The sequence below is a fragment of the Centroberyx affinis genome, unplaced genomic scaffold, assembly GCF_046629955.1.
Source record: "Centroberyx affinis isolate AG114_WGS23_722 - 3 ecotype Tasmania unplaced genomic scaffold, CSIRO-AGI_Caff_v1 ptg000503l_1, whole genome shotgun sequence".
NCBI lineage: Eukaryota > Metazoa > Chordata > Actinopteri > Beryciformes > Berycidae > Centroberyx > Centroberyx affinis.
In genome coordinates this window covers 1,206,799-1,350,977 of record NW_027279155.1, presented here as the reverse complement: position 1 = coordinate 1,350,977, position 144,179 = coordinate 1,206,799, and the positions used below count along the sequence as shown (strand labels likewise).

The 144,179-nt window shown below is 39.2% G+C and overlaps 2 protein-coding genes across 2 annotated transcripts; one reads left to right on the top strand and one right to left on the bottom strand.

The window, feature by feature from the left end:
• The first annotated feature begins 32,973 nt into the window (after nucleotides 1-32,973).
• On the top strand, nucleotides 32,974-103,448 carry LOC139642662 (uncharacterized). The gene is made up of 7 exons (XM_071517606.1): nucleotides 32,974-33,206; nucleotides 38,444-38,565; nucleotides 42,098-42,142; nucleotides 82,982-83,187; nucleotides 88,214-88,413; nucleotides 101,842-101,985; nucleotides 103,351-103,448. Exons 1-7 carry the CDS (start codon nucleotides 33,140-33,142, stop codon nucleotides 103,446-103,448), a joined length of 882 nt encoding a protein of 293 aa, XP_071373707.1. The 5' UTR covers nucleotides 32,974-33,139.
• A 5,934-nt stretch (nucleotides 103,449-109,382) lies between these two features.
• Nucleotides 109,383-121,121, bottom strand: lmo4b (LIM domain only 4b). The gene is made up of 5 exons (XM_071517607.1): nucleotides 120,694-121,121; nucleotides 118,667-118,907; nucleotides 113,603-113,699; nucleotides 112,872-113,027; nucleotides 109,383-110,493 (listed from the first exon to the last, which is right to left on the bottom strand). The coding sequence occupies exons 2-5, from the start codon at nucleotides 118,900-118,902 to the stop codon at nucleotides 110,485-110,487; spliced, it is 498 nt and encodes a 165-aa protein (XP_071373708.1). The 5' UTR covers nucleotides 118,903-118,907; nucleotides 120,694-121,121; the 3' UTR covers nucleotides 109,383-110,484.
• Nucleotides 121,122-144,179: the final 23,058 nt, after the last annotated feature.

Here is a 144,179-nt window from a genome sequence, read left to right as displayed (position 1 = left end):
TATGAACATATTGATTTGCTGTAACACCTTTTAAACACGTTAAGTCACAATGTTTAGTTTAGACTGCTTGCACTGTTTGGGAGTGGTCAAATCGTATGTGAGCTAATTTAGGTAGTTTGCTGCAGAGCCGCTACCTTGGATTGACCATTCTGATGCACAAATGGCCTCAATTGCCTCAATCCAGTTTTGATTTGATGATATCAGTTATGAGCACATGCACCCAAATCTTTTGAAGGGCATGACCTGATGATGGGGAAAAAAAAATCTCTATGCATATTTCAGATCCCCCATAATTCAAAAGACAGGTCTTATTTTTTTCCCAGTGCTTGCAAACAAAACTCATGTTTCATTGCTAGATGCTGTCTGCACTTGCATGATTAGCTAAAAGTTTCTGAATTAAAAAAGTCTACAATTAATCAAAATGTCAACAAAGACAGTAGTGAGGTAGATTTACACAACAGGGGGTGCATAAATGACAGTAATTGATCTATATACAGTATTTATGTTTTTGTGTATTTATTTAGTTAATCTTTCATTCATTTTGTATTATATCCGTTAGCAGCCCCACACAGGTTAGTGATGATGTTGAAATATGCGGGTGCAGGACTTGCAAGTCAGATGATTTGAACAGTTGATTCGTCTAGTTAGCTACTGAATTAAAAGGTGGTATTCACCTTGTGTCACTTTGTCATCAGTCAGTGACACTAGGCTGTATATTATCATCGCAATTGGTGGCTAACTGCATGCATAGCTCTATGTTCAACCTTAAAGCTCAGTCAAAACTCTCTCTCTCTTTCTTTCTTTCTCTCTCTCTCTTTTTGTGTAGCTTTGTTTGGCTTTTTAAATGAATCAGAAAGGCGGTTGCTTGTCTCTCTAGGATTGTTAATTTATGTCATGAAATATTGTTGGCATTTTGCGATCTCTTGTATATTTGGTGTTGAAGTGAACACACTTGTGCTGTTGCTGTTATGGTTAACTTGGCTGTGATGTGTATGTAGTCTTCTTGTTCAGACATCATTGTCTGTGTAAGAACTAGTTACGTACACTTTTCAATTTAGAGAAGTGTTTGTATCACACTTATCTACAAAGTTAAAAATATTCTCCACCTCCGCTTGTATGCATCTGGGCTTCCGCATGCTTACATTCCAATATGTCAGAGCACCTTTGTTGAATAATTGTGCACCTCCAAAGAACCAACAAGAAAAAAATCTCTGCTGCCACCTCTGGTCGAAGTGCCTCCGAACTACATATGTGCACCAACATGCTTTTTAATGTTAAGTGAAGTGCTTTGATAGAAATTTTGCATCTGTAAAAATAAACATAGATACACCAGAAAACATACCAAATAGTTAAGCATGCCTCATAACGCAACAATACCTCACATACTGTATCACATTACATGGCTCATTATCACATGTGAATTTGCAGTACAAAACCAAATATCTTCAATTCACTCTTTTCAATATGATGCGTTGCAGCCCAATAGTCTTTTTTTAGATTGCCTTTTGTCCAACAGTATATATTTTAATAAACAAATATATTTTCAGTAAAAATCTTTAGACAATGGATAGGTACCTTATCTCTGCTTCTCCACATAGTGGTTGCTGAAGCTGTGCTTTAATATAGTAACATACAAATTTGTGTTGGGTTTGCTTGTTATCCTTTTCAAGGGGAGTGTGGTATTGAGTTTTCAGGAATTCAGAGGTTTTGGGCATCTCTATATTTCATGCCATGTTTCACATCAAAATCTCAAGGTTTGATTTTTCCAGCAGGCTAATTTTCTGGCAAAACTGGAGCTATGCCCGCAAGCCGTCTCATCTTAGTGCACAGCCCCTATCATGTAAGCCCCTGAATTGAAATATCCTCTGTTTGAAATATTGACTTTAATATCTCATTTGAAAAATTCATGAAACCTTTTGATGTTAAATCCATACTCAATTTTGCAAAATGCTATAAGAATATGCAGAAAGGGGATAGGAGGCATTATTATATGTTTTTTCCTGCAGAGAAATTACATTTTATGGTTGTAACACCAACCTCCCCTGTGTTCTTTTTTAGTCCATGAGGGAAAAAAAGAGGGGGCCATTAAGGCAAAATGAAAAGAGCTATTGATTGGGCTCTTATGCCTTTTCTATCTGCCTCATTTCCTAAATGCATGATAATAAGGGCTCAGCCGCTGCAACTAACAATACTCCTTAATGAATCGAACTCTAAAGAATTAGTATAAGTTTGCATAATGATTCACAGATGTTGCCATCAATGGATGATATGCATTTTGTTTGTTGTTTTGTAGATTCATGTTCCATTTACCAAAAGCATGCTCATCTCCTAATAGCATTATGATGCAATCAAGACATTATTTGATGATTTCTATTTTGAGAGATGGGTTGCTTGTTATTAGAGAAGTCTGGGGTGAGATTCTTAAAAAGCATCATATTAGAATTAAATTTGCTGGTGCTAATAATGGTCGAAAGGGGACTGGTGGGAGGTTATAACAAGTACAGGAAAAAAATTAATAAAAAACAGGCTTTTAGCAAATGGAGTTTTTGTTTTGAGAGGATGAGGGCATGGGAGCACCACAGGGAGGGAGAGTGGGAAATGAAAAGATAAGCAAATGGGAAATCCACAGTTTGCCAATAGAGACATTTGCCTTAGTGATTTATAAATTTGTAAACAGTTTACCCTAGTGGATCAAAAAAAGGGAAAAAGACCACCTTGTGCTCTAGCAGCCCATGTCACACAGACATACTACAGTGTTGTTCCATTGCTATAATTGAGATTAATGTAGATAGATGTACTTTCTCTTCCTCATTTTGAACTAACCTGAACTAAACTTTACTTGACTTCACAATTGCACACACACTCCTTAGAAGAAAAAATGTTGCTATTTCATAAGACGATAGCCCAAGATTATCTTCCATATGATAATATTGGCCCATTTAATTATAATTGTTGATTATTTTAATACATTCTCCCAGCTGTTTGGTCAGATTGTGAGACTGATTACACCTAGTGGTGCAGGACCTTTTATTCTTTAGTATGGTGAGCTTGTCCAGGTTTGTCCTGGTTTATGTTGATGATAAAGTCTTATATGCTTCTTAGGCTACAGTAGCAGCATGTCAAATTGCTGTAATTCTCCATATCAGCATAGTTTGCTAAGACACAAACACTAGGTGAGTTATTTTCCTTAGGGCACATTTGGAGTTATGTTTCCAACCAGCATTTCTAAATATGAAAGCAAAACAAGTTATCTCTCAGCCCTCATTCGTTTGATCCAACATACCTGTACATTTCTTTTTAAGTAAGATGTTAATTGTACAGTCTTTCATCCACAGAATTGTATTGCCTAATTTGCTAAGGGATGTTTCATTTTGCATTACCTAAGGCTACTCATTTGCATAATTAGCATTTGGAAATGGAGCAGTATTTTGTCAGTCCAAGTGCACAGGGGTGAGGGCTTCTTAAAATCAGAACATGTTGAGATCTTTTTGCTTGTACTCACTGCCCAAGTAAGAAGACTGTGCACTTGGATAATGAATTAATTGGAGCACAATGATGGGATTTCATGAGTGCTTACATGACCTTGCCTGTATCCAGCCCCATGGATCCCTCGTTTTTGTTTTCACTCATATTAATTTATTAACCATGTCGCACTTGAATTCAACCATTCATGGAACTGTGATGGAACATGTGACGAGGCAGTTCAATATAGGCGCTCCAACTGGACTTGTGGGTGTGATGCTGTTAGTGTATGTACCTACTTGAGTGAAGAAACTCTATGCTACTGTGAATGGCCAGGAGTCATGATAAATTTCAGGAAAACACCCCCATAAACTCACAAATCGCTAGATTCAAATGGCCATGTGGACAGCAAATTAAAGTGAAAGTAGCAATTCATGGGGCCGGATCTGTGTAAAATGTGACTATATTCTTCAATAATATTACAACAAAATCACAATAACGAAAGCACAATAGTATGCATACTACAGTATGTAAATAAATCAAATGACTGCATGAATAATTGAAGGGTAAAACTCTCAGGAAACAGGACCCAGTACAGTTAGGTCACAGATAAAAGTCCTCTAATTAAAGCTCTTCACAATTAAAACATTCTTTTGATTAGATAACTTGGGGACATTAATGAATATTAAACATTAGCCTTCCAGTGCTCTTAATTTAATCTGTGTATCTAATCACATTTTCATCCGGGCTCCGTTTCCCAGATTCAAGGTACCTTAACCCTTTTTCATGAGTTCTTTGATGCATTTAACAAAACTGGTACAAAATTCCACAAGTGTTTTCCAGACAGGCATGTAGAGAGTTTCATATGCTGTGTTTATAGGAGTGTTCAAAAGGTTTGTAGGAGTGGGCAGGAACATTCTGATAAAGTGCTCTTTACCAAATAACCTCAGTGTCTCAATTTGTGGATATTGAAATAATCCACTCACACTAGATCAGTTTTTAGAAGTAATGGATTGTGAGTAATATAGTCTAACTATATCACAATCCAGAGGTGTTTGTAAATGTAAAATAGTCTAGTCCTGTTTATTTATATTTATTTATCACAAGCATGTCTCAAAGGGTTTTACATAGCATCATATACAGTACATGTCATATACATACTACATATACTGTATATACACATCATATACATCCTATACTACATCATATACTACATCTAGGTACATCATATACTACGTCATATACATAATTACACACAAACACTCTTCAATTCTCCTGACCTGCATATCTTTGGACTGTGGGACACACAGATGGACCGGGGCAGAGATTCAAACTCACAGCCTTCTTGCTGTGAGAACATCATTGAGTATCTTAATATACAAGGCTGTATCATCCAAGGCTATTAATTTGGTTTGTTTGTCTTTTTGATCCGCGTATCACTTTTATCTTGAAATTTCGTTATGTCATTTGGAGACTGCACTTGGACTTGAACATGAGCTGTCACTGTCTAAGATGTTCAAAGTGGATTTTAACAACAAAATCAAACTTTTGAATGTCTATTTTTACATCTATATGTGTTTGTATAATGCTCCTGGAGGAACATATCAGAACCTGTCTTCGACCAACTGCTTCTTGCCGCACAGTCTGAGGTCAAGATTTCCTCCAAGGATTTACATGGGTCATGTTCAGGCTCAAGAAGCAAGTAAATGCAGATGAATGACAGCAGGACTTTGAGGCTCTTTGGGTTAGACCTCTTGAAAATCTGTGGTGATTTTAAAGGATTATACCAACATTATCAAGTCATTTGCCCTTTCTACATTGGCTACCAATGACTTTCCATCTAGACCCGACAACTTTGGTTCCACCCATTGCCTTGGCTTTGAATTGAAGCGCCAAATTACATCTAAAACTCTCTACAGTGACTTACATTTTACAACATCTTTCTATGTTATTGATCCTTGTAACAATAATATTGTTACTCATGTGTCAAATGCTTGATTACAATTGATTAGAGAAAGAATTTGGACAAAAGTGAAATGCTCCCAAAATGCAGATATGAGGTCAGTTTAGCCATTTCTGCCTAGACAATGCATTAGCGTTGCCAGCTGGTAAGCCCAGTCTCTCCCAATATAAGCCACTGGCTCAGCAAACACAAGTAGGCCAGTGTGCTGCAAAATACCTGTGACAAATGTTTTTGAAGGATGAAATACACATACAAAACACAGACCAAAGATTCTGGTCGGCATTTTTCAATGTACTTTTGAACTGTCTCAGAGACAATGGGTGCTGAAAGGTAATCACAACCTAATAGTAAAGTAAGATGAGGAAAGAACTTTATAATGCTGCTTTAAGTGACATTATGTAGGCTAAGTTATAAAGATTGTAGGATGCACTTAAAAAACTAAAGGAAAATCCTCACTGCTCTTTTTGACGTATACACTATAGTGCTAGGCTCTGGGACAGTCATAAGCACATGCTACACAGATATCAGGAGGTCACAAATGTCTCCCACCCACATTTAAATGTATACTGTAGTGTCTACTAGCCCATTAACGACAAAAAGCATCACTACTTAATGTGCTGCAAGGATGCCAGTTTACCATGCATTCCAGAGTACACTGGGCAGCAACAAGCAACAAGGATTCAGTTTCTTGAGGTTAAGACCCGCCGCCCACCAAACGCAGATGAAAATTGGCAGTGGCAGGTAATTATACCAGCTACACTGACTGGCTTTTATAGGGTTTCCAATGTAAAATCAATATGTAGATTCCCACAGCTTTTACCTAAAATGTATGGCCTAATTACATTTTTCTTCATGAATGTTCTCTCTAATTTTCATTAGTTGGTCTATCTCTGGCTGATCCCTTTACAACTGAATGTAACCAATTTACATATACTGTATGCATCACATGGTCAAAGAACAAACTTATTTTAACACTCCACTTTGTTACACTGTGTTACTGATATTCTATACTTGTTATTCTCACATACTGTGTAAACCATTGTCAAAGAAAGTCTTTCAGCATGGTCTGACGAGCAAATTTTGCCTTTATTTTTGTGCTAAAGGTGTGATAGGCCTATATGATATCAAATGGTGAATGCAATCTGTAACTGACAATCTTTAAAACCGGCAAAATCTTACAGAGGTGCAGCATTATTTGGAAGTTTGTGGATTTTGATGGGTTTGTGAAACCTACATAATCTTCTAAAACTGAAGAGGGTCCGCAGTTGTACCTTTTGATAAGGAAGACTATTGGTGGCATATTTGCCAGATGTAAGCCCTGTTCAATTGCTCTGTAAACAACTCAGCAAGATACTTCATTTTATTAGGTAAATATGGTGAAATTTAGGAATGTTAGGCTATATTAAAGAAAATGAATTGGCTTGTGAAATACAGTGTGGCCAGTAACTTTTGAAAATGGTCAGACACACTCAGTTGTGAGCAACAAAGTAAGCTCTGGTCCCAATGTCTTTTATTGTCTTTCTTTATACTACACACCCTCTGAATTATATTTTCATTTGTAGGGACTCATATTACATTACAGCATTACACCATTCATTTTTGTTTTTGGCTCACTTTTTGGATCAGTTGTCACCTTTATGGCCAGATAACAAGATTTTGGGACAAGCAAATCAACTCCCTTAGGCTAGGAGCCAGAAGCACACTGGGCAAGACATGAACTTGAAATGGCATTATGAGGGCCATCATCAGGAAACATTACAGTTAAAGAAGGCTTACTCATGTCCTTTCCTCAGAAGATAAATAGAGGCAGAGATAGTTCAACACTTCAGCAGCCCTGTAGCCTGGGTACACTAAGGCAAAGCTAATCTGTGCATAGTGTGTAATGTAAAAAAAAAAAAGTAAATAAGGGTAAAGAAGCCTGGAAGAAACAATATCAAGCATGAACAATTTGCTGGGATAGTCACGGCAAGACATTCTTAATGTAGGCCCATTAGTGATACTGTGTACCTCATAGCACCATTTTGACAGTGTTAAATGTGTTAACGGTACTAAAACCAACAACATTATTCACAACGGTGTAAGAACAGTTTAATTTCGTTTTGTAAGGTTATTGGTAAACTTGTGGATTTTTCAGCCGGTTCACAACCTCATTATTCAGAGTAATGCTCCTGTGTGGTGCAATAGTCCCGGCATGTGGCTCTCTTAGCCTTTCTAAGCCAGAGACAAATCCATGGTCACAGTGTCACCCCCAGTGAGAAACCCAGTAGGGTGTCATTCAACAGTGAAAGCAATGCCCCCACGGTTAAGGACGTGGTCAGCTATAAGTGAAATCTATCATTGTGATGGTCCAGAAACAACAGTAGATTTGAGGGAAGTGCCAGCTGCAAGGTGGTGGGCCTATAGTAGGATTTTGCCTGGTAGCAGCCTCATAGCAGGACAGTTTACCCTGCTGCTCACTTTCGCTGTCTCAGCTCAACACCATCCTCTTCCCTGGGACAGTCACCTGCAGAGGGGCAGATGGTCTCATTTCTCCCACTGGGAGTGTCTCACTCACACGCAGCAGTGCAGCAATGCTTTATTTTTCAACGCCTTCCCTAAAAATATTGATAGTGCGGGCAATGCCTTTTGCAAGTTTAAACATTCATTTTACCACCAATTCTGATACTAAAGCAATGCATCACATAAAACAAGAGGGCACTATCCAGGGCTATAATGATTAATTATCTCATGATTGGAAGTCGAGTCTGAATTGAGTCTGAATTTGAGCCACAATTTTCTTGCTTGTTTCACCTGATGACATCTTTCAGTGTCCTTCCTGGCCTCCAGTAGTATCAAAGCCCAATTACATTTAAATTATACAGTAAAGTGTAGGTGAGCTAGCTCAAGTTTTTCCAGGGAGCTGTTGCTACAGTGCTGTAATGAGTCTGTGAATGAAGTATTGAGTCTTATAGCACTAAGGTTTAGGCAAGTGGGCCTGATTGTATGGAAGGTACTGAGAGGTAAACGTCTCAGAATGCAAAAATGGCAAATACAAAATTATGAAAATGATCACAATTAGATCATTTCCAGGTAACAATATCCTGTACAGGTAGTAAATAATTACTTAATCCTCTTCACTCCCTTTAGAGCACATGGTTGCTAAGACAATGATTTTTCTTTCTTATATTGAATATGCCACACAGGTTTTCAAAGCATAGAATAGCTATAAAATAGATTGGACTGCAGATCCTTAGTCCCCTGTATTCTGACAAAATTGGACTCTAGTAAAATTCACCAGAAATAAGTATTAAGGTTGTTTAAAAAAAAAAAAAAAAAAAAAAAAAACTCAATGGGGAAGGTCAGGGTTTGAGCCCCCAGTTGTATGCAACTATTAGTAAAACCCTTGCATATTTCCATGGACAATGCAGGCCCAGCCACTGCTCAGCCCAGTCTGAGATACAATTGCATTGCAAAAATTGCCCAAAGCTCAATAACCTGCATTTTCTCTTGTTAACTTTTCTGGCATTCCCTCATCAATCCCAATTATTCTAGGTCCAGATAAGATATTAACTCTGAAAACATCTGAACTTTGCCATCTTGCTAAATGCAAGCTTATATTCAGCTTCTATACATTCACACTCTGCTGTCGCCCTTTTCTCTTTCTAATCGGTTAATAACTTACTTTGGCAAATGAATGGCAGCATGGAGTCTTTATCACAATCAACACCTCATCCTCATGTATTAAGTTAATATTTTGCAAGCATCTACAGTGGCCGATTTGCCTTGCATGTTCCACGTCTCAACACCTCATTAATATTGCATGGTCTTGTTAGTGTCTTCCACCTCTTCTCCACCCCCTTCCCCCATGCGCCTCAACGGATCCAGGAGCTCGAGGGTACATATGAAAGTCAACCTGCATCTCCTGCTTTTAACAGACTTGCGGACATGGAATAGGCTCATATCCATCCGAGGATTATCCTCTACTGTCTCCCCTTCGAAAATCATTATAGGGAAGTGTCAGAAGAAATGAGATTAGTGCCCCCTTCTTTCCTCTTTGCAGTGGAAAATACATTTTATGTGTGATTTTCAACCGAATAAGCTGGGGTACAGATGAGTAGGTTCTTGACAGTTATGAATGAGGACCTTACTACATTAAGGCGATGACAGAAGGACGAGCCACTGTGCAGGTTCCAAACTATGTTTGAATAAATCATCATCAAATGTGTTGTGGGCCCTGCCACCCAGCCTTGTGACCCCTCACTACCTTGGTAACTGCTCCACAACATTCCTGAAAAGATATTAAAACAACTTTGGTGCCAGTAAGTTTGCCGAGGTGCAGTGAACTGCTGCCCGTTATGGGAGCCTCTCCCTCATTACAGCATGAACATCAGGCTAGCAACATCTATATCCTGTGATAATGAAGATGCCACAGAGGCCAAAGGAAAGGCTACAATAGAATAGGGAGTGCTTGGGAAAGAAAGTCAATATTGGAAGTGGAGTAATGAAAAGTAATATCAGTTTTCTGTGATATTAATTTAAATTTGAATCTTCAGAAGTGGTTCAAATGCACATTGCAGATTGCTGCACATTCTCCCCACTTTAGGAAATTAGATTTTAATGAATTCTGTTTCAGGGCCTCAAATTAAAAAGCTAATCATGCATGTTAGGTTCAGTGTAAGTGCTCTAAACATTTGGGCAGTTATACAATTGGCAGGTGAAAGTCTTACAGATCTGGATTGCTATGCCTTGTAGCATATTTTTGCCTATTTATGTTTTAACCTTGTTTAAGTCTTACCACTCTTGCAAGGGAAGACAGTCTTGTCTCTGTTATCAGTGACGCTATTGTCAAGGTAGCAGCTTGTGCACTCTGTTATCATTAACAAACAATCTGCTTCAAAATTCTCCTTTTTACCAATCTAACTACACCACCAATTTTGATTACTCTAGCATGAAGCATTTAGGAATTATGTCTCCTCTCCTGTTTGTGCTTTAGAATCATCAAAATTGTGTATCACCGCCAAACAGTTACAAGTATCAAAATTCTGTGATATAGTCAGTGTATTTGCAGTTCAAATATGTTGTGTGTAAAATCTGGTGGAGAACTTTGTAGGAGAAATTCAAAAAATAGATCTTATTGCAAGGTTGGCCTGATGGTGGTGCCCTGGAGAATGAACAAATGTGATCTAACGCACGTCGCTGCCCATCCCAAACATATATGTGAAGTTGCTCTAGCATCAAGCATTTAGGAATTAGGCTATGCACTTCCTGTTTGCATGTCTTCACCAACAACTTTGTTTGTGCATCACAGTCAAACAGCTTGGATTTTCAAAACTCTGTGTCATAGCCATAGTCTAGGAAGTACAAACATGCTGTGTGCATATCATGGAGATTCTATCAACTTTACAGGAAAAATTGCAAACACATTTTTTTTTCATAAAATTCAAAATGCCGGGAAAAATGTCATGGTGTAAACTAAAACCAGTATGTGCCAAGGATTTGTCTTGAGCCAAGGAATCTGAGGGGAAAAATGGTTCAGGAGTTGCTGGCTAAAACGTAAAGTTGTTTGCTATAGCGTCACCATCTGGCCGATCTGTAGTTTATTTATTTATTTATTTTGGTGGTGGAGATATGAAACCTCAAAATCAGCCAAATTTGGTGGTGATGATGTTCTTAATCTTTAACTTGAAATGTGGTTCTATGCTTCAGGCCAAGGATGAAAACCTTAGTGCCATACATAGTTTACCCTTTCTGTGATGTCACAATCAATTGGGTTGGATTTGGTTCGGGCACAGATCACTGCTTTCAGCTTGCCTGCAAATCGCAGCCTGTGATATCGGGTTTGGGATATAGGCGAGGACATAGGTGAGTGTGGATCAAAAACAATGCCAAGAGCATGTATCACTAGTGGCTAAGGGCAGGAAAAGCCCCAAACTGCACATGGGAGCTGCCTACATGCTTAGGTTTCAATCTGGCAGGAGGAAGAACAAGGGCCTTTTGTCTGAGATGGAAAACGTGTTCAGCAGAAACGTTATTTTCATTGGAACAAGGTGTAAAATGTGAGGCTGCTCCATTAACTGCTGGTAATTGCTAATCTAGCTCTGTGCAAACAGCTTTAAAGGAACCCTTGGGTGACTGATATCTGAGTTTAGGAGACAAATCTGCTTCATTTAAATCGCATAATGTTTAAAAATGACTCTGAAATTACAATAATAATTCCTGCATGACTACAATGAATTTATTCTTCAAATTATACAATAAATCTACTTAAATACTGCACTCCATGCAACATACTACCTAAATATTTTTATGAGGATGTGTTTAAATATGGGCGGAGTATTCTGAGAACTCTTTGGAGATTAAATTCTGTTAATTGCCATCATCCATCAAGCATAACATTCCTAAATGGAATAACCATTGGACATTTCAGATAATGTTTAACCATTATGATGGATCATGATTTCAATCCTCATGTTCAATCTGCTCAATTTCTGAGAGAATTTTAATGTGATCATTCTTATGTTGTATTCTAAATTTGGTACACCACTACCTCCTGTGCCAATAAAAACAATATGTTGTGGTCCAGAACACAACACTTTTCTGTGACTGTTGAAAATATTTCAGTGGACTTTGCCAATTGCATATACATAATTTAGTGAACAGTATTTAATAAAAATGAATAATAACAAAAAATAAATGAGCAGTATGAAAGTATATTCACATTTAACATTAGCCTCTGCTGTCACAAATTACCTTTATAAATATACACTGTAAGTTATGTATTGTAGCAACCCTGTTCAATATGTGTTGTGATTATGCTTACTGTCAGTTATGGCCAGTTATGGGAGATGTTTGTTAGCGAGTTTGTATCTCTCATCTGCTGTCTGTCAATCACCAGTGTTAGGGTGCTGAGTGTTCCTGTTGTTGGTTAGAGGCAGGGGGAGGCGGGTCAAGGAAGTAGGTGATTGGTTCTTGTTGTTGTTGTTCCGTCTCTCGAGCGGTCCAAAAGAGTTGGGGTTGTCTGAGAGAGTTTTGGTACGCCGTGGTTACGGCCGACAGTGACCAAAGTTTAGTAAAATAAATGCACTGAATTGCAAGATAATCATTTCTCCTGATTCTCGTGATTATTCAACGTATCGGTCCTTGACGGGACGCTACAGTATCATAACCACTAAGTTAATACTTGATAGCTTCAGTGTCACATATTGGAAAATGAAAGTCAAAATCCACAAAAAAGAAAATCTGATTAATTCAGTGGTCCAATGGTTTTATGCTGATGTTATTAAATTTGCAGTAATAGGTCATTAGTAAAATAAATCACAAAACACCAAATTTAAAAAATAATTCATAAATCTGTGAGCTGCGTTATTTGACTCTGTTCACCCTATATTCCATTCCTTTTTATGCCTCCGCGCTGGCGACAGCCGTGGCTGGAGGCATCATGTTTTCGGGTTGTCTGTATGTACGTCCGTCCCATTCTCGTGAACACGATATCTCAGGAACGCCTTGAGGGAATTTCTTCAAATTTGGCACAAACGTCCACTTGGACTCAAGGATGAACTGATTAGATTTTGGTGATCAAAGGTGAAAGGTCAAGGTCACTGTGACCTCACGTCCGTCCCATTCTCATGAACGTGATATCTCAGGAACGCCTGGAGGGAATTTCATTACATTTGGCACAAACGTCCACTTGGACTCAAGGATGAACCGATTAGAATTTGGTGGTCAAAGGTCAAGGTCACTGTGACCTCGCAAAATAAATTTTTGGCCATAACTCAAGAATTCATATGCTAATTATGACAAAATTTCACACAAATGTCTAATAGGATAAAATTATGAAGTGATGACATTTTATATCCAAAAGTTCAAAGGTCAACTTCACGTGACATCATAATGTTTTGCTTACCACTGTAGCTGAGAAAACGATCTTGGGTCATTCTACAAAAACGGTGGAAGTGCTGTCACTTACTTTTGCAGACACCAAAATCCTTTAAGTTGACCTAATAATCACATTAATTATATATGTTCAATAAATAAAGACTGTTCTTGCAATGATAAAACAAAGTTTATTGGCGGAGGCAAACAACCGCGAGGCGGTTATTTCTAGTTTATTATTGTATGTTTAGACCAGGTTGCGTGACACCCGCATTACTCTATAAAGACTAGCTGCAGTAGTTGCCACTATCAGCAAACTTACTTAGGTACAACTCTTAAACACTTAGCACTCCTACAGCACAGCCAATGCACTCCCATGAGAGAAACAATTACTACCAACTTTTCCTCCACTGCTTTCTCCATTTTCATTGCAGTTGTTGCTGTTGTTGTTGTAAACTGTCAGATTCCTGAACCGTGAAAGCCTGCCGCTTCTTCCTTGTGATTGGTTTGCTAACAAATAAAAACAGTCAACATCATCTCAACTTTTGAAATCGCTTCTCCCTGCCTAAAAAGACACCAAGCGCAGCACTTCTTCCAAAGCGAACCCTTTCCGTCCACCTTCTGGCCCTTTGACCTAAATGTAAAAAAAAAAAGACCCTGGCAATTTGAAAAAGGTGGAATAGTGTGAACACAGACTTATTACAAATAAATAACTCATTGTAAATAACTCATGGTTCTTACCTTGCTTGAGCATCATGCCATTTTGTATCTACCATTATTCAAGTAAATTCACTTTTTGGCATGAGAACAGCAGAAATGGTGCAATAGTGCCTCTCTGTGATATGATTTAAAATGCATAGTGTTTGTGTATAAAACTGGAACCCATATTGCTTCATAGATGTTCTACTGAAATTTTCAAATATTAATACTGGTGCTCTAATGATGTTCAGTGTACATTTGATGAGACTCTGGCTGTAATACACCACCATAGTCTTTATTTTAGTCTGGTGTTTATGTGTTAAATTCCAGTGTTTAGCAATAGAATACGTAATGAGACATCTAAACTGCTGTTAGATTTAAACATGTCATATACCACAGAATTGTGAGTCTTGTACCAAACAATGTTTCTGCAAGTACTCTAATTTCTCCTTTATGATGGTAAAATATTACATACATGAGGCATGTGTAATGGAGGTCAAAGGTTATATCAAATATGGCACAATTCATTTTGACTTTCAAAAGACATACGTGTCAGTATCAATAAATGACAAGCAGGTGGAGCTGTGAGCAAAGTTAAGCTCAGAAAAACTCACAGTGGCATTACATTTTGTTTATTTCCAAAGAGAGACCCGTTTGTGCTGGTACTTAATTCCTGAGAAGGTTCCTTAGATGAGGTCAACATTGCTGTGCAGGCTACTTCAACAGTGGTGATTATCTGTGTTTATGTCCATGTAACATCAATACATTGCCTCTCTGCACTTACACCACAGCTGGCATAACTAAGGGCTAACAATCTCTTTTTAATTGATGTTACTACCACATCTCTGGTTCCTCCTGTGTATTATAATGCTACCACTGGTTGGTACTGTAAGTGACAGTGTAGAGAGGCACTACTAATCCAGAGGTGGCAATAATCAGAATAATTTGAGGCCTGTGTGTTTGCGTGGGGCAATGGCCTGTATGTACAGCTTGTCATTTTTTCAATTACTTTAGCTGTGGTTAAATGTTCATTTTCAGCAGTCTGCCTGGAGCGAAAACTACTGAGCCCCATTAGGTTTTACCCACAGCTTCACACTCATTAGTTTCCCCAGTTAGACAAGAGTGAGGGAAAAGCTGGGCATGCCTTTCTAAAGAGGTCAGGGTGGAGTCTAGTGCTCTGCGCCACGAGAGTAGAGATTGTTAAGGACTTGCCAGCCCCAATGTATCCCAGCTATTGTAAAATAGTGAGATTGCTGTGAAGACTCATGTGACCTTTTTAAGGCAAATCAGCACACAGTCGTAATTGACCTTATCTCTCTCCCTATTTCTCTCTCTCCCTCTCTCTCTCTATCTCTCTCTCTCCCTCTCTCTCTCTTTCTCTCTCTCTCTCTCTCTCTCTTTCTTTCTTTCTTTCTTTCTTTCTTTCACTCGCATCACCGCAGTATGTAGGAAAATACTGAGGGGAACATATGCAAGAGGTTTATACACATGACAGTACAGAGGTGATTTGGGATTACATGGATAGTGTATTTTAGTTATGTTTAAATCTAGATTCCAGGAAAACAATTGGAAATGCACATTCTCTCCACTGCTAATAGGTACTGGGGCTTTTATCCTTCCACTTGTATCTAGTATGATGCTTTCAGAGCAGTAGGCATCATTAACCAGCGTCCTCTGTTTCCATTGACCTGAGGGATCCTGTCTTGATTTTGTGCAGCTATGGCTCTGCCAGCTAAATGGAGGTTACAGGGAGATGGCATCCATTACTGAGGTATTCAATTCAAATGTCACCCGTTTCCACTTGGCACTGTTTTCTCTTCCCTAATGTTTGCTTGGGGCATGGGGGAGGGTGATGGGAAATGGCGAGGGACACCAGTTTTTGTGCATTTTGTCTCACCACTGGGAGGTACTTTTTTAACAGCCATAGGTAGGGATGGATGCAAGGTGACACTGTTGTAAGTCTCGGCACTTCACCTTGCACTTTGACATCCTCACATTCTCTCACATTCTCTCTGGATGGCAAGGATCCTCCTGAGCACAGGCCTCTAAAACAAGACTGATTGTTACTATTCATCATCCAGCTTCCACTCAATAGGAGCAAAAGTAGACTGCAGGGCAGCACAACCTCTGAAGTGGATGTGGACAGAATATGACTGTGCCAGTTGCAGACAGTTCAGATGAGACTGCCCATTATTAAAGGATCTACGCAGAAAATACTTTAGGTCCTCACATAGAACAACCTCTTTTTCTCTCTAAGTGTAGGTTAGTTATTTGGCCACTACAGACTTGGCTCTCATTCCTTGGTTAGCCTCCTGTCAGTGTAATTCAGTCCTATCATCCCTCAACCCAGTTGAAATTAACAGGTAATTTGTAAATGTCACTTTAGGTTAGACACCTCATTTTGTTTCTTTTCCAACAATCCAGGACGCACTGGCTAATTTTTCTCGTCTTTTGAATAAGATTTTCATTCATAAATAGAATTACGGTGCACTAAATAAATGAGAGTAAGTGATGAAGAGAAAATGAGATTGACTGTAAAGCACTTCTCCTCTATCAGAGGCAATCAATGACACACTACCAAGGATTCCTTTACTTAATATGTCTGGCCAATTTCTAAAGACCTTAATTTGAGAAGTGAGATGAGATGAGATGGTAGAAGTATAGCTTTTATTATCGACAGTACAATGTTTTCACACATGCACAAAGCACGCACACACACGCACGCACACACACACACATACAGACTTTAGAGCATGAATCATTCAAGAGGTCAGGGACAAACACACATGCACATACATGCTCGTGCATACACACACACACACACGCACACAAAAACATAAAAGTTTAGCCTAGATGTTCCAGGGCCGTAGAATTTTGGCAAATGACCCATGAAAGCAAAACCCTTGTGGCTGCCTACAATTACTACAGCTCTGCCCAAAGAGATCAATCCACTTGTTTTGTTTCATTCCTATGAAGAAACAATAATTTTCCAATTACTGTGTTGATTTCCTGTGCAATATTAATTTTCTGAAGAATGTAGTTACACTTCTCCTCATCCAGTACTGCTTTAATTTTTTTTTTATTAGATTAGACATTTTTTTTCTTCTGCCTTTATTCAGTCTTGTGTGGAACACTTAACACACTCAAATTATCAACTCATTACTGTGGCTGCTGCAAGGGTAGACAGCAGCTACTGCGGCTGGAAGAAAGAGAAAAACTAGATGCCATATGAGGATGGGCACATTTTCTTTTTACATTGTACTGCACTTCTTCACAAAAACCTTTACAGAACCATCAGTGGACAGGGGATGCAGGGTCTCAGACTTAGGTTTTCCATTAATATTTCACCTGGTGGCACCAGCAAATTTTTTTTTTGGCACCAATAAATTTCAAACACAGCATCACAGAAAGCAAAGAATATATCATTTATTAAAATTAATGTGTGTGTGTTTTATGCCCATAATGTTATTGTTATTGTTATTGACATATTCTTCCCTGGGTTTCTGCATTCAGTCCTCTTGTAAACTTAAATCATCTCAATCTATCTGTTAACATTGTGACTGTAGTTTTAGGAAAGATTTAGGAAATTTAACGTAACATTGTTACGTAGTTGTCACAGAACTGTTAAATGTCCATCACTCTAAATAGGATTCAGGCTAATTCCCCAATCTGTCAAAGCAGCAGCTAAGTGGAATTCAAGACTGATTTCACCATGTGATACCCATGCGCTTCCAGCATGAAAGCTTCTGTGTGATTGATAATCGCAAGAATTGAGAAGACATTTAGACTGGAAAAGGCCTGTTTCATTAAAAACATGGTGTTTATAATGAAGGGGAAATAGAATTAGCGCTTAGAAAGATGAAGGGAAGCAAATTGCTGTAAACATTGTAATACACAAAGTAAGACTGATCTGTAACCTCCTCCAACCACAGCAGAAAGTCATTATGTGGGTTTTGGATATAGGTTCCCCATGACCGCATATTTATTATCTATCTAAATAGAATCACTTACCTCTGATGCTGGCTCTGATAGCCAGTCACCACAAATATCAGTTCCTCCTGGTGCCTCTGCTGGCCATTTCACACAAGGCCAAATGATTTTGCGCACAACTAGGCTCGTTTACATTTTGTTGTTAACTTGATTCGTCTTTTGCTATAAGAACTATGCATTTGATGGGGAGAATTTTCCCTTTCAGAGCTATGAGGTCAGCGGTGACAAGTCAGTATACTTTTTAAGAACAGTCTGAAAAAAAATAAAAAATAAAAATGCTCCTTCCTATGCCCATGACTGGGAAGTGGCCATACATTCCCTCCTTTATCCTATATCTTTACTTACCTTATTTGTCAGTATGGTGCATAGCTGTTTTTTTTATTCTATAGTATATGATCATTGTTCACACATTAGGGATTATGGCAATAAATATTTATATGTATTACAACTAAGGACGCAGCACAATGCCTATTAATGAAGGCACCATATGCAGTTCTCTAAAGCATGTATGCACATAGGTATTGGCCCATTTGTCAAGCCAGGAGAGCTAATTATCTCATACCGTGCAATATTGTTTTCAACCCATGCATTTCATTTGGTAACATTAAAACATACGTGGTCAAGGCAGCAAAAAAATGGTTTCCATGAGTATGAATGCATTAGAAAATTTTGGGAGGGGATGTTGTATTAGGACTCCACAGGGATATCAGCATGCTACACCTCTTTTGGTTTGTCATTCATCTTCCTCAGTGAGGGAGGAGAAAGAACCAATGTGTAGTGACGCCTTCAGCCAACTTGGCAGGTTAATGAAGGTAATTTGATTTCATACATAATGGCTGCCCATGCCATGCAGGGCTTAATTGCGCTTGGTGTCTGGGCCTCATTTCATGGTACCAACCGAGCCCTTGTGTATTTCCTGAAGGTTGTGCAGAGGCAAACAAGTTCCTGATTCAAGTGAGATGGAACTGATAGCTGTGTTTCATCTGCTAATAGTTTATCTTATTTCCCAGGCAGCTGTGAGCTCTGCTGTCACAGTGTGACAGCGGCAGCTTGGTTTTAGTGAATCACTCAAGTTCATTACTACATGGCAAACAAACACTATAGTATGCCTTACAGTCCTGGAATAACTCAAAAGAACATGCTGGTGTTGTTCACTCTTTGTCTTATTGGTCACACCTCAATTTGATATTATCCATGTGGAATTTATTATTGTATGACTTATGACTAGAATTTGAAACTGTCTCTTTCATTCCTTTAGGCTGCGTTTCAGAGTTGGTTAACTTAAGTCATCTGCTCAAGTTCCTCAGTTAATGGTTGAAATGGTATTCTGGCACAACTTCACCCACTGACAAAGTGGGTGGAATGGGCAAGTAACAATAGGAAAGAGGAAATTTCAGCAACACTTGCAGTACTGTGAACAAAGACTTATTAATAAAACCTTTGCGTTTTGGCATGTAGCCTTCGTGGAGCTTGTAAAATGATTTGCCCAAAAGCTTATATATAAATATAAAACACACTTAAATCAACAAATGAAATAAGAGACAGTGGAATGGACAATGGACAATGGAATTCACTTTACAGATACAATTCATATTAAATAGGATAGCTACACCAATTGTCCAGTACACTAAGAGTATATTGTAAATATTAAGTGTTTTACAACTAGTAAAACAAAAAAATGTTATATACATGATACAGTCTCCATGTGGTATGATATACATTGGTGGTTCCAATAGAAGATCATATTATAGAACACAGTTCTATCAAAGCAAAAAATTTAATAAATCTACAGTAGGGGGCGTCCTGGTGGCTTAGTTGACTAAGTTGTGTATCACGTAACTGCAACATCCTGGATTCGCATCCGGCCTGGCACCTTTGTAGCTTATTATCCACCCTCTCTCCTTATCTTTCTTGTCTATGTTAACTGTAAACTATCAAAATAAAGGCAAAAAAGGCAAAAAAAATAAATAAAAAGAAACATAATAAAAATCTTCAGTAGTTGCCAGACATAGCCAAACAAAACTAACCATTACTTCTTTTTCACAGATATTGAACAGATTACACCAAAGAGCCCTACTGAGGACACACTAAAGTTATGTTACCATTTTAGCGCAAGAAAGATTTTTTCGTGGGCCAGAGTTGCGTGTGGTTTGATTTCCAAAATGGAGGAAAAGATCAATCAATCCTTCCTCTCAATTGGGCCGTCCTGGTGGCTCAGTGGTCTAAGGCACGTTTGAATCTGGCTCAGGACCTTTGACGTATGTCATCCCCCTCTCTCACAGTCTTTCCTGTCTACTTTGAACTAATAGGCGAAAATGCCTAAAACATAATCTTAAAAAAAAATAATAATCAATTTAATAACCAGTGGCATCAGAAAAAATCATTATATCAGTAAAAAATAAGAAAATTAGATGAACCTGAAAAGGCACGGAAGCAAAGACTTCATTGTTTTTCAATTAGCGCCACCCCGTGTGTTGGAGAGGCTACGACATTGCTCTTTTCAACACGGAGAGTGCAGCACAACAGCCTTGTTCTTTCGCTGAAATGTGAATGCACCTTAACAGTAACAGTGGATCTTTTGCTCAAGCAGGAAAAACGCCTTGATTGCTAAGCTGTAGGCCTAGACAGGAAGGTCTTTTTAAAATCAATAAAAGACTGACTCTTCTTCCCTTAATAAAAGTATTAATATTCTGTTGGTCTATTCTATTCTGGTGGTCTAGTTTATACACATAGATTTTTATTGCTTATCCCATAGTACTGCATTTCATTTTGTTCTAAATGGCTGGATTGCCTTTAACATAGTAATAATACATCATATTACTTTATGCTATTACCAGTGCTCTTGCAATGCTACAAGGCATTGAAAACCACTAATTGAGACTTATAAATATAATATTTAATCAGTTAGAAACCTCACTCAATATTGTCAAGCAATATTTAATATTTGTCACAAAAATCTATAGTAGCTGTTGCATGACATTGAAAAAACAGCATTTCTAGTCAGAATGTAATGAAATGACAAAAGAATGGTAAGTTGGATGGCATATGAAACACAAGTCATCCTAAAATTAATTTCAGATTTTTTTTCTCACCCAAAATTGGATCCTAATCAGCATTCTGGTTCAAGCTATTTTCCTAAGACCTCTTCAGTTGATCGTTATCTACAAAGCTGTTATAGATATTATAGGCCATATTCCTTTACTCTGCCATACAATCTAAATGGATCTTGTTTCAAAGCCTCAAGGAAAGTCTGTGATGAGCCTGAGTAGATTGCACTTTCTTACTTATCTACATCTACAGGGATGTCTGTACCCTGTAAACACCATAATGCATACATGGAAATAACTTGCAAGCAAATGTGGTTGCCTAGCACAGTTTATAAATAAAACATTCTAGCCATGCATACCAAACAAACTGTAAATATTTAGTAAATATAGTAAAGAAACTGGATGAATGCTGCTAAACAATCAAAATGGCCCTCAATACCTGCACTTTTCTAAGGTGAATAAATATATATTTTGCATGACAGCAGTTTAAATACTATAACCCAAAACAGTGTCAGATATGAGTTTTTTTTCCAAATGCACCTATTGTGTTAAATTGTCTAAGTGGGTCTGCCTTTTTTTCAAGGTTCCCAAGGGCTCCTTTAAGGTTGAGCAAACATTAGAAAGGGACATGCAATCATTTGAAGTGAAAGCCAAGAAGTATGCCATGAGCAGGTGAATTGTGGCAAATCTCACTCATTTGCTGGACTCATTTTAATGTTTACTCAAAACAAAAATAAAACTTTTCTTGTCTAAATTTGACCTCAAAATATGCAATATCGATTATAACTAAACAAACACATTGTTTAATACAACATAATTGATATATTTACATAGTGTAGATATTACCATCTCTGTAGACATGGTGGTTCTTAGGCACCACCTGAGATTCTGTTATTTGTAGTGGCTTCACTAGTCTCAGTAGAACAGCCCAAGCTTTTATGTTTGGGAGCTGCTGTCAATCCAGTGATGTCAAAGTACTGATGACACTGTTGTGAAGTGATCACCAGGAAATGCAGTGCAAAACACCAAAGCAATGACCACATATCACCATAGGTGTTGCCAAAATCAACAAAAAACAAGAATTTTGCGCACTATCACTTTAAATATGTAACACTTAATGTTGATTTTCATTCACTGTGCTATCACGGAGAATAAGGTAATGTGGCTCTGTCACAGTAATCTTAGTGTGGTAAATTTATGAATAAATTCAAATCACAGATTTTGCGCACCACAATGCTATTTCCGTTGAGTTGTATGAATAAGGGCCAAAATGTCCAGTTGCTTTGTATACCAATTTCTGTAATCCTGGTAGTACTTTTACAGTGTTGCTATTCTGGGCTAACGATGAGGCAACTCTCACTGGAACATACAGTATGTTGGCAGGTGTGTCCTGGAGTCAGTACTGCATGCAAATGTGTGCCAGCATACAGCAGTTTACTGCCAGAGCAGACCATTTGTATACAGTAGCTGCGTATTACCTTTGACCCTGATCGGCCAGGCACACAATCACTAAAGTTTTCAATGGCCAGTCTCATTGTCCTCTTATAACAATGTTCACTCAATGCCAGGCGTAAGATAGCGAGCCATTGGGCTCAGAATGTAAGAGTGCAGAGTGGGTAAGCACTTCTAAAAATTCCCATAATATCTAGCTAAAAGCCTGGTTCCTCCTCACCTCACTGCCTACCTTTACTAGTGGCTGCACAATAAGCAATAACAGTCAATGTGTCTGCTGCCAAGCCCAACATTAAGCCTTTGCTCCCTCTTGCACACCCACAGTCTTTAGGCCCTGTCTTTTATTTACATTTTACATTTTAGCTGTTTAGCTGACACCTTTATCCAGAGTGACTTACACTGAGTGCAACAGTAGAGTAAACTTCAATTTCTAGACCACCAACATTACAAGAAACCAATAGTGAGAGGTGCAAGGGTCTAAGCCACAGTGCCTTGACATGGATATTGATGGTGACTATATTCATATGTATTCCTATGACCCTAGAATGATTGTGTAAGAGAGAAGTGCTAGAAAAATAAATAGGATAACTATGAGCTGAGCAAATAGGTAGAAGGGATGTCTTTTTATAATTCAAGATAATCATTTCCATAGTCCCCATCAAAGTAAATTGAACAGACACAGGTGCAAATTATTAGCCTAATTCAATCAAGTAATCAAGTAAAAAAGTGAATACATATAGTCAAAAATAAATGCAATACAGACTTTGTAAATGGTTCAGGAGTGCATCTTTCATGACAGCATTAACTAACATTGCCTTACGAATATTACTCCCTATTTGCTGGAGCTAAGCCAGGTTGAAGATGGTTTAATGGCTCTGAGAGTGTTGAGTGGTTTGTTGGAATGAAAGAGACTCTTTGCTTTTAGTTGAGTATCAACAACCTGAATGTATGGCCTGATGGAAAGAGACAGAGATAGAAACTGTGCCCTTGGCCTGTATTCAGCATAACAATGGTCATCTGCTCTAAATTTTCCTTTTCTTGTTTACACAGGAATCTTTAAGTTCCTCACAGATTTCTCTTGGAGTGTTGACTCATTCCAGAGACCTGGTGGACACGCAGCTCAGACAATATCTCATGTATCATCTTGTTTGCAGAGATGGGTATGATCCCCCTCAGCTTGGCATTACCTGTGACCATGACTACCCAGCAGAGTAGGCTGCCCGCCAACCTGCCCATTGCATCATGCTGAGTAGCAAAAAGGTTCTGTGGGAAATTTGTGTACACAGTTCAGATAGATGTAATCGAGCATGAGGTTAGAGACAACCAAGATGGAGGGATAAGACAAGTGAACTGGGATCAGTGTCTGTAGACTAAGCTTATGAAATTATATAAAACAAGGTTAATATGACCAGCAAATATGATAAGTTACATACTGTACATTAGTTTGTGCCTCTATGTGTGTGTGTATAGTGGGAGATTTATATAGTTAGCATATTCCAGTCATTCTTAATCAAACTGTGTTTTTTTGTTGTTGTTTTTTTCAAAAGTCCTTTGTCTTTGTAGTAGAGCATTGTGTCTGGGCAGTAATGTCAGTCTGTCCGTTTTTCAAATGTAGAAACTTTCCTTTCATAAGGTCAGCATTCATGGTTGTTTGGCTCCATAATCTACCATAAAGGAGAAGCCAAAGTCCACTTCTGAAAATGGCTCATTAAGATTTTGATCAATCTTGTGCTTTCGGTGAGACAGAGTTAGGAAATGCCATCAGAAAATTGCATTTCCCAATGACATTAGGCGCCCAGTTGACCATCCAATTCCATGTGTTTCTATTGAGACGTTAAGATCTGATATCATTTGGGTCAGAAAACCTGCTTTTTTCTCTAAGTGAGGCAATTAAATTTCCTTGATGGTCTCTGAGAGCACTTAGCTTAAGAGAATACACTTCTAAATCAAAAAGCTTTCAATCATCTCAAATCATATTTGGAAGAAATCTGCCCCCGAGTGTAGTGTCACATGCAATGCTATTGACCATGTGACAGACTTGTGCTGAGATAGGCGATGTTGGGAAAGGTTATTGTGCATGTCTCTGTGGGCTGTGCATTGTCTGCGACATCTGGCTTGTTGGAGTCAGGATGTTACTTTATATCAGAGACAGGACAGGACAAGAGAGCCAAGCCTCGACTGAGGAAAGGCCTGCTAAGCTGAGATGGGATGTATCAAGTACATAAGATGGTCTCCTTCAAAATAATTAAATGAGAAGTGCTTATGAACCACTGAATATATGAAGTTTTCTTTCTCACTCTGGAATCAGATATGACGGTCGATACACTGATTGGAAGTTATCAATTTGAGATTGCTGTGAGACCAGAAATATGCTGTGTAAATTGTTCCTTAAAAACCTGCTGGTGCAAGGTGTAAACCCTTAATTTATAAATTAGGTGAATTATCTTCATAGATTTTAAGGCCCCAAAAGACCTGCTATGCTCTATATAGCACTGGGAATGTCCAATAAATAGATTTTGTTTCTGTGACAGTCCTAAAAGTTACATTAAAACAAGAAAACAAGCCTGCAGTACAAATATGCTATTTCATCTTCTGTAACTACCTGTTCACACATAAGTGTGGGTACTGTCCATTCTCGTTGAGTCTGGGATCCTTTACCATTCTATTCAGATATAACATTTTCTGACAGCTAATTAGGCAGGTTTTATAACCAGGTTTACCTAACTCTGTCATATAAGGATAAATTACCATTTTGCATTTCTCACTTAATCATTTTAATTACAAGAGGCAATTTGTCAGGCTATCCTCAGGGTATGAATAATTGGAAAGGTTATTAATTGAGAAGATATATATAACAATATTCAATATATATATATATGAAGGGGTTTCATTCCAAAACACTATATATCCATTTTGGAAAAGTTTTGCTACCTGAAATTCATCAGCCAATATTTGAAAACATAAATGATTCGGTCCTCAAAAAATGAAATATTTTCAGGAAGCTTTGAAGGGCCAATAGTCTCAGTAGTACTTCCTGGAATATGAATACTTCTTACAGTGCACATTATAGGCCTTCACATACTTATAAGATTCATTGCTGATGACTTGTTTGTCATATGTTTCAGATATGGACTGCTCTAGTCTTGCAACAGTGAACCCTGAACTGCAACCATTTTTTTAAATGTTGTTCACATTGCTAGTCTAACCTCATAGAGATCATCAGTGGTAGCCAGAAGGCTTGCTATTATGCAGGTTTACACATTTTAATGCTTGTGTGGATTGGGAGTGTGTTTGGGAGGGGCTGGCCCTTTGGTGACTTTGTCCTGACATTCATTCCCACACTATATCAGCAGTGAAAGAGGGATGCATCAGACGCCCCCTCCAAGCAGATCAAAGAGGGGCGTGCCATACTGCTGTGGGCTTACTTGAGAGACCACCAACTTGAAAATACCACATCCCGGTCCTCAGTGGGGGGCCAGTCTGTAATTGTGTGTTGTCAGACCTCCAAAGTCCCTTTCACAGCTTCGTACCTGACATTTTCCTCCATTGAATTTATTTTTCATTCCTTGGTATTTTGGCAGCAATGCCACTTGACCAAATTTTTCTCATGTCCCCCACCATGTGTATGCGAGTCAGTGATAAAAGTGTGAAAATTGAACTTTGTACGGATATGAGAATGTTACCCCTATCTAGAAAAGGTCACATCAAGCAACTACTTGTATGATGAACTGGCAAATGCAGCAGCCTAGCTACAAGTTACAATGTGCCGCGTAGTGATTTATTGGCTTATATGCGCCTGATTGTAAAACATTTAGCAAAAATAGAAATTAGCAGGGATTCTGAACCAAACAGCGTGAACCACAGAGTACAGCCATATCAATGAGCCATTTGCATTATCAAACTTATGATGAAGCCATATGTGCTCACCTGAAAGCAAAAAGGACATCTTTATGTGGTATTCTAAGTCACTGCTGCAGATGCTACTCACCTCTATGAGGAATTACGTCAAAATGCAATGTAATTATGTGATGAAAGGCCTTGCCCGCAACAAAGGATACTGAGCTCCAGCCACTATAATGTTTTATCAACTGTCTTTCAAAGGCACAATACACAAGGGATGATCTATACAATAACTCTGGATTTAATTAGGAGGACAAATATCCTCCTCAGTATGTATTTTTGTCAAATTAAAGAAGGAGGGTATTTTGTCTTTGAAAAGTAAACATTTATGATTGACTTGACAAATTCTGAATTAATATAAGTGAAAATTTAACATTTTAAAGAATAGGCCTACTAGAGGCTGTGATATAGGTATATCTGCATTATATCCCCATGATGGAAAATATGCTAATGTTTTCAATATATGTCGAGGTATGACATTGAATCCACACATCAAAAAAACTCAAGTTCCTTTTCATTACATTGCTAAGTTTGTAGTCAGGTGATTGAATTAAACTAGTTGGCTAAAACCCCTAGCTTCAGCTGAAAGAACTAGATTAGCGCTTGATACATTTTCCACAGTGAAACCAGCTAAAATACACCCTTGATGGACACAGCAAAATGCCAACGACAATATTTATTTTCCTGACAGTGAGTTGGTTCAATTCATCTGATTTGTGTGCCTTCTTCACCCTGGTTTAGATTTTGCCAATTCAGTCTTTAAGATGGGGACGGGGGCATTTTTCTAGGCTATGGTTGGGGTTAGGGCTAGGCTAGGCACATCAAAACAACCTGAGCAACACTTCGTAGCAAAGCTTACAGATAACCCTGAATCCATTTAGTAAGGCATCGGATTGGGCTAGGTGCAGCCAGACAAGCTATATATCCTTCAGTAGTGAAGCTGAGAAATAGCTTTAAGCCAGTAGCAAGGCTGACTGAATGGGAACATTGACAACCATGCTGTCAGGGTTTCTTAAAGTGTATGTAAGTGGTGTATCTTGCAAAAATGTGTTTAATTTGAACTGAAACGACCCAATCTGCTCTCATTATTTATATTGCCAACCTACATTATTGGTAAATCCGTGGGTGCTGTACGTTGCAGGCTGACCTGTACATCACAACCGCACAGCTTGTTACTAATTGATACAAGTCAAGGAACTGTCTCTTTGATGATAATGACTACAAAAATAAGGGTGGCGATAATGGGCTGAATCCTCTGTACTGTACACTTAATCCCAGCCAACATCACAGATCTCTTTGCAACATGTGTCCCCCCTTTTTTAGACTTCTCCTAAAGGATTTAATGAGCATTATATTATTCCCCCAAGAAAAGCAAGGCCTAAATGCAACCTTCTTGCTGTCATCAAGGGCTGAGAAAGAGTATGGGGGTAGTGGGTGACAGCCTCTACTCCCTTAGTGAGCTTTGAAATAAATCTGCCGCTCTGTTTGACTTTATGATGAGAAATAACAGAATTCTGAAAGGCAAAGCCACTTAGGAGGTAGTTAAGCGACTTGCAAAAACTATTTATAATCATAAATTGTGGCCTAAGAAGTTGCTGTTATCTTTTATAGGGGTGTGTTATGTATTACTGCCCTACAAATTCAAGTAGGGGAAACTGCTAAATTTTGTCAAAAATAAGTTGTCTTGATATTGCCTCTTCGGCATGTTATCTGTTTTGTGTATAAATATTATGACTGCCTCATCTCTAAACCCACTTTTAGAGTGACAAAAATTACTGTAACTACATAAACGGGATAAAAAGCACTCCGTGGCTTTGTAGGGCGGTATAGTGTACAGCTGAGGGGGGGGGGGGGGCGGGGGGGGGGGGGGGGGGGGGGGGGGGGGGGCGGGATTGCTGATACAGTAGACTGTCCATGTATAGACATGACCATATCAGCACACCTTTTAATTTGATTCTATTGCCAAGCATCACTTTCACTTGATGGAACAGTATACATAGGTTGCGTCTCAGTAAAATGGCCTGTTCAGTATAACACCTTTGACTTGGAATCTTTCCCTGCTAACATTACTGAGAGGAGTGAAGATTAGCATATGACATGACAGATTACATTAAATCATGTCTGCGCGGTACTTTATGACATTAGCCTCTTAGCCCAGGCATACAGATGCATGCAAATGCTCCCCCAAACCCTCTTATTTAAATCTGCTGCATGACATGGCACCTTTGATATGATTATTAGTCATCTAAGCGACTTGACTTCACCCTCATCAGATAGGAGATGTCAGTGAAGGTGAGAAATGATGGCCACTTTGAACATGGACCTTGACAGGCTGCGGTGAAACACTGAAAAGCAGACAACTGCCTGTCTTTACAATGTTATGGAACAAAAGATGTAGACATGGGCCGATTTTTCTTGCCCTGCCATACTACCATGATTTCCTTGAAAATGTTTACAGTAGTCCATTTCTTTGACGACAGCGCTCTCGCTGTTTCCGCAAACACCATAAAAGAAGAAAATTGTCGAGGACGTGGTTGTTCTTTTCATGCTGTCCAACTCATTAGTAACAGAAGTCAGTCTGTCTCAGTCATAACTGGTGCCCAGATGGCTCTCCAATCTGCACCGTGTAAAGAGTGAATCATCATAATCACACATAATCTGCTGTTTAACACATGCCTTTTGCTTCACTTTTTAAATCATACACTAAAGTAATACATAAATCAAGCAATTCCTTTTTTGGTTCCTGGAGCGACACTGAAATCTTGAATTATCATCCAGTGTGAAAGAATTCGGTAGTCTTGATATTTCAGTCTCATTCCAATTGTCAGTCACATCCGCCATTTGCATATAGTGATACCCATATTCTACCACTCTTTGGGGAGGTAGGGATTGTAGATACTTCTCTCCAATTATTCCCTGTGTCATCGGAGAAGCCCCCAACACCACTCGAGTGTCTTGTCTGTGCTCTGTGGTCTTTAATCTTAATTATAAAGCTATCATTACAGCATGAACCCTGGGCTGCCAACAGTGGAGCCCTGGGCTCATCTGCTCGGAATCAATCAAACCAAGTTCTGCACTGGAGGACTTTTTCTCTTTTTTCAATCAGGTCATTTTGATTCTCCCTTATCTCATTTTCATAATTATGCTTGTCCCTTCTCTAATGGAGTGAAAACGTTCTACCTCCTGAAGCTTTACATGGTCAATTCTTAACATTTAAACTGTGTTGCAACCTTGAATGTATGACCTTGACTTTGGAACTTTGCAAAAAGTCACAAAAAACATTTCCTTTTTTAGTAGCAAGCAGAGCTACATTGAATGATTAGAAAGATCAGAATTTGCTCCCTTGAGTGTTTTTTTTTTTTTTTTTAATCACCAATAGGAAGCATGCAAATGAATGTGCCGCTTGTTAATAAAGACTTGTTAATGGAGGGAGATGAGAACAAGAGAAATTCCATAGGTTATTGTTTATGAGATGGTGTTATATATGGGATGGGATTATGTGTGTTATGTCTGTGAAACACCCTCATTCACACTCAGATTGTCAGATTTTGCTGTAAAGTCATGGCAGTAAAACTGGGTGACAGAAAGTTAGTAGCAGCCAATGACGAATATTCCCCATCTGAAATGCAGCTGACATGTTAAAGCTGCGTCAAGTGCTGTGATCAAAGGCATTCAGTTTTTTATTGAGAGGTTGTGTGTGTGTGTGTGTGTGTGTGTGTGTGTGTGTGCGTGGGTGGGTGGGTGGGTGGTGGTGTTGTGGGGGTGAGGTGATCATGTCTTCTGCTTCTCTACCAGGAGCTTTGTTTTATCCTGAAGGCAGCTTTATGTAAGATTTTTTTTATTTACCAATTAATTAGGTGATTTCTGATATACGTTGAGCCCTAACTGTATCGTATTAAGAATCCTTTTTGTGTAGGTCATCATGCAAATGTAGTTTGCATGATGCTTGCTGTATTACCAGGAGCAATCATCCTCTAGTCTCTAGTCATAATTCATGATAAATACAATATCCACATTCAGAGCCAAAGTTGAACTTTTGGGAACTTTCTCTCTTCAGTGAAGACACTCAAATGAATTCCTACACAAAGACAACCTGTAAGTCACGCCATTCATAGTTTAAGAGATGAAAGGGGAGATTGTTTGAGTATTTCCAAGGAAATGCAGATACAGTATCACTTTCCACTGCCCATGCCACGTATTCATCGCACAAAGTGAAAAGAGCCTGACAAGTGAGCATAAGACACAGAAGATTATGTTGAGTTCACAGGTCACATTTTTTTAGTGTGCAAACCCTCCAGAATACCTTTTATTGCTGTCTGGGAGAAAGCGAAAGCCTTACTTTAATGCGATAGGTCCTCATTCATTTTAAAATATGCAAAGAAGCACATGCTAACATTAACCACTGCCTACATTATTTATCCTCCTGAAAAGTGTTTTATCAGCACTAGGCCTGCTTTACTTTTAAATATTCAAATTAGAACGGAACTGAAATATCTTAACAGTAGAGTGCAAAAAAGAGAGGGCCTTTTTACATTTGATTTTAAAATTAAGTTCACAATACTGATACCTTCGGTTAAAAATAAGAACATCTTCCAAAGTCTGTAGAGCATCATTTTCCAAGGGAATTGCCGGAGGCCTAGCTACTCACAATAATTAATAATTTTGTTTGCATCCATTATTGCGTCACCCATCTGTGTGGATCGCATTCATCCAGGAACTGCTGTGTGGCAAAAACATAGCTAACCCTTTCAGCTCCTCACAATCCAATGACGGGTTCAGCTTTTGACTGAAGGAAAGTCCATACTGATATATTGAGTGACAAAATAAAACCCCTTCAGTGTTCAGTTTTAGCATCACAGTAATAATATGTGCATTTCAAGATTGTGTGCTATTATAATGTGCAACAGGGCTTTATTTCTTATGGTTCCATTTTGGCAAAAAGGCTACGGCCATCTAGCACTGCAACAGCAAGATTAGAATGCACTTTGAATACTGTCACACAAACTTTCTATCATCTGTCCAAAACTAAACCCAGTCTACTAATTTCCCTAGACAATTATTAAAGTTCAACTGCCCAACTTTAACAATATGTGTGTTAGATCTGTGAGTGAACTTGAAAATGTACTAAAAGAAAAAAAAAGAAGGTATTATTTAGTGTGATGTAAAATAAGACTAAGAAAAGTTCTTAAAAAAAATAGAATGTTTTTCAAAGTAACACCATGATGTCATAAACTAACATCTTAATCTCTTGCAAGGCACTTTGAGTCCATTTCTAACTCTTTGGTTCCTGATTCTCTTACTGATGTGGACTTTATTTACATGGCAGGAGATTTTAGAGGGAGAGGGAAAAGCTTTTACTGTGGTTTACATTGGCCATGTATCATTGGGGTTACTAAAAACTAAAGAGCTGTTCCTTGCTTTTTAGCACTCAATCTTTTCCCTCTCTTTATTCACTAACAACCATCACAAATTTGGTCTGGTATGTGACTGCTAATTCATCCTTTCAATGTATGATATCCTGTCATCTCCTCATTTGTCCCTGAGTGTTTCTAATCTGAGATAATCCCAGTCAAATCCTTTGATTGTGTGTTTGGACCTGATCCATCTCTAAAGAAGCAATTTAATGGGCTTCATGGCACTTGGTGTAAAGTCATTTATCTAGTGGAATGGATGTGGATGCTTGTTTTAATAAGTGCTCTTTATGAATAGTAGGAGACTTGCCATTTAATTAGGCAGAGGGAAGACCCATCCCCTCAGCACATCTTTACTTTACTAGGGTAGGATTTTTTTTTTTTCTTTCTTTTTTTGGTGGAGTGCATTGTTAGAGAAGATGTGGAACTCTTCCAACTTTGCATCTGTAAAAAGAAAAAAAGAAAATAACTTTGTGTTAGTGATTTACAACATAACAACTGGTTTTAGAATGTTTTTTCTATTTTAGGTGAGACACTTTTCTATGAGTTCTAGGACAGGAAGTGGTTCTAGGAGACTCGCAAGCGTAGGCTACCAGAAGGAACAAATAACTACGTCAGGCCATAGCTGTTTTGTGGAAAGAGCCTCAGATATTTTTTTTTTTCTGTGCGAACTTTACTCACAGCCAAACTCAAGGCTAGATATATGTGGGGAAATTCCCTGATCTGGTAGAGTCATTTCCAAGCAGTAACTGTACGTAATGGTTTGTTGCAACATAGTGTTGTACTCATAGAAGCAATTTCTTACCAAGTAAAGCCCCCCTTCATTATGTGCTCCTCCTTCATTGTGAAAGTTGGCCACCCTCTCCTTCTAAACTTTTTTTTCTTCAAATATAAGCGCATTTCTTAGTTTTGTTTTTTCTTGAATAAAGTTATGTATTTGGCTGAAATTGAACAGAGTCTACAGTATATTACTATATCTATCATCAGTTGCCTACCCATAATATCTATTGTAAGCCAGTCCTCACAGACACTGCAGAGTGTTGACTCCGAGTGTTCAGCTTTTTTTCTTCATTTGTTTTCCTGTCGTGACAGGCTCGAAAGTAGAGCTGTGATTGGCTGCCTGCTTTTACAACTTCCTCAAAAACAAAAACACAGAGCGATCAGCTGACAGTGAGAGGAGTTGCAGGAAGTACAAATCTTGTAAGTCTCTGTTTTGACATGTTCATTTGTCTCTAAATGTTCATATAACTCCAGCAAGAAAATAGAGGAATGTAAAAAGGAAGTGCAGGAAACTGCTGGTATCTGGAACAACTCAGAAGTGGATTGAAGAAGTCGTCTCTGAGCCACATAAAGAAAGTGAAATTATGGGCAACGAATATGATGCACTGTCCAATAATATCTCAACAGACTCACGCAAAGTTATATTCCCAGGTATGTACTGTGTCCTACTGTGCTATTAGTTGTTACTTGCCATTTAATGAGGAAAATAGATTACACTTTAGACTTGGTTAAATGGATCTGTTCATACATAAACTCTGCAGAAGCCCCATCACTGTTGTTTTCAAAACCTGGCTTCCAGTGCCACCAAATGTTATCAAACTGAGACAAGTTCCATACTGTACAGCAGGTCCAACCTCACAGAGGATCAAACTGGGCATGAGCTTTATCTGTCTTCCTGCATAAACTTTAAATGTGTGACATCGAGATTGTGTAACTACACTGAGTGTAAAAAATATTAGGGACACTTACTCTTCTTCATGAAGCACACTGATGAGGTGAATCCAAGTAAAAGGCATTATGCCTTATTGATTTCCCTTATTAAATCTATACCAATCACAGAGGAGGAGATGTAGATAAAGAGTAGCAGATGAGTTAGAGAAGGATTTGAGACAATTGAGATGTGGGTTGTGCAAAAGGGGCTGCAACTCAATATCAGGAAGATTTCCCTAATATTTTGTATGTTCAGTGTACTGTATAATCTCATTTAATGAGATTTTACTTTGACCACATCATAGTAAAAATAAATAAATTCAAAAATATAAAGTCAGGAATACGGTGAATTAATCTCAGTCAATAACTCACAGTAATGCGCGCTTCCATCTAGAGGTGCTCTCGGCCTGTGCTTGAAACTTCTGATAGCCGTGGTGTTAGCTTACCAGTCCCCCAACCCCCACTCAACCCCACCCCCCATTGTAGCCAGATGGCTGTCACACAGGCAATTCCTCTCCCAGACCATGCTGATTTCCCATCATTCTTTTGTTAATGAGGTCGTTAGCAATGTAACGGACAATTAAATTATCTCAATCTGGCATTTTCCCCATTCGTTTACTGTATAGTTTACTGTATAGTGTTTCAAACGCGTCAACATATTGTTCGAATAACGTTGCTCAGTGTGGCTGCTACTGTTTTTCTTTTCTCTGACAGACGCAGATAGGCAATAAATCAGCAGTTCATAAGCTTTAATGGGTAAATGTTTGGCACGATTGAAACACTGCACAATCAAATGAGATTGCGGCTACCTGTGCCTGTATCCTTTTATCTGAATTTTTCATAATATTATTCATGTGCATGATACTATGCAACAGTGAATTAAAAACATCAGTGACAGACACCCACCACTAAAACACTAAAGCTATTTTCAGACAGTCAAGTAGTATAAACAGAGCCCTTGACAGAGTTCACATTGGTACATTCTCCTCTATTATAGAAGATCAGTGCCTACAACTGACAAACTTTGTTTTAGTAAATCATCACCCAGTGTGGAAAAGACAGAGGCCTGGAGCCGATATCCAGAGGAAGTTTTGTTAGCTGTAAACTGTGTGGAGAGAGTGACTTCAGCCAGTTAGTCTAGTACCCACCTTCATCTGAAATGTTGTTGAACACTGACACTGCTGACAGTTAATTATGGGAGTCACAGATCATGCAGACGTGTCAGCTTGGCTACGATTGACATGCTGCATGTTTACATCTCAATGTTGTAATGTTGTTTTCTGGTTATTTTCTCAGCAGCAGTGTATCTGCTATTTAGTCACAGAAGTGCCTCAGGGCTTGCCATAATGATCGTAAAAGCAGTACAGATTCCGAGGAATGAAATGTTAAAAAGGACTTGTGGGTATAATTGGTGAACTTGCCATCGTAGTAACTTTGGAAATATTTTTGGTCAGACTGTAGACACACGCAGACTGTCTGTTAACCATGGTGTCAAATTCTATAGGTATGTCTCCGCACGGCTCCATTATTTTCTGCAAACTCTTTTCTACAGATAGATTGAAAAGTTATTTTGACTATGACTGGAAACCAGCTAAACCAGATATAGTGTCAGACAGGCAGACAAAGAGGAAGATACACAGAGAGACAGAACAAATCTATGAATTTGGACACACAGTGGGATTTGGAAAGTGTCTCACCAGAGTGATTTCCATTAACACAGACTTTGCACATGGCCAGGTGGCTGGTGTCAGTAACAGGGAGGTAAGGCAAGCCAGAGCCAGACCCACACATTTATCTAAAAATGCCAGATTACTAACTTAACCAAGATGAGTGTTAGAAAAAGTTGCTCTAGTTTCCCCATTTCATAGCTTGTCTCAGAGATATTAATGCAAGTTGAGATATATGCCTGGTCAGTAATAAAATCTGCTTACACAGATTCTGACGGGTTACATTAAAAGCCCACCCTTTGATTAAAGGATTTTGCATCTGAAGATAGATATCCACCTGAAGCAATCCAGTTCAATGAGAGGCCCAAAAGAGACAGGAGTTTCTGAAGCAGCAGTTTATCCCCAATTCAGACAAGCACACAGATGACAGCTAGCCCTCACTGCTGTCTTCCAGTATTTTTATGGGATGAAACCAGGCAAGCTGGCTTCCAGCTACTGTCCAATATTTTGCTTCAAAGCCCCCTGTTTGGGTATAATCACTGAAGAAGATATGGGCTGCGTTTGTTGTTAAATCAAAGATGCTGGTTGCAGCACAAAGAAGCATAAAACTGTGAATGGATCTTGTAGGTAACACCAGCCTTGGGCCAAGACCAGATGTCTGCCAGCTAGCACATGATGGATCCCACTGTTCACCTTTTATGCCCATTCCTAATTGAATAGGGATGGATCATTTTACTACAAGATGTTAGGCATCATTTCAACATTGGGCTCGAAGCAGTTGTGAGGGTAGCAAGCAATCAATGTTTTACAATTTCTTTATAACTCCTACCCCTTGTTTTCTTCTTTTTCAGATCTTAGATGTCATGAGCTAATATTTAGAAATTATTCAGAATGCAAATTTCAATTAAAGAAAAGAGTGCTATCTTTGAATTATATGCTGGTTGAAAACTATCCTTTGTTGAGCAAGTTGAATGGAGGGTGTGAATATAGAATATACTTGTAATGCCATGCTGCTGGTAGCTGCCAGGTCCAGAAAGAATGTCATTAGGCTTGTTTGATGTCCAACATTTACACATCGTCACAACGACCAATCAAACATCTCCGGTGGTTGATGACATGGGGCCAATGGTGGGGCCGTCCACAAAGTGGTCCTGGTTGGTCATTTGGTGGTCATTTGGTTTGCATTTTGGGAAAACAACACTGTTTTCAGATAAACAATTTTTGCTTGCTTGCCTTTGATTTTAAGAACTTGTAATTAAAAAGATGTAATTAAGCATTTGGCCACTGTCTGGATGAAAAAGCTTAGATTGTAGGCTTCATAAAACAGATTTGTCACATTTGCACATTTGTGATTGCAGTATGGTTAGTAGCACATTCATTTATTTTATGACTATTGTCTATTCATTCAGTTAGATTAGATTTAATATTAGTATAAGTTTTATACATTGCCTCTAGTATATCAAGAAAAATTCAACATAAGGCCATAAGGCCTTTTTGATGTAGGCCTATTGGTACACTTGGCTTGATTTAATTTCATATAAGAGACAGGCTAATTTGATCTGTCTTTTAAAACAGTGTTTCAAAATAGAGAAATGCCAAAATGTTATTTCATGGCCATGGAAGCAATGAGATGTGTGGTATAGTTTATTAAAGCTGCACTAGGCACAATTTGTTGTCAGCCAAAATCATGAATTGGGGTTGCAACAGAGAAGAGCGCTGCGTAACCATCCCATTCACCCTATTAGCCCAAACTATTATTATTCTGATGTCTGGTGTGGTCACTAGTGGGAACTCTTCTTCTCACACAGGAAGTAATGAATCATAACTTAAGTGTGAAATACAAAACTTAATCCTAAACAACGGAGAGTGGGTGCTCCGTTGAGAGAAAGCTGGGCTCACAAACAATGGCTGAACCTGCTGCCAAAAGATTTTTTCATCACCTCCACCCCCATCAGTCACTAAGAAGAAGAAATTTAGTCCCGATGAGTATACAGTTTGCCATCGTCACGTCATATGATATGTGGTACTGAAGTCAAAATTCAGACAGATACATCTCACTGCCATTTGGGGCCGCCAATGTGTGTCTTCTGCAGCTTTAATTGTTCATTACAAAGCACCTATTGCCTTAAGCAATATTTTTGGAGGCAGGTAAAATTTTTCCAGTCATAGTATCTCTAGGAAATATCATTCTGCTTCTCCAGCAGCACCTCATGTAAGTGAATTTAATGATTAGACAAAAACTGATCCTGTCAGTTTGAAGTGACAAAATGACAAATTGACATGATAATCACCAGTCTGAGCAAGAGACAAGTCCAAGATTTACATGCACTTATCGTTTTGTGCATTAATCAAAAAATTGCACAGCACATGGTTAATGCATAACCTAATAAAGCAGAAATCACGCTAAATTATGAATCAGGTTCTACTAGTCAAAGACACAATTCCCAAGGAGGAAACTGTAGTAGTCCATGTCACTCTCATCCCTATGATGTTATGTTTATTTCTCTCTTTACAGGTCATCTGTCAATCTGGTACAATTCGTTTAAAGAGGGGGTAGCCTATCCTAGGATGTGGCAATTCTTAGTATTTCTGGTGATTTTGGTACTTGGAGGTGTGAAGTGAATGTAAAGCAAGATCACAGTAAAAAAATGGAATCATGTTACTATGACGTTTCCCCACAGTCACCAACTATAAAACACGCCCGCTTGTACAAGCCAGTCAGATTTTGCTCCAGTGTCTATGTAGACACTGGACTGCCTTCCAGAATGGCCAGCCAATCAGAAGCTGCTCATGAAAACAACCTATTTTCTTGTAGGTGGGAAACAAACACTGGGAAGTAAATAGCTAAAGCTATAACTAAACGATTTTTACTGAAAAAAAACTTAACAGATGTATTTTATAGACACCAGGTAATTATATAAAATTGCTGAAAAAGCAAATGATACCCCTCCTTTAAATCCCAAGATTCATTTTGTAAAGTAAAGACGTTCTGATGCTTTAGGAGAGCTGTATGTGATCAAAGTGCACAAATCCCAAATGCATCATAAAAAGGAAGATAAAACTCTGTCTCTAAAGAAAATGCTACAATGTACATATGATCACGATCATGAACAACTGTAATAAATGCTGATTTACATTAACAATGAACTTAGGTTAGGTTGATCTGGAATTGAATTTTGCATTGATGCAATGTGAAATCAGTACAATCAGACACTATGAGGCAACAACTGCTTCGCCTCAAAGAAATGTAAACATTCTGGAAGCTCATAACCTCTCTCCTTTCTTCTGCAGAGGTATCAGAGTGCTTTATTTGCAGAGATGTTGAACTTGTAGCCAGTGACCCACTGAGGAATTTCTGTGACTGCAAGAATCTACTTGCCCATCACGTGTGTCTATCCACATGGATCCAGAAGGTAAGAAGCACTATCTTGGTGATACCTTGATATTTTGAATTTCAGTCTAGTAGGCTATTTTTTTTTCATCAGCCATTTGTCATAACATGAGGGAAAAATGGCTCTGACTTGACACCACAAATAATTGATGCTTTGCTAGCATTGTTAGCATTTCTCATTGAGGCAAATAGGTGCCATTAGCCTCAGGCTAATGAGCTACCTTGCAAATAGCAATACCCATTGGTTTCAATGAGGGTTGATAACAACGCTAACACGTTTTTGTAACATAACAGTGTTTACACTACATTCATTCAGCAGTGGAGGCCTGTCGCTCCAAGATTTTTAGTGCCGCTCCTGTGAGATTTCTCAAGAGTTAGAGTTGGCTATGCGCCGTCCGTGGTGGTGAAAATACACCCATCCATTATATGGGGAGGAACTGAAGCACCTGAACACTGTGCCGTTTGGCTGTTTGATGGGAAGAAGCACATCTTTTTCTGAGAAGAGGGTCAAAGTAGAGCGACACAGAGAGTCTACAGAGAATCAACTGAAGCTGCAGGGAAAGCAACAGCAAAAAGTAGTTTGTGCCTCAATTTCAGTTTACATAAACATTCATTAAGTATCCTCTAAGGTCCTGAATAGCAATAAATGTGTGCTAAAATTAGTTTTGTCATCAACTGTCATTTTATTTCTCAGATGCAAACTTTGCCAGTGAGGCTTTCAATATTTCTATTTACCTAACCTTTCTCCAATTAAGAACAAATTCTTGTTTACAATATTTTTTTTATGTTAGCCTACATGTTTCTGTTTCAAAAGTAAAGGTCTTGGATAGCAATAAATGTGTGTGACCAAGAATTAGGTAATCATAGTTATAACTGATGAAAATTATTCAAAGGGTTTGCCTTATATCCTACTGGGACATTCACGATATGATGATAATGATAATAATAACAATATGAAGAAGAAGCAACACAAGAATACCTAGATCTAGCTTTCTGTCAGAACCCGCATCGCTATACATTATCTATGTATCAGTGCTGTCATATATAGGCATACTGAATCACTTATGTAAAGACAAAATATTTGTCTGCTGTTTAAACGTTTCCTTTAGCGACATCCACTCTTGTGAGCCTTGAGTCTCTTTGAATATTCCACAAGTGGTAGACAGCATGCTACAGGAGACCTTTCATCTGCACCACCCAGCTGTCAGAGTGAAGAGCCACTTCCATTAAGTGCGTGTCTTCCCACTATACAATTATATACAGACACACATGCATAAGCTCATATAAGCGTGCATGCGCGCACACACACAGACTCCCCTCTTTGCTGAGAGTGTTTGCTGATGTATGCTACAAGACTACTTTAGTTTTGTGTGTGTGTGTGTGTGTGAGAAAGAGAGAGCACACGACCTTTTAGAGTGCTGAGGGTAGGGAGACCCTTTCCCTTTTACGGAACAGAAATCAGCAATTGACCTGTCACTTTTGCTCTGATAGCCATCTCTAGAAAGCAGGTCATGCACATATGTCTAAAGTGCCTCTTAACCGCATTTTATGAAGCCAGAAAATGTAATCCAATAACGATTTGACTTGTGAGAGCCAGCCAGCTGGGAGTGATAGCATGCACCGTTACCACTCCTAAAAGCAGCTTGAACAAAAAAGGGCAAATTCAATGTCCTTATTTAATTTCACCCAGAACAGAATCACACAGATGTTACAAAACAGCAGGCGGGCTGAATTCAAACACACAAAACAGCACTGGGATTCATTCCCACAACTGTTGATACATACTTCAGCTGTTTGCAGTAGAGGACTATCAGAATAATGATTATCATCTGCACTGAGGCGAACCATACGCTATCTTTTTTTAGACTGCCTCATTTGTGCCCCCTCCCTATTCAGGTTCCCAAAGACAAATAGCATGGCACAAAACTAATTAGTAACCAGGAACTAGTTAAGAGATGCCCTTTGAAAAACATGTCCTGAGGCAGGATTTAAATATAGGGACAGAGTCAGTGACTGAGTGTGCCTAGGAGATCCCGGCCTCCAGGCGCAGCAGCACTTTGACCTCTGACCCTCATTATAGGGAGTGCATTCCTAGAGGGGTGAAACCCCTCACAGCACAAAGTACAAGGGCATGGGAGGACTGTATGGCTTGTACCATACCAGCCTAGGCCTGGTGTGTCTCACTAGCCTAGCCACCGACGGCTTTTTAAATCAGGGGCTTGAGAAAATACAGAGCAAGGACAGCAGTGTATACCATTACTTTCCAAAAGCCTACGTTAAGCCATTGCAATCACTCTCCCTCCACTATCCCAACAGATAAATATGTTTTTCATTTCTATACAGACTCCATCTGGTTTCACTCTATTGAAGTTAATGGAAATGATATTCTGTAAAAAAAAAAAAAAAATTGCTCTCCACAATATGTAATCCCATCCATTTGAAATAAACCTCAAAGTAGTCAGAGCAAAAAAAAAAAGAAAAAAAAGAAAATGGATGACAGTGGTAAGCCAGATGCAGAAAAGCTTTGAAAATGCTAACAACTACCTAGCTAAATATAGTATTGTTTCAATAATACACTTGAGAATAAAGCACTGACCAAAGTACGCAGAGATGAAAAACATAGGATGAAAAATAGAAATGAACTACAATGCAGCAAATGATTTAACATGTTGACATACAATAAAAATGTTCCTGTGTAATATGTATGTGTGTGTGCGTGTGTGTGCATGTGTGTGTGCACTCTGTTCTATGGCTGTGTGTGTGTTCATGTCAGTGAGTGTGCCCTTGACTTGAGTGTGCATGCGTATATCTCCCTTTAATTGCGAGTGGTTTGAATAGTGAGTTAAGCTCCCCCGCCCTCTCTCTCATGGGTTGATAATTCTCATCATTGCAAACAGACTTGCTTTACATTCATTAGCCAAACACTCACAGCAATCAGGCCACAGTGCCAGGGGCAATGGTCCTCTTTATAAAATCACATTGCCTAATAGCAGTGTTCTATAATTATATGCCATTAACATCTATCAAAATGTGCTCCTACATGCCATGCATATTAGCAGTGGATTTGGCAATTGTGTTTGTACAAATGCTTTTCTTGCCATTTGCATCTTCACTTAGTTAACACCAGCTTGGGGATTATTGCCAATATGTTATTTTTATTTCATGTGCAATGCTATCAAGTTACGTTTAGAGAAGTGTTACATTTTTTGAAGTGTTGCATTTAGTGTAGGCAATTAAACAATGTCTATTGACATATGCCTAAATACTAATTACAATACAAATTTTTAGCACTGTAAGTAAATTAGCATATGTATACTTAATGTGCCTTAGCCAGCATGCCTTTGGGTTAAAAGTGCTTTCTTAGCAACAATCATATTTTCTAAACAAACGTAATTAGTTTATTGATCAAAACACAAACAAGTGATTTGTCATTCACGCATGTCATACTAAGTTCAATACTGGAACTGCTGTCTTGATAGCTCATTGTTATACCAAATTAGTGAATAAACCTGACTGTCTTTGTGTTTATCTTTTAAAACATTGCTTCCTTACAGGGACATGGTGAGGATAGGTTGCGATGCATGGTGTGCAAAGCCAAGGTAAGTGTATTTATGAGTGTGTGTGTGTGTGTGTTTGTGTGTGTGTGTGTGTGTGTGTGTGTGTGTGTGTGTGTGTGTGTGTGTGTGTGTGTGTGTGTGGTGGGGGTTTGTATTGCAAGGATTGAGTGAAATATTTGATGATGTCTCATTCTTTTAATCCTACTTTGTGAGATGTAGGTACAGAGCATTTAAACAAATACCATTTAAGTCATTAAACACAGGCTGCAGCTCACAAAACAGATTTAAACAGAGCAGATCCATAATACTAATGAGCAATCAGGTCTTTGTTTCTCCCTCTGATTTAGCTTATTTGCCGGCAGTCTTGTTGGTTATGAGCTCTAAGCTGTCTTTTATTCCTTATTATTGTACCAGAACACTCACTGTGGAAAAGGAGAAACATTATAATATTTGGCAAAGGATACAAGCCATGTAATGACAAAATCTGTATTCATTTCATGAGCAGAAATTAATCTCGCTTTCCTGTGGTACATTCCCAATGCAAATTTTCTGTCAACACATTGTGTCTTCTGTTTGTGAGTTTATTCGTATGAAATGGTGGAGCTGATGTGTCATCGCAGATGGGGTCGCATGCTAGATAAGGTGGGCACATTACTAACCGTCTCAGATTAGGAAGTATGCTGTTGATGTGCTGTATGTATTCATGCTTGCACAGTAGGTCAAAGCATCACAAGCTGGCTACAGAGTGTTTTATTCATTGTTTGCTCTACAGAGCTGTATTGAAAATCAGATCTTTGTTTTCTGTCCTTGTCTGTATGTCTGCATGGATGGGAGGGATCCATTCTTTGTAAGAAAATACAACCTATTTGGCAATTTGGTATTTTAAGTTAATTTAAACGAATAAAATCATGCTATACCTACACATACCCACGAACAACCCCACCAAGCCTCATGCATGCGCACGTACGCACGCATGCACACACACACACACACACACACACACACACACACACACACACACACACACACACTAATGAAAGGTAAATGAAACAGTTAGTTTGTGGGTAAAGCTCAGTATTGGCACTCTTCAGTGGTTGTCCTACATTCAGTAACGTCTTTACTTGTGTTTTCCACCAAATAGAAGTCAGTACTGAATGGGATTTTTTGTATTTTTCTTACTATTACTATATACATACAATAATTCTGTCTAGCAGAGCCTTGCCTGTGTGTCTATTTATTCACAGCTAGGAGTAGGATGCTAGTAGGGATAGAGGAATACTTTGGGTGAACCAGGTGTTTATCTCATAAGATCATACGGTATCAATAACAGCTGTTTTGTATCAGCACTAATATGATCTATACCATTTGTGAGCTCTGGCCTGCCGATTTCCTCTGCAAAGTGATGTCCCTAAATGACATATCAAGACAAGTTGCTTTGTTAAATGTCAACATGGAAATTCCTCCATGAGCTGCCATGCTAGCCTGCAGACTCTCACCTGACTGTAATAATGTAACTCAATATTCTTTCAATCCAAGTCATTTTCATTTTATTCAGTTTTCCTGACAGTATTTGGCTGGAGGCAAACAATTTTTTTGAGGCTGTTGCAACCATCTCTGCTCTTCTTTTACCTATAAGGGGACATTTCCTGCACTTTTGCTGCACTTCCAATTTACTGTTCACTTGTCTTTGTCCATTGTACCACTGGCATTGTCATAAATTATTAATGTAGAGCAGTAAATGTCTGAGAGACATCCCACTGAGAGACCAAACAGCCATGAACAGGGGTTAGTGGCAGGACTAGTGAATGCTGCAAGTGGCAGCTGTGCCATTTAGAGAATGATTGTTGGGAAGCTTCTACTGTATATTGATATGAACTCTGTTCAGTTAATGCATCAGTATAATAACATTTTAATGTCTGCAGTGGCGTAGCCATTTCATATTTGTCCACAGAGAGATGTATATGTAGATCAGCAATGACTGTAATGATGCTAGTGATAATCATTTGGTCCTGCGCTGCTATCACTCTGTAATGCATTACTGCAATCACCCTTGGTTAAAATTAAGAGGCTTTAGCCATTAAGACTTTGAAAAACTCCCAGCAATGCTCATCATGCAGTCTCCAATTCAATGTGCCAGCCATTTAATTTTGTAGCATTTTTGTTGATGCTGCTTTTTTTGTTGGTTGTTTTTCTTTTTTGCATCGGGGGCTCAAATGTGGGCCATTTGTATGAGTTATGCTAATTTGTTGGGGCAATGAATGCATTAATTTCATTAGCACATGGCCTCAAAGCAATAATTACCAGAGTAGGTGTGTCACAAGCAATCATGTTAAAATTTGCCAGTTAATTATTAAGATTTTGTTCTGAGGGACCTGGATTTGACATGAGTCGCCGAGGGAAAAAAGAGAGGAGAAAGTTAATGCATTCCAGTGGCCAAGGCTAGGTGCTTGTTGTTGTAGTCAGTGGGGGTGGTTGTGGTATTGTGGGCCTACTGGCACGATTTTTGCATGTTGACAGCTCACATTCTGGACTAATTACTGCAAATAGCAGAGGGCTAGCTGGTGCTCGGTCAATCCAGGAGGGTGTAATTATAAAGAAAAGGAGGGCCAGAGCTGCCTTAATGGCCTCTGCTCCCATTGATTGGGGTCCAGTGGAGTAGGCATTGGTGGGGAGTGGTGGAGGAGGAAGAGATTCACAGCTCCCTTCCTTGGCCCTGATTAGCCCTTGTCCGACACAGAGCTGAGGTTGGGAGGACAGACTGTGTGTCTAATATACACTCTTAATAATAAAAAAAAAAGTAATACTTGGTACCTGAAGATGTTTTTCACCTGATAACTGTAGGACAAACGCTTTTCAAAAGTTAAATAACACTCTGTGTATAAGAAAACAGAAATAAATTGACAAATTGACAATTTACTATGAGTCTCAGAAAGAAAAGAAATTATAAAAAAGTTTCTTTTGGAACCTTTATCCCTTTTGAACCTTCACAGTATTCTCTTTCCAAAAAGTGTTCTCAAACACCCACAAAATGTTTTAAGCAGGACCATACCACATAGTTAAGAGATGTGTTGCTTTTGTTGCATTTTAATTTCACTGAAAGACAGGAAAGAGCAGGGCATCATTCTGTGCGAGTGGCTATGGCTTGTCGTTAAAGCCTCACTATGCATTTAGATGTGCTGTGAGTACCACTACCTCCCTGTTACTGTAGTTGTCAAGGAATAAACTTAATTTTAGCTTTTTTGACAGGACAGCAGCCCATGCAACAATAAATTAGGAAGTTGGAAGCACACTATTTTTTGGTTAGTTGTAGAAAGTGTAGCACCGTGAACTGCTACACTTTTTGGGGGAAATTCACAAAACTAGAAATATTATGGCTGCCAGTCTGTCAGTTTGATTAGTTAGCATGCTAGCTATAAATGGTGGCAAAAATAGGAATTCAGCTACCAAGAATTCAGTGACTGCCAGGAGGAATATGACAGGCCTGCTGATGTGAGTGTCTTGATACAAGAGTGGAGGGTGCATGCTCTCATTGTTACATTGTAATATCAGGGGTGAACAACGTCATTTTCAAACTGTTTCTATGTCGACTTTTAAGGCAACTTGAAAACCCATGTATTAAGGCCACTGATCATAATCCAATGTATGACTGAAATGGAACGCTCAAATCTCACTTGTGCGCTACTTAAAAATGATTATGGCACAGTTGTGTCTCAGGTGTCTGGTGTGTGTTCTCAATGAATAATGGACTCCCTGCAGCCAATAAGAATTGAGTATTCTCAGAGGCCATGAGACTATATGATAGTGCCATGAAACTAAAACATGGTAATTTCATTTGATTTTAAAATAGCAAAATAATCACATAGTGGGGATTAAATGTATGTTCACTGAGGGAATTTCCAAATACAGTTACACTACACAAAAAAAGATCCTGTGCCTGTACGTGAAGACTAATAACTTTTTCAGTTTCATCATTGTTTCATCTTGAACCCTTTCTATAATAATTACTTGAAACTATGCATGTTAAGGTGTCCACTGCCGTGCATTGTTTTTTTCTTTCTTTTTTGTTGTTGTAGTAAAAAAAACACAAATTTGCTAGCATAAACAATGTGTTTTGCTGCTACGCTATCATTGGTATCCATTAAAATGCTGCATGTTTCTTGCTGTTTCTGTCAGCTCTGCTGAGGGAAAAGTAACAAACAGATATCCGTGTTTCCCAGATAATCCACTCTTGTAGCCAAACCCTTGAAGGGGTTCTACATAAAGAGTCAGTGTCTAGCCATGCATGACTTAAAGTCCACTGCAGCTTGAAAAGCATCTTGAAACCCACAATTTGGTGGCAACTGAGTCAAAGCACCAAATGAGTCAAAGTACTGTCATTGCTGGTGTTTACAGACTATGAAGCATGTGCCAAAACCCTTGCCAAGTGTTTTGAGACCCGGTACTGGTGCACTGAGGTACTTTTGGGGCCTGATGTAATGTCTCACAATTGAACAAGTTTGCTTCAACAGAAAAGACAGGAGAGAGGTGTGTGACAGTATAGCATAAGTCAGATTCAAATCCACTTTCCTAGACAAATGTCAAACCTGGGCACATCATCATGATTGTGGTATACAGTCATAACTAAACATATTTAGATATAGATACATTGAATATACATGAAATACACATAGTCCATAAACACATCCATAGAAGATATGTTTTATTTTAGCAGATATATTTATTTGATTGTAATAGTAAATTAATCATTTCATTGTATGGAGGACAGCAAAATCAGCACTTGTGTTCATGTTTGTCTTTTAGGTCAATCCAAAAACTGAAATGCATTTTCAAAACACTCCATTGCATACAACAAAATTAAATGTATTAAACGTGGCTTTGAATGGTGTTTTAAGTTACATTTAGTGTACCATTTCTTGGTTTCAAAACAGTTGTCTTTCAAGATACTCAAAGAGATTTTAACTGAAAGTATCTGTTTTTAGAATGCAGTGGACAATTATAGTCACAATATGAAAGTCAGTCCAGACAGAGAAAACGCTCTATAACTTGAGAGCTCAGTTTATACCGTGCGTTCATCCAACTTAAAATCTTCTGACACAATTCTGCACCATTTCAGAACCTTCCCCGCCCCGTGTCTCTCAAGTGTCTCCTTAAAGGTGCTAACGTTTACACCCCCATCCCCCTCTTTGACATAAAAAATGTTAATCATCACTTGATTTTACATGGAAAGCAGCTTATCCTTTGATTTTGATGAATGCAGCAGCTGCCAGACTCTTCATTTGACTAAAAGCAGGACATTCTGCCTAGGCCTCTCATATGTCACTAAGCCTCTGTCAGGACAGTGCTATGACAGGAGATGACACATGAAAGGAATGCCTCATCATGGCTTTCCCAGGACAATGGGACTTGGCCTTGAGGTGACACAAGCATGTACGTATGTGTGTGTGTGTGTGTGTGTGTGAGTGTGTGTGTGTGTGTGGTGCAGTCATTGCTTAGCTGTGGAATTTGGACAAATTTTGGGCCGCTCCAATGCAACATTGAACACACTTTAGTTAGAAATGTGTTTGTTTGCTCTGCATATCCCTCCAAGACAGACATGCATGCATATGACCATTTATATATTTATTTATTTTAATACCTCTGATAAATGTAGCGTGATAATTAATTTCTTAAAACCCAAGCCATTTTATTAAAATAGACCCACATGTTTCTCCTCGCTACAAACGCTTGTGGTTTCCACAATTATAAATGTAGGTTTTCTATTTGGTGCAGATTCTGTGCAGAAATTTTGGCTCAGGCCTCTGTCAGTTTATGAATAGAGTCACAAGGTTACCAGACAAATAACAAAAACCATGACAGCTGGTTTGGTTGGATAAGGTCGCAAACAAGATTTAATTTTCATCAATAGCGGGGTCAGTCTATAGTCATTATTCTCAACCAAGACTTAGACTCTGGTAATTTCACTCTTTTTATTTAACCTTGATGCCCTCCCCCCTTTTCCTGCCAACCGTCCCCAAGCAGAATTCATTTGAGTTCCTGTTCGGGAGGGTCCTGAGGCTGATTCAATTAAGTTCTCCTTTAATTGGCTTTCAGGCATCCAAACTGAAACTGATGGAGAATTAATAACAGCTCCAGTTGGTCACCATACTGTTTGCAACCTTGGAAACATCCTAAAAAGATGGGGCCTGGGATAGTTCTCCCACCTCCTTTTCCATGTTTTGGTAGTTTGATGATACAGCTGTGAGTAAAATGTGCTCACATTTGCTGCGTGCTCCTCCTTCTTGGCCTGCAGTTCATCTCTTTGTCAACACCCCAGCCTTTTGGTGCAAACTTTCGAGTAGAATCAACAAAAACATACCAGAGGCCAGACGTAGAAAGCTTTGCATATATCATTACATGGTGGAAACATACACATTTATTCCCAGATTTGTTAAACATTGCATATGCTGTCAAACTGTTTCTTGTTATGATCACAAAACCCATCAAATCCAACAATTAGTGATAAATGATGATTGAAACACCCCATACAGGTCTGTTTAGTGTTTCATTTCTCATCAGCTCATTTGTTCGCGGTTAAACCACATGGAAAAAGCAAGTAACAGCAAGCCTAAAGAAGAGCAACTTTGCTGACTGAGAAGCTGATCACTGCGTGTATGGCTCACTCTTAGTCCAGGAAAAGAGAATAATTTGTGGAGACATTAGTATTTAGATTACTAATGAAAGAAGATATGTGAAAGGGTAAAAAATGATGGCCGCAGAAATCAAGGTTTGAAGTTCACATATCATCAACAGCCACAAAATCAACTTTACCTTTATGCTTTTTCCCCCAAAGTCTGCCATTGTCTTCAAACAGTACCAAAGCAGTCATTATGCTGAGACATAATGCACCATAATGACAGTAATTTCAGTATCAAATTTTCAAATGTTAGGCCTTAATTCATTGTGGTTAAGTAGCTTAGTTGTAATTCGCATTTTCTACCCTTCTTAGCAGAGTACTCAAGGAATGAGACATCTAAACCAAGAGAGGAGAGCACAGCATGCAGGCAAATTTGAAAGACTGTATTCATTTAAATACCATCTCAAATACATGAAGTTTATGTAACATTCAGGGTTTACTAGGCAACAGGCCAGGCAAATGGAAAATCATTTTGTAATCTTTTCTTTTTTCATCTCTTACTGATATCCATTTTAAACAGATATTAAACATTTTAAGATACATGGCAAGTAGAAGCACCATAAAACCATATGGATAGTGTTTCTAGCCCTAAATATTATCATCAAACTAGATCAAAACATGCTGTTCTGATCACTCTAATGTTGGCCTGTTATAAGTGCACTACTCTGAAATGAAAAGATATATCTCTACATATTGTCTAGAAAATCTGGCCAATGTGTCAGGGGATTTGATTTCAGTTTGTCAGTGGCGCTCTGTGCCTATCTGTGGTTCAAAATGTTTACCAACATAAAGGTTATATACAGAAGAATGATGGCATCAAGGCATAAACATTTATCTTGAACATTTTTAATAAAAAGTGCTTTTAATGTAAATAATTTGCATTGTAACATATTAGATAAAGTTCCAAAATCATAATAAAAAATCATTAAAAAAAAGTATTTGCTTGCATTTTCAAAAGGGTAATGGTTAATTAATTAGTCAATCAATTAGTTAGTTCATTTAAGGTTAATGCTACTAATGTTAAAACATTGAAAATCTATGTTGAAAAATTTTAAATTTTGTAAAGACATTCAATAGTTTGCACTAAGTGTTTCAGAACAATTTCTTAGTGGACACTTCAACTAACTTGAGGACTCACTGTAATAATATCAGATTTGGTTTCATTCTTGTTTGCAGTTTGGAATTGGTTTAAATAGGGCATAGGAAATGGACTCTGTTTAATCTGAGCATTGAAATGTAGACCGTGTAATCAGTTCTCGTTCACATGTGGGCCAAGATAAGACTGGTTTTATTTGTGTGTAAATCTATCCTGAGAGGCCTCATTCTTGGCCGTGGCTATGGTAAGCCATGCCTCGGAGCTATAGCAGGGTGTGTGTGTGTGTGTGTGTGTGTGTGTTAAAGGGACATAACTGGTCCTTCACTTGGGTCCCCACCCTCTGCCTCAGGATCCTTGTGTAATTGAGAGATGATCTGGGCATCGCACACAAAGCATGGTCACACTGCCTCAGGAAGTGAACACAAATAATCTTTGTAACAAGGCTGGGATGCATTTTCCTCTCTCATGGTGGAAATAAGGAAATGTAACTCAAGGGGGGGTAATCTGATTCCTTAACAAGGCGGTAGTTGAAATTCTGACTAATTTACTGTTCAATAAGAGAAAAGGTTCCACAACTCTTACCTTTTTAGCAAATTTCTAAAATGTATTATATATCCCTAAACACTCTGGAACCAGAGCCTTAACAGCATACTCTTTGTCTCAACAAAAGTTGCAGTGTAATACAATACGTGTATGTATTCTTAATCATTTGCATCCATTTCCATTACTTCAGCTCTGTAGTAGTGCAATGCATTATGAAGAAAACTTGATTGCGAGTTGTCACCTGAGCCACATTTCCTTTAATTAAAGCCTTTGCATGGACATATATGCATAGAAATGGCTTATTTTAAGAGTGGATGAAAAGGAGTTCATTTGAAAAACTACAAAGAAACCATTTATTTACACCAAAACAGCACTTCCTGTATGACAAATGATGCTTTAGTCTTATGAATAATTCTCAAATTCTACGCAATCACGTTTTAAAGGTATCGTAAATCCTGTTTAAATGGCCTCATTCATTATACCATGGGTATGGGAGGGATACTAAAAAAGTGTTATGTCTGGAATTGTCAGTGACTCCATGCTTTGCTGGAAGATGTTCCGGGTAGAGCTGATATATGGTGCAACTGACTGTATGGTGATGGAAATGTCGCAGTGGCCTCGTTAGCATTCTGTTGTAACCCCCGGGCAGGGGTGTCAGATTCTCTCAAAATTTACAGCTCAATTTGGAACCCAAAGATACAGTGCATAATGGCTGTGGGGTGTCTTATAATGAAAATACTGATCCACATTAGCAAGGTTTGCTATAAGGAAAATGTTGATTAATGAAAAACTACATAGGTGAAAGGTTACCGTTGGTCAAAAGCAGCAAAAACATGAAATTAAAATAATCACCACTAATTAAACAGTGTGTTTTAGTCCATAGCTTTGACTGCTTTAGTCATGTGGTTATGTCTTCTGCACTTCAAACTTCATGTGAGCTCTGGAAAGACTGACTAAGATTCAAGCCTTCTTTCAAAGAGCCTAAAGGTGCTATGTATTAACACCAGTGGTGGAAGAAGTACTCAGATCTTTTACTTTAGAAATACCACAGTATAAAAATTATCTGTTACAAGTAAAAGTCCTGCATTCAAAGTATTAGCATCAAAATATATGTAAAGCAACAAACGTAAAAAGTACTCATTATGCAGAATGGCCCATTTCAGAATAATACAGTATATATTATATTATTGAATTATAATTATTCATGCATTAATGTGTAAGCATCACTTTAATGTTGCAGCTGGAAAAGGTGGGGCTGATTTCCACTAGGCTACTTTATATACTGCTGGGTAGCTTACAGTAATCTATAATAATACATCACAATTTATTAGTTGATTATATTTTGTATTAATAATCTGAATCTGCAAAGTAAAGTAGTAATTTAAGTTATCAGATAAAGGTAGTGGAGTAAAAAGTACAATATTTCCCTCTGAAATGTAGTGGAGTAGAAGTATAAAGTAGCATAAAATGGTAATACTCAAGTAAAATACAAGTACCTCAAAATTGTACTTAAGTACAGTATTTGAGTAAATGTACTTAGTTACTTTCCACCTCTGATTAACACCAATAAATCAATATCACGTTAATTTTAATGCATTATAATGATTACTGTAAACACACCATACCATTGCCAAGAAGATTGTCAGCCTATAACAGCCCAGAGTTTTTTAGAGTTTAATGGTGGAAGGAGTGAAAGGCCAATGGCCTTTAGTAACTGCCAATGGATTTTTGCTATTTTTTTTTTTACATTTTCCATCCCGTTAATGTTAATTGTGACAGCTTTTACATGCATATGCCACAATTAAAGATATTTTTAAATCAGTTTTGCCATTGTTCTCGGGCTCATTCACTCCCATTCAATTCCAAACGGCATAGAAAAGTTTCAATCACTGTTTCATATTAATATGCTCATTTGGGACGAGACAGGAATGGGTGTCTTACTTCCACTTTATGCTTCTCTGATTTCCATGCTTTTTTCTTCAAAATAAAACTTTTAACCAATAGCTAATGCTCTGTGTGGTTATGTTAGGTCTCGCCTGCTGTCATCACAACCCATCCAAGCCAACAGACAAACCAGAGCAAAACGCTTCTGCATAGCCCATAAAACAAAACAGAAAATAAAGCGTAATTTTACACAACTATGGCTTAAAATTGGCGCCCTCTTCTTAACTTGAAGTACCTCTTAACATTTAGGCAGCATTTATTGAAACATTTTTACTTACTAAAACAACTAATGCGAGGGAAAAATAGCAAATATCTCACAATGTGAAAAATGCACTGGAAAACTACAGTGATGTAAAACAATAAGGGAAAGCAGGAAATGAGCAAAAACTCCAATCACGATGGAATTGTGCTTCAAGTAAACAAGCACAGGTCCTGAGCAGACCTACGGCGTGCCCTCTAGAGGCCATCTGACGAAATGCAGGCTCCGTGCAAACCGGCCCTGAGTGAGTGACTGAGTGAGTGACCTGAATTTGCCACTTTCTGCCCCTGGCTGCATGGCGCACCGTAGGAAAAAGAAAAAAAAATAGTGCCTTATAATACACATCTGAATCATTTCATTTTCCATCTCTTTATTTTCATATTCCAAGCAACTAGATCTCTGTTAATTATGATCACCTTTAATAAACTACAAGGACAACTTATTATGGCACTATTTGAAGGCCTAATTCATTGGCTCTACTGTGAACAAATCAATGTCACCCGCTGATCACCCTAGGTAGCATGTTAGTAGTTTCGCAGTGAGTGAAACACCCTTCACAGCTGTATAACTTATTCCAGTTGCATTACTTATTTCAAAGGGTTAGTTATCTTATGACCTTGTTTAATTAATTCCGCTAGAAATCAGAAATGTGGACTGTATTTAATCAATTTCTTTTTATAAAAATACTCAAGCATTTGACATTTTCTTGGTCAGTGCAAACTATCAAATCACTTTAAAAATATTTTCATTATTGTATTTTTCATTTTATTTTCACAAGTAAAGTAAAGCATTGTACAATTCAAATTCAATTAACTAAACTCTGAAGAATCATCTCTCCAAAACAAAAACTCCTCTTTAATTATTATCCATTAAGTCTTTTCAAGCTAGGTACATGTGTGTTTGTGTGTGTGTGTGTGTGTGTGTGTGTGTGTGTGTGTGTGTGTGTGTGTGTGTGTGTGTGTGTGTGTGTGTGTGTGTGTGTGTGTGTGTGTGCGTGTGTGTGTGTGTGCGTGCATGCATGCGTGGGTGTGTATGTTTTAAAATCCCACAGCCATATTGCAATGCCTCATCAAAGCTTTCAATTAGCTATGGTTTTATGTTTGGATGGTCCATTTAATTAGGTTATGTACGAGATAAAGGCCGGCCAAAAGTAATCACAAGGATTATTTATTCTTGTTAATTGAGGTTCCATCTTTATAACACAACTAAAGGTTAATGTTCTCTTGGCATATTATTTACTGTCCACACTCCATAGGCTGACTTACATAGAGTGTAGGAGGAAAAAGAGATTCCACAGCTACAGGAAAATGGAAAATGATTTGTAGAGTAATATTGACAGTATTTGAACTTTGGACATTTAATAGGCCCACTATAAGCATACTGTAATACTATACAACTTTCATTTTAATAAACTTTTTTTTTGCCCAGGTGTGGAGCTCAAGTTTCCTAGGGCTTTGGGTAGGTGTAGCCCATCACCACTCTTAATCTCTCCTTTAACTAACTACTGAGCACTAGATAATTCTCTATGCACATGTAAATCATAGAATGAGGTTTAAAGTGAATTGAAAGGTAGATTTGAAGTGACATTGTGTGATTAATTCTGCTGCTCTCCAAATGACCCTTGGTTCTGTCTTCATAGGAAAGCTGCTCTAATAGTCTTTCCAATAGTGATTTAAAATGACAAAAATGCTAACCTGTAGGTTAATAAAAATGGTAATTTAACTAGTATCTGATTTAATTGACTCTGAAGAAGTACTTAAGCGTGTTTGCACTCTGGAAAATCTACATGGCTCAGCGGCAAAGAAATTGGAATATCCAGCTGTCAAGATAATAAATTTGACTATTTCATCACTGTAATCTTCAGACAATCTTCCTTTGTACTTGTCTCTAGCGCTAGCCACTAATGTAATAAATCACCTAAATGTTTTGAATTGTTTCACATGGTTTAGAATAATTGGAATTTAGTAAAAAGACTCCAAGTGTGGTGCTCCACTCATGTTCTTAACCTTTATAGATTTAGGATTTGGTGAGCTTAACACTACCTTATACCTACAGTACATTGAACTTCTGCCAGGTTGCCATAACAATAGCACTTGGGCTTTCAATGCACGTTAGATGGGAATGTATAGAGAAATAAGAGTTGGTATCCAAAGTGGGTCACATGCCTACGCCTGTGGATCTCTATAAGAAACCGGGCTTGCAAACCAAATAATTCTTTCAGGAGCATAATTTCTTTTTTTCCATTTCTTATTTATGTAATGCCAAAAATATGCTCCCACGGCTATCCCTTTCCCGTGGCTATTTGCAAAACTTGAGAGGTAGGAGGATTTATCATTTTGACCCATCACACAAAGACAATGAGCTGCAGACAATATTGGTGTCCAACTGGGAGAAGCGAGGGTGGGCACACCCACTGATCCTCAGGCCTCGTTCTAAAGACAGAATCATGTTACAGGTGTGGGACCCATTACTCTTGTCTGTATCAACTCTCGCTGCAACATTACCTTTGTAAAAAGCTAGTGCATGTGTGTTCATTGCAGGGATTACTGTATGTCAGTGCTGAACTTTGCATTATGTGTCTGGCTTGTTTTGTCCAACCTGGGCTTCAGGTTTCCGACAGTACAGAGTATTAGATGAGCCCTGTCTGAGATGACAGTGGCGAGACAAAGCAGCTTCTCCCTGTCTCCAGTAAATACCACCACAATATCACCCTTTGCATAGAGACTTAGTAATAAAATGGTGGTGGAGAACTCTCCACTTTTTGGGAGCTGTTTGCCCCGGGGCTAAGGCTAATGGTTTACTCACTCCCCGACAGGCCCTAGGGCTCCAGGTAGTCTCACATTGTCAAGCTGCTCTCATTAACTCCTATAACTCCTGGAGAGACACAAGTCAGACAGTCACATACTGTAGTTCTAACAAGTAGAAGTGCACTAGACTGACAAACACTTTTACAGGCAAAAGTATGGAGTAAAATTATAGTACATCCCCCCTAAGATAATTTTTTTGTTGTTCTTTTTTGTTCAGTTTGAAACAACTTCTTACACAAGGCAATCATTGCTATTCAAACAGTTAATCTTAGCAGACAGCGTTTTCCTGATGTGTCCTTCTTTGCACTTGGGTCTCAGTCACCTTTTCCATCTTTTTCCCCTTTAATCTTGACTAAATATGGCAGCCTCTTAGTTTGACAATGTTTGCGCTCCTGAACTATCCCTAAGTGAAATGTGCGTCCAAGCCTATAGGACTATATAATAAATTATAGACTGCTAAACCAAAAAGTTTTCTAAAGACATGGTCTTAGATGGAGAGGATCATTTAGTTTATCTACTCATCCATTTTTGCACCGCACAACTGATTCACAATACATATTAATTAGGTTAAAAGCACAAAGGTGTGTGCCCTAGTTTCTTCTATATGTTTGGCATGGAAATTGCTTGTGCATCTGGTTAGTAAGTCAAAGTCTTCCATTTTGACAAGTGAAAAAACATTAGGACTCACATTTAGGAGATCCAGGCTCCAGTGCTTTCAAACTGGCAAGAGTAGATGCTGACATCTGCATTGTGGCAGAGGTAATGATGACAAACCAAGAGACATAATGTCAAACTATTTTTAATCATGTGTTCTATTGATTTTCAGTGGAGTTGTTCATTGTTGTGACATCAGATAAAAAGGCTGGAAATACTCAATCAATACTCATTTCTGACTGTAGGAGATGGTAATGAAAATTTCTCAATACAAACTTAAGTTTCAAAGGGCACAGAGACACAAAAATGCTCAAATTCATTTGTACTCCCATTTGTGTGTGATTAATTTTGTATTTGCTTCAAGATAATTGTTTTGTTCAGTAGATACTATATGCTGAAAAGAATTGGTGTCCTGACGATCAATAAACTCCAAACATGTTTGTTTGTTGTTGTTTTAACAAAGACAGCTGGCAGTAGCCTAATACTTAGAGAAGCATGCTTGTGAACAGAACATCCAGGGTTTGAATTCCCAAGGCCGGTAGTGAAAATCTAGGTGGGAGATGTGAATGACAAGTGAATGACAAGTGCCACCAGACTGCTTTTGAGTAAGGCACTGAACCCCCATCCCCCCCTGAAAGGCTGGAGGGTGGGAACCAGTACAAGTCTGGTTGTACTGGGAGTTCACAGGAGTGAACCCTCCTTCCCCTTGATTCTACCGTTTTTGTAAATAAGAATTATTTACAGGAGAATTAAGAAATAAGAATTATTTACAGAAGTGCTCTTAGTCAATTTTTAAAAAATTAACCACCTTTACAGCAAGTTTTTCTCCCCCTTCTTCCTTTTGCCCCTGTGCTTGTGCTTGTTGAGGTTGCAAAAAGATTAGGGAAAATAGTGCATCATAAACTGGCTCCAGGCCTCGGGGCAACAGTGTCTGCTCTAAAGCTGGATAATCTCATATCAGTGTGGCGTGTTCATTTAGCTTAAAAGATAGGACAGTTTTAGAAGCACCTCCTTAGGTTATTATGAAGCTTTTCATACTCAAGATGATAAACTCATTCTGGCACCTGTGTAATTTACTAATGACACATGATTTTAGCCTGTACTGACTGTGAGGTGGGGAGGAATTTCAATGCATTGCAGTGCCACTGCAGATATGCCTGCCTCTGACATTGAGGCAGAACCTGGTGTGGCTGTGTTTTAACAGCAGCTTCTTTAATTAGGTGTGCTTACTCTCTATTTTATTTGCAAAGATCATGGAGGAGCCTGGGGAAAGGTAGATTTAATTAAGGGACACTGATGAAAGCACACAGCTCTCACGATCTCAAAAGTGTTTCCTCTGATATTGCTGCAAAATATCCTGATGACAGGTGGTGCTGGGGAGGAGTTGACACTGCTGCGAAATAGAATGATTTGGATTCATTCTCACCATGTGTAGGTGGGAAAGTGTTCTCAACTGGTTTAGGTCTTCTGTTACATATCACTGTGCTCAGTGTTACTGCTAAATCAAATGCATACATAAAATACACAATTTAACTATTCTGTAGGAGAGTAATTTTAGGCACATAGATCGCACATTTAGAAGGCACATAAAGGAATTCTGATGGACGGTGAGATAGTGAAAATGTACTTGCAGCTTTGCAATTAGCAAGTGCAGGCCTGCCACATTGTCAAATGCCCTCACGCTCTGTCTCTGCGATAATTGTCACAGCCCCTCTCTTTTATTACAATCTGTCATAGAGTCAACCATATTCATTATGAATTCTTATCTCCTTGTGCTTTAACATTTGCCAGATGGCACATTGGTATCAAAAGCTAATAATGATGTAGTAAGGAAATTAAGACTTTATCAAAAGCTACTTAATGCCGGAAAAAAGGAAAATCAAAATACATTGATGCATCAGTTGATCCCTGATGATCCCATCTGTGAATGTGTAAAAGGTGAATCCCCCTATCTTATAGCCATGGAATATGCAAATAGGAGAGCAAAGCTGAAATAAGATTGGGCTTAGCTTAACTAATCTTTTTGGGGTACAATCTAAGTTTGATGTGGAAAGAAATCCCTTTTTATACACATAGAGATCTGACATTCAGTAAGTTTACTTTTTCTATTATCCATTGGTAGAAATAGTAGTGTCCATAAAATATGGCTTGAAAAGGAAGATGTTAGTGCATGGACAGTTATGCAATGTACAAGGAGCTTTAAACCTCCAAGACATTTTTTACACCTGCCAATTCCCAACAAAGGGATTTAAGAGAGCTGTCTTATAAACTACCTTTGCCACAGGCTGCAGGTGCTCCAGTCTAATTAATATATGTACAAACTATCTAAATCCCCTTTAGAACAGCTAGAGTAAAAACAGCAAAGGCTCTATGTTGTCCAACACTAGAAACAGCGTGATATAAAAGGTAGCAGAAGGTAGACAAGGTAAGAAGAAAGAGCATGAAAATGCAAAATCTAATTAGACTAATCACATAGTTGTCAGGAATTGGTTATTGAGATGCCTGATGTAGTTTTTCCCTTGTCTTTAAATAATGCAGTAAATTAAAAGGAATTGTGCCTGGGAGCACTCTTACAGCATTGATTTAAATGAATCAGGGTCAGGCTTGTCAGAGGAAGATTAGTCTCCGTTGTCCAATAACATGCTCACTGTTGGGAAAATTATTCCAACAGCATGTCTGCATCAGTGCACCCACTTCTATGACCCCACAGCTACTACAGGGGGGCTGTGAGGGACATGGTATTACTGGATATACGAACAGCGCACATGAGAGGGAAAGGGGAAAAGTACTCCTTAGCTTCAGGTCTTGCTCTTAGAAAAGTGTGGTCTTCTCTAGTGCAACCATCACTGATAAGAAGTACAATATGAATACTACAGTATAACAATATACTATGATTACTCTGATCTGAAATGCAAGTTAAGCCTAATGTATAGATTTTTTTCCTCTTGAAAAGCTCTAGGCTTAGAATATAGGGAGAAATTCAACAATGCACAATAAATATCTTTGGTTTGAGAAATGAGGCATCTGGGGACAAGAGCTGCGGTCCTAGATTTTCCAGGCTGCTTGTCAGTGACATCTTGAATAGTTTAGGAATGATGTGCCAAAGTTGTGGAAGATAATGTCTAGTGACATGGACTTTTTGTCACATTTTTCATCCAGTCCTATTCCATTCCATTCTGATCACACCTCCTCAACGGCAGGTAACTATTTCCTCAGGATTAATGTCCCAATTTCTACATCCTCCAACACATCACAGTTAATGACCTTGATTTAAATCACAAGAAGGTATGTAGGAACTCGCATCACTTCCAAATAAGAAAATAGATCAGCTTTTAGATGTTGTTTTTGTCTGGCCCTGTGCTGTCCACCTTTTGCCCCTGCAGCTATCACTGAGACAGGCAATTGAGGCAATCGCCTTTAATCTAGTTTGTGCTTTGATTGATTCAGTGCTGTCCTACCAAGTTGGGACACCATACTCATGCATATACTGCGTTTTTCTCTTGTCGTGCAAATCCATTTCAGTCATATTTCCTAAAATGGCAACTTGATTGCCAAAAATCTTAAAGAGGTCCAGTATAATACACTAAGATAATGATAACTGACAAACGGTATACGGTACATGGCTGTACAACAGTGAAAGGTATGCTAAGCTTAGAGGATGAGTTTTGTATTTTTATATTTAAAAAAAAGAAAACAATAGTTGCTCCCTCCGGTAGTTGATATTTTCCTTTTGAAGAAATTAGTGCATCTGTACTGCCTGATGTGGGAATTACTACCTCTACTATACTGTGTGCAAACAGGACCCTTCCTTGTCCATCGTGCCAGCTGCAAACCCCCATTGTCAAAATGAAAACGGGTTGGAGAAGTGACTTATGTAAGCATGGAGTATTGTATGGCTCTTTGAGGACAGAAAATGCATGACACCTTCCCACTGCTTATGCCAAGCAGAGTATTTGTAGCCCCACAACAGATATTATATATTGGCACATATGTGAAGAGATAGATAGATAGATAGATAGATAGATAGAATTTCACAAAAAAAACAATTAGTATACGCTTTTTAATATATTTATATATTAGCAATATATTGTACCACGTTACTTAAATCACATTGTTACTGCCCGAAACCATCTCATAACTGAAATGTAATGATGTAGGGCATATGGCACAGGCAGGCAATAACACTTTGCAGTTGAAGAAATAGGCATAGATTTTGTGTACAGCACAATTTTGTTTCATCCTCAGTCTTCAGACAGAGTGCAGATTACACCTAATAAAGCCTATGAGGATAACTGAGTGAGTGGTGATGAAAGTCATATGCTTCTCCCTATTGAGCTCTCTTAGCTGTGAACAAACAGACACATCTGTATTTGATCTCTATAAGGCCTGAGGAGTCTGAGCAATCGCCAGAGTAACCTAGGTAAACTATTGCAGATGTGATATAATTGCAGGGACTGGCTCTCAAAATAACTTCATTTAGGGTTTGCACAAGTTGCAGTGTCCTTACTGAGGGTAAAGGGCAAGTGACCTGTTTTATTTCCCTTCTTCTCAGAGCAACATTACCTGTCACAATCTGTAAAGGGATATCCTATTAGAAACCTATCAAAGAGCAGAATGCATGTTCAAAGTTATGTGTCCATGTTTTCATTGAATACACTTTTAAAAAAAAGGGTCTTTATTGTTGTTAGGTCATAGCAGACAATGTGTGCAAAAATGGATTCACACATGTTGGAGATTCAGAGAGACAAACTCACAGGGACAATAGAGCTTTGACTTTCAGATGTAAGCTACAGAGCATCCCCAGTAATTGTATAAAAATGGTTTCTCTGTAGTGAAGTGACAGAAATGGTGTAATGCTAGGCTTCATGGGTAGATATCCTGGCTAATTGGCTCTTTAAAAAGAAGGTTAAGGCATTTTAAAGGCCTCAAATTGGTCTTTTCTCCTTCAGAGCAAGTTTTGAGTGCCAAAACTAATTAGAGTGTTGCTGATTGTTATGGACCCCAAAACACACTAAGGCAAAACAGACAGCAGGAAGGATGCCAAGGGAAGCTTTATGAGTCTCAGTTGAGGTAAACTGAACTGACGCTGATTACATACTGTATGAGTTAAAGAGACAGTCAGCAATCCAGATTATGTAACTATCTGGAGCTTTTTAAACAAGGATTCACAATTTGTGAGTCATTATTGGTTGAAGTGAGTCTTTGTATGGTAACATCTTAATTATTTCATTCATGATGATGTCTCAGGTCATGGGAAGGACTGTATCCGGAGTTCTATTAATCATAAAATGTTAAAACCTCAGCATTACTCATTTTTCCTGCTGTAAAGTTAGTTTTGCTGTTGATGATGTTGTCAGTGAATTGAATCAAGGCTAATTGTTTTCATATAGAGCTTTTGGAGAAAGTGTGCTTTTACTGTAGATCTAAACCTACTAGGGTTCAGTTGTAATTTGGTGTTTGACCTTTCACACAGCATAATGAATGCCTTTACTTCCATTTACTGTGAAACTGGCAAGTTAGCTTTCTGCTACACAAATGTTTCACAAATGCTTGAGAATTTATAGTTGATATTTTTTTTTACCTGCACACTGGTAGGTTTTCAGACTCTTGAAACCCTTATAGTTGCAAGTGTTGAAACAAATGTGTCATCTTTATTTTTTTGGCAATGACAAAGATCAAACATTAATCGCCAAATACCCTTCTGAGCGCTCATTTCTCTGTTGCAGCTGTTTGGGGACTCTCACATTGTGAGGCTCCGTAACGTTGACATGGAAACATGGTGAGCAGTCGGATGTCCTAGTAGCCTCATTCTCCCTGCTAGCAGAGCATGTCCCAACTGTTGTCAATTTATCAATGTATCGTGCACTAGTGGGCACAGTTTGAGCCACCATTAGGACAGGTGCCTCCATCCATCATGGCCAAGTCACTTATTCCACCTTGTCAGGGGAAACTAAATGGGGCTTTTGAAGAAATGTAAACAACTCTCAGTGGACAATCAGAGTACCCATCTCAACACTCAAACTGAAGAACTGAGTGCAGATAGAGTTCAGTCTCCCATTAACATCTGGGGCCTCCTTTACTGATGCTAATGTTCTCTCACAGTGCAGGGTATGAAACTGTTAAAAAATCTAATGTAAGGACAGCATTTTGAATGATGTTTTCTTTTGGTTATAATTATCCCATTGGCTTGATCCCAAGCAGATCCTTTCAAAGCTTACACAGTGTGTTTGTCCTTCAAAGTACTTTGAAGCTGAAATGTCAAATTTTAAGGAAATGGGAAACACTAGTTAATTTTCTGTTGGACAACATTTTACATTTTACAGTGTATGTTCAGTAGTCTGGTTTGGACATGAAACATTAGTCAATTACGGACAAAGGAAAAAATAACCTAAAAATATGAGGTTTCTCTAAGACACCTACAGTGGGATTCATGATTTAACAGTGTGGATTAATAATAACACAATCACAAAATACTGTATGCATGTATACACTGTACAAGAGGATCTACTATCTAATTCATGTTTGAAAATTTGTTTCACTAAAGCTTGTTTAGTGGAATTTCATCGTGACAATTATAAGCTTCTATGGAGTGTTCTTACCCCTCGGCTACAATTCATTCATTTTTGTTACACTGCTACACAGTGCAGCCAGAGGTAAATTTAACTAGGTTTTAATTAAAAGAGAAAAAAGAAATTAAAAGTTGGGGGATGCACAAAGCTGTTAATCAATCCCCGCCAATCAGCCTGGATGATGGTACTGCAGCCATCAACAGCATAAAGGAGAATAGAAAATAGAAAGATGGATAACTGTTTTTTTTTCTTTATCACTGATCTAAATCAACCTTTACAGTCCTGATAAAAAAAACAGTCATGCCAGCTAAATTAGCATTGCCTTGGAAATCATTTTGCACACACACCCAGTGAGCACTACACATTGTTTCCCTAGTTCAATATTTCAAGTCAGGCCTTTGAACAAAGCAAGGTGATATAAAGTTATAGCTATATGCTAATGCTATATGCTAAGCAAGTGCAAATCACTTACTACATTAAACAAGAACATGGATGAAGCAAGATGCAAGATCAACACCATCTTAACCATATGATGCTTGTGTGTTTGTGGTGACCAGCCTTTAAAAGGAAAAAGCAATGCAGAGGTAAACTGGGACAAATCCACGAATTCACCAAATGGGCTCATCACGCTGCTTCAGTAGGTGCAAGCAACACTTCAATCTGGTTTGATTAATACATTCAGCTTGCATTAGTCTGCAGCAGGTGTGGCAAAGATTAGTATTTCAAAACTTCTAAGCACCACCTAGGATATGTAGAACTAAACAGCTTTGTATATCCAACCAATTATCAAACCAGTTGTAGTTGGTGGTCTGCTTGGCAAATCAAACTACAGAATATAATGATATCATCTGAAAGGGTTCAGACCTCTACTTAATTCCATAATTGATATAAAATCCTGATAATTATAGCCATCGTCCCTACATAAAAGAAATACTAAAAGATGAAGCAATGTCTACAGTAAATGTGTGTTGCAAGCTCCTCATTATCGATTGGTCTTCCTCTCCCACTATGACCATCTTTGTGAGATGTATATGTTTCAGTTTTTTAAGTACTTGTGTCTTGCCATAGCAAAGAAAAAGACAATATATTAATGACTGAGAGTATTCTGGAATCTTTGTCCCTAGAAATCATAGATTAGGGCCCAGTATCAGACTACAGTTACACTTGTTGTTTCAATGCAACTTTTATAATTCAATCATGCCAGGACGCATTAAGTGACAGGTCTGGACATACCGAAATTGGATTTTGCTCACATTGCTATCGATCTTCAAAACCGGACATGGAACTGGTCAGGCTTGCATTGTGATATGGAATTCTACATAGTCTGGACGCAATCCAGGCAGAGAGAGATGGAGAGGGAGAATGGGAAAAAAGTAACACAGACACAGATCTAAATAAATACAGCCAGATGAAATGCATAACAGCCATTTTCAGTCTGGGTGTTTACATACAGCAATGTGATCCCATAAAATCTGAACTTAAGAATCAGATCTCAAAAATCATGTAAATATGACAAATGTCATGTCAAAATTGTAACCAGACTTATTCACTTGGGATGGTGTGTGATGTGGCTGTGAATGTCCAACTATGAGTGGTAGCTGGTGCAATTGTAGGTGGGTTTGCTTGATATTGCTTGTTGAGTTCTTGTTGGGATTTTTTTTATGTTCTCTTTGGTTGTCTGCTATGACCTTAAAAAGTTTCCTTGTGGTGTTGTAGTCTGTTACTGGATCCATGTACATATGGTTTGGGCTACCTTTTCTCAATCCAATCTTATAAAATTTCGTTAAATTAGCACAAATTCTGAAATGCAGATTACATTATGTGACCATTCTTCCACCACAAATTTATGTTATAATAGCACAAATTGAATTATGTCACAGTAGCATAAATTGGACATGGCAATTTTCTCTTGTTCATCACATGAAAAGGTTAGCTTTAAGGTTTGGGTTAAGGTGAGGTTTAGGCAACTAAGACTTTGGTTCAGATCAGGCAACTAAAACAATTTGGGGTTTGGGTAAGGTTGTAGTCATGGTTAAATAAGAAACACTTTCACTGACAATTAAGGCTAGTAGTCAGACTACGACCCATTTCTAGTCATGTCTCCTTCACGTAATCTTTTCATGGTGGGAAAACATATTTCTTTCACTCTTTGTGCATTTTCTGTACATTTTAAGACATAGTGCTCATTTCACAAAATTTCGGGAGACCCATTTCCTAAATGTTGCTTTCAATTTTGACAGCCTTGAAGTCTTTCTACCATTTCCTTGAAGTGCAAATGGTAGCCCTATAGGCCTGTTTTTTAGAGTCATCAGGTATAGGAAGCCATGTGCCATGGATGGCAGAGAGTCTGCAGGTTTTCATTCCAAACCAAACACCACACCAGTTGATTTCACTGCACAACTTCAACCAGAGAGGAGGAACTAATCAGTGAAATCACCTGGTGTAGTCTTTGATTGGGACAAAAACCTCGGCCCTCCGTGGCACATGGTTGCTTACTCATGCCATACATGCCCTTTGGGATTCACTCATCCTCCATCTTGTGCATGTGACCCTGCCAATGTAGGGAACAGTGCTTCAGAAGCGAGCACATGTTGGGGATGTGTGCTTTTGACTGCAGTGTTGGATATCTTGTAAAAGATGCATCGTAGGCAGAGTTGTTAATTTGCTGTTTTTCCACACTGTTTTCAGTACAGCTGTTGTGCTCTGTACAGTGAAAGCAGATGGGGCCTCTAATGTATATTTTTATGACAGCTGTAGGGTCTGTACACTCACTGGCCACTTTATTAGGTACTTCCCTGTACACAAACAGCTTGCTCCTCCAGACATTGAGTCACATGGACGTGATTTAGTATATAAAGCACACAGACAAGGTTGAGAAGTTCAGTTACTGTTCGACTTAGAATGTTAGAATGGCCAAGATGTGTGATTTAAGCGACTTTGAACACGGTATGATCAAGTAACAAAAGCAGCCACAGTCCTGTGACCGAAAAACACCTCATTAATGAGAGAGCTCAGAGGAAAATGGCAAGACTTGGTCAAGGTGACAGGCAGGCCACAACTATGTAAATAACAGCTCAGTACAATGGTGGTGTGCAGAAGTGCATCTCAGAAACTCACTGAACCTTGAAGCGGATGGGCTTCAGCAGCAGAAAACCGGATACCGGATTCCACTCCTGTCAGCTAAGAACAAGAAGATGAAGCAAACGTGGGTTTCTGAGCACCAAAACTAGATGATTGATGAGTAGAAAAGTGTTGCCTGGTCTGACGACTCAGTTGCTGTTGTGACATACGCACAGTGGGATCAGAATTTGGTGTAAACTTTAATCCATCATGGATCCATCCTGCCTGATGTCAATGGTACAGGCTGCTGCTGGTGGTGTAATGGTGTATTGAATGTTTTCTTGGGACACATGCATGAATGTGCTGCCCAAAAATCTGTAGGAACTAAGTGACACTATCAAGTCAGCGTGGACCAAGATCCCTGTGGAACATTACCAGCACCTCCAAGAAGTCATTCAGTTCTAAAAGCAACACTGGGTCCTACCCGGTACTAACTAGGTATACCTAGGGTTGCAAAATTCCGGGAATTTTCAAAATTGGAAACTTTCCATGGGAATTAACGGGAATTTATGGGAATTAACAGGAATTTATGGGAATAAACGGGAATAAACCAGGAATTTACTAAATTGAAGGTATGCTCTTAATAAGGAACTTAAATATAGTTGGGGAAAACATATTTTAGCATAATCCTGACTAAAACAACCAGATATCATGCAAGTACAGTTGAATATCTATGCTATTCCTCAATCACATGCACACATAGCACACTGCTTACTGCAGGGCTGTTGAGACCACGCCCCCTACATGCACTGTGCATTCCTGTGCATTTTTGTTAATTTTTGAATGGGTTGGGTCAGGGGGATGAGTAATATTTAACTCAACATTCATGTTTTTGTTCTTCAATGAAAGAATTGATTCAATAAAATATTTAACACTTGATAAAGTTCTACTTACAAATAAATCTGTTTTAATTGTATTATTTTGGATGGATGTCTGCTTATAACAAAACAAATATTTATGCTTGGATATGATACCTTTCCATTAAATTACCCTCAATTCCCAGTTAATTCCCATAAATTCCCATTAATTCCCATAAATTCCCATAATTCCCATGGAAAGTTTCCAATTTGGAATATTTCCAAAATTCCCCAGCTTAACTTCCCATGTAAATTTACCGGAAACTTTCTGGAAATTTACCGGAAATTTTCCACCCCTTTGCAACCCTAGGTATACCTAATAAAATTGATGAAAGTTAACAGCCATTACAATGTGGTCCACCAGATTTTGGAAGCAGCAATTACTCCGACTTTGGAGTTTACCTGTAGTTGGGAGGAGTTGAACATCTCTGCATCAGGCCTTGACCATGGACTGACAGCCCCTGTGGATGACCCACAAGAGTACCATGAGTACTTGAGGGGGGAAAATATGCTAAAAAGATTTGTAGCACACATTCCTGTTTGGCTCCTTTCCAAACACTGAAGAAATCTGAAGTGGAAACATCAAATTAAATGGTGCCACATGTGTTATCATGGAAGGATTTCAGTATACTGAGAAGTATGAGGGAGCAGCCAATTTTGCCAAACATCATGGAGAGCACTTCTGTTGATTAGGTCAAAAGCTTTCATGAGGTCAATGAAAGCCATCATACACATCACACATGCTTGATGTTTCCCATTTCTGCTGATGTCTGGATGTTCTTGCAAAGCTCAAGCCAATTTTTTCTTGCACAACTTCTAGCAGCCTGTTGGAGTTTTTACTTTGTTGATGTCAGAGCAAGCAAGCATAGATCCAATTATCTGGGAGAAAAAAAAGCCATTTCTGTGTTTATTTTTCCAAACCAGTGTGTTGTTGTCATTACTATCATCATTATTATTATTTTATTATTATTTATTATTATTATTATTATTATTATTATTATTATTATTATTATTATTATTATTATTATTATTATTATATTACAATAAATACAGACTCAAACATGATCCACATTCTTGTCATTCTCTACAAGGAAAGACATGAAGGAATACAATCACGCTTTTAATCCAGACTTATTTCATTTTCTCATTTTGATAAATTGCTATGAAGTGAATTCCATTCAATGTGAAAGTAATTACTATCTATTATATTCAAACAAAATGTTGTAAACCTTTGGCCATGCTAATCACATCTTCTTTTATTCTAAATGAAGACTCTAGTTGGCTCTCTGTTTCCTTCCTTTCATATTTGATGCTTATTATCTAATTTTCTTTTGAAGGCCCTGATTATTCCCAGTCCGAAAATGAACAATAATTGCTGCCCTACTGCTTACAATGTCTGTGGAATAGAAGAATAAAAGAATAGTCTTTTTCAATAGTCAATCAACAAAGAAGCAGATTAATCATTATTTTATCATTACATTTTCTTGTTTTGTGCATGAAACATGGTTCTTAAAGAATTAAAATGTCTTTTACCCTCCCAATTATGCATGAAATTTGTATGGTTATTCTGAAGCATAATATGGACAACAAGCATAAAATAGAATTTACAAAGAGGAGAGTGCTTTGAACACATATGCCTTGAGGAGTCTTGCCTGAGAGTCTTTGATGTGAATCAGTGCATGAAAGACAGGTCCAATTGGCCTGGGGTGACACTCAAATCTGCACTCTTTAATCATGTGCTCCATGCCAGGTGTATAAAAAGTGTAGTCCTTCATGGTTTATAATTTTTTTTACCATTATCGCATGAGGCAAAATGTCTCCTAAGTTGCTGTGACAGAAGAGTGTGAAACAATTTGCTGCCTTAAAATATGGTATTATCACACAAAAGCACTACAGCTTCTCTCGTAAAGATGCTGTTGAAGACACTACGAAGGTAGGAGGATGAGAAGAAAAGCCCAAACAGTTGTTGTTCTAATACCTTCATAAACACTGGGATTGCAAGCACCTGATTAGCATCAGATGGATGCAACTGAAAGGTCAGTGATAGCCCTTTTTGAGGAAGGCAAAATACAAGAAGGGTAGTACATCTAACTAGAAGAGGACTGATTACAAATTTACCTAACCTAAATATGATTTCTTCACGACAGTCCATTCAGTACAATTCACTACAGTGAGGCACACACTAGGCTTGTAACATCTGGTATTAGCTTTATTTAAATGTAAACAGTTTAGAGTTTGTGCATCAGTGTACACAAGGTAGGGGAAAGGTTATTCTGCCATTTCTCTTACATACTTGATGCAGTCTTCCTGCGAGGACCAACCACCAGATGGAGGTGGTCTAGTAAATGCATTACATTACAAACAAATATGATTCAATTTGTCAAGAGAAAAAATAGATATTTGCAGTCATCAAATATCAGGAATCAAATTTTCAATTGTGAGTGGATGCCATTGAAAACAAGCAAAGTTTTAAAGGTATACTACGTCAGATATACTCCTGCGACTCGCAAAACAATACTTCTTTACGACATTATCCGAATCTTGGGTGATTGTTACATACAAATGCTAACTTCAAACATCTCCTTACATTCATTGTAATATTTAGCCTAACCCTAATCCTGCTGATATTGTGATGATTATACCTGATTTAACTTTATTTACAACACTCACAGCATTATCTAGTTACAACTGGATACCAAACTAAATTTTGCAAGGACTGTAGTTGCACTAGCCCCAGTATGTTCCAGAGAGGCTAACCTGTCAGATAATCTGTCAGTTTAATGTTGCCTTGCTTATCAGCAGTTGTGCACGTCTGATAGAACATGATTTAAGAACTTATATGAATTTTTAGGGTCTTCTAGTAACATTACTTACAGTACAAGTAATGTATTTTGATGGAAGAGGATGGCGAGAATATAATGCAAACCAATTCTAAACGTTGAGATTTGATTGAAATAGGGGCTGCTTGGTGTATTGGATGTATGCCGAACTGAACAGTTGATCCTAAGAATTTGTAAAACAGCTTAAGTTATGCTTTATGAGGTGTGTATGTTTGCCTATTAGCAAGGCAACTTTAAATTGACAGATTTTTTAATGGATGGCACAACGTTCTCCATATAAAAGAGAACAGGCTTGTTTATTCTTTATTTACTCTCGTACATAAATTTATCTCATATCTGTCCTAGATTTATGATGCTGGGGAAGTGTTCGGAATCACTCAGTTCCAACAAGAAGACAAAGTTAAATCTCACAAAAATTGTCATGATTTGATGGCAATTTATTTATATTGCTGGTAACGCTAAATAAATTAAAATACATACCTGTCCTTATCCGGAGCTGGTTGAGTCTGAATGGTTATAGGGGGTAGGAGGGGCTCCAGCTATAGGGGAGGAGCTTTTTACGACCCAGAAACAAATACATTTAGCTGAATACAGGGGACAAAAGCAAACCAAATAATTAGAAGTTCATCCTTCCTCCATATCTTTAGACATACTGAGAAGATTGTAGGCTAGATTAAAGTGAAAGTCTTACATAGGTTACCTTTAATCTTGACATGGTACATACAAATAATTATCTGTCCATGAACTGGTTGCTATTGTTCCCACTGTGTAGACATTCCTGTGTCACTTAATAGCGTCTTCTTATTTCTATATGGAGATAGAATTGGAAGACAAATAGGATTTAAGGAAACATATTACCTCTTGTCCCTCTCTGAATACAAAGGGCTGCCCTTAGTGCTATCACAAAGAAAACAGCTTAGCAGCAGTGCATTTGTTTTCCATTCACAGAGAGAAGCACTTTGTCTTTCCAATCGTTACCTGTCTGTGAATCAGTTGCTCCATTAAGGAAGGCCTAAAGAGGGAGGTGCTGTCTAGGGCTAAATTGCAATTAGTCGGCCTGCAAGTGAGGCTGGCACCAGTTAACTTGGGATATTGGAGTGCAAGGGCCCCGTAATCAGGCTTTGGTCATGTAGAACAATGCATAAAATTAAATTGACATTAATGAATAATTGTGTAATGAAAATGGAGGAGTAGAGTTAATTGCATGTTACAGTGAGTGTAATGCCCAGATAACCTTGTGTCTAATGCTATTCTTAGTCTGACTGCCAAGGCTCTCACTGTGGCTCCTCTCGGCGGGAAGTCATTAAAGCTAGGGAGTAGATAATGCCAGTGTGCCGAAACCCAGAGTGGCTACAATCTAGCAAAGACTTTCTTTCACAGGCTTTTTTCGAAGAGGGCTATGCTGAAGTCATTTGTACACAGTCTGAATGAAATTAAAGGTCACCAATGCTAAGCATCCATGCCTGAATGGGCTTTTAGAGTAGGGTCCACTCACCTACAGGGCCTGTCACATGGAAGAATACACGCCTCAGGCTGTCTAAGGACTAGAAAGATATTTACCACAGATGAGGAGGACTTGAGTGACAGCTGCTTAGACTAATTCATGAATATATCCCATGTCCAACCACACCTTCCATTTAGAATCATTGAGATGCTTTGTTCAGAATTTCAATTTGATTCCCCTATACTTATTGACTATTTCAAAATGTCTTATGCCACTCAGTGGCATTAGACATGTCATGATTTAGCATTGCCTATACTGTACTCATAAAACACTTAGCTCGTATTTCCATACAATGTTATTAATATTATAAACACTAATTATCGATAGAACAACATTTAGAAATTATACAAAGACAGAGCCATTTGTTTTACAGCAGAGTGACACTAGGGCTCAAGAGGCAGAGGAACCTTATAAACTCTGTTGTAGCTAGCAAACTGACTACTCATCTAGCTTGTACCGACTTGCTGTCAACTTCTCACAATTCAGACAGTGGATGCTATTATTTTGGTATATATCACTCGGAGTGAAATGTGACATCATCCGCCCCTGCGAGTCACTCACCTCAATATCCTGTCATTTATGTGAAACAAATATCTTAAAAAATAAATATCTTCAAGTGTAAAAATAATTTCCTTGAATAAGGAATAGAGTTTATACCTAGTTGATTGATTACAGTAAGTTTGGGCAGAAGAAGAAATAAGCACAGAGCCTGTACAGACCCACTGCGCATGTGTTCAATTCAATGCATTGAAGCATTATGACACGGGTATCAGTTAAGTCATTCCACTAACGTCACTGAGATACCACAGGTAATACGTTACCTACCTAAGTTTATAGGGCAACGGAAGATGTGGATGGATGTAAATTAACGGCAGAGAGTGGAGCTCACTGTGTGTGGGAGCAAGGCTCAGCTAGCGCGACACGTTTATCGCTTAAATTACCTATTCCACATTTATCATTTAAATTACCTATTCCACCAACATCACATACCACAGGTAATAACGTGACCTACCGTTTAAGGTTTGCAGGACAGCAGAAGATGTGGATGTCTGTAAATTTATGGCGAAGAGTGCGGCTCAATGTGTGAGCTCCAATATGGCATTATCAGTATGGGACTCAATGTGGCATTCAGCGAATAGGCGAGAGGCCATAACTTAGTCAAAGACACCCTCTAGAGGCCATCTCACAAAGAGACATCTCACTAAGCGTTACCTGACTGACTGACTGACTGACCTGAATTTGACTTGTGATGCCCTCAGCTGCACCGTGGGAAAAAAACGAAGTAAAGAAAATATAAGGAAGAGTTTAAATGTGTTGCTTCAGAAGCACAATAATAAATCATCAAAGCTCCATGCTGTGAATGCCACACTACATCATTGTCTTGTATTCAGAATGCAGTGTATGAGGAACCGGCAGATACAGAGTCCTCACTTAATCTGGGCCTGTGTGTTTGCATGTTGTGGAAACAGGTGACTGTCCTCTGCTGATGTACCCTTGCTTTTAATTCATGCCTTGGTAGTCAGACAGTCTTTTGATGCCCTCCCATGGTGAAGATGACCATTATGGAGAGATGAGCACCCATACTCAAACCCATGCTTCCAGAAAAAAATACTAGACACAGTCCTGTGAGAACACAAAATAATTAGTTTGGTAGATCATAACATTTTCTCAATAGCCGTGACTGCTGTTGAAACCCTAAAATCATCTTCTTGGTCATTTGGCAGATTATGAATCATGCCTGGACCTGTTTACACCTGCTCAGACGTTAAAGGACAGTTAGTTTTAGGCATTACTTTTACATTTTCAGTACCATAATTGAAAAACAATTAATGTTTATTTTTCCAAGTGCAGGTGCAGAACAGTGTTTGACAGACAATGAAGAATAAGCTGTGAAGTACCTCCAAGAGCAGAGACTGCACCATTACAAATGTAAAACAGCATTTGACTAGAGTGACAGCATTTAATTTCCTTACCCTTTTACCACCTCATCCTTTGAGGCCCAGCTCTGAGTCGAAGCGTATCACCCCCTGTGGTGCCATTGTTGCCCCACTGGTGGCTCTGTTTTTTGTTTGCTTTTTTCAGTGGACTTCATAGGACAGTCAATTATATTGATTGACTGTATTGATTGACTGAGCTCTTGGTATAAAGACTGAGACTGTGACGGCTAAACATGAGCCTTAAATATATTTTGGATCCCTAAATTGTTTGTTTACATTTGTAATATTTATTTAAAATTTGAACAACCTGTATTCTGAGTTATGATGGGAGCTGAAAGTTGAGAAGACATTATTTTTCCCTCAGCATGCCTTGCCCTTCAATAATCTATATCCATATATATATTGAGGGGAATGTCTTGGTCAACTGTCTAATGCAATATTTCATCAATTTTTTTGTTGTTATCAGGCAGCTACATCAAAGAGGCCCACAAGTGGTCTTTAGATGGACTGCCTGCTGGTTTTCACATTGTTTTTAATAGGGTCCTCACAGCAGGCAGTGATACAACCATTTGTGTTGCTCAGCCCTTCTTCTAGACCCCCTGGGGCGCCCTGGTCTCTCTTTCTGCTACTAATGCTAAAGGAAGACAAGGGTGTTTCCTTGACCCTCGAGGGATGTGTCTTGGTTTGATCTAGAGTATTGTACATGTCTACAGTAGGTCACAGCCAAGCCAAACTAACTGTATCATATTGTATTCAGCATGAGATAAACCTATTTTTTCTACATTATTTTGGATCCTGACTCCGACCTGTTCTTAAACATACTTAACAGGAGGGCCTTGCTGCTGCCAAAAATTTTTGGAAATGTAATTTTTGTTTTAAAATTTAGGTGGGGATTTCAATAGACCAAACTGTTGTTTATACTGACCACAATCAGAAAGCATGGTGAAGAGTAAGAAAGATGATAAGATGATGGATTGGAGAATGGAGAGGTCTTTCGTCAGTAATTTGTCTTATGTAGTGTTGTTAGAGGCTTCTCTCAGCCAGTTGCCTGTGGGTTCTGGGCATACACTTTGATCTGGTCTACTGCATACCTTTCATTGCCTGCAGCTCATTATCTAGATGTCTCAACTTATGCCGATATGAATAAATGGATAAACCCAAATTTATCAGGTGGTTAAATTGTTTTCTACCTATACAAAATAAATGGAAAAGTCACGGCTTAAAGTGTTCATAAGCCCTTTTGAAACCTTGTACAGTTGTTCTACACATTGACGCTCTCTAGGCTATGCTGACTTACCTGTCTGAAAGGGAGCAATGAATAATTTGATCACATTTTTCATTTCACTCAAGTGCTGAACAAACAGGAATCTGTGATTAACAGTTTTAATTAGGATTCTAACTTGACAAATTCTTACAGCCTTGCAACGTGCCTAAGATGAATAAATCACTGGCCTGGGATCATCAAGCTGCCTCCTTAGTGAATGTGCTCATAGCCAGAGATTGCTTTGTGATTCAACAAGCTGTGAGTCAGCCAGGGCTGAGTATGTTTAACTGATCCCTTTTCTCTAGCTTCTCCCTCCTTCCCCTTCTCACCACATGTCAGTTAAATCCCTGCTGAAGGAAGTTTATGTCCACTCAGTGAGTTGACCACCCTGCTCGAGTAGTGGACCCCCGTGCTCTTCAGTGTTTCCTCTTTAACTCTCATGCACCAATACTTGACATCAAAAGCGAGTGTAACTAATATCAGTTAGCCTCACATCTAAGACATCGGTACACCTAGGTTACTAGGGTACTGTAGTAATAGCGGCATAGCATTTGGGTAGTTTTATTTTTATATCAAGCTTTGATGCATATATGGTTTGTTTACACGGATAATCCTGTGAGTTAGTCCGGAGAAAAGGAGAATTGTCCTTTTCATAATTTATTGTGATTATTTTGTCAGGAATTCACTGCCTCAGTAGAGACAAGACCCCAACACATCAGTTAACTAAGTCAAACAGACTTCATAACCAGCAGCTTTTCTTTGTAAATAAACGTCTTTCTTTGTAATTTGACAATGTACTAGTTTCAAACTTAGTGGGACGTGTAGCTTGCTTATAATTTTAAGGATAGTGTGTCGGGCTAGACATTTGCTAAAGCAGTTTATTTTCCACATTTTTCACTACTCAAGCCTGCTCTTATATCAAATCCGTGTTAATAATTACAAAAAGTAGTGCATCGCAATTCTGCATGATATTCTACAAATCGAGTGAAACAGGAGGCAGAGCTCACGTAATGTTGCATGTTTTGTAGGCTTTTCTGTTTGAAAGTGGCTTAAGTGAGATTTTCTAACCTTTGCTGATGATTGTATATATTAGCTTTGAGCTTTTAAGGGACTTTTGTACACTTCATACAACACAGTAGGTAAATGGTCCGGTGATTGTTGCACTTTTTCTAATAGGGATATGGAACATCAGAGATATTTCTCTGAAATGCATTTTCCCTTGTTTTCCCTACATTTTTATATACTGGCAAGCACATCTGTTACTAGCTCTCTGTTGACAAAAATGAAGTGTAAGCTACATAACACTTTGACATAACACATTTTGAATTGCTTGGGGAGCGTAAACCAGATCTACAAAGCCATGTGGATTTCTGATTTTTTGATGCTGTATAGTTGAACATATATCTACAGGGGCTAGCAGTCAGTGATTAATTTGTTGAAGATATAGGCCTATCCAAAAAAGGATTGGTCTATAGGTTATCAACTTTACTTCCCCTCATCAGGATCTACCAGCAAGCATAATATATCCACCCCATGCCAAACAATATGCTTTATGTCCCAGTGAGAACAAGTCTGGGCTATGAGGGGATTCATTCCTGTCTCCAAATTTCACCAGTTACTCTAAGTCTACAGTATATATTCTAATGAGAAATTTAAACATCAGTAATGTGCAGCGATATTTGAAATTCAATTGTGAAATGTTAAATTTAAATCTTGATGATATGCATCATAACTATTGTAATCAGAGATCCTCTGCCTCGCCTCCATTATTAATTGTCCAAAGCGTAATGATTTATTGTGGTCCTGCAGAATGATTATTAATTTTCTGGTTGATTATACCTGTGGGCGGCAACAACAGCATTCTGAATATAAGCGTCTGCTGAATGAAAAAGTATTCTTCACATGAAAAGATGTCCTTGGAGAAACAACAACTCATTTTTACTTTAATCAAACATATGTAAAAGTGCTGCTGATTAAGCGCACTGCGGCCTGCATTCAGTGAGGGGAATTTGTAATGAATATTATCTGCTTTGCTGTTTATGAATGTGATGATTTTCTTTGTTCAGTCTTGTGATTAAAAAAAACTCTGCTGTGCATGCAGTGAAATCCTAGCAACTGTCCGCTATTCTGTTGAATCGTTTGCAGGTTGTAACATGGCAAAGGACTACCGTACTGCACCCAAACTGCACCTGCACTGCAACAACAAAAAGTGCAGCACCAGAATATCACACTGGTGTGACATTGTTGGTTTACATTCCAAAGGAGAGTGACAGGAGTCTGTGTAGGATACAAGCTGCCTTCTGCCGGGCAAGTCTGGCTCTGCCTAAGCTGCGTACAGCAGGCCAAGTTCAAACTTCACTTCAAGAATTGCTATGATCTCAACACTTAGTGGAATGCACAGGTGCAGACACTCTGTAGCAGACAATCCCTGCTAACACTTGATCAATTTGACACGTTGCAGGGCTGAAGCCAATGGCAAGTTCCTGTGGGATTGTGATAGGGCCTCATGCAACAAAAGAAACAGTCCAATGAGCCGAGGGGTTTTTTTTTTCTGCCTCCGGTCTTGTAGTATCCTGGGCTGGTAAATCCATCTACACTCCGTGTGTTCCTCTCGCTCATCCACACCATCACAAATGATGGTTGTGTAATAACACTTTTACTCTGATAAGCTTGGCATGGATGTCCAGTGGCATATTAATCTATCCATGTCCAATTAATTAATGGTGTGTCCCACACGGGTACTCTTTACTACTCAGGCTTCCATTTACATTTACTGATATCAACTGACATGTTTTACCAGGGACCAAATTCATATAGAACCAGCTTGCATTACTCCTTTGCATATTTCTATAATGTCGAATGGTCATTTGTGCAAGTGTATTGATTTATATTCAGTACTTTAAGCAGGTTCACTTTTATAGATATTCATGATCAGTCAGGAGAGAATCTGAAGTGCTCTATTTGCAGCTTGATTGATCACAAGAGATATTGCTGTCCCCAAAACAAAGGTTCCCAGGACTTTCATTAACTGAATTGAATTAGTTATCCAATTAAAGAGGTTCACTCAGTTGCAGAACACTATTTGAAATTAATTTGAAAGGAGGGACCAGATGAGGCATTTTAATGGTGTTTTATGATTAGGCCTGTTGCTTCACATCACAGCAGCCTTATCCTAAATTTGCCATGTCTTGCACCTGCAGTGAGCAGATTTGTTTGGAATAGTACAGTCAACCTTTACAGTTGATGCGTCAGTGCTGTTCATCCTGGAGACCGTCCTCTCTGGCCACTAAAAAGGAGAGGCAGATTAATTAACAGACCTTTGCAGCCAATGAAGACAGGTGGCAATAATCCTGATAAGAGACAGATCTGAAACCTCTCATACAAAACCAATTTCAACTACACTCCATTTTTCAAAAGCTCATCAGGGTGAAGAACGAGAGTGTTGAACTCGTATGGCTGTAGAATTTGTTTCTCTCTGATTGCCTTGTCAGGATATCTTATCCCATGGCAGATGACCAAAACCCCACCCTTCACAGACAAACTCTGTCTTCTTCTTTCTTTCTCTTTCTCTTTCTCTTTCTCTTTCTCTTTCTCTTTCTCTTTCTCTTTCTCTTTCTCTTTCTCTCCCTCTACCTCTCTCTCCCTCTGTCTCACTGACACACAAACTCTTTCACACAATACGTTCTCTGTCTCTCACACGCCTACACACACTCTCACATGCACATCTTCTTACGCACAATATCTTGCACTACGTCACACACACAAGCCAACAACCACAATGCTAATGCCACAAGCACTTGGAGGAAAACACCAGTGTTTTCCACTTTTTCTTCATCATATCTCTAATTATCACTAATTAACATTACATAGCTTTGTTGGTCTAAATTAGGGCAAGGTCCTTTGAATCACTTAGTTTGAAAGCTCATAAAACTCAACAAAAGTGCTGGCTCACACACTTTTCAGCTGACACACAAAATGTGTAAAATAAAAGTTTAGAGCAATCAGTTCTAGCACAAACTAAATTGTTTCTGCAGAGGGCATTGATTTAGACACTATTTATCTGGGACGTCGCTGCAAGTTGCAAGGAGAATATTTATCTGAATAGAATGGACACCGCTTGCTTTGCGATGATACTATAAGCAGCACATTATAGCACATTATAGTGTTGCTACCACCCACTGGCAATTAGTGCATAATAATATGCTGTACTTGCATATTGTGTGATTGAGCACATCTATGTTAGGGTTATGAATACATAACCTTCTTTTCTTTTCTTTTTTGCCACTCCAGCTCTCTCCTCGAGAGAGCCTCAGTGGTCGATGATAGGACCCACCATGACTGTCCAAACACTGGTCCCTCAGGGACATTAATTTCCAAGCAGTCCCATGAGTGAGTAAAAAGGAGAGAGGGAAAGAGAGAGGGAGCTTACTGAGCATGAAGATTAGGGAGTGGGAGCCACACACCTCTATCAAACAAAGTTGTTTTCTCTCCTTCCAGGGAAAGTATAATGGGGCAAATTAATTTCCCAGAGATTAATGTACAAGGTAAATATTTTAGTGCAAGTACTTATCTCCTTGAAAGTCTGGGGATGGACACCCCCACACTCCCTTCCCCTATTCTACCCTCCCATCCCCTTCTTAGTGTGTGTTGAAACAGCTTGGATGTATAAGGAGTCTAATGAGAGAAGAGATTCCAAGCAGCCTGATGGCTCTCATCAATCACCTTTCTCCTTTGGAGGTGTGATACAGGCTGGGGGAAGGGGCTGTGGAGGGCTGGGTGGGAGTGGAGGCATCAGGCTTTTAATCTCAATAAGTTAATAGACTTTCTAGTCTGGCCTTCCTAAGTAGAACTTCATTCCTGTTGTTAGCAAACAAGCAGCATGTACTCAGGAGCTTGTCTCAGGAGCTGTTTGGTATCTCCACATCACAAAGCTCATTTGGGTTGCACCTAATATGAGGAGATCTAACTATAGTTTGTCAACACATCAATAATGGTCAGTAAAATGTTACTAATTATTTTGTAGTCATTTTAACAAAACAAAATAAAAATGTGTTTAAATATGTGGTTGATGAAAATGTTAGCAGTACACTTCATTTATGGCACATGTGTAAGCATGGTTCTTAATTTAGCTGAAGGTGTGTACATCAACAGATTCTAGTCCGAAACCTCAAGGGGCACAATACTATGACAGAGACATCCTCTAACATGAAGTAGGCCTATATTGTGAATCTCACTTTGTCACGTCTTGACATGCTGAAGGCAGGTTAGCTCAGCAGCTAACTCAAAGAGGAAACAAGGAAAGGGAGTGGTTGATGTTTGGGTAAAGGTAATAGGGAAGAGAAAGATAAGTTCAATTAAGCTCAGTTATATTTTTGGTAAAACATCAGACTTGCAACCTTTGGGTCCAAAGCTTTGTCCTCCAGAGGATAGTGCCTTTGTGTCTTATATTCAAATATTGTAATGGAAGTATAAACTAGCTAATCATTAAGCTGACTGTGGAAATATACTGTGTCAATGAGGGTTACATGAGGCAGGATTGTGCTAAAGGATAAGTTCAGTGATTTTGGACCTAAATATAGTTTCTTACATACCTGTAGTACCTGGACCCGCAGAGAATATTGGCTCCTGAGTCAGCTGTCAATTGAAACAGCGAGCTTCCGTTGCTAGCCTCTTGTTGCTAGCAATGTGTCCAAATGGGATTTGTCAAAATATCTCCAAAAAAGCCATTTGTAGGCTCCCCATGGGAGTTGAGAGTAAATGAAAAAATTATCTCTGATTTCATGACACAATTCCGCCATTACGCACACTTTCACTAATCAGGAAATCATGGAACTCTGGTGCCCCACAGACTGCTTTGGGGTGAAAGTGCGTTAACGGCAGCGTGATCTAGTTTTGCGGACGGTCAGGTGAGATTGTATACAATTGCACATGGAGCCGGTTAGAGTTTGATAGAAGACTATGCATGGAGTGAAAATGGTGCGGTGCTGCTGCTTTCCAGGCTGTGAATATAAATACACTGGTTGGTAGCCATATCGTTTTCACAGACTGGCTTTTGTGGAGATATTTTGACAAACCCTTTTTGGACTCATTGGTAACAGCAAGAGCCCTAGCAACAGAGCTCACCATTTCTGGTCAAAATTTGTACCAATGCAGTGTGCGGATGTTTCTCTTTTCATCATTGGTCAAAATTTCTGACCATGTACTTTTTGAGGACAATAATGTATTTGTCCCTTTTGCCGCAGTACCAATGTGACATTTTTGGTTAAATGATTATTTCCTCACTGGACAGTGTGTATGTGTTAGTGGTTGTAGTTGGGAAAGGGGGAGGGGGTAATGTGGAAAATATGTGGAAAATGTATTTGGGTTGACTGTCCACTCATTAATAATGATTGTGTTTGGATAAATAGTGCCCTACTTTCAGAATCTGTGGCTCTAAATATTCCCAATAGGCTGCTTCCTTCCTGTATTGATTGATTGGTATAGTGCTTAAAGGTCACAGTCATAAAACATAAGGATGTAATTAACACACTGCTGTCTGTGATTTTTAACCAGTGGTTAATGTATTGCATGTTGAGTTGCTAAGTTATAACTGGCTGCTCAATATAGTGGCTGGATTCACAAGTGTTATTTTGAATTTTGAGTTTTTAAGATTAGATTATATGGTTACAGAACAAATGTTAGCATTTCTTATGAGACGGTGCCCTTCGCCAGAATGTGGCTGGTAAGTCTGCCAGGCCATAGCCACAGTCTATGATCCTCAAATAATTTCTCTTTAATCAATGTCTGCTTCAAAGCATAAATGGACCATTGTGTCTCTTTTTCCTCTGAACCGCTCTGGTCCTTTTCCATGTGTCCAACATACCATACAACTTACATTCCACACAGAGTCATGTGGAGACAAGACAAATGTAATGGCTTGTCTCCTTGTGGTTACTTTACTCAGCTTCTTAATAGATAATTAATATGGCAGAGGGGATACAATGAATGTTTTGAGCTGCTTTTAACCTGAATCAAATGGGCTTGGCCTTGATATGACTAAAAGCTGCAGGTCCAGTGATGGATGTTATACCAACAGCTTCAATTAAATGTGCCTTTTCAGGATTGTCACCAAAATGTGTGCAATTACTTTCAGTTACCTAAACCTTAAGGACTGACCACCACATCAAATTCCTTTCTAATGGCTTGAGTTATCAGTTTCCATTCCAAAATAACAAAAGAAATCCTTCACTGGATGGCAACACATTAGCTCTCAAAGGCTGTTGTTACCTTGGGAGTTGAGTCTATTCATATTTCCTCCGAGATTGAAAACATGTGTTTTGGTTTGTGAAGACATTTATCTGAATGTCTTGGCTTTCTATGGTAAAAAAGGATTGAATAAGCTCATGGACTCATTTTTCTTCTCTATTAGACTTTTTACTGGCACAAGCATAGATGAAAACTAAAGTTTTGCAATGAATACAATTAAATTTTGAATTTAATAGAGGTAATAGAATTTGATAAAAATGAATACAATTTAAAATTGAATAATTTCTAAAGTCTGAATTGAATATCAATATACAGCCATGGTTGGTTAATGGTTACTGTTAAAGATCGCTTGCACCCCAGAATATTTAAGATGTAGGCTATTCATTTAATAAACCAGACTCATTTAAAAGGAACCAATCAAATTATTGACTTGCATGGCACCATTGAGTGTGAGGGTTCACACCAAATTGATCCAGTCGGACAGGATGGAATGTTCCTTCCTCAAAAATATTATATATTTACACATAACTGAGGTCATGTTTGATAAGGGTAGAATCTGACAAATACCTTATTGTGCATTCATACAATTAGAAGTAAAATTACAGTTAGTAATCTGAAAACAACAAAGATTTTTTGTTTGGTTTTCATTTGGCTTCACCACTGTTTCACCTTGAGAAGGAAAAATCACCACAAACAATAATCGCAACGAGCGGGCACCACTTTCCCAGTGAATTAATCAGAGTGACTAAAATAAAAGGAGGCAAAAGTTCAAGATCTGAATGCAATGAATTGTATCAGTTCCTTAGAACCTACTGACATAGCTTACTTGTGGAGGAGCAAGCCTAGACAGAAAGGGCTGAGTAATGAAGATGGATGCATTCTGTTATCAGGCAGCCACTTACTGGGGCCTGATGTAACCTTAAACATTGCGGATAGCTCAGTTGCACAAAGAATCTAATTAATGAATAGCAGCCATGAAAGAGGACAAGGCAAGTGTGCATTTGCAGATGAATTCCAGACACTAATCAAACACTGTTCAAGTGGCTTGGTTTGTCTCCAGAGCAAGACAATATTTGGTGGGGATTTTAGGTTTATGTTTGTATGCAGGCTTGCTCCTATATATGAATGAATGCCTGTGTGTGTGTGGGTGTGCGTATGTGGGTTTCTGCTGTATGTACATGTATGCTGGGGTGTGAAATGTTGTATACAGTTGGTGAAATGCCATGACCAAGGTGAAAAGGGGAGTGGACACAAGACAGGTGTGAGGCTGCATTACTCTGTTTATCCCAACAATAGGGGCATTGTTTACTCTCCAATAAGGGATCAGACTACAATTACTTGGATATCCATGTAGGGAAATCTTGTCCCGTTTTACTCTTTTCTTCTATAGTACAGCGTCTATTGACTGTTTCAGATCTTATGTCACTGTTATGCATCTGACACCAGCACTTCTCTGGTTAATGTCTGAAACATATTCAAGAGTTTCTGGAAGTTAGACACAACAATGTGATCATCATGACCGTTGAAGCTTTGTTGGAGAAGTCATGCTTGTTTGTTTCTCTCGCCCAGTACCAGCTCCAGTGGAATTCTCCATGGCGGTCGGTGAGCCACCAGTGGCAGACGTGGCTTGTGCTGATCACTGCGTCAGTTTTACTGGGATTGGTGCCTTATGTTGTTCACTGCATGATGACTGCCTTCAACAACCCTCCTCCTCCCAGCACCTTTAAAGTGGCAGCTGCCTGTTTTGGTATTCTCACAGAGACCCTTCTGATCAAGTGAGTATTTTTTCCGCACAATATTTTTTAACCCATCTATTTGTACTGGTTAGACTTGAAGTGCCCTTGGTCTGAACCTCCTATCGCACGAATGCTGTATGCAGTCAGAATAATGACACTCACAACAACACTTACTTTTGATGCTGGCATTCTGTAATTGGTCTTTCCATTTTGGTTCCGTTCAACTCCTTGATGTGTTTTCGCCCATGTGTGCCAAATGCAACTAGTAATTTGAAGTAACAGTTAATATTTATGTGAGTTCTAAAACTATAAATGTGAGCATCCAAGTCATCCAAATAATCATCTCTGGAAACATATTATTACCCCTCCACCCCCTCTCTTGTTCCCTCTCACTCTTCTTTCCCATTTTGATATTGCTAATTGGAATAGTGCCTACGGTACTGTAAACCATTAGTAAATGAACAGTCTGTTTTTATTAGCATTTAACTTGTAAATAATGCATTAGATTCCTGGCATAAACATTATCAATTCTATGGTTGGGGAGTAACATATGGTATGCAAAGTGAATACAGTAGTCTGATTACAAAAAGAGGTTATTTGAGAGGTTAAGTCTTGGATTGGATTGCAGATATGTTTTAGAAAAATAGTTGATTACTTACTGAGTTACTCAGAATTATGTTTGAAAGGAAAGAAAGCATTTTGATTGTGAAATTATGGAAACTAACATTTTAAACGTCAGATAATAGTGTGTTATGTTGTCAAGGATGTTAATTGCACTATTCAAAAGTGAAAATCCATTCAAAACATTAGATGATGCTACTCAGTTTGAATAATGCAGTGGATTATATTATTGATAATAATTTTAAGAACAGAATCAGAACTAATCCGTAATGGATTACATTGTCAAAGTTACCTTACTGCCCTTAATCAGCTGTATGATGGAATAAAAACAAACTCCCCTTCTAAATTAATTCAAATTCACTGCAAAACATGATGTTAGTGGCAAAAGTGACGCAAACCCCCAGACTGCTTTCAGCGCCAACAGGAGAATTAAAACTTTGTGTACTACATCTATCTTTTCTCTCGTATTTGTTTTAACTAAAATAAGAGGGGCTGTTTGTAATCAACTCAACAAGGCTCGTAACTTTTCTCATTAACCGCTTTTGCAAGGAATGTGGCTAGTGAACTGGTAATTAATAATATGGTTGCACTGGTAATGTGCTTCTGCATCATTATGTTGTTTAAGCCCTTATCCAAGCTAGTAATGAGCTGTAATTTTATGACAGGAAATTGGTTTGTTTACAACACATTCAACAGCTTCGGAGAAACTACATTCTTGGCAATTCTTTGCTGCAGGTATTTGCTCATTGTTTGAGTTGAAAGGGGTTCAAATATGTTGTCATGCTAATGTAGTTTTAGGAAAGGTAACATATACTATTAAAATACCGAAGCTTTGGTTAATGTGCATGAATCACCAATCTTTAATGGGTACAATGGAGCCATTCTTCAGCTTAGGTATGTTATATGAAACTCTAACTAAAATTACATACATCTGTCTGTGCAACCCATGACACTGGAGTTACCCAACTATACTAAACGGTATACTGCCGCGCTCACTGGTACAAGAAGTAGGTTGGTGGGTACCGTTACTGGGCTTGGTGGGCCTCAGAGACCCGTGCCCCATGGTGCTTGTGCTGCCTGGAACGTGCCAGCCTCCTGCTGCCCCCTGTCAGGGTGCATCTCACTCAGTCTTGGCCCTTAGGGTGCAAGCTCTCATGAGGAGCTGCCCGATGTCTCTCACTGGCTTCCAGACTACATGGCATGGTAATCTGCAACAGTGCTTTGAGACAAAGATTTACAAAAAAAAAAAAAAGTAAACGTCCCTCTAAATACAGAGTGACCTTCTGCTGTTGTTATTGTGTTTGCCTCAGATTGCGCGCTTATTTGTTCATTTACGCTGACTCTTAATGAAATGGGAACAAGTGGAAGCTCCAGTCCAATGCCAGGGCGGCTAAAGCATGTTGCTACCGTCCCAGTGATTGGGCAGGGCAGATGTCCAGTGTTGTAAGCAGAAAGACAGCCTCTGTGTCTGTGTCATCTCTTTTTCCTCAGCGCTATTGTCAATTGCCATGGCTGGAACACTTCAGAGGCAAGTTTAATTTGCTATAAATTAATTATGTAGTCCTAATTTTTTTTTCATTAAAATTGGTCCATACAGGAGTCCTTTTAAAGATCTGAATAAATTTGCTGTTTTATATTTGTTTAAAAAGTGTCCTCCTATCATAAGGGAGAACTTAGTCTGCTTGTTAAACAATGTAGTGCTTGTCGTATATTTGCTGCCACTCAAACATAATTACAAATATTTTACTTGTTTCATAAGTGGGATCTTTTATCTTGGTTCTTGTGTTTCCTATTCAGTTAAAAAGGAAAGCAAGTTGGAAAGGGAAGAAAGTTATTATATAGATATTGTATCATTAGGCAGTTGAAGCAGCACAATGAATTGGCAAGTTGCTCTGGATACGAGTACCAACTAAATGCCCAAATCTAATGTAAAAGGAGGCACACTGAACAGTCTTAGATCAGGGCTCAACACTGTATGATTTGTTCTTCCTCAGAGTCTACTGACAAACTTCTCTTTATTACCATCACCCTCATTTTCCATTCAAGCCGATGGTACACTGGCTGCAGTTCAACATTGGAGAAAAGGGCATTTTGATCAGGAGCCTCCAAAATAATCTTCTTTTCTGCAGCGCCCCCCCCCCCCCCCCCTCCTACTGCTGCAGGTCTCTTATTGGACACATTCATAAAGTCACATGACATTTGTTCGGCTTGAACTCCCTTTCAGAGTGCTGTCACACAATATGCGCCCTCTCCTTCCCCTACTGTCATGGCAAGAGTTGCGGCACTGAGACAGTGCCCTGACCATGCAGCTCTGCACTGTGAATTTTTATATGCCATTGCCTGGAGGTTAGAAACTCTCATTATGCCGTGTTAGATTTATTAAAATAGATTATGGAAATGTTAATTAAGTCATTAATTACATTATTTAAACAGCATTGACAGATAAGGGAGTGTGTGTGTGTGTGTATGTGTGTGTGTGTGTGTGTGTGTGTGTGTGTATGTGTGGGGTGGGGGGTGGGTGGGGGGTGTCGAGCTCCCTGGGTGGTTTAAAAGGATGTGATTGGTGACAAGGGACACTGTGGAGATCGCGTCTAACTGCTAGCACTGACATGATACAAAGTGGCCTACACTGCTCTCTCACCTCACGCTACTGTCTACAACAGTTTGCAGAGCTGCCTGAGGATGAGTAGCTCATCGCCCTTTTGCAGATATAAGTGTGCACCAGGGTATAAATGTCCTTTTATGAAGTAATGTATCTCAAACCGCTCTACAGTACTACACAAATGACTTAAAAGAGGTTCGGGACAGGGAGAGCACAGGATCGGCTTTGCAGTGAGCGCCAAAAGCATGCGCTATGGTTTCTGCATAAATCTTTCCTTGTGTGAGCATTTGGGGGAAGCATTTGCTGTGACATTTGAGCAAAGGCCTCAAACCATATTTCCAAGCTGTTACAAAGGAAAATACAAGAGGACAATTGTAAGATGAATTACCCAGGAGTTGATACTATGGACTCTCTTATCTGTTGACAGTTTAGTTACCATGAAGCACAAGAAATGTGTTTTCCAATTCTCTGAGAATTGAGCTTTTCTTTGTCCCATCAAACCTATATTAAGGAAAGGAAAATTGCTCTGATCACACTTGATAAGAACAAATGATAGATGCAGTAAACAAGGAAAATGCTTCAATTCTGATCTGAAACACTGATTTGCCTCAACAGCCAATTACTATCCGGACCGAGGTTATGCATTCAATCAATCTACTGGGAGAATGATTTTTGTTGGCCATCCAGTGTACTACACCTTGTACAAAACAATACTTAACAATGTTGAAGTGTCAAATGCACAATTAACTATTGAATTCAATTTAATTATAAATGGTGTTGCTACACCAGCTGCATAGATTCTGTTATAGTATTTGCAGTGCAGGTGAAAAAAAGACCATCTGTCTTGATTCCCCAGGTCCTCCCTCAGGTTGCCAGGCAGCGCTGAATGGTGTATGTCTTGATATTAAGTGGCTTTTGATTGTAGGGAATGATATGAGGAAGACGTTTGGCTGTCCAGCCGCATCTGTGTCAAACTGCCTTGATGAGCTCTTAAATCAGTTACATGAACCTGAGGACAGTTAACGTCTCATTGCCATAAAAGTATGCAGCAAAATGAAGGATCACATTATAACACTTGTATGTTTCCCAAGACTAAAGCAAACATTTTGTATTTTTCAAACCAATCCTGTCGCAGCTATGAGTACACTGTCAGAAAAAAAGGTACGCCGTTGTGCCTTTTGTTAGTAGGGCTGTATGTTTTTCACAAAAGTGTAGTTTAATGTTTCAGCTTAATATTTGTTTGTGTTGTGGATATGTAAAACTAGATCTTGTAAATCTTTTGGTGCCAAATGTATGCACATTGTCTCAATATTTGGTAGTTTATTCTTAAACCAGGTCTACAACATGACCAGATGGAAATTATTAAAAAATAATTGTAAGCTTTTTGCCCATAACAAAACAATAAATGAATCATTTTGCTCCATTGTTGTGAGTTTCTGATAGCTTAAATGAATTTTAACTGCAATTTAAGACTTTATAAATTCTTAAACATTTTCTAAACACTGTATAAATTACAAAACATTTCATACTTAGAAATTATTCTGAGAGACAAAGCTTTACTGGACCTTGTCAAGAGGCCAAGAATAACTAGCAGCACCCAGGATCCCAGAGGGATTTCCCACATACGCTAACAGCTCGTTTAATGGGAAGAAAAGGACTTAATAATGAGAGGATTATGTAATTATACCAGCAAAGTTATTTTGGATGAGCCAAAGTGTATAGTGTTAATTGGACTTGCTTGACAGAAATATCTGAGATGAAGCATTCACACCTTGAGTCTCTGTCTTCCCCCCTATGTCTGTCCTTCACTAATGTGCGCTGCTTTTCATGATGTTTTCACAGGTGTCTATCAAGCTTCCTCAGCTCCCGCTACCAGCGAGCTGAGCAGAGCTCCTTCACGGTGCAGGCCAGGGGCTTTAAAGAGGACAGGATGAGCCCGGGCCTTTGGGACCGGTCTGAGGCTGCTTCAGCGGCGGCAGGTCACGCTTCATCAGTGGTCTCACCCAGTCAAGTGGAGGAAAGGAAAGTGGATGTGGTCAAGAGTGGATGTCTAAGCTTTTTCCAAAACTCTAAAAGAATGAGTTTACAGAATACAGTGTGAGAGTAAATCCTCTGAGTATAAGATGTGTCTAACAGCCATTCAAGATATCGTATCAGTTTATCAGCGGATTCACCAAAGAAACTGATGTGACACTTTTGAAATCTTACACTTTAAAACCTATTTTCAAGGTGTCACATATTCTTGTTTTCCACTATGCCCAATCTTTACACTCTTGCTTTATTCAGTGGATGTACTCTCACATATTGCAAGTTGATGATAAGGAAGAGAATGCGCGCAGCTTGCATGACTGAGTTCAGGCTCGGAGGGGAAAAAACCCCTGAAAATCGCGCTCTTTCCTTAATGATGCCCACACAGAGATAATGGGGCGCCGCTCTGATTAGTGTCACCTGTCCTTGTGCATCTCATCAGCTCCATTATGGCTCCATCTCCCATGCTTCTTCTGCTAATTGAATAGCCTGTGAAGTGGTGACGAGGACGGGGGTGAGAGCAGTGTCTGTCCCATTGCTGCTTCAGAAATGGGACTAAAGCTTCCCAGTGAGACACAAGCTCTTAAAAAATGAACAATTATCATACAGATAGAAAAAAGTCATAAAAATAGCCTCACTATTATATCCAACTGTTGAATACTATTATATTGAAACATTTTTTTATCCATTATGTTGTCAAAAAACTTGTTAGATATGAAAATGAATAAAAATGAGGCGGGCCACTATCTGTTTATCAGATTGAATGACTTTAAGCTGATCTAACTGCATTCAGGTGAAGGAAAATGAATGCGATATTATCCAGATCTTCACAGGAAAACCATGAAATAAAAACGGCCTTTTATTTTGATTGGATAAACATTGTCAGCTGTGATGCAGGGCTGTAATGTTGGTGCCTCTCCTGCCAGGCAAGAGCCTCATTGTTATCTGCATGTGCCTGAGGCACAGCTAATGTAAAAAGATCCTGCTCACTCCGCTCTGCTTTGCTAGGAATCAGCTCTGCAAGCTTATCCTGCTCAGTCCCTCTCTGTTTCACCTCTCGGTCACAGCCAAGTGATTCTCAGCTGTGCGCCACCTTAGCACAGGCCCTTCTATGGGCCGAGAGGAGGGGACAGTAAAATAGAAGCACAGCCATCCTCAGTATCTCACACTGCTGAATCTGGTAAATGCCACAACAACAGGACTGCAGAGAGGCTGCCCAGTGTCCCCATGCCTGTATGGTTCCAGGGCTTAATGTGCGCGTGTGGGGCCAGATGGACACTTTCATGAGTGTATGAGTGTGGATTATTCTGCCGGCTACATCTGGGGCTCCACATGGTACAGCAGACTGTGGTAGGAGAGGCAGGTGGGCACATGGGGAGGGCACCCCTCCTGTGGGCACTCTTACATCTATACCCACCGACAGGGCATCAGTGCAAATGGCAGACCAAAAGGTTAGGAGGCTGTCCTACAAGACAAATGCATCTCTGGATTCCAGCAAGCAGCTTGCCTTCTTCTGTCATACGCTTTCCGTTTGTTTTCTTTTAGAAGCTTTCTTCTAGTCATTGCGAGATGCAACCATGATGTTCTCTCAGTGTTTTTAGTGTTCATCAGTGGGTCAAAGAAGCTGATCCAAGATAAAACATTATAGCTAGAGGATAACATAAGGTAACAGTGTATGACATGAGAAAGACTGTTTTTTCTATCCTCCTCTTCCTCAGTCAAACTCATCATCCAATCTTTGCAGTAACCCATATCTACACTCTGGCCTGCTTATTAAGTGATTATTGTTGCTAATATTAATGTGAGGCAAACCTGCCTCCATGGAGGTTGAATTTGAGCTCTATATAGTTAAATTCAGATTAGGCTAAATATAGGCCTATTCAAAGAAATGTCTGTGGAAGCCGATTTGAGTTTGTCCATCTTAAAAAGCCATTTTAGCCCAGGACTAGGTATAATCTGTATCTGTGCAACCAGCCCACTTGGTTATTTTTCATTCTCTTTGAAGATATGAAAAGCAGGATGAGATGGCCTTTCAGGCAAAAATACAAAATCTATCATTGTTTAATATAAACTAAATGATGTCATGTTATGGTGGCATTAGTGATGAGCACAACACCACTAAATGACATTGCTATTTGTTACAGTCAAATAAGTGTATCGGCTTAAAATGTTTAATCTGTCACAAACTGATAATTAGAAATACTGTATCTATAAAATGCAAATGCCATATTGGTGGATATTAAAAAAAACCCACACCAGCTCCTCATTAAGATGGTGTGGGTTTTGCTTTGATCACAATACTTAAAAAACTCCATCCAAAGTTATTCATGCTATATACTCATGATAGATTGAATTGAAGCCAAGGTCTCTGTTTAATCAGAGCTCATTAGATGAGTCCACCCCATTATGAACGGCCAGATCCATCAGGAGAGATAAAGCTCATTCTCTCTGCTGACTGTGATCCAGGTGAACACACCCACAGCGCTCAAACCACACGTGAACAAGATATTTGCTTTGAAGCCCCAACACAGCTTTGAATCAGCGAGCCACAGTGCCAAATGTCCTAGGTTGTGAGTGACATGGGATCTGCTTTAGAGTTGGCTACCTGTTGAGGGGGATTAAACAAAATACAGATGGTGTTTACATATTAAATAAACAAAGGCAATCTCTATTCTGATGGGAGCAAAAACAATGCTTCTCAAGCGAGGTCATATTTAAAAGTGGGGGAAAAAATATTAGCCAGTCTCTGTAGATGTTGATTGATTGCCATGTGGCAATTCTATAACATATCCTATGTAAAAGATCAGGAGCTTGAACTTTAAAGTGACTCGTAACCCTTGAGTGCACTAATCAAGAGTTTCTTTTTCACCATGTGTTCAGATATTTGTTCTTATCTACATGAAAGGAGAGCCACTAGCTATAGATAGGAAGTCATGAATGATTTTTTTCCTGACCTGTGATAGAATCACACATGACCATGAGATCACTTCTGAAGGACAAAGGCTGCTATGTGCCCAGCCATGTATCCCAGCCATAAACACAAGAACAAAAGTGCAATACTGTCTGATTCCCCACTGTTTGAGTTGAATAAATTAAAGGAATTACCAGCTGCCTTGTGTAAGCTCCCAGGATGCAGGGTGGCATGCGCAGGCCATTACAACAATGATAAGGATATCTGTATGGCCTTGTGTTAAAGGAATTACACATAGCATCCAGAGCCTTTAAGAGAGTGTGACAGTTTTGCGCACACTGGCAAGTTAGTGTGACATGAAAATGTGCGTGGCTGCAGAACGGCTTGGCTGCTCGGCCCGAGTTTGGGGCGCTGAGAGGTCGGCTTGCTGAGAAGTCAAAAAAAAAAGAGTGTGTAGTCTTATTGTGATGTAAATGGACACAGCATTGTGCTTAAACAATGCATTAATATGTCCCTTTTGTGAAGATAACATCACAAGATGCACAGTAACAGAAAATGATGTCCTCTGAGGTTATTTAAAGCGATATGACATCAAATCCTGACATTGCAAGAAGTGCTTACTGCCTGTCCCAACTGTTTTTGTTTCCAGCTTTGATAAAAACAGATGAGGGATAGAAGGTTGCTTCTGAATCGCAAACGAGACTATATGGGAAAAAAACATTTGCATAATAGTATGTATATCGTATTCCGCTCCATTGTTACGTTTGAATGTAAACTGAATTTGTGTTACTTTTTTTTTTATGCCTGGATACAGGGAGAAGTGTTGTAGCTTAAACACAAGACACGTGGCAAGGTGTCCGATAACTTTGTCTTCTACCTGTAATCTGATACTGCACAGAAAGGAGGGATCGGCCTCAGTTCCCGGGGTGATTTATGATTGAGGACATGTTAATAAAAATATCAAAACAATCTGAGCTCTGGTGGGGAAGATACCGGTCCACTGCGTACATCATGCTCGACAGGCCTGTGCAGGGAATCGCCTACTCTGTGATATTATGCTCGTATGGATGCCCCATTGCCCTATTCTTGAATAGAATATGCAGTTGTTGTTTGTTTTTTGGAGGGGGTAGCATTTTCCACACAAGGTGACATTTGCCTAAACACGTGCTTTCCCGTGTGCTCCTCCTCGCCTGATAGGTGAAAGTGAACCATCTTTGATATTGTGAAACCTGAAATCTTGGCCCAACAGGCGCTGGGGAGAAGGCTTAAGGGTTTTCCTCACTTAAGAAGCTGAGGCTAAATCTCAGAGTAGGCGATATGAACATATCAATTCATCTGAAGGATTGTAGTTAAATGTCATTTTAATTTTGAGCATCAGGGCTTACCTGCCCTTTTAAGAAAGCACAGGAGATAGTAAATATGTGTTCCCGATGTGCTATCATGTTATATTCAGTGACACAGGAATGATGAACACGCTACTGTCCTCTGAATATACATGCAAGGTCTTCAAGATATGTTCTTACTAACACAAGACTGCAGATTTGAACTGTTACCTTTCCAAATAGGAGTTCATTAAATGGAAAACATGACTGGATATAAAGATATGGCACATTGTTCTTTTCAGGTTCTCACAGACTTATTTTCCTCGTGGCTTTGATGGATTTATATTGAGCATGGGTGTGGACGGAGAGTAAGTTATGTGTTAAAAGCCGCTGCAGGGATGTAGCCTGTAATACTCACTTAATTCCACTTCCAATATGACTATTCCTGAAATCTCAATGATTTTCTGTCCAGATGTCTTGCCTGAGCACAAAATTGTCTCTAATACACTGTCAAAAGAAAACGCTGAAACACAAAATCCAGTCAAAACACATACATTGATAGCGTTGACAGAGAGCACAGAGTGTGATACTCCCATCGCTAAGTGTTACACTGATGCAGTATTGAGTCCGTCAAGATTTTTGATGAGTTGTTCTGTGAAAAAATGCTGCACTTTTTAGGGGGCTTTTCTGAAAGGCAATTTGTGATGTTCTCTGTGTTTACTTGTTGTAAAACTGAATTCATTGTCAAAAAAGCACAATGCTGTAATGATATGCTTGTTTTCAAGTTTTCTAATAAATAGTTACTTCAATGACCTATCCATGCATTCTGAATATTGTGATTGTTAAGATTTTGTCAATTTAAGGGATTTTCTGCAGTAAATGAGAAGATATTGGTCAAAATTGCAAGCCCTTGCAATATCTTGTTTTTTGAAATATGATTGCCATTTTCTTACACAAACAACTTCAGTGCTTTGAAACACCTTTCAGAGATTCAGAATTCTCATCTATAAAAGTGGAGACACTCTTCTTTCTTAAATGTCTATGTAATGTACGTATAGTGTTACTGTGTATTTACTACACGCCCACTCGGGGAACCAGTAGAAGACATTTGCCACTAGGCCAGTGTTGTGCTGAGTGGTGAACAGAGGTTTGGCACAGCGGTGGCACTTGGCTGGGGATTGAACACACAGCCTTTCAACCTGAGGCCAAACCCTGTCAACACACTGCGACAGAATTGGTGAAACTCAGTATCAGATGTATTATATGCACAGTAGATCTGTTTGTGTACAGCAAAAGTGCCGTTTGTACATGTGACCCCCTTGAAAAAGAAAGTTGGATCAGTAGGGGCATTAGGGTGCATTCACACAAGTCTATTGCCAGTCGCTTTTTACATTAAAGTCAATGGGGAGTGTGCAGACAGCAGCTGCTTTGGAAAGGCGCTCTGCCTGGCGTCTTTAGGCAGAGCTGAACTCTTTCTAAAGTTGAGAACAGTTCAGCTTTTTAGAGGAGTGCTCATGACATGGGCTGCTTTTTTGTGAGCTTACCAATCACAAGGAAGAAGAGGCGGGGTTTCAAAGTACATTGGCACCTGATATTTTACGACAACAACAACCAAAATGAAAATGGAGGAAAGTACTGATAGCAGTAGGAAATTGGCAGTAGTTGTTACTTGATTATAAAGAGTCAGTATGCAGCACATTGGCGGTGTTGTGGGTGTTTCTGTTAAATATTTGATAGTTGGACATATGTACCATAGGGATTTTCAAAAAACTTGCATGGAGTTTTAAAATCATATGTAGTGTAATGACACCCTTGTGGTTCACCTTCAGCTCGAATGAAAACACCAATTTTCAGCTTGATTGTACCACCTTTATTGATTTCAAACACAATCGCTGTTTCAAATCACTTTGTCCTAACAGTGCAACAAAATGTTGTTCCAAGGCAAATTTCATCCAACATGAGCCATTGCACCCTGACACTGGCAAAGTTAGACTTGTATAAATGTCAAGAGAGATGTGTCCTCCTTTTGTTCGCTGCCGAATTTGCCAGCAGCTCATTTCCTCTAGGAATGCATTAACAAAGCAGTTAATTCTATCATTAATTAAAAGGAATCACAATTCAGTGAACACTTCAAATTAATCTATTGAGATTTGCTTTCACACAATGCTCACATTCTGCTTTCTTTGTCTAATCAAAGAAATTGCAGCTAGAGAGGCATGTTTTATGTCGTTTATGTCAATCTGGTCCTGTGTAGCTCAGTTGGTAGAGCATGGCACTGACAGCCAGGGTTAGTGGTTTGATTCAAACTGCATCCATCCATAAAGATGAATATACTCATAGTACCAGCAGTGTACTAACATAGGAGTTGTTGGATAAAAACATCATCCACGTGGCATAGGTTATGCTGGTGTAAGTTAACTGTAATGTAAGTGTAATAAATGAAATGTTCTTTGGAGTAGGGAGTTTCTATGGAATTGATTTGATATTCCAATCTAATCATTCAAAAGGGGAGTTTTCCTTATGATTCTCAAATGTTAATAATACAGCTAAATAGTCTAAACAGTAAAACAGAATTTTTTTGATCTGGCCAGTGGCCACACAGAGCTGTTTATCTCTTCAGTCAGTGAAGTTGGGTTATAAATACCCTGCGCTTGGCGTCTCTGCAGTATGGAGCTACTTGGAGGGTGATAAGGTGCTAATTAGCAACTGTTAGCAGAAATAACAAACTACGTCCACAGAATGAAACACATCTCGCTGTTGCCACTGAATGTTCCAAGGATGATCCTTTCTCCTCTGCTTCCAGACACCAGGACATGAGAGATGTCCCTTATTAACACTGTGTACAAGAAACTCTCTTTTTTTCCCTTCCAGGCAAGCCAGGTCTGACAAATTAAGGCTGTGGAGTCATTAGATTTAGATAAGAACTTATCTTTTACTTTGAGACAGACTTTTATCTATTGTATTTTTCTTCTCTCCCATCTCTTTCGTTCTCTCTCCCCCATTCACAGTGAGATTGTTAAAGTAATTGGGATGTTATGTGACAAGAAAGGCCAGATAGGATTTTAACCCTGTCATGGATTAACCTTTCATGTCTAAGGTAGGTCACAAAAGGTGCAGTTGGAGACATGTTAAGACTCATTTAAGGGAATCTTGATATACTATTGTTCAAAATCAGCTTGTTTTTCTGCAGGTACATTTGCAAAAAGGTCTAGAAATGACTTCTGTACGCTGTCAAGGGTTATTAAAGCATAAAGCATATTTTTAGGGTCAGTGAGCGAGACTGGTCTAGTTTCTCCATTGCCAAGTACATCATTTAGAAACGTTCAACCAGGTCTCACACATGGTTCCTGAAAGCCATTGTAAATGGCCTTTTAAACTTAATCACAATCATGCTCTGTTGAACTGGTTTAAAGAGAATCTGTGTCGGAAAAACAATGCAGAATCCCTGTATAACCCATGGCAGGATAGTTAGGAGTCTAATGGCATTTCTCCCATTAACCTTTCTCCACCTGAACATCAAATAAAGAAAAACTGAAGCCAGAAAGGTTCAATCATGCTTTTTTTTAAAAATTCATCACCATAAATTACTTAATCTTTTTCACAAAGCCATATATGTATTTGACCGATTAGCTCATCTCTCACTTCTAATCTATACCTTCGTCTGTGATATTAGTATCTAAGGGAAGAATCACGACCTCAGAGCAGCATGATTAGTACATTGAGATTTATTATTCCTCAGAGCATAACATATTAATAACACCTGAGCATGAAATAAATGAGTAAGACCCTTATCGGAGTAGCCAGAGCGTTTCTATGATCCCAGTGTTTATAATCCTTTTTCTTAAAGGTCATTGCACCACCTTGTTGATATCTAGACATTTCTTTGTAGCACTAATTGTGTCTACATTCTTGGCTGCTTCGTCAGACAACTCTGCACTAGGACTGACAATTCAGAACAGTATATGCTGCTTGTTTACTGCGATCAAGATAACAAGGGCAAGTCTCTGAAATAACGAAGGCTGAGCTGATGCAGAAAACATATTTTCCATTTTAATGGTGTTTAAGTGTGGAAGCTAGAAAAGAGATTGCTTGAAAAATGTAACTAAAGGATCGGATTCACTGGGATCCAAATGGCAAGGGTAGCTGTTGGGTATGATGACGTTCCTTTGATGTGTGCCATAACTAGCTTTAAGCTCAGTTCTAGTGCATCATGGCTGCATCCTGACTGATGTGAGTATTCCATATAGATCCGGGCCACTTTGTCGCTTGAGCCAACTGTACCTTTAATTTGAAATTCTCTAATGTCTCAAATGGGATAACATTAAAGGCCAGGGTCATTAGCGTATTGTAGTATTTGCCCATAACTCTGTGAGCTGGACTGTCATCTCTTGGAATGTTGTCATATTCATCAATGCTCCGCATAATGGGATGAGAAACTATTTACATATCGGATCAAAATTGCCAGAGGAGAGCATTAATTATTGAAAAACTGACAAAATCAAAAGACCAGCTTTTTCCACTACATAGTTTGTTGTCTGTACAGACTGAAAGGCACTTTATGCCCAGTAAACATAATTATCTCAATTTTAAAGACATTGCAGACTTTTTTATTTTTTTATTTTATTTTAGAAAACATGGTCTACACAAAGGCAAAAGCATCTTCTGTCACAATAGCAAAATGAACATTCGCCCTTCATGCTGTACATCCCCAATGGGCTGTAACAAGCTTCTGAGAAAGGAGTGGTCCAGCCTCTGGAGAGCGTTACTACCTGCAGTAGACATTTTGGAGCTTTGTTTGTGTGTCAGGCTACCGATGCTGTTAGCGGACTAACTGAATGAATGAATTCTCTCCTACAACAGAAAGTGCATCATACTGATGAATGTCATTGAGCTGAGACTTGGACTGAACTGATTCAGTTCATTATTGAAAACAAAACAGTGTGCTAACAAAGAAATAGACACAGCAAGGTTTGTTATTGTACACATTCATCCCACATAGTACAATTTCTTCACTGTCAAATGGCTATGCATGATGTTATTAATGACAGCATCTATTAATATAAATGTATTCAAAAGAGCCTTGAATAACATTCTTCCTCCGGTGTGATAAGAAACATGAGACATCCGCTTCAGTTTGCATTGTAATCTCTAGATTATGAGACGTACTGTATATTTGAATGTTATCTATGCAGATTTAAATATGGCTACATTTTCACCTAAAAACTTATTTCACTGCAATAGTTGTGGTACAACGTGTATAGGTAATATTTTTTACCACTAGAAGTGTCATAAACACCACCTCACTATTTGCAATGGCACTGCACACTGGAACTGTTGGATTTAACTTGAATTATTTAATCTTTACCCAATTAATTTACCCATTCAAATTTCATTTTAATTGTATTTTCCTAACCGTAATCCTAAAATCAGTTGGTATAGAAAACAAATGTTGTGAGCTGTTTTTCCACTGATCCACTGTGTTTATTTTATGCCCAGTGCTACATTTTAAGATGTCATAAAACATATGTAAAAGTACTTACATTGTGGTACAATCATGTCACTGCTGATTTTCAAATTGTCTCAGACACAGTGTATCTCAGACAAATGTAGGCCCTTGTTTAAACAGACCCATAATGGTTGATAATGAAGTTTGTTTTACAGCATTGCCCCAGTATATAAATTAGATGCACTGGCAATAGGGACAATCAGGATGTACTTTCAAAATGCATACAGATACATTTTACTGCATTTTCCCCCACCACAGTGTCATCCCCTCAAGCTGCCAAGAGAGTGTAGGGGGGTGAATTCATGAGGGTCTTCTGTAATAGGCTGGCACATATACAGGCACAGCCTGTGGAACCTTACACGCTGCTGAAGCTGGTCTTGGCATTGCTTTTGGCAGCTATGTGGTTATGTGCTCTTGCACTACACATTCTTTCAGAAAAAAGAAAGTTTTAACTAGCTGGTCTTACCACTCCTTTATAAATGAGGAAGCCCTTGGCATAAATAGATCTACATGTTCATTTGGTATATTAAGAGAGGCACACAGTTAAAGAGTGTTCATTACAATTGTAAATTTCTGCCCTAGGGCCCTTAGCCCGGCGCTAGATTACATGAGGTCTATGCTCACGGACAGCGCCTGGCATCTGATTGAGGGTCCAGTGCAGCTAATTAATTTCATTAGAAAGTGAAGTCATCTTCTAGCAGGAATTAATATTTGGAGCGTCATGTTGCTAATTTATTTCCAGATTTAATTAGCTCAGAGAAGAAATGTTGCTTGGGCAAGAGGACTTTTTAATTATCAGCTTGGATAAATTTGAAAATGTTGATGCCTAAGGGTTGAGTTAATTAAAACCTGCATTATTTTAACTTTAATTAGCTCCCATCTTTGTTTTTCTTCACCATATGGCCATGTCCTGTAGTCAAATTTAGTTAATTAAGCTAATTAAGCTAATCATTTTAATTACTCAAGACAATGTGATTGGATAGAGGATGACTACAAGTTTATAGCCAAGTACTTGTTTTTCATTAAGTTGAAGGGACAGAGTTATTTCTGATTGCAGTTGGCAAGCATAGCAGAGTAGTTTGGGAATGTGACAGCCTCTGAGATATTAAGGCTGAAGTCTAATTGCATTCCTTGATAATAAAAAAATCTTGTCACCAGCACAACTCTTTTAGAGGAGAAATGGTTTACTACAACATCTTTAAGCATTCCACTAGTTTTAGCTCGCATGCTGATGTGAGCCTCTTGTACTCCATCAGATTAAATGATGCCTTTGCTTACTCGGGTTTAAAGAGGTTGAGCGTCACAATCCCTGTCCTCTTCCCTATCTGGAGTATGTGGCAGATGCATCACTGTTTGGAGATAAAGTAACTATTGGTTAGACAAACATCCTGTCTCTGGATGTAATATCTCCTGATATATATAAAACATGTGATACCTTTATGTCTGGCTTGTCTCTTTTGACCAGGCCAGGGTATGAAATTGAATTGTAATTGGGTAATAGGCCTGAGTCTGTAGTTGTTGGTGGGGTGAGGATGCTGCCCTTCCCCTTCTTGACCCCAGAGTGTGGGATGGCAGGGTGTGGGTCTATGTGAGCTGCTAGCAGCTGTGCATCAGTCTGGACACAAGCTGGGCCCATCCAGAAGCCAGGCCTAGCTGACAGATGCAGAGGCTAAACCCAATAATGAAATAATACTGGGAGACATCATGTCCGTGGTTTCCATCATTGTTAAAAGATTTTGGTACCGAGTACCCCCACTTAGGTAATTTGTTTCCATGTATAATCCTATTGCTCACTATTAAATTAAACCAACTGGTCATTTCAGTTTGGAGCCTATAAATAAACTGGTTGCTATGTGCATGGGCAGTATGTGGGACGTCTCATCTGATTAGAGGGGAAGCACTTAATAATTTGAACTGAAAAAGGTGACCTTCAGTTTCAGGTGACCTCAGTGGTCTGCCACACATATGGCCCCAACGGCAGCAGCAATATTACTAATGTCTGTTCCTAATGTATTTTTACAATCCTCATCTAGGACCACTCTCCACAAATTGTTTTGGACAAACGTTGATTTGTTGTGAGACAGTAAAGTGTGCAGCCAGCTAGAATTGTTTACATGGTGGAGAGCAGCAATGTCCAGGACAACGGATGCGCTGGTCAAGAGAGATGATAGGCCCCTCTCTGCTTTCATCAGATTGAGGCTAGTTAGTCATCAGAGTGTCTGTGCTTGGGTCATGGCCAGCGCCGGAGAGGAGGAGCCCCCGGCCGTCTCGTAGTCGCACTGTAACTTAGAATGCAATACGAGATCGGAATTAGTCACCACGTCCCTACCAGGCGTTCACCCACTTTAGTAATGTTTCTGTCACCACCTGGCTACTGTAAATGGTCCTGTCTCTCACAACAGCAGCTCACTTGATCTTTTTTTTTTTTTTTTGAGTAGTACACAAAAAAAAACAATAAATATTTCACATTCAAGAGTCCATTTCTCACCCCGAGACCATAGAGACTGAGACCTGAGACTTTTTCATAAAGTAGAATGAATGAATGGTTGCATGTAATAGTACAGAAGGCTGTCCACTATATTTTGCTGAGAGGTTTTATGTTGAAAACCCAGTCTAAATGGATAGTAGAGGCAATAATGATTTTTTTTGCCCATCTCCAAAGGCTTGCAATGACTTTATATCTGCCAATGGCAACTGAAGTACAGCCATTTGCCTCAGCAGAAATTTTGAATTGAATCTGACTTAGTTGATAATTCCCAGTGTTTACCAAAATATATTTAACGCACACCCCAGACACCAAATGTTAAATCAGTCTGAGGTATCCATCGTTCTGACAGTCCCAAAAAAAGCTCCAAAGACACTGATATGTGGTCAGTCCTGTGCAATGCATGCTGTAAACAAACCCGGGTGGAATTGCTGTAAACAATTGATGACAAAAGTTTTGCTGTGATGGAATTGCAAGGCACACACACAAACTGAAGACTCTTGACTCTTAGTGTTTCAGATGGAGCTTAGATTCACCTTTGAACTGTCATGCAGACAGTGGGAGCCACAATGTTAGCACAACCCGATACTCAAGCACTCATGAACTGCCAGTTGGTGTTTGCATAAGCTAAAAGGCAAACATGATGAGCTGATTATTGGAAACTGGTATGCTCTTTTGAATGAATGCCTTTACATCTTTAATTTTAGTCTGTATTTCTCTTGAGAAGATGCTTGTCACATCAAGGGGAAATAGTTGCAATGTTTGTCCTTCAGGTACCTTAAAAATGGCTGGTCTAGTAGCACTGTTACCATTCCTTGTTGAAAGCAACGGGTATTGCCTGCCAGTAGCATAACAGCGTAGCAATAACATGCTAGCTTGTGTCTAGCATTATCCATGTTTTAATGCAGAATGCTAACAATGATGCTGTTTGTCAATTCAGATGCCAGTTCAGCTTCTTTCCCCACAATGTAAGAAATGTCTGTTACTGTCTGTTTTGCTTTTACTGGAAAGCCCATTGAGTTTGCTTGTGTGTGAAACCTGCAATGCAAAATAAACTCAATTGTACAAGAAACGGCTCTTACTGTGTAAAAACCGTCATTTTGAATCGAACTTCAGGTGTTCTCCTTAAGTTGAAGCTGAATTTTATTGTCCTCGCATAATCACCTTTAAAAACTAATTCTTGTTTGGCTCACTGTCCGATCTAAACCCCCAAACCAGGCAGGGAGAGCTCAGCGAGAAGCAGCTTAATAGATTTAGGTGACAGGAGGGAGACAGAGAAGCCTCAACCAGCAGAGAGCGAGGAGAGCATCTGCTCAAAGGCCACCTCCCCACGCCCGGATCACCATCTCCAGAAGAACTCGGGTATGGAGCCTCCATCCCAGCTCCACGCTAATTCCATTGCCCCCACCACACGCAGGCTAATTAAGGCCATGCATTTATTTATGACTGAGCTCATTAAACAGGGAAAAAGATGGTCGCCGCTCCAAAAACACATTAGTCCCCGAGGAAACTGCCTGTGAAGTCGCTCTCCTCAGGCTGTTTCAGGTCACAGATTCTGAATCTTTGTGACATATGAAGAAACAGTGAGCTGTAACGCTAAAAAAAAAAAAAATCAGTTCTGAGGCGATGAAGTGATGGTGCAGGACACTCTTCGGGGGCTATTTGAAGCTGCTTGAACTGGTCCCATAATTACATGTATAGGTCATGGGCTGGGGGATGAAATGAAATACCACTTACTTCTTGTTTGTATTTTCTTCTTAGGGTAATTCTATTGTACTGTACATTAAGAGAGTGCTCAGTTTTAATAATATGACAACTGAAGCAAAAGAAATGGGCACTTGGGCAAAAATAATAATGATTAATACACAGTAGAGTGCTAAAACTCAAAACTTGTATGAACACAAAAGTGAACTTTGGCACCTCCATGCACACATGGAGACCCCCCACCACACTACACACACACACACACACACACCACACCCCATTGTGTGTGTGTGTGTGTGTGTGTGTGTGTGTGTGTGTGTGTGTGTGTGTGTGTGTGTGTATTACTGCGGTATTTAAATTACAATGTTGATATAGAACTTTAAAGGGAGACTGTAGTGAAGAATTTAGGATTTAGGCAGTGTACAGTTATGAAATCAAAGAGAGAGGATATCTTTCAGGTGTATTTTCTCTCTCTCTTTGTCTCTGTCTTTCTCTCACTGTGTGTGCGTGTGTGTGTGTGTGTGTGTGTGTGTCTGAAGAGAGGGCGTAGACAGAGAGATCTTAAGCAGATCATACTCCCTTCCCTATAATTGCAGAGATAATGCCAAATCATACAGACCTTCACTGAGACAACTGGCAACTTGATTTAGTGCTCTTTAATGGTTCCAACTTTAAAGACTCTGAGAAATTCCTCATGTTTCTACTTTCTGCGTTTAGCACCTTATCTAGCCTGGTAAAATAACTGAAAGACAATGAGATATCCGTCTTGTGTTTTATTCTTTTATATAGACAAGAAGCCAGACTGAAGCAAACGTAAGATGCAAGGAGCAGATCTTCCGTCATTTCTCTTTTTCTAACGAGCGTTGGGATAATATTTGCTGTGAGTTGGAAAGATTGCAGGCATGCAGGGGCTAAAATCAATGCACAGGATACCCGCTCAACATTTCATTTTAGAATGGTTGATAAACAACAGCATTTGGTGACCTTTTGGTGTTCTTATGGGGGATTTAACCCCCTGCTCAGAGCCGCACCATGCTGGTGGCTCCGACAGACAAGAGCATGATGGTGGAGGAACTCAGATGGGACTGTCTCCAGACATTACAGGAGGCCTGTGCAAGTGATGATATCATATGTTGAGGCCCTCTGATTCACTGGACAGAGCGAGCACACAGAGTAAGACCCAGAGTCAGACAAAGAAGGTGTTTTTACGTCGTCATCCAGGGTCACAGACAGTGTGTACAAATCCATTGTGTGTGTTGTGTGTCTATGTGTGTGTGTGTGTGTGTGTGTGTTGGGAGGGGGGGGGGGGGGGGGAGTACTCTCCACTCTCCATAGGACTCTGTGACTAAGATGCTTTCAACAGCAGGCAAACTGGTTCTGCACTTACTGTGAGAGGAAGCACTGAGTGTTTAGAGTACTCAGCCCGCTTAATGCATTATTATTGTTACTACATTCTTGAGCAGAATGGGGAAAATGGAACAAGGAATTCTTTTCAAGAGTCCAACCAGTCAAAAATGTGGGCTAAATATAACATGAATGTTGACTACTTCATTCCTTTTGAATTTATGCTTATTTTTTCAATTACAGCTGATAAAGGCCCTCATGTGTTTCATATTTTCTTGTGAAATTAACATTTATTTTAATGGAGAAATTACTGCAATTAGTCACTAATAAAATAACCAAAGGTCTTAATCTTACAGTAGTTGTTCCCGATATTATTATGATATGGAAGACCCAAACTTCCCAAATACAAGAATGGACATATTTTAGGACATGTGAAGTAAAGTTTTCTATGTAAAATCGTGAGAAGAATTATTTATATATTTGTTTTGTTAAGAAATAATGCTGCATCCTGTAAATGTTTTCCACTTTCAGTAAACATGGGCTTTGGAAGAGTCCTGGAGGGCAGGGGTGCTTTTTTTCTCATTGCATTACGAGTGCATTTCCACAATGAAGGACGTCTCAGCGTAAAGTGAGCCTCTTGTTGTCAGAAGGTAACCCTTTTAACAGTAAAAAGCAATGCCTTAACAGTGCTCCTTGCACTAGAGTTCACAGCATACATAATGGAGAGGATAGTGTTACCTACTACTTTAGGGCAAACAAGACTGCCCTTAATTGCCTTACCAATATTTGCATGTCCCCCTCCGTGTTATTGAACACCCTGCTAAGTAACTGAGCACCCTGGCAGAAGCACTATTTTAAGTTGTTTGCGGATTCCTTGGGCTGAAACAAGACAATAACGAACCAGATTTCACACCATAATGGTCATCTTAAAGGCCTCTGAGTTTCACTGGAAGCTTGTACCCATTGACTGCATACCACACACATTCACCAACATTTAGACCTGATGTTAATCAGTGATGGCTTTTCTCTAAATAAGATATTTCTAATATACAGCATTTAATGTTTAATATGTTTTAAAGGAACAATCAGTACTGTGGACTCTTTAGTAACATCTAATGGCAGCCATTGGAACTACAATAACATCGGCAAAGGTGTCTTTCCTCCACAAGTCAAAAGCCCCAGCTCTGCCCCAACCTCTCCTTCTCACCCTTCCTGTCCTCCTGTGCTACGGTGGCCTGAAATTGACAGAAAGTATGAACTGGCATATTCACAACAGACACCACCTAGCCAAGTAGCGGTACAGTTCAGAACTGTCAAGTGAAGCCGTAACATATCCCATTGTAAACTCTTATAAATTAGTTACAGAATTATCATATATAAAGTCAACTAAAAGATGGAATCAATAACTAGCGATGCTATGTTGCCAGCTAACCCAGAGGTTTAGCAGCTCAAGCTGTAGCTAGCGCTGACCAAATTTACCCAATACCGTTTAGCCGCTTGCTAGCAACAGGTTGTTTGTGAGCATACTGCTTGACAGATATTTATTTATGCACAGCAAAGCTGTGACAAGCTAACGTTTGCTATGTTACATCAGCATGAAACGTTAGCTAGCTAGCTTGTGTGACTATTGTTAGCTACATCATAGGTTGCTTACCTGTTCAACAACTGTAGGGCCAACTCCGCAATTGGTCTTGGTCCTAAACTGCTCCTTCCACTTTTGAAATGCTGCAGCTATGTTCACTCAGGTTTTGGAGCAGGCTTTGTCATTGGCCGTTTTGGCTTCAGAATCAGGCTTTTTAGGCTTCGTTGCAGTGGTGCAAATGACACTGAAAGAAGTTTTGAATGCAAGGGGAGCAGTTCTGGGTGAGAGAGTGTCTGACTTGAATTTGGCTCCTGATGAACACATTTTATGCTTTGGGAAAAATACTTGCCTCCTTACACAAGTTTATTCCAGTTCCATTATTAAGTTTGCATTACCACTACTACTATGTCATCGCTGCTGTCTGCAGAGGGGGGAAGAAGTGTCGAGTCTTCTTCGAGTGATGTAAAACAGTACCACTAAGGGGTCGCCAACGTCATCAAGTTTCAAATTCTACTGGTAGCAGCTTTAATTTAGCAAACTAACATTTTTGTTCCTGTTAATTAGGTTAGCTAATGTCAGCTATGACTCACATTAGCTACCATGTTAACTGAATGCCACCCTAATTTAAATCGCTGACTAAACTAATAATATTAATATTTAGCCATCCTTTCCTAATTCCAACATGAATCAGCAACTTCCACAGCAGCACATTATTGCTCCTGGTCCTCTTCTCACTTTATTTTTTTCACCCAATCCAATCCATTAGGGTTTTTTTGCCTGCTCTGACTTTCCTGATGGAAACTGAAAGAATCCTGATCCGTTTCCCCTAAAACTCTTTTTGCACCCCCAAACACAAAATATTTTAGTCATTTTGCTCCAGAATAGACTCGTGGCAGTTTCAAGTTAGCGGCCAACAAGAACCAAAATGGCCAATCTACAAATAAGAGGACAGCACCAGCTGTGGTGCCAAGATGGTGCCCTAATACCAGATTTGTTTACATTTATGTCAGTTGTTTTAAGACTTTTGTCACTCTCAAATGGTCTGCACTGCGTTTATGATACAAGGACTGATAGTATAACATGAGTTTTAACATATGCTAAAAATGTAAAACATTTCACTTTAATCTGAAAATATGTGAAGAGATGTTTTTGATCATCAGGTCATCTCATTTAAAAGTCTGTGTGTATTATTGATATATACAGTATGTATGTGTCTTTGATGTAGGCTTTAACAATGGACAGTATGTCCACGTGCATCCCGAGCCTGACATGGAGGGAGTAATACTTTCCAGAGTTTCCTTTTTTTCCTGACGATCCAAGCCAGCTGGCTTACAGCTTATTAATGACAATGCAGAGTTTAGTTCCACTGCACTCATTGTAATGGTAAATTCATGTAGCATTTGGAAGCACTGAGGCCTGTGTTACAACTGAGGAAAAAAGCATTTGAGGAGAAAAGGCTTGCTTCTTCCCAGGTCTCGATACTCTTTGTTGTACAATGAATAAACCTGTAAAAAGCACATGAATTCATGTCATTATCAGAAAGGGCTCGGAAGGTGGCGTGTGTATTATTTCTGAGACAATAACCACAAAGAGAAGAAACTAGTTTGGCAGTAACTGAGATTTCTAAATAGAAAGTCATTGGCTTGGTAACAGCTTGTCATGCATAACACAAGATGCATCTATTCTGCCATAAAAATCAAGCAAATTATTTTCTATCACACCGAGATAAATAATGATCAAAAAGTTGCAGCAGAATGAAGACATAAACTAATTGCAAATAAATATAAGGTGACTGTTCATAAGTAATCCAGTTGTGGTGCATCACCAGAGTCCCCAGTGGGAGAGAGAAGGAGCTCAAGTTGAAGCAAAGTGATTTCCCTCAGGCAGACATGCCATTTAAGTGTGCTCCATTGTTGTGGGTGAGATCCATTAGCCCTCACTCTGGTATGGCACATCAAAGCAAATTCTCACATATGGATTATGTGTAAATGGTATTTGAAAAAAAAAAAAAAAACCTAATTTGAGTGAGTCTGAAACTGAGCAATTCAGATTGTTCAATAACTTGAGTTTGAAAAGGCAGACATCTGTGAATGTGTGTGCGTGCGCAAGCGTGTGCATCTGTGTGCACGCGCATGTGCACAGCTTATGTATATTTATGTGTGTGTGTTTGTGTGTGTGTGTGAGTAAACAGCTTAATGGAACCAAGCGGATTTCATAATGGAAAAGGCCACCATACTGTAGCACGGCATAGTGTTGTTATGATGTGGATTACCGAGGTCACTTTAAAGGGAAATCAAACCCAAAATCAACTTAAAGGATAATTCCTTTTTTTAATGTGATATTTAGAGGGTTCTTTGGCCTGAGAGTAGTCTAAGAACCAGGTGAAACTGGAGCACATGGTCCGGTTCTCTAGTAATCACCTCAGAGGCATCAACTAAATTTGCTCCATGAATGAGAGTCATGGGGGCAGGCGGGCAGCTGTAACATGTTTATAAATCATAAATCATGGTCAAATAATCTTAAAAGACCTTAAATCAACAACAACACTTAAGCTAAATGAGGATGATGGTTTTGAAACATTTTGCTGCAGTTATTTACTGCAGTATTAGCGCCGGCTGTTTATGTTTACATATTATAGCTATTACCAAAGAAACAAAATTCCAGTTTTAACTGGTTCTTACACTCTCTATCCAAAGCACCATTTGAATATCACATGCAAAAATAACTGGAATTATCTCTTGAGACTTGTGTTTCTGGTCATTTTGTTTTTCGTTAAGTCTGACAACCAATTTTGTGCATTTGCAGCAAGAACATTCTGCTCACATCTCAAAGGCTGTTTTCTAGAAGTTAAAAACCTCATCTGTGATGTAGGAGGGGAGTCTTTCCACTTTGACACCACCTACAGCTCCCACTCAGTGCCACATGGAAGGGCGTAAGGGGTTAGGTATAAAAAATAAAAAATAAATCATTTGTAGCATTTATTTTGTTAAAGAAATGGCATTTATCCACCAAAATATTATCTTTAGATTACAAAAGTAAAATGTTCATGTTCTTTATTTTGCTGCCAACTTTTGCTGAAGTCTTCTAATTTACAGGAATCTTTGTTTTATCACTCTGGGTTATCACTGATGTGGTTTACATTTGTCAATGTTGTTTGTCACCTCAAAAAGGAGTAGCTGGGCCTGCATGTAATATCACTCATTATTTATCAATAACTCAAATAATTAAGATGAAATAGGTGACCTTTTGACTGAGTATACACAGAGATTTCTTGAAGGGTAGTCAGATCCCAAAGTAATTCAAAACACAGGTTCATTATGCTCCAACTTGCATGCAAATAAAAACAAAGCATTTACAGCTTGAAAATACTTGTAAAACTCATGTTTAAAAGATTAGGGGATCACCGTGTTTGGGGCGTTGTGCTTTGGGAGGTTGGAAGGAATTCAAAAACGCTGGTTGAAGAACGTATTCAAAAACAGATCAATTTCTCCTGCTTTGCAAGATTTTTGTAGCATTGAAATTCAATTTTCAATTATGAAGTTTAAGTTATTCTATTTACTATTCTGTTTGGGTTGATTTTGCGTTAAAGTCATATCCCATATACCAACATCATTTCAATGACACCAACAGGCTTGTGAGGAGCCCAGGCTCCACAGATAAGCGCATCAACCATTACTGGGTTCCTCCTTCAGACCTATTAGGTCTTGCAATGACTTCAAACACCAATTTGTTCTGCAAATAGCCCATTCAATTTGTGCCTGCCAAAGAGAGACACCTCTCTCACTCTCTGCAGTAATTGAATCTTCAAAGGGACATTTTCCTCTATTTCTGTCAGGCATTAGAGTGATGAATAGCAAACGGTCATTTGAACAGAAAGAGAGGATACATGTTTATCCATTTTCAGTTAGATGCTCATCATGAGCATTGATGATTGCTAGGCTGGAAATTGAATGGCAACACTGCAGTATTTTGAATATTAGTGCAGACACAAGTCACATACTGATATCAAGCCTTTACATGAAAGTTAAGTCCTCGGGCACTTGGCAAATGAGATCTTATATTCTATTCTGACATAAATAAAGACACTTCTGAAATGCTTCATTGGTAGTATGAATGGAGTGGCCACAACATAATGACACTTATTTTGCTTTAGAGATATAAAGTTTTAATTATGTGAACTAGAATTCTTAGCACTCATAATTACAAAATCTATAAACCCAAGTTATCGCATAATAATTATCAGTACTGGCTTGCTGCCTGTAGAGGTTCTGATGCTTGACAGTAATGGCAGACACCAGGAATTTAAGGAGGCTTTTAAATCTTCAATATTTTTTTTTATTAATTAAATACACCATACTGGAGCAAATGTCTCGGAAAATATCACAAATAAATTTCTCTTTCATTCAGCATCATTTATATGTTGGTGAAGATCTCTACATTACTGACTATGAGCATCTTTCTTTAGTTTGCCATGGGTTCAGGTTTCAGGGGGAGGAGTACGGATCGGGCCGTGTGTAGAGGGGAGAATGTACTGTAGCCACGCCTGGACAACGACATTTACATGCATACTGTACATACATGGTAGTTTTACAAATACACCAAGAGTGTTCATGATTTGTTTTCCACAAAAAGCCACAGATTTTTTAAAACCCCAACTTTTCGATATATACCACCGAAAAAACAAAAAAACAAAAAACACATTCCCCTTTACAACACTTAAAATATAGAAAGTGGAAACACCATGTTGTTGGGGAAATGAGGATAGAAAAAGAACAGAGAAAAATGAAAAGGTCCCGGTTTCCCCAAAATGTCTTTAAACAAATGTACAAATGCAGATTTGAAAAGCCTGCATTCGTTTTAACCTCATTTGTCTTTTTCTCTTTCCCTCACTTTGCCCAGAACATCCTCTGTGTGTTGTTCAGTTTTGTCGTCCTGAAGAGTCCCTTGGGTCAGTCTCCTTTTATTCCAACGTCACGGAGTCCTCAGTATCTCAGTTCAGGTGCATTAAGTGCAAGTATCCACCCATATTTGGGGAAAGCCAAGATCGAAGCCTGAGCGCTGGATATGGGTTGCAGAAATAATATGAGGATATTGGTAGATGGGGGAGGAGTCCTGGGGCAAGGGCCTGGGAGCACAGCTAAAAGGCCGGGGTGCTGATCCACGTTGTCTTGGGTGACAATGAGTAAGGGCTAAAATGAAGGCACACATCCTGTTTCCTGCACAGCTCCCGCCTAACACACCTGAACAGTGGGAGATAAAAGTAGAACATCAAAAGGTGCAAATTTGGGGTAGAGTGACAAAAGGTTAGATGACACCAACAACAAAAGAGCGAAGCATCGGCTCACAAAATATTTCAAACGATTCCTGTGTGCGATAAAGATCCCATCAACTTTTCAGCAGCTCCAGTAAAGCCCCTCATTTAATTAATTTATTGATCAGCGAGGCTTTTGAAACCATCTGGTGCCCCATTTACTTTGCATTAACTTAAAAGCGCATTCATGAAGTGATTCTCTTTTGTATAATTATAACAATGCTCTAACATAACTGCGGGAGGTGTTAAGTTCCTGTGAAACAGGAAAAATGCAGGGGAGTAAAGACAATTATCTGTCTTGGTTCCACCAGCGTTCAGACCAACTTTTTCATCTTTCTTTTTTTTTTTTGGGCTTTTTTTTTTTTTTCATGATTCTAAGGGGCAATTTACTTTTCCCTTCATCCCTCAAATCACTAGGAGGGCTTCAGTCTATTAGTAATTGCAAACTCCTACTTGGGGGCTAATTAAAGTGACTGACGCTGGGAGGGTCTCATTCCCCTGGGTCAAAGCAGCTCCATATGAGAAAGGTAATTTGTCTGTCCTGAACAAAGAGATTAGGAAGAAGCTGGGAAGAAAGCTTAATAAATGAGCATCAAATGTCCTATGCCATGAACGCAGACAACACCAATTATGTCACTGTGAAATTGCACATAATCAAAACAATGGTCAATAGACAAGCCTGTGTTTCCGTATGAGCAGTGACTGCTTCATTTTCTCTAAACGCTGCTTCCCATTTTCCACCGCGTTCCCGCGCTCCGTCTCCCTCTGCCTCTCTAAACCAGCCTGTGTTTCTATGCTCAATTTATGTTGTGCTGTTGAAGATACATAAGGTATATTGATTTTGAGAAGCTCTCACCGCAAGCAGTTATCCTACTGTAAGTCTATGTGATTTGAGGGCGTCCAAATACGATTTTTGTAACAGCTAAAAGAAATGAAAATCTTTATCTAATAAAGTGCTTCACCAGCAAGATAATTCAACTTATTTCACATACAGAGATAACAAAAGCATCCTGAGACTGCTCCCACCAAGGGAGGTGTCTCTGTTTATTTAATAATTCTCTCTCCGCTATAATTAAAGCACCAGGGCCAATATTCAGATTGCATTTTAGCATCAATAATTCAGCAGTTTTCACTACAATTGATGTTAGTGCATAAATAAACAATGAGGCCTCATATTTACTGTGCCAGCCATGGTACAAGAGACATGGGGGTGGGAGTAAGGACTTAAACAGACATTTAAAATTAAGCTAGATAATGCAACGGCTTTCAATTTAAATGTGAGGTGCTCTTAGAGCTCTTAGAGCTGATTTGTAAAAGTGACAAGCCCTTAAAAGGCCTGTGACGTGTGTGTGTGTGTGTGTGTGTGTGTGTGTGGGGGGGGGGGGGTTAATGGAGTTCTACCTCTCCTCTACTCACAAACCCACTCAAGGTGAAATGCATGCTCCCAACAATTCCTCTTTCAGTCAGAGTCTGACACACTCAAAAACACCTTCTATATCTCTCTATGCTGTGTGCAGACAAGGTATCAATAAAGCTCCTTGTTGTGAGGCAAAAATGATTATATCGCCTGCTGGCAGAATGAAGCTATCCTGAAGAATGAAGTTATCCCTCGTATATGATTAGGCCTTCTGTTTTGCTTTCACTGGAGGCATCAAGATCAAATCAGGGGAAGCCATGATGACAGGCTTCATGATATACTAGCTGCAGCTCGGTGTCTGTGTTCAACCTCAGGCCCTGTATACATATTTTGGCCTCAGACTAATAACTTAGAGCAGGTGATCCCAGTCACATCGATAGAGCAGTCAAATGCTATTTTAAAAACTTTGTGCTCACAGCAACACACGCTGTCATTTCTCAACACAATTGTACGTCTAATTTGGGGACACCAAATAAATTCAAAATGCGTCAAATATGCTCAGTCTCCTGCAAAAAATCATTTCCCCATGTTTGGTGTTGACGTTTAATACAGATCCTCTGACCGTAAGAAAAATCTATTGCTTGTCTAAAATTAAAATTCATCTTTGGTCTGTAAGATTTAATATCTATTGCATGCCTTGCAGTAAAGATGAATCAATGACATCAATATAAACAGAATGAAAAATGTTGCCATGGAAATTACAGATTTTTTTTTTTCTGCTAACGACTCCTGTTGACTGATGACAAGCTTTTAGTGACTGTCCTTTTCGGTGAAGTTATGATCTGATCCTTTTAATACTTTGAAATGAGACCACAAAGAACTTCCCGGGTTGGCCCCAGTCATATTTCACCGATACGGAGCGGGTTTCCAGGCCGACGAGTGACTCTTACCTTCTGGTCGGGCAGTAGTGGGTTTGTCTGCAGTGAACTCAAATGGCCGTTGATGAGTGCTGTGGGTCTGTCGTGTTCGCAGAACAGGCTGCCGTTGATGTAGTGGAACCGGTCTCCGGGGACCAGCCGGTTCCGGCAGGTGGAACATGTGAAACACTGTAGGGGGATACAGAGAGAACCTATCACACACAGCCCCCCGGACCACAAGGCAGCGCTCAATCCTATTATGTAATGATACCTTAGAGCAAACACACACACACACGTGCCTGCACGCACATATACAGAAATATAATTCCGAATATGTGTGTATGTGTGTGTGTGTGTGTGTGTGGAAGGGTTGGTGGTGGTTTAGAGTGGAAAACACAGGTACAACCAATTAAAACCCAAGTAATTATTATAGCACTTATTTTAGCTGTTAAGTAAAAAAAAAGTCCTTGAATTAGTCCTCATTTTCAACACTGGTGCTTTACTGCTTTTTCATAAAATTCAGACTCTTTGATCGGCCCTGCACCACATAGCTTCCAGTTTACGGTGTTTCTTAAAAGAGTTTGGTAGATCTTTGATTTACAAGACAACCAAGTCTTTCAAATGAGCCTTGACATTTAAGTTATTGACCATAAAAGACATGATGATGCTAAATTTACAAGAGCTATAAATCCCGTTATTGTGTGCTATGTGCACAGCATTCTTACTCAGTTATAAGTGTCACAGAAACATGTCGCTGAGTTTACCTTCAGATGGTACACGTTGCCCTGTGCCCTCATCACCAGTTCACTGGCTGGAATGGACTGACCACAAGCGCTGCAAGCTCCACTGTTCCCGAATAATCTGAGAAAGGGGAAGAAGGAGAAGAAGAAGAAGAAGAAGAAGAAGAGAAGGCGTTATGGAACAGCTGCATGCATCTGCACAGGATCAACCGTGTGAAATGGACTTTTTCATTCACACGTTTGGCAGTTGAGCATGCCTCTGAATGGAAACTGATATTCAGTGCTAAGTTCAATATTCTCCAGCTCCTGCTTAAAATGGGTTCGTTCCCAACCTTAAGGGACTACAAAAGGTACAGAGACAGAGCGGGGGAAAAAAAGATGAGAAGAAAAAAAATCCATGAGGAAATACAAAATCATAGCAATACCAGGAAACAAAATGAAACATCCAGTATCCTGCTCTCCACAAGCATCTAGCACCCAAACTGCATATTACTTTTGGTGCACATTTTTTTGCAACCTAATAATAACCTGGAACATAAGCAATCAGGACCTAAGAGGATTTGATTGTACATCTAGGCGGAGACATAGTGCTTTTGCCATTAGGACTCCTGCGAATGCTCTGTCAGTGCCGTGTTTCCATTAGAAACCCGTAGCTACTCGGGTTGATATATAATGTGCATGGGTTAACCTTTTCAATCATGGTGTCAACACTTTAGATTTGCTTCTGCTCATCTCTTTCGTCCCTAACCTTCTCTCTCTCTCTTTCCCTCTGCCTCTTGATAATGAAATGCTTGCTCCAGCTTCCCTTCTATCTTCCTTCTGAGTCCACAATTTAGATTACTTCATCTCGGTGAGCAGCAAACTGAATGAAATTTCGATTTGAGCAGAAAGTAATTTACTGGGATCTGGACCCATTTGTCATCATATCTCACCGGGTGTTTGCTCTATCACTGCACTTTTCCTAAGCAATCAAATAAGACCACGGCATCTGACATGCTCGGGAGAGAGGGGGAGAGAGGGAGAGAAGGATGGAAAAAGAAAGGGATAGGGGGAGTGGTTAACATCGGTGTGTGTGAATCAGATAAAGTTGTTTGGCTAAAAAAAATTAATGAGAAAAGGAGGGGAAAAAAAGAAAAAAAGTGTTGTAAGAATAACAATTTTTCTTCTGTTCAGACATTCTGAAGGACTATTTTATGAAAGCATTTCTACAAATCCATTCATATCTACAATACTGAAAATTAATATAAAGACTGTGAAGAGGGAATAAATGCTTCTCCTATCCTAACCGTAGCCCCATGCAGTTGTTGAATATATTGACAGAACAACAAGCGAGAACTCTTTGCAAAGGGACATGAAAATGGCTTTCAATAGGAAAGCCTAAGAAGAAGCAAATTTTGTCTTGGCATCAATTGGAAGGGCTCCATCAAAACTCAATTTCAGAAACTAATTAACTGGAGACTGTTGTCACAACATTGCCAATTTTGTGCTTTAGCTGGGACAAACATGATGCCGGAAATGAACACATAGCCTTTGTTTTAAGACTATTGTGTTTATGCTATTTGTGTAGAAAACGCAAACAGCTGCACTTCTGCCTCGAAGCCATTTGTGCATTTAAAAGGGCACCCCCCCCCCCCCCCGTTTTGGACTTCCCAATATTCAAAGTTTGTTCAAATTCAAAATATGTGCACATGTTGAAAGCTGAGCGCAATGTAATTTATTCCACTACTAATTTCCCCTGTGTGAATGTTTTTGAGAGCTGTTGAAACAAAGAAAGACTACAGGAGATTTTCACCACAGCCCCTCTGTTTCACCACTGTGTGCTACTCATACCAGGTTAATTATTTTACCAGGGGATAGCTCCTGATAGCATGTGATTTAAAGAGTCGACGCCTTTAGGTGCTCAATTAAGTTGCTATCAGTTTGAACTTGGACTCTAATGGCCTCTTCTTCCATTGAACTACTGTGCTGGGGTGAAGAAGAAACCCCAGGTCAGTATAATTAAGGCCGAGGGACTCTTTAATTGCAATGACACTTCTGGTTTCAGCTTTTCTTCCCCCCAAATCAGTGGTTCTTCCGTTGTTTCTCAGCCTTCGCTTGTAAGATCATTTACAGACGTTGGAGGATGGCTTTGTCAAGTAATGTGGTGAATGCTGCCTTGATTTATTTGTTTTTCCCTGTCTACATTGGGGATCTGACTTTGAAATACTACAACCAATGTCTTTCATTAAATTAAAAAACACAACCAAAAAAAAAAAAAAAACAAATTTGGAGCTGTCTGATGTCTATAGGCAATGACTATTGGATTTCATTTCAGCACTGACTGCCAGGTGAAATATAGCATGGCTTGCTGTTAGGCTGTCTGGTAAATGCAGACCTCATTCACCAAGGCCTTTGAGCAGGGTAAAATTACCCCACAACAATGATTTCTGCAACACAGTCCATTAAAAATGCCTCTCTACATCAGCAGCCAAAGCACCTTAAAAGCACTAGGCCATATTGATACTGAAGCGGGGCTTTGCATAATGGCAAGAGCTGCATTAGAGAAAGGGTGGAGGGGCTGGGGAGGGGAGGGGGAGATTGTGAGGATGAGGGAGGGAGGGTGTGTGTGGGTTTGTGTTTGTGTGTGTGTGGGTGTGTGTGTGTGTGTGTGTGCGTGCGTATGTGTTTGCGTGTGTGTTTTGGGAGGAGGGGGGTAGAGGGGGGTGGGGGAGGTGTGCGTGTGTGTGGGGGGGGGGATCAGCCAAATTACACTTGGTTAATTCAGAGTAACAGATCTGGCCCCAAGTGAATTGAAGGCCTTGAATTAATTCTGTTATGACAAATCAAGATAAACGTTTCCCCTAAATTGCATGCGATTTAATTAATTTCTGAGATCCCGGTTTTTCCTGGCCTAATAGTTCACATTCTCTTGTGCTGTCATAGTGCTTGAGTGGGCAGACTTCAAAGTGATATTAAATAACCAACTATTAGATTTACCTCACACGTTCTATTGGAAAAGTGCCATTTAATTACCTAGGCTTATTCAATTAAGGGGACAGCATTTTCCCTGAATCCAGCAGCCACATGTAAATTAATTCTCCCTCTACTAGCAGCCCACACAAATAACACCACCTCCAGCTTAAAAACAACATGATCCTAAACAGCAAGCGCAACTTTGGCTTTAACTTTGACGCTGAAGCTGGCGAAAGCCTCGGTGGCTGCATGGCGTGGAAACAGAGAGACGGCGCTCCTGTGATGTTTGTGGCATGTGAATATCCCTGCTTGATTGATGGGAGATGGGTATCATCCCAGGCCAGGCATACATCCCATTAGGCGTGATGTGATGCATTTCAACTGAGGCGTCCTGATCAATCAGATGAGCATTTTCATATCGGTTGTATTAATAAAAGTTTGGAGCTACAGCTTAAAATTTATGTCGTATGGGCAGTTTAGCAATCTATCACAAAAATGAGTCTGCCCCTTTAAGATGAGGGGGGAAAAACAGCGGCAACTGGCCTTCGCAATAATCCCTCTTCTCTATCTGTCTTTCTCTCTTGCTCTCTCTCAAAAGCCAATTTGGTTAATTAAATGTTTTGTTTGCAATGTGGCTCTCATTCATTTCGGACACGTCATTGGGAGCGGATACAAGCCAGGGACCAGATCTCATTAGATAAAACCCATCAGGACTAAAGGAAATGGAGGGGGACTATAATTAAAGCATTTAATTGTGTAGACTCACTGTCAGATGTTTTTTTTTTTTCCCCCCTCCTATCCTTATCTCTACAGAGATCTCATGCTTCCATAATATGCGTTTTAGCTCTTGCACCAAGCATGCTCTCATTACAAGTGGAAAGGTGTATCCACATTTCCCCCCTTCCAATTTTAATTAGGTTATAGTCCCATTATGAATGAAGTACCCCATTGACTTCCTCATCCTTTTTATGAGGTGGGTGGAGAGCGCACAGGCACACTTTAGATTTCGATTTATCCGTGCAGATTTAAAAGCGGTGTTGCATGTTCACGTTCACCTAGTTAGTCGATTGTGGTACAGTCCCTCCTTTTAAATTAAGAAAAAATGTAAGTGTACTCAAACCCAAATACATGTATTAAACAAAACATGCTTAACTTACAAAGACTGAAAAACTCATGTTGAGGACAGAAATGTCTTGAATAAATATAGCAATAAGCTTACGTCTTGTAGATAAATAACCAAAACAGAGAATAGGGTTGACATGAATGCCGTGTCTGTTCCTTTTGCACATCGCAAAGGAAGCATATTGAACTTTGCCTGCACTTCTTGCTCAGTAAAAGCTGTGCCTTGTCCTTCCAAGGGTCAAATTGTTGACTGATCAGATGGTCACATCAGACTATTCTACATTACCAGGATGAGAGTGTCATCAATAAGCTCTGGTTAGGTGTCTGGCACACCTACTAGAATATTTAAAAAGGCTCTCTTTGCTAATTAAATGGTCCTTTTCTCTTATAGAAAAATTACCAAACCAAAAGTGAGGGGAAAAAAAACAAATTCCACATAACAAAGGACATCTGTGCCTAACCCAAACACTTTATAGAGCAATCATAAATCCTACATGACCTTTTTCCTCTCCTTCAGTTGACCATGAATGACAAACAGACATGCAGATGGCCTGCAGAGCGACTCTTTTGCCTTGCGCTCTGTCAACATGCCAGCGTGTTTGACCTCTTTCAGGATAGTCCAGGGAGACTTCAACCAGGATATTTTAATGAGCCCTGATGATGTTAGTGCAATTTGAGACACATGTTCCCTAGAACAACACCCAACCTTGCAGATCACTGCATGACCAGTAAAAATATTTGTGAACCTATCCCTGTTCTTTGTTTTCTTTTTTCATTTTTGACATTCAGATTTGATAATAAATTCAGAGGCTTTTGCAAGTAAATGTTATTTGGTTTCTGACAAATGCATTTTTTTGTTGGAAAATTCATGTGAGATGCTAAATAAATAATCTACCGTCTACTGTAGCATTAAGGTAATCTTTAGATAATCTGTGATAATGACAATCCATGATAATCTTTTAAAAAAATTAGAGCTAATCTAAATAATGCATGCATGCAAGGTCATTTCCTCACCTGATATAGTCGTTTCTACAGAGGATCATGCCACTTTTTGTGTAGCATGATGTGCCTATTTCGCCCAGCTGGGCCTGGCAGCAGGAGCACTTGAGGCATCGGCTGTGCCAGTAGCTGTCCATGGTGTAAAGGAGGAAACGGTCTGCGATTTTGCCCCCGCACCCTGCGCACCGCTTCCAGGAGAGAGAACCTGCGCCCACCGGTGGTGGCTGGGTGCTGCCTCCGGGATTCACCATTGTCCCTAAAAACACACACACACACACACATATAGAAGAGATGATTTTGACAGCCTGCCTGTTGCACATGTCACACCCAGAAGGTTTCACATCATACTTTTATCAGTTGTTTAAAGCATTGTATTTTGTACACAATGGGGTCAGCGCCTAAAATGGGTCACAGGTCTGTTGGGTGTCTGTGTGACACGAGTGATAATGTAAAAGCCATGGTAAACTTTTCAATTATCATAATGAAAATATCAGGCCTCTTGATGTGCCCTCGAACGCCTTGTTGCATCACCGCGGTCTTTGAACGGCTGCAGACTGCAAATTGTACAGCAGCACAATAGCTGATCTCATTAAGGGAACAGTTCCGAGTCCTGTCCTGCTACAAGAGAGCTACGAGTCATTTAGTGAACTAATCTGCCCTTGATCTCTGTCTCGTCCCCATGCTGTTGCTTCATTGGACCTCTCATGATGAATGTCTGTTAACTGATAACACCGGGGGCCAGAGGAACAATTATGCAGCACAGGCTTTTGTTGAGCTGTCCTAAGAATTTCTAAATAGCACAATACTTCACCACACGATTCATCACTCTATTGCACTTTGGAAAGAAGGGAAGCGGCGGTTATTGCAAAATGCAAACAGACAGAAACAGTGTATGAATATAAAAAGACATGTCAAACAGTTTGGGTCAGTGTTTACCAACACTTGATGCTACGCAGGCCTACACCATCCCCAATGATGACTTCACCTAATGCATGAATAAGATCTGTCTCGCAACTAGAAACCAATATTCAGCATTTAAGGACATCCTACCTCATGTGGCTTAACAGGACAGACAGCCCTGATACACTATAGGCCTGCTGAAATGCTGTAGGCTTCCCTGTCTTAGGCTAAGTGTTATAATCTATTAATGCAATGCAGGCATTTGTTTCACCCACAAAATTAATGTGGGCTCTTTCAAATGTAATCCTCTCCAATTTGGTCAGGGAGGCTACATGCCTGGCTAAGCCAAATCTTTGTTGAAAGGCAGGTAGGCTAATTAGAGGAGGGGGGGGGGGGGGGGTAGAGGGGGTGGAGGAGGGGAGGGGGGGCACAGAGAAAAGCATTCAGTAACCCCATTAGCGATGGCTCTTAGGGACAAGCTATAGCGTACCTTAGTGCTGATTAAATCTAAAAGGAGATGAATCAAAAAGCCGACCTGAAAGTGACTCCCTAGATAAATAAGACGGACCATCGTCAAGTTTCATTCAGAGAGGAGTTTTTTTCTTTTTCTTTTTTTTTTGCGGAGGGATGGAGGGGGGAGGAGGGGGGAAGGGGGGGGTGGCTTTTAACTTAAATGGGCTAACTCAAGTAATTACACGGCCAGGCAATTTGGGCACTGAGATGAAGTCGTGGAAATAAAAAAAAAAAACATATCAGGCAGCCAAGTGCTAAGAGAGCCTGTCCGTTATATAGCTGCTGTTTTTTTTTATGGAAAAAAAAAAAGCAGGAGTAGAAGAGCTTCTACTGCCAATGAGCTACTGTAGCATCACATCGGTCTTATCGTGGGGCTAAATGCATGAAGAGGGATAAGGAGGCGGGGGATAATGTCGCAAGAATAACACAGGCTATCAAATATCACCGCTAGCATTCTTAAAAGAAAGGAAAACACACACACACACACACACACACATACACACTAGCCTTATTGGATCAAGTAGGATCAACTAGGCAGAGAATAGCTTCCAGTGTAATCTATCTATAATTAGAATACATTTTAATGAGTCACCATGCAACATCTAGCTGGAATAACAATGAGCACCCACCTCGTTTGTCCCTTTTAAGTGTAATGGTTGTGAAGTTAAATTACTTGGACGTGAGCAGACTGGGTATAATAGGCTGTAACAGTCCCAAAAACTACAGGTAAGCAAAGACTAGCGCGCACAATCGGCCTCCAGTTCCCTGCAACAGCGAACCTCAGTGAGGACTTCAGCTCGGATATTCACTGGCAATATGCGAAGTACAAGCAAATGGAGTTATCAGATAGTATTTCCACCGGATCGGTCCCGTTTTACTGTTGCTTTAGTGCTCTTTTTTCGCTGGAACAAAAGGAGTCCATTGCAAGACGTAATTACAAGTCTACGCATGCTGTAATTTCCTCAAACCGAGAACTGAGTCGGCCTGTTTTGGCAAAAAAAAATGAGGCTGCCAGCGACGCATAAGACTATAATTGACTGTCCTCTGGTCTAGTCTCTGGTCCCGTTAGTTGCTTGTTCTACATGTGTCGCTGACAGGAAGAAACCTCCAGTAAAAACCCCTTTTAGGCGCATGACGTAAGTCTCGGCGCAGCCAATCGACGCGCAGTCCATTTAAGCGGAATAACAAATCCAGCCAATGGGACGGGAGTGAAATTGACTTGGACACGCCGAGGAGAGGAAAAGGATGGAAATGGTGCTGAATGGTCAGAGCGGGTCCGTGGAGCTCCAGAGGAAACGGACAAGAGCCGAGTGTCAAATGTGCACACTTCAAAATATGAACAGTGACAGCCTGGAAAGACTGCCAAATAGCAGGGAAAACCGAAATCTAAAGAAATATGGTTATAGTATTTGTTTTTACAGTGACTTAAAGTGCGTCTGCGGTACTTGCTGTTATAGTGACCTTATAACAATTTATTGAAAATGTTTTTTAATCCCCTATGGTTTCACTATAATATTCCTATATGGAGTGTTTTGCTGAGATACTTGTGTAGCATCCTTATAAACATTTGTGACTTTTTTTTATTATTATTATTATTATTATTTTATTGTCGTTAGTGGTTGCGGTGTGATCTAGATCTGGATCTACGGTTCCGTTTTGAATGGCCTTGTGTAAGATTATCAGACATTTCCTAACTTTAAAGCAGCTGTTGAAAAACGCATTGGTACAAGCCATTTTGAACATTGCCTACATCGCAGCATCCAGTAGACATTCATCTCACATCTAATATGAGTTTAATTAGTTGACATTCAATAACTGCTTAGTTTACGGAGGGTTATACTTCAACCTCAGGGAAATATCTAATAGCTGCGTAGTGGCGCCATCGTCTGTCATTGAAAATAATCGCAACAAGGCCTGCTCTCGTTTACAAGCCCATTATGCTTTAGGTCACTGGTTTCAACACCTATTAAGGCTAATCTGCAACACCTCCATTTGGCTGAGATCCTTTAAGTCACTTTATCCTACAGATGAAGGTTTTCTCCATAATGTAAAGCATCAAGATAAGATATGTGGGAAGCAATCCTGCCTTTCCAATTAGAAGATTTAAATTCAAAATAATGTGGTACTGATAGGCCTATATTTTCCAATATGATGTTGAAAGGGACATTTAAGATAAAAGACCTTGGAGGACTCCCTCCTCTTTTCCACTTCAAAGCTTAAAATGCTTTTACAGAAATACAAGTTTATAAAGACCCAAAGCTTCTGTGCTGTAGTGTAGCACCTTAAAATCAGTCAGTGAAAAACAAGTCAAGTGACGTCTTCAGTTAACCTGAAAAGTGTGACTTGCTATTGGAGAAAAGTTGCCTCAGAGGAAAGTTATTTGAGATTCAGTGGGTAGAGTGGTTTTACATGACAAAACAGCTTTATTATGAGCTGCCCCTAGCTTCATTAGAAAGACATCAGATGTATAAAGATTATCTTATTCTTGACTTTAATTGTTTAATTATTCCTGCAGCTCCAAAGAGATTGTGCTGCATCAAGCTGATTTCCCTTTGGCAAAGCCAATGCTACTCCACCTTGGTTTGAGCTACATTCTCTTGACATTCTCATCAAGCCTCTCACTCACTAGAACAAAAACCACAGAAGATGGCAAAGAATGTCTTTTCCACCAAGGAATGATTAATTGATATAAATGATTAAAACAGAGGGAAATTATGAAATGAATTTGAAAAGAGGCCTCACAGGAAAAGCTTTGTTTGTTCCAGGCCTATTTTAATGAGCTTTTCATAACTGGGCAAGAGAAATTACTCTGCGTGTTCTTTTTCTGGAGCTCTTTTGCAAAATAATTATGGCTAGTTGAAGTGAGGAGGAGGAGGTGGAGGGGTCAGGGAGCTGCGGGGGATGGGGTTGGAGGTGTGTGTGTGTGTGTGTGTGTGTGTGTGTGCGTACGTGCGTGCGTGGGGGTCCCTCAGAAATTGATCTTCCCCTTTCTCCACAGAGATCTTTCAATCCTGTGGCAGTTTCCAAGCAGCCACATTATGAAGCAGACCAGATGAAAACAGCGGCACAACAATATGGCACAACACTATTTCAATGTTTAAACAGGGACAAGGGAGCGTCAGATGTGGCTCACACTGTTGATACTCCCCACAGGGGTTATCTCCACAAGAAGAAAAGGAGACCACCGCACTCCATAATGAAGTTGCTTGTCCTGTGGGAAACCGAGGCAAGAGTTTCTGAGAGGCGCATTCAACACGGTGGTTAACTTCAGATTGGAATTCACTCTTCACTATACTCTATTAACATGGCATTGTGCCACAGAGAGGCCTGCTGCAATCAATAAGTTTACACACCACAGGCAATCTTTGTGATTTAAAACAAAACAACATGCATATCACCATAACATTCTCTTTTTTTTCTAAAATCAGTTTGCTGCAGTACTTTGGATTGTTTACAGCGGCAAAATGTGGCTTTATGTGTGTGTGCGCGAGCATGCGCGTGTGTGTGTGTGTGCATGCGTGTGTGATATCACATCACACGCGCATTTGTGCACGTGTGTGTGCTGTCTTTTAGAGAGAATGATATTCGGTTAGCTGAGCCAACTGATGAGGGAAGATTAGACTCCAGATTATCTGCAGATAGAGAGGACCCACTCCCATGCCTGCATGAAGGATGGTGGGCTACACAGAAAGATCTCCAAATGAAATCTGCTAAATGAGGAACTGGCTACTTACCTAAAAACACATTAAATCATGTTACAACACTTGGACAAAGGCAATATGACAGACATTTCCTAGTTAATTAACTGCATTACAAATTTAACAAATGTGCTGGTTTTTATACAAAGCTCTAGTGGTAAATTCACCTAGAACAACAATTTATTTCTCATGCATTTCTGTGATGAACACAGTATAAGACCACAATCAATACATTAAAAATCAATACCAGCCAAATCATGGATATGGTAGAATACACTCATGCAATTTGCAATTGAAAAGGGCATGGAAATAAACACATCCAGAATGACTTTAAATTTCTGTAATCAAACCCTTTAATCTGAGTTCATGACTGTTGTGCTCTGTCTTGTGGTGCGTTCACAGTTCTCTGGACTCTTCCACTCTCCCATGTGGTTTCAGCTCGGCTGCTGTTTGGGTCACGAAACAATGAAACAGTAAGAAGAGCATTTCAGGATGGATTGGCAGTTTTGCTCGATTTCCCCTTTCAAAATATGTCTCACTTCATTTATTTGCTGTCACTGATCTTGTTCAGTAATCTTTTTTATAATTAAAAAGCAAATAAGTGAGTTTAAGTAAATAGGAATCAACAACTCAATAAATTGCACCCTGTCTTTCAATGGATTTCTTCAAAGCCTCTGCAGATAGTTGTTTCTCTCTACAAATCAGCTCTGGAGAGTGTAACAGCTGGAAAAAATCAGTCAGGATCAATACAGTGATCTGAAGATCAAGAGATACAAAGAGAAGATCAAAACAATTATTTACTTAAAGGGGCATTAAGTAATTTATGACTTTTATCGACCCCTATTGGCAACCAAGGAATTGCAACAACATTGACAGATCTCAGGCACAGCTTCACATGGCCTGCAACTGACACAAATAATAAAGTCACATTTTCATAATAGAGACAAGTAAGGTCATTAGAGCAGACATCTAACAGAAACATCTAGTGAACAGGTAAGATTTCACGATGCGAACTATACTGTGTTAATAATGTTGCCTTTGGCTTGAGAACAAAATGTCGTGCGGCGCTGGTCAGTCGCTCGTAGCAGCGTCCTCCATCACTGAGCAGTTGAAAATGCCAGTAGGTGCGGAGAGGAGTTTAGTTCCAGAGTACGGGCTGAAAAGCAAGTTTTTGAAAGCCAGAAAACTCACCACATAACAAAGTAATCGCTGAGTCATTGGTATTGATCAATAACCCTATCAAATCCCTGCAGATGTATCATCGTCATTTTGTGCTATGTGACGGTAAAAATCTTAGTTTTTACACCTTTAATTTTGAATAATGTTAATAACATGTTTTACATATTATTCCTTAAAGCATAACTCCAGTTATTTTTTACCTGGGCCCCATCATTTTCCATTATACTGATTGATTCTGACTAAAATCTCAATAATTGCTTCACTATAGAACTACTTATATCTTGCTTGCCTCATATGCACGCCTCTCCAATACAGTCCTATGTGCAATGGACATTCAACCCTAAAAGCACCCAAAACATGTCTTATTCAATATGTTAACGGTCACTCTGTAATGAGACATGTATTTAATTTTTAGTTTATCCTTGACAATCACTATTTGTTTTGCACTAGTTCATATAGCGGTGCATGTAGGCAGCCAGAGTAGACGAGGAAGTGCTAAAGCAAAGGCCAACTGTACAAAAAAGGCATCACTTTAGATAATTTTACTGACATGTCTCACTACAGAAAAAGACATGCTCTGGGTGATTTTTGGGATTGATTTTTGGAGTGTCCATTGGCCCTAAAAGCCTGTACTGGAGAGCCACGCACCCTGACAAGCAAATTTTCAAACAATTGTGTGAGTGACGATAACAGGGTTGACATATGTGCAAGTCAAGCGTGTCCTCTTTCTGATAGAATGTTGAAAAGATGGAAAGTGGATACTTGAAGAAATAGACAACACTTTGTCCAAAAGGCACCCATTTGGAGGAATGACCCACCTGCTCCTGGTCATTCTTACCATGACGGGATAATCCCCCAGACAGTATCAGCATCTTTTTCTATTATTGAGATATTTGGTGGCATTTTGGGCTGATTTGTCACTTCTGTAGACTTCCATTATATTTAAAAAATGTACCTTGGAACACCTTTATTCCCACAAAGCTCTCCTCATTTGATGGAAATGCCATGCTAAACTATAAGGTGCCTTTTTTTCCCCCAAAAAAGTTGCTTCACCGTACCCTAATCCAATGTCTGTACTATTCTGTTCCTCAGAAGCAGGAGCATTTTTCAGAAAAGCTTTATAGTGAAACCTTCTAGTTTATCATGACATTTCCATAAAAATGTGATGGATTTTGTGGGTTTTTGAGGTGTGAGGATATACATTTTCTGATACACTGGGAGTGCATGACAGTATTGAATCAACCCAACAGGGCCAGCAAACACCTCAATGATGGCTTTTGGATTTTAGTAACTAAATGACACAGGAACCAAAGCAGCCCTTCCTTTAAGTGCCTTAGTTGCTAATCATTGGATAATTACTTTTACACACTATTCCAGACTCTGCATGCGCACACAGACAGACACAAATAGAACACCATGTGCTGCCTCTAGAACAACATTGCTTTAATGAAATGTCGTGAATCCTTAATGAGTCTCAATGTCTTGTGATAAATTTCAGAATTATTCAACCCCACACAACCGGAGTGGGAAATTCATCAGTCAAAGCAAATTAGTTGGGATCCATTAGGGTACAGTGTCTTGTAGGGACATTCACTTTATTAGCTCCTTACACCCATTGCCATAATTGGGAGCATATTTCATTTGGCTCTAACCCCACTTTACTGAATGACTGCTCTTTTCCTTTTTATTTACAGCGACATGCTCTGTACTGCACACGTTGCCCATACAATGGCTGTCATACAGTAAACTCTGAAAGATGATGTTGTTGCTTGTTTTAACAGGGCTTTATTTCAGTAGTGGAATTATAGCAGAGCACTTTTCTTAAACATTGCCTCTTGGTAATCTGTTCCTTCTCATTTCAGTGGGACCCCAAGCCATATCTACCTGGTCAATCTGCAGTTGGTCTACTTAGCTATTCACATTTAGAACCTCAAATGAAAGAAATGGTAAGGACCAATGATATCTTCTTCCCTTTAATGCAGATTGAACAACCCAATAATGAAAGAGGGTTTTGTCTCTTAGTGAGAGGGCCATGGTCTGAGCATGCAGCTCCTTGTTGATCAGTGGCACACGGCGGAGGGGATAATTTCTTTAGGATGACTGATGATGGGCTCCACTCACAGATGCCTCTCTTGTTTGTCTTGGGGCTGCCTCAGGGTTCGCCTCAGCCTGCTCCTCTCCCTTTTGCTCTGACAACCTGCAGACATCTCAGATGAGCTGCATTCTTCCCACAGAGACATCAAGTCTAAGACATGGAAGAATGAACAGGAAAGCCTCTCTGTTTAGTGTCGCTCCCCTTCTGAGACCATGAGAAACCGTGTTGATGGTTGAGTAGGGTCTCTAAGGCTTGGTTCAGGATTTGCGAAGCCTATCTTATCGATCCCTGACCAAGATTCCTTTCAGGATATCAAAAAAGGTTTTTACACTAGTATTGACTTTTTTTTTTCTTTTGAGAAACTGGCGTTAGCCTCCAGTTAGCATTTAGAAATGCCAATGCAAGTCCATGGGGTCCTAAAACATCACTCTTGAGAACAAATGCAAGTCCAACTGTTACAGTATATTACTTATTCGTACTCTTACTACAATTTATGGACTTAAAATGCAGCAGCTTGCTCAAGATTTTGAAAGAAATGGTTTTGGTCTCTATTGACGTGCATGAGCATTTCTAACCAATCCTAACTGCATGGTGCTGCCAATTTCTCAAAAGTTTACTTTTGTGAAAATGTTTAGGACCGAGAGAAATCTTGGTTTGTGAGCAATGAGATGATGAGTTTTAAAACTCCCAACCCACAATCAGGCCCTGTTCCTTTTTTCTCTGTAAAATTATAAAATACTTGATCTTTGTAAGTTGCAACTAATGACATGCACATCCACCAACAAGGACTTATAACCACACAGAAGGACTAAAAATGAATAAAATTGAACTGAAAAAAAATAAAACATGTTTTAATAAACCGTCAGACATGTATCCCTCCATTTATTTTATCATAAGCCTCAGTAAAGGAGACATCTTACACTGACCGAGTCTTTTTGATGGCTTTCTGGTCATCTATACTGGCTCTTTGAGAAACAGTGATGTTAGGAGGTTCAGATCTTTCTTCCACTGTCATGTGGATTTTTTTTAAGTAAATGGAATGGTGGATGAGACACATGCTTAAAGCTGAAGGGCAAATTCAATTTCATTATAGTTAATGCTCCCTATTAGCATTTTTAGAGATATCAAGAGGCCCCAAACTTGCAGCACAGCTGTGCAGAAGGCACCTCAAGAAGGCATCCATGCTGTCATGACTTAATCTCATTCTGCCCACATCATGGCCATGTTTGTCCAAAACAATGGCCTTTAAGTCATGAAAGCGTCTGGTGTGGATTTGACCTGATTGGAAGGTAATAAAAATCTAAGTTGAACAAAGGAAAGAAATAAGCTACATTCAAGCATGCGCGGACACACACACACACACACACACACACACCTACACACACACACACACACACACACACACACACACACACACACAGAAAATAGCACCCTTATCATCCCTGTTTCATTTAGAGTTGATTGCTGTCGGATTATAATGCAATCACCACACTGTGTGAGCCGTAACTATGGGAACTGGTTTTAACTGTTTATCTTGCCAGAGATCTTAATTTAAGTTTGAACACTCTGGATCACTTAGATGTGAGAGACATGGGAAATTGACAAAAAGGGGGACAAAAAAGAGAGGGGAGGGAATGGGAACTGTGGAGGAAAATGGAGAAACAGACACTTTCTTGTTCTTTCTGTTGTATTTCATATGCAATTTAATTTGTCTTTCAGAGAGAAAATCAATTTATGATGACAATCCGCGGGGTCGTAATGAAAGTAGCAGAGTTCCCTTGCCATGGGAAAGTTTCTGCTGGAGAATGCCACTAATCTTGGCAAAATGAATCATTCACACTTTATTTGGACATCTGTGTTCACCCCCCCTCCCCCCACCCTCCCTCCTTCTCCCAACTTTCATTCATTTGTGACAGTTTTATTACAAGTTGTGCAGGTGGCTGGAGGCTCAGGAGCCAAAAGGAATGCTGGATGGAGATGGTCCAAAATGTTCAGGAGTTGTTGAGTTTATGACGGTGTTTCCTTTGTACAGGATGACTGTCACCATACTTGTGCACTCTCAACTGACATACTGTTGATAATACAAATAATACACATGGACATGGCGAACAAAAAAATATATGCTTCTGTGTTCTCCTACTCTACATCATCCATTCTGCTGTAATGCAATCTATTCAACAAAGATGTTTGACTTTGAGGTGTGAGCAAACCCGGATTAAGGGCCTTGAGGCTACGACTTTATGTAAGCCTCCCACCCTGCCACAGTCGCCTTAACTAACCCCATCCTAAATACAGGAAATTGCACATACTGTCACAGTATTCACCGCAAGCAGCTTTGTCCCTTTTTTGCCATTGCAAGAATTCCTACAAAATGTCACCAAGGCCCTATAATTTCAAATGTACCAAGACAAAAATGATATGCGCATTTTCTTGAGTTAGATGTTTTATTTGAGGCATTATTTGTGAGATTGAGGTACGACAGATAACAATGGGTGTGGCCTTCCTCCAAGGGCTCTTGTGGTCTCTCATGCCATTGCAAGGATGCAAGTAGGCTCATTGGAAAGAGGAGAGTTACATATGTTTAATCATTTCCTCATAGAGGTTATAGAAAGAATCCTTTATTAATCACACTGTAATGGGTAAGCTTTAATTATTTCTGATGTCACAAGCGTTACCTGTCGTCGGTATAAACCTTAGTTGTTACTGATACTACTATCAAAAATCATCACAAAGTTGAGCCTTATATTAGCCACCATGATAAAAATATAACCTTCAGCTCTTTCTGATGCTGTGAGCATTAATTGTTATCAGTAAAATCCCTACTCATTATTGTTATTGTAATCATTAATTGTCTGAGAGTCTGCTGTGCTAGTACTGCTGTTTACTCATAAGCATCTTTTTCTCTTGATATATCATGGCTGGAACAGCAGACAGCATCATAGATTGTAATGATGCGTCTGTTAGGTACATACATCTCTGAATCCACAAGAGTGCAACAACATGCCATCCAGATAATGTGCAAAAGTGATGTTTTGCAAAAAAGATGACAAAAAATCATGTAAGAAGTCATAGAAGCTCATAGGTGATGGCAACACCAATTTTGATTATCCTCTTATTCTTTGTTATGTTTTAGCTATTACATAACCATGTTTGGTGATACATCAATACTGAGAAACCATTTTATAATGACAACACCTGATATTATCTTTTTTAAAAAGTGTGATATGTTTTAGCCACATTCTATTCAGGGTTCTGCATATCTACATAGCATTACTTGTATAGCATTACTGTATTCATTTTTTAATTTTACTGTAACCATCAATTCTTCCTTTAGTTTCAAAAAGGGCCACTGGTCGTCCAGCCTCTTGACCTGCTGTTAGTTTGGGTCCTGGAGCTCAAGTATAAAGCACCTTGAATTCGTGAAAACTCCATTATAAACAAGATGAACCTAGTCCCCTTTTTAATGAAAATAAACATTTGAAATCTCCAAATGGAAGATAAGACAGGCTCAAGGAACTAAACATTAAAACTTATATTATTATGATATAGTGACATTAGATTTACTTTCACTTGCCCTCACCATGTTCTCTTATTCCCATGTACTGTACTTTACCAGACCACAAATTAACCGAATAGAAAGCTGATGTGTGAAATGGAAATAAGTTGAAGTGGCAGGGTCAGCGATCAATAGGAAGTTAATTAATGAAGAGTATGCAATGTTGTGAAGTATGGATTTCCGAATGCCTATGATTGTGTTGCAATCATTGAAATGTCACCAGCATTACATCTGAAAAAAAAAAAAAGAAATTCACCCTACCTTTAATTTACCCCCAGTTTCTAATTTATTAAGGGAAAATAATTTGTTTTGCCCATTACCAATAACTCACACACCAAGATACCGTTTTTTTCTGGGCTCCAGAGTTGATCTGGCATAAGTGCTGTGGTGGCAAGTAATGAATGAATGAATGAATGAATGAATGAATGAATGAATGAATGAATGAGGTTAAAAGTGTGAGCACAAACAAATTACACTGATTTTTATCCATCATTTGACCCTGACCCGACTGCCCAGGACCTTGAGCCCAGGATTTCTAAGTTGAAACTAAAGCATGAATGCTAGATCTTGGTTTGTTTAAACTATGAATCCTGAGTTTGAAGTTGACATAGTTACCAATGTAACCGAACAAGTGATGAAATTAAGTGATTGGTGAAATTATGCCGATATTGCATCATGTCTTTACCTACATTTTTTTAAAGCTTTTTTTGAGCTTTTGCAAGTAGTAATTACATTTATTTCCACATTTCCGCTAAACCAGTTATGGTTATACTGCTGGCCATGAATAAAGATGGCATCTAACTATTTTAGCAGTCATTTTAATTTTCTATGCCTTTTAAACAGCTTTGGCCCTGACAGTGTGGAAGGGCCAAGCAGAGGGAGTTTAGTTGCCTGATTAACCCGTTGCCTAGCCCAGCGCAGTGAAAATGAGCAGGAATTTACTTAAAGCAATAGGTGGTTTAAACACCGGCAAAGAAGCTAATGAATTAATTATGTTCCATGGTTAAGATAGAGCTATATGCACAGACTGAACCTAATGAGCACTATCGTCTCATTGACCTATTTCTAGACGCTAAGTATTCTTCACTGAAAGACCACTCTGCAAATGATGGATGATTGAATTTTATAAGTGCAAATCATCTTGACATTAAGCATTTTATAGCTTGAGGCTTTATAGCTTTGTATAGTCATAATATCCTATTGCGTTATACCATTGAACTTAACAATTTGCCTTCATATGAAAAGAGTTAGGAATGACCAACACAGACTGTTTCACATGGACTCTTAGTTTTTGGGAGGATAAAAATGTAAATTCTGTGTATTGAAAATTCATTATTGGATATAGAATATATCTGTTGTATTGCTCAAGCTTGAAAGTTTGCCTCAAAAAAAGTTGTGCTGTGAAAGAGAACAAGGCCAAAAAATTAAGTTCTGATTACAATTATGGGACGTGACACTTAGCTGATTTCAAATCAGTGAGGCCAAATTTCACAAAGCCTGTCAATGGTGGCAGCAAGCTCGCCAGATCCCTCCCCAATCAAAAGTTTGCTCTATATAATTTTACGCAATCAGATTTCTCCACAGTCATCCAGTGCAATCAGGTAATCAGAGGGGAGCATTAACAAGACAAATGGGGTTTAAAAAGTGGGTGCACTCTGTTTGCAGGAACTTCCTATGGAGAAGCCCCCTCCCCTCCTTGATTACTTCTATCACCCTCATACAGCGCAACATCCCCACTGAACAGCTTTCTACTACAGTACATGCAGTATGTGCAGTGGGAGTGAATGTGATTAACTTTACATGTGAAATTTGACAGGTAAATTGTTACTCTTAAGGCTATTTGTGTCAAGTGATTAACAGTTCACAGCTGACAGTTTTCGCTGAATGAGTCATATTGTGCTTAAAGTAACGATATTATGGCCTCTTTTGCACCTTTCGTTAAAAGTGATATTCTGCTCTCCAGATTGCACAGTCAGGAGGTATTTACGCAAGCATGCATTTTCATATTCTGTATGCAGTTGTTGTATGTATGTGGACTGGATTTGTGCTGACTGCTATCTGCCTTCATTTCACCTTGGATCCTTTTACAGCATTTTACACAAATAAGCTCTATCTGGTTACAATCAGGACATCCAAGACATGTTAATAGCAGGTATAAACCAAGTCTATCAATCAATAAGTCATTTTGATCGACACCAAAGGTCCTCATTGGTATTTGAACTAAACAACTTCATAAAATAATAAGCAAATCAAACCAGTTTATATTTCCCATACACCAGTTACAAAAGCACTGGGCTTGATATCCATGTGTAGAATATCCAGTAAACAAAAAAAACATATTAATGGCCTTACAACAAGAATCTTATTGAGGTCTGTATCAAATATATTTGTCTGTAAATGCTATGGTTTGATCTATGAGGCACACTACTCACTGGTTCAGCCATCTTTTATAGCATTTTGTTCATAAAACACATTTATCCCTGCACCTCACAGGAATCAGTGTCTTCGCTCTGAAACTTTCCCTCTCTCTGAGTAATGATGATACATTTCTGGGTAATCTGAGAGATTGACCTCTTCAGACACTCACCCAATCCTTAGAGCAGATTTTCTTGGCTCTGAAATAATTAGGGAAGACGATGTGAGGATGACAAAAGACAACAGGAAAATGAAATAGGCCCTCTCTCCGGCCCTTAGGGTCTTTGCTGCAATTCTAATTAAGCCCATCCAGAAACAGAGGAGCTGGATTGAGGCAGTTTCTCATCAGGGTCCCTCCATGAGCCTCTTTTGTCGGGAACACACAGCCAATTACAAAGCTCAACAATAGAGTGGGGAAGTCATATACCCTCCACAAAGACAAGAGACTATGGAGAGTTCAAAATATCTATAAGCATGGAGTGACTTTGCAAAAACACTCTCACCCTTGTGGAAACTGAAATCAAATATGCATTCTTTTTGTTTTTGTGTGGCCCAATTTGGTGGACATGGCACTTTAAGAGCAAGCTTGCGGGTTCAATTCCCTGTGCCATACGTGCCAAAGTCAGACTAGTCATATGCCTTGTGTCTCCAAGTGAACACTACAGATTCATCAGTAAACAGTTTCCCAAACAAGAGAGCATTCCTCTAATTAAAAAGAAATCTATTTCAGTGTAAAATTAATCTGAACAGCACCCCCCCACACACACACTCTATATCAAGACAAAGTCAAAGATAACCTCACACTTGTTTATCATCTTTGCATATTGGTCTTGGCAAATAATATGTGAGTGGCTCTCTAATCTCCAAGCTTGCCAGACCTTAGATTATGGAGCTATCTTTCATTTTATTCATTGTGCACAGAGGGTAATTACCCAGAGATAAGTGTTCCCTCTCCCAGGCCCAGTCAGAGCTTTCCGAAAGCAATCTCCTCAGACACGGGTCCTGTCCCAGGCTATTTGGGCGACACAGAGTGGGAAGTGGGCAGTGGAGGACATTGGCTGAGCTTTGTGGTTGCCTGCGTTTGGATGAGGCCTCCTGACAGTCACGGCCAGGTGGCCCAATCTTTCAATCAGACACCCTATTTACCATTGCAAAGCTCTACTGCCCTGCCTCATTTATAGACGCTTAGGTTGCTTGTGATGAAAAGCAGATACAGCGTGCATTCACCGTTCCACCACTTCTTTCCTCAGATGGAGGGAAAGCATCCTCCAGGGGCCTTGAACCATTATTTGTTTTTTGGTCACATCAAAAATGAAGGCAGCGTTGAGATTTGTAGGCACATGAGGCAAAGACACATCAAAGTGCAATTAGTTACCGACAGAGAATTTGATTTACTTGATGGTTTCTGATCACGATATGTGACGCAAGATTCATGCTTCCAAGCAAAATTGGTCAATGGAGGAAAAATATACTCTTTGTGTTGTGAATTTGTAAGGAGTATACAAGATGTGTGAGTTGGGTGATCACATCAGTCATAGAGAAATGAGAGTGCTGCAAGAAAAGTATGACCCTTCCTCCACACAGCTGAATGGACAGGCTTGCATAGATTTCAGTGGAAGGTGTGAAGTGGCCTATCACCAAAAACAATGTCTGCTTTACTAGGAGGAAGGCAAAGAACTTAAAAAAAAAAAAGTTTGTGTGCCATACACCACAAAATGGCATATCAAACTGCTCCAAAAAGTAACTGCCATTCATTTACTGATAATGCATCACTTATGAATGCATTTCTGTGAATCACTTAGCATGAATTCCCCTTAACTTTCAAAGCAAATACTGTAGGTCCAACACTGTTCTGAGGCAAGCGTCCTTCTGAATTCTGGATATTTCAAATACAGCCATGTGTGCAATTGTTTACCATTTCTGGTTCTTTTTTCTCTAAAGCTTAGGTAACCCTTCCATAATTGCGTAATGGACATGAGGAGACCTTATGTCTACCAGGATAATAGTCTCACGAAAGGACTTCTAGTATGAGAGTCTTAATGGATTGCATTGAGGCTTTTGATTGTAGAAAATGGAGATCTTACACCCACATGCACACACACCAAATAGAGCCATCCCATATCAACCCACTCCCCTCCCCATAGCTTATGATTCACTGTGGCCATGGCTTTACCTAATATTACATTTTCACATTTACACTATATTGTCAAGATTACTATGAACACCATCCTTGATAGAAATATAAATAAAAGGGAATGGGCATGGCATTTTGTTCTCTGATTTAAAATCTTTGTTTACATTTGCATATTCTTTTGTGGGACAGTATTTCCTGTATATAGCCTAAATATTCTGCTCTTTGTCTTTTGGCTCATAGTGCTGTAATGCATACTTTTCCCGATACTTCTCATTTGTACATTCTACTTAACATGTTGAAAGTGTTGATTGTGTATGCCTATATAGCCCCAATTTGCTTTTTTCTTGTTCATTTTCTATTTTTTCCTGCTGTATCCAATTACATAAAATTTTCATCTTATCTTATCTTTACACCCTGGGTTGTGTAAGGGGTGAGATTTGTGTCACCAGACAACTGAAGTCTAATTATCTGTTGTTGTGACCCACTCATTGACAAATCATTGATTTTTCTGCACCAGGTTGTTGCTAGCAGTACCAACACCAGCATGTTAGTACTAGCATTCTTCATTCAAACCAATGGGGCACTGCCAGCCACAAGCCAACTGCTTGGCTTGTAACCCCCCTCCTCATCATGTATATGGATGTGCAGGAAGAAAATGGAAACATGTGGATTGGAAATTAAACGGCGTGTGTTGCAATAACTTGGGAAAAGCTGAAGGAAGACCATCTTGGCCCCATTGGAAATTTGGATTCAGACGATGTACAATATGTGACGAAAAAGAGTAGAGCTGACAGTAACTGCCGTTATAAGAATACAAGAAACAGAAGATCTGAAAGTGAGACTAACAATTCACATGCAGAAGTGCACACCAGAGATAACCAGTGAGCATGTCCAGTTGTGATGACACAGCTTAGGCTTATCTTAGGCCGTCTTACTGTTTGCTAGATGGAATTGCATGTAAAAGACCTGATAAAATGTTCCTAGAGTGTTTTAGCAAAACTTAACCACTGTCCTCCTTCTGTCAGCCAATGCCACCCTGATCATGGGAATTTGAATGACTGCTAAAATAATCATTGTGGGCATCAGTGAGTCTCTGGCTCAGTAAATAATACATGGGAGCCTTCTGCGGCAAGTTCCCTAAGCTAACATCCAAAAGTTTTACAATTCAAAGTGTGCATCTGTGAAGAGAGCCATCACCTTATTGTATATCTAGAAGCTCTTTCAGTCCTACACACAGGCCCACAAGTGGGTGAGCTGGGCTGGATTTGTCTCTCCAAGTTGTCCCTATAAAGTGTGTCCTTGACACACTTACAGTGTTCTTGAATAGTTGTATGGGTCAATCTTCATTATAAATAAAGTAATTTAATAACTGGTTGTTCATATTGGGTGAGAAGACTTAATGAGTTTGTAATGTTTGAGAAGTTTGTGACTGTTTTGAACAGCATGGTGGTACATAGGCTATTTTATATAGAATCCTGTGCTATTTTATTAATGTTTTAGTTGGAATTTGGAGTATTGTTCTTTTCATCTCTAGGGTTTAATGATAAATATGTAATGTATTTTTTTGATGTGTTGTCACTTTGATGAGTTATTTGTTGTATGCAATGTATATTGTATTACAATTGTGCTGGTAGTCCATTAAGCACAATTTCATAATTTGTGTGAACAAATTCACAATGATCAAACCATTAGAATGTGCCAATTGCCACATTTATTTGATGTCACTTGCATTGATTTATTTAGTTTAATTAGCCTGATACATGATACTTTGTTGAATAAATATATATTTATTTAGTTGAATCAGGCCTTTGATATACATTCCTTAATCATATTTACTGTAGAGATATCAAGGCATTGCCTACTGACGTGCTTGCGATGCAAGGCATAATTGTTTGAAACAATTGACAAGGCTGCACTGCTGTCAGTATGGAGACTTGAGGGATGTTACAGACTTTATAAAGTACTTGTATCACTCAACACTTAGAACTCTCCATCACCGTGGCTCAGTAAAGGGGTTGGTGTGGTTGTTCTGGATCTATATCGTAATTTATTATGCACACATATCCATTTGCAATATCTATTTATATCTGTTTATGCAGCTCAAGTGCATGCTATACATATATTGCACATACAAAATGCCATGTTGTGTGCACAAGTAAATTCTTCATTACCACAAAATACATTCCCTACAGGGCGGCCATCCCCAGGCTCTGTAGAACAGGCAATACCAGCACAGGCCTTTCAAACATACACAGTTCAATAAGGACCTATAAAAATCCTACAGTCTCTTAGCAACACATGCAGATGCTTGCCCTTGTGGAAAGCATAAAAATAGTAGTTGTCCCCCAAATGTGGACTTTAAAGCAATGCTGAAATGTGGAAGTGCCCTTTAGACTGGTCATTTGATTTCCCCTCGCACCTCTGGGCTTTTGCCTCCAATGATCCCGCCCAAAATGTTTGCTGTGTCTGACAGGAACACTTGGGCACCCAGAACAAACAAGGGTGGGGCAACTGTCCCTGAGACTGTAGTTATTGTTTTACCTTTATTTATCAAGGGAATGGTTTTGCTAAGCATGCATGTTCTTTTTCAGAGCCGCTCTGCTTTATACTGATTACAGTACATACATTCACACCTGGGAGCTGCCCGTGCACAGCCTGCTAGTTTGGGCCTCTGAGCAGCATCACTGGAGCAATCGGGGGTAAAATAGTAGTTGTCGTTGGAGGGGAGAACATTACTCATTCTTTTTCCCCACCTACATTTCCCAGCTGGTCTGGGGATTCTAATGAACAACCTTCCAGGTACAAACCTGCTTCTCTAACCTTTAGGCTACTGCTGCCCTGGTAGGACTGATTATCTGCAAATTCTATTTATACATCAAGGTGATGATACAGATAGGGGTTTTTAAACATTTTGGTGAAATAAGGGCATTGATAAGTAAATACTTATACTGTGTTTTCTATTGCCTTTTAAACATCATTGTCTTCTCCAAACTGTAAGTTGTTTTTATCATGAGCTTCATCTTCTGTACTGATCCCCTGCTGTCTAACCTGTTTCTGAATAGTACAATCTGAGACTTGTCTGATGTTCCTCACCTGTATGACTATCATGTGAATCATCTTTCAGTTTGCCACGAGTCAAGATGAAGTAAAAAGGATCTCTGTATTCTAGGTGCAGTATATCTTTTGCCTGACAAGTATAATTTCTTGTAGAATGAATGAAGATTCGTGAATTACTGCTTTGCTAAGCATAATCATGTATCAGGACTGCGTTATTTCAGTCCCACTGTGCCATTGGTTATCCCTCTTGCCAAAAAAAATGCACTCTGTCTCCCAGACAAGACAGTAACAGCACCAAACCATTTCCTGGTGTCACATGCTTCAACTCTGCAAGGCTGAAACAATTCTTTCTTTCATCATAACGAAATATGAGATGCCAGATAATCTCATAAATATGTGTTGTATTTCTTTTTCTGCACTCATGCCGGTTGGAGAGAGAGGCGGCCTTTGTTTTGGCTTCCTGGCTCACAGGAAGTGATTGCAGCGGGACAGTGAGGGACACTCATCTCTCGGGAAGGGGAATGCTGGAAGACGTATCCCTTTTTGATAACGGCCTGCTGACGGATCGCCTGGAGAAAGGCAAATGGGGATCATACCAGGGCCTGATGACAAGAGGCCAATTTTGATGTCCCTTTTCTCTCATTGCGGTGCTTCCCTTTCAAGCCAAAATCTGGTTGAGCAGCCTGGGAAAATGGCCTTTTACCCACCTTCCTCGCCACACAGTTGACAGGACACCTAAGAGCGAGCTGGGATTTGAATGCATTTGAGACGACACAAACTGTTTCTTAAAACATAAAGGCTGTACGTTTCCTTCGCGGCTTGATTCCAGTCGCAATGAAAAGGCTTCTGATTGCTTTGTAGATATATTTTTCTTCTTGTTACACAAGATAAAGCTTTCATCAAGATGAGAGCAGAGTCCTTTGGCCGTGGTCATGAAGCAAATTTTCTTGTTTGTCTTTATCAATGGCTTTGATTAATGCTCTATTTGTTCCCATTTGGACAAGGCCTTCCAGAAAAAGCAGTGGGCACGGAGATTCTGCACAGAGAAAGAGAGAACACACACATCCTGATAACGATTCCAAAAGAGCGGACAGAGCGAGCTCTCTGAAATAAAAGCTGTCTGCGAGCATAACAAGGGCACTGGTTGTTTCATCCCAGATTGTTTAATTCAAAAAATGTTGATCCATGTGAGAAACATTATATCCAAGCATCATCAAGCTCCATATTCAATGTAACTATAACCTCAAAGGCCACATGTTCTAGCAGTGTTTATAATGCATTAGTGGAACAAACTCTACACTGTACTCCCTTTACAAATCCCACCTGGCCATGTATTAGTTGCAGATGTGGCTCTCTAATTCATAATGAACTAATAATGGTTTTGTTAGTGCAAGATTGTTTTCCGTCTCTCCCTCGCACACACATAGTTTGAACTAATCTGTATCGGAGGTGTGGCGGTCAGGAGAAGATATTGCACCCTGCATGAAGCATAGACTTTGGAATGTGTTGTTGCAAGACAGCAGCCTTTTTTATTCTTTTTTTTAAATGCATTGTGCTTGTAAGATTCACACATGAATGGATCTGTATCATTAAATAACACTGATTTCTCTTTAAGGAAATTACCTTATTGGATCTGCCAAAATGGTAATGACTTTTGTAAAGAAAAGAAAAAGGCGTGAACTCTGGTCACTACAACATGGAGGACTTTTTGAAACACACACACATGCATATAAATTCTTTTATAGCTCATTTCTGTTTACATGCATAGATAATTTGAACTATAACCATGAAAACAGTATAATTGCACAACATTGTAAGGGTTCTCCAACATCCCTCTAGGTTCAGCTTTGACAACAAACAGGTACAGCAGCTTGTTTTATTGTGAGTGTCTGACCATATTTGCAGCAAATGAAACCAGATGACATTTGATGGCACATTGATATAAAGGAGAGTTCAAGGACTAGAGACATAGAAGACAAAGTAAAACAAAAGAGAACACTTCTTTTCTAATGGAGATCTGAAATCATCACTTAGCAGCGCCAGCCAGCTTTCATGTCAAAGAGACAACTAGATTGCAATGCTGATATAATGGACAGAGAGGGCTGTGTCTATGGTGTAAAAAAAAAAAAATCTGCTCTCAGGTTTTCAGCTACATTAATATGGAATCATATCAGCTACATTAATGAACATAAATATCACTTTTAGAGTCTTTCAAAGTACGTATTGATATGTTATTTTTATCTCAAAAGATGTGCCAAATGAATGTGTTATTAATGCATTCTTAGAATAGAATGGAATGGAATGCTTACACTTGTGTAATGGCATGCTTATACATAATGAATGAATGCATCACAAGTGTCCACTTAAAGTTTAACATTACCCAGTATATCACAGCGCATTCAGAATTCAGCATGTCGCCAGTCAGCTGGACAATATGAACAGAAGTAATATCTCCTGCGAGAGGACACACAAAATTTATCACACCCGATAAATTCATGTCAATTTCCAGGCAGGATCAGCTACCAAAATGGAAATCCCTCCTATATGCTGCCAAATGTTAAGATCAGCCTATAACTCCTCTCAAAAAAAAAAATCTGCTTGTGATTTTGAAATACGACAGAGGTTGCCAAATACTCTTCTGGCCATAATGTATTATGTATTGAGCAGCTTATTTTTTGTGATTTATCTGTATGGATTTGGCCAATCGCCACTGCTCAAATCATGCTCTAAAGAGAACGAGGGGAACGGAGACATTTGGAGGCAAAAGGTCTGACCATGGATCATATTTTGAATTTATATCCAGTGCCTCTAGATAGAATGGCTTCTAGTGTAGGAATTTCAGTATGACAAAAGGCAGGCCAGATGCTGTATAATATGAGAGTAATCCAGAAGACAGTTTTTTTTTATTTTACAAATCTTAATCTGCAGAACTCTCAAAATAAAGACAATCTGACATGAGAAACCAAATATTTTTTATTTAAAGTTAGATTTGTGAATAGTGCAAATGAAACACTGACTTCATAACTTCCCCTCTTTGTCCCAAGGGCAAACGGCACACAGTGCAACTTGCGGTTAAAGAGCGTAGCGCTAGTCACAGAAACAGAGCCTGACACTCAGAGTTTTGTAAATCACATCTACAGTAACAGTTCAACAGTTAGCGCCAGGTCCTCAGGCCAGAAACCTTGCAATTTTTCTTTAGCAGCGTACACTTTGACTTCAGGAATACAGCTGTTTACATAAAACAGACAAACTTTCACAAAGAGAGACTATATTGTGGAGTGTGTCATCCAGCTTTCACTTTGGAAAGTTTTTTGATTTACCATAGAGGTTGTTAGGGCCCGTTCTTACTGTAACTACACTTCGCTAGCCATTAACGTGCAAAGAGTAAGAAAGAACAAAGCCATAACACATGTACTATGAAGTATGAAGTTAGTTAGAAAGACTTCCTACTACTTCCCTCGTACATTTCACCTCACAACTTTGATGTCTGACTGGTGAGGAAGAAGTGAATGAGGCTGTTCCCTCTCTCCAACATGTGTGTATAGAAGTGTCTCATTAGGGAATTTTGCTCCTGTGAAAGATTTCTCAATAAAGAAAACAAGGATGATAAAGAAAGCGAAAGAGGGAGAGAAAGCAGGAGGAAATCCAGAGGAAAGAAGGACTGGGGGACATTGTAATTAGTTGCACCTGTTTCCTTTAACCCAGCTCCAGTTTCCCTCTACAAACGCATGCAGATTACCCATCAAAGCCCCTAGTCGCCGCCTCTCCTCAATGGATCCTTTGTTGCCAGTTGTCAGGGAGGCAGCCCACAAAAGTATGTAACACAAGCAGGCCACATTGCTCTGGAACTTACAGTACATGCAAGCCTCCCCTGGCCACAACAAGAATAATAGGGAGAGTTTGTAGACAGGGTGTCTGCATCACTCCGGTCTCCATCTGAGACACTGGTGGCACTTTTTTGGATGTGACCACAACAGTTGCATCATCTGTCAACAGACTAAAATAGGCCCGCTATTAGGGAATGCCATCGAAACAGGCACAACCTCCGAGTGGCTTCCCTCCCATGAAGGCCTGATGCAAACTCATATCTTACACAGTCTAATGAGGAATGTGTTTCTTGGCAGATCCCCTGAGACACACGCATACATGCAACTATGATATGCATATATGTATGTCACCAGAGAATTCAGAACATAAGGCACTGTAAGTATATAATAATAATAATGATAATAAGGCAGGGCAAAGTCACCTGTGGACTCACCGAGCTTCCATTTTATCAACAAAAAATTCAGCCACAAACCAAAAAATGCTTTTTCGGCAACAAAAAACACTAAAACTTATTTCTAGACATTAATGAACATTTATGGAACATTAATTGACATTTGTTGAAACTTTTGTTTCAACATTAAATTACATTTGTTTTTTTTCCTTGAGGGAGTGTACAAATGCATATTCTTCACCTCTCATCATCTCTCTTGCCCCACCGCTGCTCTCTTACATAGTCATATCCCCTCCTTGTGCACAGAGATTTTTTTAAAACTGTTCTGAAACTTTTAGTAGGTCTATTGCAGCTAATACAGACATTAAAAAAGCGAAATTCAACAAAAAAAACAACTAAAATGGATGTGATAAAAAGTAAACTAAAACTAAAAATGAATTGAATTGCAAAAATATGACTGAATACGTATTAAATGTTTTAGTCAAAGGACTGAGACCAAAACGATATCTTAGATTGCTGCCAATATTAGCACTGCAATTACATGAACTGGTCGTTTTTTGCAAACTGAAACCATGGGCAGCACATCCTAGCAGAATAATAAGCATCTTACTGAATATGATGTTTTCATCTAGTGTATGTACAGTATCAAAGGGCTCCTGGCTGATAGCCTCGTTCATAATCAATAACATGTATTGACCTGTTGTCCGTGTTTCTATTTGTTGATGATCTTGGTTCTGAAATGTTCCAATGACACACTATTCAACCATTTCCTCCACTCATATAGTCGCCACATAATGGAAATCATTGAGAGCTGTTAATGCTCATGACATCTTTGTCACATTGTTCATAATCCCAGACTGGTCCTCTGCAAAACTATTATGAGCCGCCATCTCCAACGAGGCATTCAGTGGTGCATAGCAATGACACTGCACAGTTGTTTTGGTCTAATAGCATTCATTTAAAGAAATTGTCCTTGATTAGGTTATTATTAAGATCATTTAGGAATTCAATAAGGGAAATGGAGGGTTTTCTTGCAGAGAATAAGTATGGGGAGGAGTGACAGCGGTGTGGTGGTACAGTGGTATTCTTTGTCATTGAAGTGGACTCAGATAGGTTCACATACTCACCTCATGGAATGTATCTGACAATGAACGCTATGGTGGAGGCAGGGGGTAAAGGGGGAGAGACAGTTCTGCATTCAAGCGCTAATTAGAAAAATTAGATCTATGAAAGGCAGCGAGTGATCTAGGCTTTCAACCTACGTCTGTGTACCGCTGTAGCAGCACAAAGAGGAGGCAACAATGAGCGCTGAGGAGGGGGGATAAATAATTTAATCCATTATCTACTCTGCAAAGCTCATCAGCACTGCTACACAATGGCCACGATTGAATTGCTGATTGCATTTCTCTCCTACCCTCCAGGAGAAAATGCCCATGCTCCACTATGTGCACTCAGCCTGCCAGCAGAACCAAGAGCAAGAGAGAGAGAGAGAGAGAGAGAGAGAGAGAGAGAGAGAGAGAGAGAGCAGTGTAGAGTGTCTTCCACCAAGGTCAAACTACAATACAGCAATCTAATTAAGAGTATCAGAGAGTTTCCTGTTTGGGGTCAACCTTCCTGTTGTACTCACAGGCTTGTGTTGTCCATTAGGGTTTGAGCCATGTACTGTACATGTAAATGATGGCTATGACCCGATTCTCTCTGAATCTCTCTGTTTTCTTTTTAAGTTTATCTTCCCTTCCATGTTCTTTTTCAATTTCCAGGA

Excerpts from the sequence above, each read along its gene's own strand:
- LOC139642662 (XM_071517606.1), top strand. The coding sequence starts at position 33,140 with ATGGGCAACGAATATGATGCACTGTCCAATAATATCTCAACAGACTCA. Across the intron at positions 33,207-38,443 it reads ACGCAAAGTTATATTCCCAG|AGGTATCAGAGTGCTTTATT; the intron begins GTATGTACTGTG and ends TTTCTTCTGCAG. Across the intron at positions 101,986-103,350 it reads CCATCTCCAGAAGAACTCGG|AGCCGCACCATGCTGGTGGC; the intron begins GTATGGAGCCTC and ends CCCCCTGCTCAG.
- lmo4b (XM_071517607.1), bottom strand. The coding sequence starts at position 118,902 with ATGGTGAATCCCGGAGGCAGCACCCAGCCACCACCGGTGGGCGCAGGT. Across the intron at positions 113,700-118,666 it reads TGTAGAAACGACTATATCAG|ATTATTCGGGAACAGTGGAG; the intron begins GTGAGGAAATGA and ends CCCCTTTCTCAG. Across the intron at positions 113,028-113,602 it reads GCAACGTGTACCATCTGAAG|TGTTTCACATGTTCCACCTG; the intron begins GTAAACTCAGCG and ends ATCCCCCTACAG.